Source organism: Vigna unguiculata, chromosome 11, assembly GCF_004118075.2.
Source record: "Vigna unguiculata cultivar IT97K-499-35 chromosome 11, ASM411807v1, whole genome shotgun sequence".
NCBI classification, from domain to species: Eukaryota; Viridiplantae; Streptophyta; class Magnoliopsida; order Fabales; family Fabaceae; genus Vigna; species Vigna unguiculata.
In genome coordinates this window covers 37,208,748-37,329,438 of record NC_040289.1, presented here as the reverse complement: position 1 = coordinate 37,329,438, position 120,691 = coordinate 37,208,748, and the positions used below count along the sequence as shown (strand labels likewise).

At 32.3% G+C, this 120,691-nt stretch overlaps 13 protein-coding genes and 2 non-coding genes across 28 annotated transcripts; 8 read left to right on the top strand and 7 right to left on the bottom strand.

The window, feature by feature from the left end:
- The first annotated feature begins 6,440 nt into the window (after window positions 1-6,440).
- Window positions 6,441-11,576, top strand: LOC114170498. Of its 3 annotated transcripts, XR_003601083.1 has the most exons (6): window positions 6,441-6,535; window positions 7,975-9,053; window positions 9,831-9,868; window positions 9,955-10,150; window positions 10,656-10,762; window positions 11,277-11,576. XR_003601083.1 is itself a non-coding variant. In XM_028055991.1 (5 exons), the coding sequence occupies exons 2-5, from the start codon at window positions 8,001-8,003 to the stop codon at window positions 11,361-11,363; spliced, it is 1,374 nt and encodes a 457-aa protein (XP_027911792.1). In that variant the 5' UTR covers window positions 6,441-6,535; window positions 7,984-8,000; the 3' UTR covers window positions 11,364-11,554. The 3 variants fall into 3 exon arrangements, 2 of the variants coding, with proteins under 2 accessions (XP_027911792.1, XP_027911791.1); XM_028055991.1 differs by lacking the exon at window positions 10,656-10,762 and having other exon boundaries at window positions 7,984-9,053; window positions 11,277-11,554; XM_028055990.1 differs by lacking the exon at window positions 10,656-10,762 and having other exon boundaries at window positions 11,277-11,554.
- A 1,617-nt stretch (window positions 11,577-13,193) lies between these two features.
- Window positions 13,194-16,975, top strand: LOC114170497 (serine/threonine-protein kinase-like protein ACR4). Its single transcript, XM_028055988.1, has one exon. The coding sequence runs from the start codon at window positions 13,933-13,935 to the stop codon at window positions 16,693-16,695; it is 2,763 nt and encodes a 920-aa protein (XP_027911789.1). The 5' UTR covers window positions 13,194-13,932; the 3' UTR covers window positions 16,696-16,975.
- Window positions 16,976-17,044: 69 nt separating this feature from the next.
- Window positions 17,045-17,116, bottom strand: TRNAT-UGU. Its single transcript has one exon. It is a non-coding gene; the product is annotated as a tRNA-Thr (tRNA).
- A 2,157-nt stretch (window positions 17,117-19,273) lies between these two features.
- TRNAT-UGU lies at window positions 19,274-19,345 on the bottom strand. The gene has a single exon. It is a non-coding gene; the product is annotated as a tRNA-Thr (tRNA).
- A 2,404-nt stretch (window positions 19,346-21,749) lies between these two features.
- On the bottom strand, window positions 21,750-40,220 carry LOC114169169 (eIF-2-alpha kinase GCN2). 3 transcript variants are annotated; one of them, XM_028054210.1, is made up of 29 exons: window positions 39,814-40,216; window positions 39,629-39,697; window positions 39,046-39,105; window positions 38,844-38,949; window positions 37,741-37,845; window positions 37,035-37,424; window positions 35,925-36,056; window positions 35,753-35,839; window positions 35,556-35,642; window positions 35,367-35,472; window positions 33,849-33,960; window positions 31,416-31,470; window positions 30,993-31,162; window positions 29,991-30,175; window positions 28,817-28,965; window positions 28,445-28,694; window positions 27,807-28,086; window positions 27,622-27,715; window positions 26,359-26,439; window positions 26,104-26,160; window positions 25,240-25,371; window positions 25,072-25,155; window positions 24,819-24,927; window positions 24,597-24,733; window positions 23,528-23,635; window positions 22,988-23,073; window positions 22,721-22,823; window positions 22,503-22,625; window positions 21,750-22,254 (listed from the first exon to the last, which is right to left on the bottom strand). In XM_028054210.1, exons 1-29 carry the CDS (start codon window positions 39,948-39,950, stop codon window positions 22,144-22,146), a joined length of 3,705 nt encoding a protein of 1,234 aa, XP_027910011.1. In that variant the 5' UTR covers window positions 39,951-40,216; the 3' UTR covers window positions 21,750-22,143. The 3 variants fall into 3 exon arrangements, 2 of the variants coding, with proteins under 2 accessions (XP_027910011.1, XP_027910012.1); XM_028054211.1 differs by having other exon boundaries at window positions 37,035-37,421; XR_003600842.1 differs by lacking the exon at window positions 21,750-22,254 and having other exon boundaries at window positions 22,603-22,625; window positions 22,721-22,868; window positions 39,814-40,220.
- Window positions 40,221-43,529: 3,309 nt separating this feature from the next.
- LOC114170014 (tetrapyrrole-binding protein, chloroplastic) lies at window positions 43,530-44,605 on the top strand. The gene has a single exon (XM_028055477.1). The coding sequence runs from the start codon at window positions 43,618-43,620 to the stop codon at window positions 44,467-44,469; it is 852 nt and encodes a 283-aa protein (XP_027911278.1). The 5' UTR covers window positions 43,530-43,617; the 3' UTR covers window positions 44,470-44,605.
- A 487-nt stretch (window positions 44,606-45,092) lies between these two features.
- Window positions 45,093-49,352, bottom strand: LOC114170015. 3 transcript variants are annotated; one of them, XM_028055478.1, is made up of 11 exons: window positions 49,103-49,352; window positions 48,901-48,976; window positions 48,715-48,787; window positions 48,552-48,603; window positions 48,135-48,196; window positions 47,259-47,322; window positions 47,054-47,114; window positions 46,869-46,955; window positions 46,397-46,490; window positions 45,649-45,751; window positions 45,093-45,457 (listed from the first exon to the last, which is right to left on the bottom strand). In XM_028055478.1, the coding sequence occupies exons 1-10, from the start codon at window positions 49,266-49,268 to the stop codon at window positions 45,659-45,661; spliced, it is 828 nt and encodes a 275-aa protein (XP_027911279.1). In that variant the 5' UTR covers window positions 49,269-49,352; the 3' UTR covers window positions 45,093-45,457; window positions 45,649-45,658. The 3 variants fall into 3 exon arrangements, with proteins under 3 accessions (XP_027911279.1, XP_027911280.1, XP_027911281.1); XM_028055479.1 differs by having other exon boundaries at window positions 47,054-47,111; XM_028055480.1 differs by having other exon boundaries at window positions 48,901-48,986; window positions 49,103-49,346.
- Window positions 49,353-51,666: 2,314 nt separating this feature from the next.
- LOC114169291 lies at window positions 51,667-62,414 on the top strand. Of its 4 annotated transcripts, none has more exons than XM_028054371.1 (21): window positions 51,667-51,773; window positions 52,106-52,192; window positions 52,404-52,591; window positions 53,200-53,274; window positions 53,505-53,620; window positions 54,297-54,411; window positions 54,743-54,871; window positions 55,275-55,322; window positions 55,537-55,733; window positions 55,822-56,018; window positions 56,111-56,403; window positions 56,475-56,624; window positions 56,714-57,025; window positions 57,291-57,440; window positions 57,894-57,969; window positions 59,945-60,072; window positions 60,206-60,400; window positions 61,022-61,162; window positions 61,245-61,373; window positions 61,549-61,755; window positions 62,089-62,250. In XM_028054371.1, the coding sequence occupies exons 3-21, from the start codon at window positions 52,457-52,459 to the stop codon at window positions 62,248-62,250; spliced, it is 2,955 nt and encodes a 984-aa protein (XP_027910172.1). In that variant the 5' UTR covers window positions 51,667-51,773; window positions 52,106-52,192; window positions 52,404-52,456. The 4 variants fall into 4 exon arrangements, with proteins under 4 accessions (XP_027910172.1, XP_027910175.1, XP_027910173.1 ...); XM_028054374.1 differs by having other exon boundaries at window positions 51,674-51,773; window positions 52,142-52,192; XM_028054373.1 differs by lacking the exon at window positions 51,667-51,773 and adding an exon at window positions 51,915-51,933.
- A 2,535-nt stretch (window positions 62,415-64,949) lies between these two features.
- On the top strand, window positions 64,950-72,813 carry LOC114168858 (ATPase family AAA domain-containing protein At1g05910). 3 transcript variants are annotated; one of them, XM_028053827.1, is made up of 11 exons: window positions 64,950-65,156; window positions 65,801-66,084; window positions 67,946-68,047; window positions 68,138-69,961; window positions 70,051-70,239; window positions 70,384-70,526; window positions 70,877-71,122; window positions 71,238-71,424; window positions 71,555-71,620; window positions 71,733-71,979; window positions 72,208-72,813. In XM_028053827.1, exons 2-11 carry the CDS (start codon window positions 65,863-65,865, stop codon window positions 72,576-72,578), a joined length of 3,597 nt encoding a protein of 1,198 aa, XP_027909628.1. In that variant the 5' UTR covers window positions 64,950-65,156; window positions 65,801-65,862; the 3' UTR covers window positions 72,579-72,813. The 3 variants fall into 3 exon arrangements, with proteins under 3 accessions (XP_027909628.1, XP_027909626.1, XP_027909627.1); XM_028053825.1 differs by having other exon boundaries at window positions 72,205-72,813; XM_028053826.1 differs by having other exon boundaries at window positions 64,963-65,243; window positions 72,205-72,813.
- Window positions 72,814-73,544: 731 nt separating this feature from the next.
- On the bottom strand, window positions 73,545-81,537 carry LOC114168361. Its single transcript, XM_028053145.1, has 11 exons — window positions 81,405-81,537; window positions 80,584-80,750; window positions 79,555-80,128; window positions 79,312-79,462; window positions 78,720-78,830; window positions 77,751-78,114; window positions 76,087-76,332; window positions 75,599-75,668; window positions 74,623-74,780; window positions 74,104-74,170; window positions 73,545-73,910 (listed from the first exon to the last, which is right to left on the bottom strand). Exons 2-11 carry the CDS (start codon window positions 80,719-80,721, stop codon window positions 73,762-73,764), a joined length of 2,028 nt encoding a protein of 675 aa, XP_027908946.1. The 5' UTR covers window positions 80,722-80,750; window positions 81,405-81,537; the 3' UTR covers window positions 73,545-73,761.
- A 5,849-nt stretch (window positions 81,538-87,386) lies between these two features.
- On the top strand, window positions 87,387-93,099 carry LOC114168696 (endonuclease III homolog 1, chloroplastic-like). Of its 2 annotated transcripts, none has more exons than XR_003600743.1 (10): window positions 87,387-87,994; window positions 88,121-88,184; window positions 88,744-88,809; window positions 90,066-90,184; window positions 90,858-90,924; window positions 91,563-91,654; window positions 91,825-91,962; window positions 92,040-92,154; window positions 92,458-92,541; window positions 92,698-93,099. XR_003600743.1 is itself a non-coding variant. In XM_028053604.1 (10 exons), the coding sequence occupies exons 1-10, from the start codon at window positions 87,722-87,724 to the stop codon at window positions 92,845-92,847; spliced, it is 1,158 nt and encodes a 385-aa protein (XP_027909405.1). In that variant the 5' UTR covers window positions 87,389-87,721; the 3' UTR covers window positions 92,848-93,099. The 2 variants fall into 2 exon arrangements, 1 of the variants encoding a protein (XP_027909405.1); XM_028053604.1 differs by having other exon boundaries at window positions 87,389-87,994; window positions 92,040-92,144.
- A 1,263-nt stretch (window positions 93,100-94,362) lies between these two features.
- LOC114168682 (gamma-secretase subunit APH1-like) lies at window positions 94,363-97,141 on the top strand. The gene is made up of 6 exons (XM_028053587.1): window positions 94,363-94,621; window positions 94,835-94,990; window positions 95,552-95,637; window positions 95,922-96,047; window positions 96,322-96,449; window positions 96,719-97,141. The coding sequence occupies exons 1-6, from the start codon at window positions 94,509-94,511 to the stop codon at window positions 96,857-96,859; spliced, it is 750 nt and encodes a 249-aa protein (XP_027909388.1). The 5' UTR covers window positions 94,363-94,508; the 3' UTR covers window positions 96,860-97,141.
- Window positions 97,142-97,703: 562 nt separating this feature from the next.
- On the bottom strand, window positions 97,704-99,315 carry LOC114170577. Of its 2 annotated transcripts, none has more exons than XM_028056084.1 (2): window positions 99,210-99,315; window positions 97,704-98,698 (listed from the first exon to the last, which is right to left on the bottom strand). In XM_028056084.1, the coding sequence occupies exon 2, from the start codon at window positions 98,636-98,638 to the stop codon at window positions 97,853-97,855; it is 786 nt and encodes a 261-aa protein (XP_027911885.1). In that variant the 5' UTR covers window positions 98,639-98,698; window positions 99,210-99,315; the 3' UTR covers window positions 97,704-97,852. The 2 variants fall into 2 exon arrangements, with proteins under 2 accessions (XP_027911885.1, XP_027911886.1); XM_028056085.1 differs by having other exon boundaries at window positions 97,704-98,669.
- Window positions 99,316-103,865: 4,550 nt separating this feature from the next.
- LOC114169144 (calcium-dependent protein kinase 24) lies at window positions 103,866-107,020 on the top strand. The gene is made up of 8 exons (XM_028054183.1): window positions 103,866-104,697; window positions 104,884-105,007; window positions 105,115-105,258; window positions 105,378-105,530; window positions 105,647-105,762; window positions 105,860-106,027; window positions 106,225-106,458; window positions 106,542-107,020. Exons 1-8 carry the CDS (start codon window positions 104,140-104,142, stop codon window positions 106,680-106,682), a joined length of 1,638 nt encoding a protein of 545 aa, XP_027909984.1. The 5' UTR covers window positions 103,866-104,139; the 3' UTR covers window positions 106,683-107,020.
- A 1,462-nt stretch (window positions 107,021-108,482) lies between these two features.
- Window positions 108,483-116,192, bottom strand: LOC114169349 (probable E3 ubiquitin-protein ligase ARI7). The gene is made up of 15 exons (XM_028054476.1): window positions 115,813-116,192; window positions 115,027-115,151; window positions 114,756-114,864; window positions 113,890-113,980; window positions 113,479-113,651; window positions 112,739-112,846; window positions 112,561-112,649; window positions 111,457-111,564; window positions 111,038-111,128; window positions 110,824-110,913; window positions 110,338-110,385; window positions 109,953-110,024; window positions 109,527-109,626; window positions 109,317-109,443; window positions 108,483-109,233 (listed from the first exon to the last, which is right to left on the bottom strand). The coding sequence occupies exons 1-15, from the start codon at window positions 115,978-115,980 to the stop codon at window positions 108,963-108,965; spliced, it is 1,770 nt and encodes a 589-aa protein (XP_027910277.1). The 5' UTR covers window positions 115,981-116,192; the 3' UTR covers window positions 108,483-108,962.
- Window positions 116,193-120,691: the final 4,499 nt, after the last annotated feature.

Here is a 120,691-nt window from a genome sequence, read left to right as displayed (position 1 = left end):
TACTTTTGTTTAAATCACGGCATTTTCATATGCATGCACTATTATAGGAGGTGTTATAAACTTCCGTGGTAATTGAAGAATGTGGTTGGATAATGCATGGTTCAGGTTATTACGGTGAGAATCGATTATGTTGTGGTTGGATCGATTATATAACAAAACAAAGGAAAAAGTAATCGATTTCACATGTATGAGAATAGGTTCTCTTATTGCTGGAACCGATTTTGATTAATGAAATTATTTTTAACCTTGTTTTTTTGTGTTGCATTAATAATGCACGGATTGTACAAAGAAAAATAATTATAATTAACATTTTGGCAGAGGCATGGAAACAATATACACTGATCTTTTTAAAAACAAATCATATTACTTAAAGAATCATAATCTCAATAACTGTTTTTCTATTAAGATTGTTGGATAGAAAAATTTTAATTAAAACAACAATAAATATCAATAGTAATAAATAATAAAGAATAATAACAATAAAAATAAATATTAATACTAATAACAACAGTAATAATTATAAAAAGTAAAAAGTAATCTTACATTTTAATTTTTTTTATTTTATTATATCTTCAAATCTTTCATAAATTTTCAAAACTTCGTTTTAAAATTTACTTACTTTTATCTTAAATTCTCTCTATTTCATCTTCAAAACTCTTAAAAAATTTAAAATCTACTTACTTTTATCTTAAATTCTTTCAATTTCACCTCCAAAATTCTTAAAAATACACAAAAATTTAATCATCAAATTCTTTCAATCCATGGACTCCCTCTCCCTCTCATTCAAATCATCTTCAAAATTATCAAATATTTTCACACATGAACACGTATAAGATATGTTATTATTTTTCATATCTCATATTTCGCGTTATACTCCAGTTTTATCTTATCTTTTTATGTATTTCTTATCTCACTGTTTTGTGTAAATGTGATTAGGAAGATGTTTTTCTTTACCTACTTTCATTCCTACTCCTTAAGGCAATTAGTATGATTGATGTCAACAACAGGTTTGTTAGCGTTTTAATCATAAATGTTCAATGTCATGTCAGAATTCATAATTTGATTTCAAATATAAAAGGGAGAATCGAAGACAAAAATCATGGTTAAGTCTAAACACGATAAAAGAAAAATAAAACAAATATAATTATATGGATAATATGTTTGATTTACATGGATAAGCAAAATTTGTTATGAATATTTTAGATTATTTTTAGGTCGGTGGAAGTATGATAGAGTATTTCTAAGACTTTAACGTGTAACTTTATAAATTTAAAAATTTTGAGTTTTTTTTTTTTTAAATTACTTTTTTAGTCACTTTTTTGTGAAGTAGTGTTAAATTGGTCTTCTAATTTTTTATTTGTCTCAATTTGGTATTGATTTTTTAAAAAATGATTCAATTTGGTTATTGCTATAAATTTTGACCAAACAGTGTTATATCAGTCATTAAACAGTGTTATATCAGTCATTGAAGGGATTGACGACTTTGTTAATATTTAATGGATACTCAAATCTTTGTTAATACTGAACGAGAAGAGATTTATCTTGAGGGTACTCAAATCTTTATGAACTGTGGCTCAGCATCTGAAAGACCCACTCACCTCTACAAACCAACATCAATTCGTCAAGTTTACTAAGTTTTTCATCCTGTTGCTTCTTGTCCAACTCAGTTATTGTCAAGTTCTTGGTATTTATATGAGCAATTTGGCAATGGTTACTTATGTATGTGGTAACATCCTCCATCTGTATTTTATCTGGATGAAAGGGCATTTTTGTTCTCACTTGCAATTTGTTGCCTTCTAATGGAGATTGTTTACCCGTGATAGTGATATTGAGACAACCAAATTAGTTTATGTAATGGACAAATTTCACCTCACGAACTAACTTTTGAGATTGAGTTACGTCCTAGTACTGTTATCAGATCACTCACAGTGTTCTATTATAAGTATGGAACAACCTTTTGACTTATACACACATATATTTACACCTTTTTTGTCTAAAATTGGCTAGATAAATTAAACAAATTCTTTTTTGGGTTAGTTTGTTTTGTGGTTTTTATACAATGAAAAAGGGTGATTGTAAAAAAGGATTGATTTATGAACGTTGAGACAACGAATTGCCTTACTCTTTGCTTGGTTGTTTCATTCATAATGGTGGGCAACGATTGTCGCAAAAAAGTGTAACTTATATAACCTAAAATAGTTAAAGGAGACCATTTTAGATAAAGTGGTAATACTTGAAGTCTTAATTGTTGGCTAACTATTTTGACTTATACCCGTCTAGGCGGCCTTGACGACTTAGGCGGGTCAGGCGGCTCAGACGACCCAAACGAGGTTAGGCAGGCCCGACAAACTAGTCGGGTCAGACGGGCCCAACAACCTAGACGGGTCAGGTGGGCCTGACAACCTAGACGGGTCAGGTGGGCCCGACAACCTAGACGGTTTAGGCGGTCTCGATGACCCAAATAGGTTAGGCGAACCTGATGACCCAAACGAGTCGGACGGACCCGACAACCCAAACAGACAGGGTGACTTGATGACACATATGGGTCGGGCAGGCTTGACAACTCAAACAGGTCGGTCAAGCCCGACAACCCACACCGCCCAGGTAGGCTCAACGGCCAAGATTTGTTGAGCTAGCCCAACGGTCCAACGGCCCAAACGGACCGAACTGACCCTACGACATAAATAGGTCGGGCGTACTCAACTATCCAAACAGGATTGACAACCCAGCCGAGTAGGGTGGGCTCGAAGACAGAGATGGGCTTAATCGATCTGACAACCAAGATAGATTAGCGGGTCCGATATGGAACAACCTTTTGACTTATACACAGATATATTTATGCCTTTTTTGTCTAAGATTGGCTAGATAAATTAAACAAATTCTTTTTTGGGTTAGTTTGTTTTGTGGTTTTTATACAATGAAAAAGGGTGATTGTAAAAAAGGATTGATTTATGAACGTTGAGACAACGAATTGCCTTACTCTTTGCTTGGTTGTTTCATTCATAATGGTGGGCAACGATTGTCGCAAAAAAGTGTAACTTATATAACCTAAAATAGTTGAAGGAGACCATTTTAGATAAAGTGGTAATACTTGAAGTCTTAATTGTTGGCTAACTATTTTGACTTATACTCGTTTAGGCGGCCTTGACGACTTAGGCGGGTCAGGCGGCTCAGACGACCCAAACGAGGTTAGGCAGGCCCGACGAACTAGTCGAGTCAGACGGGCCCAACAACCTAGACGGGTCAGGTGGGCCTGACAACCTAGACGGGTCAGGTGGGCCCGACGACCTAGACGGTTTAGGCGGTCTCGATGACCCAAACAGGTCAGGCGGACCTGACGACCCAGACGAGTCGAGTGGCCCAACGACTCAAACGGTCAGGCGAACCTGACGACCCAGACGAGTCGGGCGGGCCCGAAAACCCAAACGGACGGGGTGACTTGATGACACATATGGGTCGGGCAGGCTTGACAACTCAAACAGGTTGGTCAAGCCCGACAACCCACATCGCCCAAGTAGGCTCAACGACCAAGATTTGTTGGGCTAGCCCAACGGCCAAAACGGATTGGACTGACCCTACGACATAAATAGGTCGGGCGTACCCGACTATCCAAACAAGATTGACAACCCAAACGAGCAGGGTGGGCTCGAAGACAAAGATGGGCTTAATCGATTTGACAACCAAGACAAATCAGCGGGTCCGGTGGCCCAAGCAGAAGGCCGAGTTTGGCGACCCACACGAGTTTGGCGGGCCAAACGACCTAGAGGTGTCGAGCGGGCCTAACGACCCAAACGTGTCGGGTAGGCCCAACAACCAAACCACCCCGTTGACTCGACAAGCCTGACCGTTTCCAAATTTATCATGAACTCAAAACATAATTAAGCCTAAAATAAATATTGATAAAATGAAATTTTATCTCAAAAGAAATTCAATTATTTTATCCAAACAAGAAATTGAAATGTAAGGTATTTTTATTTCTTTATCCAAACAAGTTATTTAGAAAATGAAAGAAATTTAATTGCAAGTAATTCAAATACAATGCATTTCAATTTCTTAACATTGTTGAAATGCTTCGTCCAAACAAGGTAAATTCATAGCATTTAATAGAAGAGCGAAAAAATCAAGTTGAAAATAAGAGTTGTAAGCTGATTTTCAAGATTATTGTGTTTCTTTCATTTTGAATTAGATAAAGAAAAATATTATTTAAAAAAAGTTATATTTTGTTATTCCATGTTTTTTAAATAAGCATTTTTAAAGAAAAAAAATCAAATTAAGCAAAATATATCATAATTTTGAAAAAAAAAATCTTAACAATAATCACACAATTTTTTATATAAAAATTTCCACCTTGAATTTGACATAGACTTTGCTTATATTTTATAGTTTAAGATGAATTAAATATTAGTTTTCAGATGTCACATGAATTAGTCTATATTTTCACACCTAATTATGACAAATATTTAATACTATATATCCATATATTTTTTTTTCAGTTTGATTTATATTTAGGATATAGTATAAACTTATCTTTTAACTTCACTACAAAACTTTTAACAACATTATATATAGTTATCAATTTATATAACCCAAATTCTAAGAAGTGTTAGTACATATCAAAATAATTGAACTAAAACCTAATCAAATTCTAAAACCAAAAATTATTTCAATCAATTCAGTTATTAAAGAATGTCGATGTACCAGACAAAATTTAATTCATCAATGATTCAATGTGATATAACTTTAAAAAATAATAAGTATCACATTTATTATAATTTTCTCAAATACAAAAATAAAGCATCATGTGTACAACAAGAAACATTTAACATAGTTTATGTAGTAAAAAAATTATATTAAATAAGTTGCATACCTTTATGTAACTAAATAGTGGTTAATATTTTGTGCAGCTATCATCCTTCAATCAACCTACAAACACAAAAGACATTAAAATTTCAATTTCATGATTTAGAAAATTGTTCATTCCCAATGTTTCCATGAATATGGCACTAGTCACATGCATTCAACATGCTTCATGGTTATTTATTTTTTGTGTGATTTATATCATTACATTATGTACTTTTCTATAGCATGTTTCTCATGACATGATGGATCAGAATCATGCAAAGAATATGAATGGGTTAAAGTTTATCAATGATGGTGCTACGCAATATTTACCAACGCAAGTTCAGAAAATGAAAGAAAAGTAAGTAAAACAAATTAGTGGAGATAAAATAAGTTTAGAAGAAAAATATATATATTTTTACTATAAAGTTCATTTGAGTTTCAATTATTTATATATAAATTTATTCTATTACATTTTAAAACAAAATTATAAATAATAGATTTGACAATTGATTATTTGATTCGTGGTGGCACCTATAAATAACCTTCTAGTAACATTGAAACTAGTAATAAGGAATTAAGAACTAAAATATGAAGATAATACATATAAAAATTATATTTATCAATTACTTATAGAAATTCATTTTATCCATATTTAAGTTGTACTGTTGTTTGATTTGATGAGATGAGGATGAATAAATAAATATAAATATATATATATATATATATATATATATATATATATATATATATATATATATATATATATATATATATATATATATATATATATATATATATATATATATATATATATAACCAAAGCATGTATATTTGAACCACTAATTAAATTGACATTCATGTAAAGGAGTTGAATTAATTAAATTAGTCAAAATTTGTGACCTTTTATTTCTTTCTCAATAATTTCTCTATTGATTATTACAAAAGAAATTATAATAATACAATCTTTAATATTAGTATTATCCCATAATGATATTACTTAATCCATCAAATACAATGTCTCTTAAATAAAAGATAATAATTTTGTACTAATCAAAATAATAAATAAACTCGGATAAAATAAATTAGTGATATATTTGCAATAAAAATCTTTGAAGCCAGTTGTCATTAGACACTTATGTTAAAAAAGGTGTGACTTTTTTGGTATGATAATAGGGATAGTATTCAAAATTCAAACCATAGGGGATTATCCAATAAGAGTAGTGGATAGAGTGAGGCCCAATAATAAACGGCGCTGATGCAACTCACTCTTCCCACAGCCTTACACGTGTCACAGCAAAGGGTGCCTCTAATATTCCTTTGCTTAGCCTCTCTCACCATCAATTAGGGTAAAAACTCATCACAAATTTTGATTAGGAGAATTATCATTCAACACTTAATCTTTATTAGATTTAAAAACAAGTGTATGGGCTCTCACATTTTTTTTAATTTTAATTTATATATTATTATAATTTAAATATTTAAAAATTATAAAATAATATATCATAAATGTGTTGGATAAGAAAGGAGTATTTTATGGTGTGAAAATAGTTGTTTTGTTGATTTTCTATGGTTATTTATTGTCGAAATTACCACTCTCTTAAACCAAACCAATCCTCCCTCTAAAAACCTTTGTGTTCCTAAATCAAACAAATCAAACAAAAGCATCCTCTGCAACAGTTTCCATCTCCATCAGGTATATCATCTTTCTCTGTCTCTCTTTCTGTCTATGTTTCTCTTGCATTCACTTTCTTCTTTCACACACACCTTCACTGCTCCCTCTGTTAATCCTGGGTTGCTTCTATCTTTTTACCTACTAAAGATGCAATGGGGTGCTTACCGATTAATGTCTTAGCTCCTACTCCTATCATGTTTGTCAATGCCATTGTTCCAAACACAAGATGGTGAATTGTAACTGATTTACTGTGAAGATTCATAGTGTTGTTATCCCCCCATTTAGTTCTTTATTAAATGCCGAATAATAACAGAGTGTTTTCTTCCAAGAAGCAAAGTTTCTTGAACAGATTTTAGTTTTAGTTTTTTTTTTTTGTTTTGTTTTTTTGTTTGTTTGTGTGTGTGTGTGTGTGTGTTTGGCTCGAGTGACTATTCTTCTTAGAAGGGTCTGCGTAGTGATTGGGGGACAATGAAGTAGATCTAAGAAAACTAGATATTGCGGTGTGGTGGTGCTGAAAATATACAAAGCCACAGGAAGAACAATAAATTTTATATGAGAAAACCCTCTAATTCCTAGGTGGGGAAAATTTCACTGTTCCACTGATAATTTCCATTCCACACCCTCTAACGTGAGTTGTTTTTCACTGAGATGAGATCTTCTAATATTACATTTCCCATGGTTGAAAAATATCTATGAATTACTGGGGTGATGCCCAATCAAATTCAGTGCATTTGGGTACACCTAGACGTATGCACACTATTTTGTCTTACTTTACTGGGCTCGTTCTTTACCTCATTCTGCAATTCTTCTGATTTTCAAGCAGTGGGGGGTGGGGGGAGATGGATGGATACAATGTTTTATGCAAGATCCTTATCATTGTTGGGCCAAAATCCTACTCCTTGGAACTGCAGCCTAAAGATCTCAAATGACTGACCAAAATTATTCTGGCAAATGGGTGCAAATAGTTTTTCCGCTGCTCCTGATTTTCTTTTTTATTGCATTAATGTTTTGTCTTCTCCGACTCTGTAATGCCAAATTTGGCTGCACCTATAATTATGTGGTTTGTGTGTGTGCAAGACCTTGTATACCTGTCTTCACAGTTCAACTGTCTAACCAAATTATTCTTCTTCGATCTTTTAAAGCAATCAGGAAGCAGTTTATATTTTTTATACCACGGGATAGGAGAAGTGCTTCTTTTGCACCAGTTAATGGATTAGAATAATGATTGTCTTGGTTAGGAAGACGATGTAAGTTTCAATCTTTGTTTGAATTTTGAAAACTATGGTGGGAGTCTTAAAAAGTTATGTTATTGATTTAACAGAAGGTATAGCTCCTATGACTTGGCCTATACTTGTGCAAGGCAAGGGCAGTTGATCTGGATAAAAAATTACTTCACCTTTAGTTTCATATTTTTTTCGTTGTAGAATTTGTTGGAACATGTCTCATTTAATTGTGTGCAGCACATGCAGGAGGCGTTGGCTATACAATGCATATAGGTTTGAAGAAGGCAAAGTCACCTGGAAGAAGCTTTGATATACATTTAGGTAAAATGAGAGACAGCACAGTGCTAATTTGTCACCAAAATAACAGTGGAATAGTAGAAGCATCTGCACCTTCAGTTGAGAAAGATTTTGCCTCTACAGTAAAGGCAGCTACTGAAGCTCCTCCATCGTCATTTGAGTTCTATGTCTGGTCAGATGTGGGAGTTAGTCTTCATGTTGATTTAAATTTGTCCCCAACAGATTGGACTAATAGGTTTAGAAACGAGGTTTGCATAAGTGAGAATATGCATGAAAACAAATCCCGAAGCCTTTGGCAGGATCTCAGTGACTTAGCCGAGAATTCTACACAAGGAAAATCTTCCTTTCTGTGGAGTACAAATTCTGGCCAAATTGATGAGCATGATAGTCAGGCCAGGTCTCCCTCAAGCTTGAAACTGACAAAAGATGGTGCTACAGATTTAGATCAACAGAATACAGATGGCAGTCCTTTGATATGTAATTCATTGACTCCATGCAGCATGACTGTAAAAGTGAAAGATAATTTACAGGAAAAGCATTCAACTCTCTCAGCTGAAGTTAGAAATGGTGCACTGAACACTTTTATTTGTGGTGCCGAATCTTTTGCTAGAGACAAGTCTAGGAAAATCACCGATTCAAATGCTACCAATATGCCATTCATCAAGTCAATTTGTGATTCTGTTGTCAAATCACCATCATATCCTGGCATACTAGAACTTCAAAATTCAAAACCTGATAATGAATGTTTTGAGGATTGTGCTCTGCTAAATGATTCTTGCTTTGCGAATCCTAGTTCGGTGTGTGCGGGAGCTTCAGTGAGTAGTTCTGTGGGAGTACAAAACTCAGAAGTTATAAATTGTCGTAAAAATGGATCAGTTTCACTCTATGACAATGATGATTCACTGGATTTAAGTGATCCAAAGAGCACTTTTCCTGACATGGAACAGGGTAGACTAGTCAAAAGTGAGATTATTTTTGAAACTGACAGCAACAATTTCACATCATTAACTGATGAATGGGTATAGTTCTTTCTTTAGCCTTCTAGATATATGTACACATTTTTAATACTTTTTTGTCTAGTCTATTAGATTTGATGTGGCTGAAATATTCTAGTTCCAATTTAATTATAGATTTTGGTATAATACTGTGGTAGACAGAGGTAATTTGGAGAGCCTTTCAATCATAAAATCAAGGTCATTGAACTGTAAACTGAAATCTTTATATGTCTCTCAGGTGTGCTGTTAATGTACCTCTCTAGAACGGGTATAGAAGAATTGTTTTAGAAGAATTTGAATCTTCCACCACTGAAAAAGAAATATAAATGGTTCTTACATCACAGCTATATTGATATTATTACTAAATGCTGTTTTCTATGTAGTTTTTTTTATCAGAGGCTTTATATTTTTAGATTATACGTTATATAAGGGTTGTTATCAGCTGAAATAGGATCTTTTTCGTTGTAATTTAATGAGTATTTGTGTGCTGTTGATTAACTTATTATTTGTTGGTTGTTAATTTTGGTACAGAAACACTTTATACTTTTGTATCTTGGAATCATCCATCGTAGCCACTAACACATCTGTGAATTTTTATCATTTATTTCTGTGATGTGTTGGAGATGTTAGGTTATGTTTTACGTAAGAAAAGAACGTTGATCATTTAAGTATCGGCAACCTAAAGATTTTGTGATTTGCAAGCTTATGGAATGTTGGTCTCGTATACATATTGTTTGTCTTAGTTTTTTTCTTTAGTTAATGATTTACAATAAGTGTGTTAAAACATTATTTTGTTTGCAGGAGGGTGGCAGGATTGTTGATCGAAGGGAGAGTTCAGAGTAATTACTGTTGCGACTTATGTTTTTCAGTGTTTTTAAAGTGCTTTTATTCTACTGATTTGAGTATACTTGCACTGTGGTTTCAGATGCTCCCAATTTGGTGATCCTCCCAAGAGATCTAACCTAGATTGTGATAATCGAGATTCTACAATGGAGCACAGCAAAAAGAGAAAAAGCAGAGACTCTGAGATTCAAGTTTCAAATGGTACGACAAGAGTTTTACGAAGCATGAAGAATAGTGGTATGAAGCTGCCCAGAAGATCCATGAGGCTAATCTCCAAGGTGCTTTGACATTTCATTATGCATTAAAGTAAAACTAATGAATATAAACCTGAGAAGTAAATAAAGTTATTCAATTTGATTGCAGTGTTCAGTGTCTTACAAATTGGTAGTTGCAACATTTACCTGATATTCAAATAGGATGTACATTTTTAAAGGGTCATTCAATTATGCATTATTTTTTTTCCAGATGAACCGCCTCATTGTTATTGCTACCCAAAGTATTATATTCTCCCAGATTAAGTTAAAAGATTGGTGTTTTTAAATTCAAATTCCTTTATGGCATATTAGCTTAAATTCTAATTTTTCATTTATACTAAAACCTGCAATGCAAGAGCTATTTTGTTCACCTTTTTAAAAAAAGGTAGGCCTGATAGTTGGCTTGCCTGTTGCAAACTTTACTTTAGATTTAGATGTTAATTTTTTTTGTCAAAGTTTAACTTTCCGAGTTTCTCATCTACCTGTTTGATTCTTCTGTGTATTGATATTGTTTGTTTTTCTTGTTCAGTGAGCTCATGAAGTGCTTGGTGCATTATTTGGAGTAATTAATTAGTTCCAGATTTTTCAACGAAGTTATAATCCACTGTTTAAAAGTTGAAGAATGATAGTTAGTAGGTACGAACTTGCCCCCAACCTAATTTTGAGCAATATATAAGGAGATATGAGATAGGTCATGAAATTGATCTTCCATGTTATATGACAGATAAGAGAAATCAAACAACTCAATCCTCATGACTTACATAATTTTCCTTGTAAATCATTTTTTTCTGTGGAATCACTTTGGTGATTGTCTGATATGTGATCAAACTTTTGAAATCATAAATCAAAACAAATATACATAAAATTCCAATCCATGTAGATCTATTATTTTTGTTACCGCTCTTACATTTGTTTTGCAAATTGGAGACAATTTCTTTTTCTGTTTTCATTCTAGATATGTTTTCAAATAACAAGAGTAGTGCCTCTTTTTTAAGATTTTATGTACAAAGTGGTGAAAATTAGGCACATGAAACAAATTGGTAGCAAAACTTTTTTCAGCTGTAAACTAAAATCTGGTTATTTGGCCCTTCAGTCTAGTTACATCAATTCAAATTGAGATGGTGCTGTTAATCATGTTAATTGTTTGCAGGTTGCTCATTCTTTTGGAAGAGGTTATACTCACAGTAATAAAAAGCTAGGTGGCATTTTTGAAAGATTTCAGTTATCAAACAACTAAAGAATGTGCCATAGTTCTGTCTATTTTTGGCATTTATAAATGATAAAAATCATTGCTTGTTTTAATATTTATATTTATCCTTTAAGACAACATTTCTGATTGTATAGTTTGGCATGTAAATGTATCCTTCATCCCTTCTTGTGTTTGTAGAAACCTGAGCACATTTTTCTTCTTTTTTTTTTTATGCGATATTCATGCTATGATTAATGTTTATAAGAAATTAGTTTTTTTCTTCTAAAATGGCACGCCCCAATACACTTATAAGTTCAATCTTGTTTGGTTGCCAAAATTTCTAGACAGTTGTATCTTTAAAGAAACAGATTTCTAGTTCATAAAAGTGACATTTAATTTTTTTTTTTCACAATATCTTTAGTTTTATTATTTTAAGCAATATAATCAATTTCCCCCTCACACACTATAATACTTTTTCCTTCTAAATATTATGAAAAAGTGATTTTCTACAATTAGCTTTTCAATCAAAGGGAGGAAAGCATTAATTTATAAACTAATGAAGAAATAGGGTTTATTTGGGTCTTAAAAGTGGAGACACAATTGGAGGCATATTGTGAAGGTTAGGTAATAAATACACTTCCAAAGAAGTGTGAGATGTAAACCATGAAATTAGTTTAATTGCTTGTCCCTTTCCTTTTCTTTTTATGGCTACGTTTCATCTATTTAATGCAAATCTCACAAACGTTATTAATTAGCTTATTATCTATCATTCAACTCTCAACTTTTTAAACTTTGAACTTCAATTTTTTCAAATGCATCATAATGATGTTGCCAGCAAAATTATGTTGTCCCAAATAATGATTCATAAAAGTGATAGTGTGAAAAAGAAAAAGAAATGGCAAAGGGTACAAGTATTTGTGTCCCTTGGTATTAAGAATATACAAATTTAAAACTAGTGAAATTCATAAAATGCGTAAAAAAGTTCAGAATGGAAATAGTGAATATTTCATGCATTCACGAGTATTTGTAAATTTTTACGAAATGTGATTAGAAATATTTAAGAAAAATAATTTTACCGACAATAAGGAATAGAATGTTTAAAAGAATATGTCTAAAAATGATGTCTACAAATTTTAGTTTTGAAGATTTTGAAATTAACCCAACTAGCATTATATTTGACATGGAAGAAATTTAAGTGTTGATTAAATTGATTTAAAAAATTAAAAATATCATTCAAGTAATAATTAATTTAAGACCCATAAATTGATTTCTTTCTAAAGTGTTGATTAATGAACATATAAATAAATAATCAATACTTTCTACTTTTGTTAGCTTTCGTCACATCGCATTACCAAACACATCAATCAAATGTGATATTTTTCTCTATTTTTAATTAGAAAACTTGAATGAACTGAATTTAAGAGATTCATGCGTGCACAATCAACCATTATCAAGTTCTCACACAAAAAACAGAAGTCGAACTTCTATCTTCGTAAAATGAGTTTGTCAAATTACTAAGTGGACTAAAACTTTTACAACTCAGCATGAATTAATAACATAAATGGCATGAATTTATAACTTATTTTCTGGAACTTGTGATTAATTGGTGGAAAAGACACATGATTTGAACAGAAAGATGATGAAGCAGACACAGAGAAAGTGAAGGAAAAAAGAAGCAACCTGCAGAGAGAAGAACTTGTTGAGGAGGAAAGTGAGAGAAAGAATGGAATTAGGTGAATGAATGGTTTAAGGTGTGATGTGATGTTTTGTATTGTTGGAAGTTGGAAGCCATAAGCGACACCTGATGAAGAAAGTAAGATTTGGAAGTGGTGGCCAAAAATGGAGTAGTCCAAGCATGAAAACATTGAATTGCATTAACTTCCTCATTTATTAGCTTCACCAACACTTTGCCCATACGTATACAAGAAGCAGTTTTGTGTCATTTAATGCACCGTTTCTCCCCCACCCTCTTGTCTGCAACAACAACAATACCCTGCAACCACCCTCAGCAAAATCTCTATCTACATCTCCTTCACTTTCACTCCCTCTTCCCATCTCCAACACCTCATGCTCCAAAATGCATTGCAAGAACACTTTTCACAATGTGATTCAAACGCCTTGTTGATGCAGTGAGTTAAGAGTCTCTTTGCTGATGAAAAAACAGTTGGATTTGTAGCAGCCTTTTATGCAATCTTTTTAATCTTTCTCACCAAGCCAACAACAACAAGCATGGGATTTTCTTTCCTGTGCATTGGATATGGCAGAATAGTTTCGTTCCTATCTATTTGCCTTGGCTTAAATGAAGAAGATTCTCAATTTGCTTGCTTTTTTTCACCTTTACTACTCTTTTTCTTGCATTGCTAGTTATTCATAGAGTCTCTACGAAATCGTGAGGTAATGTTGTTATCATAGTGTTTTAGTTCTTAACAAGATGAGGTTTTGCAAGTTTTGTTTTTGTGGTTAAAGATGACGAAAACAAGAACTAGATTGAGAAGTTTATATACTGTAGTTAAGGACTTATCCGAATAGTTTCCTCTCTGAATGGAAGCAAAGCTATATACTTTGATCAAACAATTTTGTTATTAAACATTCTACATTCTACATTTTTATCTGGGTAATGTTTTGGTTTCTTTGTGTTATGGGGATCTCGCTAAAACATCATTTGTTGAACGCGAATCCATGTTCGTTTAGGCTTCTGTTTGAGCTGGTGGTTTTATCGTACTTGTGGTTACAAGTTACAAGCCTTGGTTCCATGTCATCCATTGCAATCTCGTACGGCGAAAAGGGTTCCGTGTTTTGTGGTTTGAAATCTGATGGCTCTCACACAGTGACATGTTATGGAGCCAACTCAGCCATAATCTATGGAACACCAACCCAGTTTTCGTTTCTTGGTCTAACAGCTGGAGATGGGTTTGTCTGTGGGCTTCTAATGGGTTCCAATCAACCGTATTGCTGGGGTAGCAGTGGTTACATTGAAATGGGAGTGCCTCAACCTATCATCGGAGGAGCACAGTACCTAGAAATCAGTGCCGGTGATTACCATGTTTGTGGCTTGAGGAAACCTTTGACTGGGAAACACAGGTACATTTCCTTGGTTGATTGCTGGGGCTACAACATGACCAAAAACTATGTTTTTGGGGGACAGATTGAATCAATCACAGCTGGTTCCGAATTCAATTGTGGTCTTTTTTCTCAGAACAGGACTGTGTTCTGCTGGGGTGATGAGACTAATAGTCTAGTGATTAGTTTGATTCCACAAGAGAAGAGATTCCAGAAAATTTCAGCTGGTGGGTATCATGTGTGTGGAATCTTGGAGGGAGTGAATTCAAGGACATTTTGTTGGGGGAGAAGCTTGAACCTTGGGGAAGAAATTTCAGTGGAACATGCAGGTCAAGGAAACGTTGATTTGGCTCCAAATGATCCCATGATTTCTGTTGTGGGAGGGAAGTTCCATGCATGTGGGATTAAGAGCTATGATCGTGGAGTGATTTGTTGGGGCTTTATCATCAAACGAAGCACTCCATCTCCTAGAGGGATTAAGGTTTTTGAAGTTGCAGCCGGTGATTACTTTACCTGTGCAGTTCTTGCTGACAAATCTCTTATGCCTTCATGCTGGGGTGTTGATTTTCCCACTTCACTTCCTTTAGCCGTTTCACCAGGAATGTGTCAACCTGCTCCATGCCCTCCTGGTTCCTACGCCATTGATCAGCATAAAGGTCTCTGCAAATCACCAGATTCTAGTGTTTGCATGAGGTGCAGTGCTGCTTGTCCTCCTGAAATGTTTCAGAAGAGTGCATGCAATTTGGCTTCTGATAGAGTATGCGAATATAACTGTGCCTCTTGTTCTTCATCCGAATGCTTCATGAACTGCTCCTCTTCATATTCCAATGCTTCCACTGAGAAAAAAACTGAAAAGTTCTGGGCTTTACAGTTACCAGTTGTCATTGCCGAGATTGCTTTTGCGGTTTTCATAGTTAGTGTTGTGTCAATAACTGCAATTTTATACGTCCGCTACAGGCTAAGAGATTGTGAGTGTTCAAAAGGGTCAAAGGGGAAGAAACTCAACGGGAGTTCTTCCCTGCAAAACGAGAATAAGGTGAGGCCAGACATTGAGGAGTTGAAGATCAGAAGGGCTCAAATGTTCAGCTACGAGGAACTAGAAAGTGCAACTTGCGGATTCAAGGAAGAGTCCATAGTGGGGAAGGGGAGTTTCTCGTGTGTGTTCAAGGGAGTGTTGAAAGATAACACAGTTGTTGCTGTCAAAAGAGCAATAGTGTCTCCCAACATGCAGAAGAATTCCAAGGAGTTTCACACCGAACTGGACTTGCTCTCAAGGTTGAACCACGCTCATTTGCTCAACCTTCTAGGCTACTGTGAAGAAGGTGGAGAGAGACTTCTTGTGTATGAGTTCATGGCTCATGGCTCCTTGCACCAACACTTGCATGGCACAAACCAAGTGCTGAGAGAACAGTTAAATTGGATAAGGAGAGTGACCATTGCAGTGCAAGCAGCACGTGGAATTGAATATTTGCATGGCTATGCATGCCCACCAGTGATTCACAGAGACATAAAGTCCTCAAACATTCTCATTGATGAAGAACACAACGCAAGAGTGGCTGATTTTGGTTTATCACTGTTAGGTCCTGCAGATAGTGGTTCACCACTGGCTGAACTCCCAGCTGGGACTCTTGGCTATCTTGATCCTGAATACTACAGGCTTCATTACCTCACAACAAAATCTGATGTGTACAGTTTTGGAGTTCTTCTTTTGGAGATTCTGAGTGGTAGAAAAGCCATAGACATGCAGTATGAAGAAGGGAACATAGTGGAATGGGCAGTGCCTCTTATAAAATCAGGAGATGTAACTGCAGTTTTGGACCCAGTTTTGAAACCCCCTCCTGAGGTAGAAGCATTGAAGAGAATAGCCAATGTGGCAAGTAAGTGTGTGAGGATGAGAGGGAAAGAGAGACCTTCAATGGACAAAGTAACAACAGCTTTGGAGAGAGGTCTTGCACAGTTGATGGGTAGTCCATGCATTGAGCAACCTATTTTGCCTACTGAGGTTGTTTTGGGAAGCAACAGATTGCACAAGAAATCATCTCAGAGATCCTCAAACAGGTCAGTTTCTGAGACTGATGTGGTGGAACATGAGGATCAGAGATTTGAGTTCAGGGCACCCTCATGGATTACTTTCCCCAGTGTGACATCTTCTCAGAGGAGAAAGTCATCAGTGTCTGAGGTGGATGTTGATGGGAAGAACAATGCAGAAGGTAAGAACTTGAGCAGTGTTGGAGGGGGTGGTGATGTTTTGAGAAGCCTTGATGAAGAGATTGGTCCTGCTTCTCCAGGAGAGAGGCTGTTCTTGCAACACAATTTCTAACCATGTGTGTGACAAGAAGTTTAGAGTTTCTCATGTGATTGTGGTGAAAATTTGTGAGATTTTCCTCCACAGAAGATGGTGCTGCTGCTACCACAACTGATGTAGTGCTGTTTCATGTAACTTTGTTTGTTGAGTCTGATCATTGTTGCAGTCTAACTGTTATTGTTTAAAGCATTAAGGTGGTTCTAGTTCTGACAAAAATGAGTCTTCTTTTGCCTTGGATTCTAACTTTTATTGGTTGTAAAGTTTATAATTGAAGTTGAATAATCAGAGGAGGAAATAAGAGAGTAGAAGTTTGTGTTTATGGAAGCAAATGAAAGTTAAAGAAAGGAAAAAAAATATAAAAAATTGCCCTCACGCAGGATCGAACTACGGACCTTCAGTTTACAAGACTGACGCTCTACCACTGAGCTATAAGGGCTTGATGATGATTGAATACAAATTTTGAATTAATATTAATGCAAACGTTGACACACAAAATAAAATCGATTACACAAAAAGGCTATGAGAAAAGTAAAAACAACAATATATTATTTTACCTTTATCCTACATTTCTCTCTCAACATAAATCTAATACCATTATCTTATATAAAAATATCTTTAAATATGTTTCGGATATAGTTTGAAGTCGTCTATCTTACTCTCCATCTAATATTTCTGTTTGTCAACTGATCAAGGTACTTGTCAAACATGTTCCGATGTTAAATTCAGTGCATGATCGATTAGTCAATGCAATAAATGTTATAATTAATGTAATTTGACCTATATTTATAGTTTTTCGCATGAACTCATGATTATGATCAACCTAAACACTTTTAATCCTGATCACTGACTTGTTTATGTTAATTAAATAGTTAAGTGATTTTCACATACTTTGTTCGGTTAATGATGACCGAGCGGCCCCACCACATAATTTGTATAAAGGATCCGGATGAAATTTTGTGGACAATCCAACTAATGGAAATCGGAGAATCCGATCGACGCAACCATATCACCTAAATTGTAAGTTTATATCGAGTTAATGACAACTGAGAAATCGAGTAAAGTATTGTCGAACACTAGATAATATCTTTGAAAATCTTCTTCGAAGTAGTGTATACGTAACCGATCGGTCATTGTTGACTTGATCAACCGACCCATTAAATATAAGGTAAACGCATAAGTGATAATTATTTTTCATGTGGATAGGTTTAAGGTGTATTCAATGACAATATTAATGATTAATTTTGGATGTTTTATAAGTTAAAGTGGATAGGTAAGGACTAAGATTAATTCATAGAAGCTGCATGAGCAGAAAAGGTGCAGAAAAAATCGAAATTAAAAAAAGAAAAGAAGAAAAAAACTCATGAAGTTTAGAATTAGAGTATCTTTATGTATACACAGTTAAACACTAAGGCAGAGAGAGAGTTGTTTTTTGAGGAAAATTTAAAAGGGAATTTTTTAGAAAAAAAAGAAGAGAGAGAGAGAGATTATTGAGATAATACTTGCACTTATTAAAGAAATTAACAAGGTTTTATATTATGTTGGTCATGTCATGTTATTAGTTGTTGTATTGAATATTATTTAGTTATTGTTCTTAGTTCTATTTATGCATACTAATGCTTGTACAATTTAGTTTTATTGTGATTCTGGCATTGGGCTTGATTATTTATTTTGTTGTTCCTGTTTTTAGATGTTTTGGGCAATGATAAATCGACTAATTAAAGATATAGTTTTTGAATTTTATTTCTAAATTTTTGGGAAAGTAATTATCTAATCAGTATGTTAATACATTCGGTTTTAGCCCTACAATAGTTATTTTTTAAAACTAAAATTACTGAAAATAATTTAATTCACATAAAAAAAGAAGAGTTTTCTTAACATCACTGGAGAAAACTCTAACTAACGTCAAACAGCAGTATAAAAAAAATACTGTAACAACTTAATTTCAAAACAAAACTTACTAACATTAATAATGAATCTCGAATTGACGTTAACAAAGAGTACTACTCACTCAACAATGTGTTAGTATTGGTGAAACCACTGACATTTTCAAAATGAAAATCAAATTGAGAAGAAAATATATATGAGGAGTAAATTGTAAATTTGAAAATATTAAAAAAATTAAAATTCTTACTTTTTAGATAAAATCTAAAATTATATAGTTGTAAATAATACAATTAATTTAGTAAAATTAAAAAAATTAAAATTCTTCCTTTTTAGATAAAATCTAAAATTATATAGTTTTAAATAATACAATTACTTTAATAAAATTTGAAACTTTCATTTTTTTTAATTCTTTATTCAAAAAACTTTCATTTTTTTTTAATTCTTTATTCAAACAACATATTTTATCTTAAAATATTTCGTCTTATAAAAAAATAATATAGAAGAAAACAAAAATATAAAAAAATAATATAGAAGAAAGCAAAAAATAAATATAAAAATAAATAGTGTAGAGGAAAACAAAAAATAATATAGAAGAAAACAAAAATATAAAAAAATAATATAGAAGAAAACAAAAATATAAAAAAATAATATAGAAGAAAGCAAAAAATAAATATAAAAATAAATAGTGTAGAGGAAAACAAAAAATAATTGCCCTCACGCAGGATCGAACTACGGACCTTCAGTTTACAAGACTGACGCTCTACCACTGAGCTATAAGGGCTTGATGATAATTGATCCCAAATTTGAAATTAATATTAAAACAAACGTTGACACACAAAATAAAATCAGTTTCACAAAAAGGCTATGAGAAAAATAAAAACAACAATATATGTGATTTTTTTTCTGTTAAATTTTTTTTTCTTCTTTTACCTATGTATGAGTGGTAATAAAGTCTAACCTATTTAATGTTATTAAATATGCAACTTAATTAACTTATAACCTTTTTATTAAGTATTTTTAGCTATATTTTTATTAATGTTCGTGCTTATTAAATATTTAAAATTTTATATTTTTAACAATTTTTATGATTTAAAATTTTTATTAATGTGAAGTTTTATGATTAATATAAAATAATATTATAGTTAATGTAAAATGTCGGATGATTTTTATTGTTTTCATCGAAAACATTTTGGTGGATTTTTCTTAGGATTTCATTAAGCAAAAATTATATATTTGACTTTAGCCTAATCTATACACAAGAGATTAACACTGCTTTAAAAAATTTGAGGGCATTAAATTTATGAGTCTTTTTTCTTGTATGATATTTAACATTAGACTCAAAATTGAATTGTTTTATACAATCTCCTCCTCAAAGGATTAACATTGATGGTTTTTTTTTCTATGGGAAAGAAATTATGTACATGTGACTTAATCTTCACCTACATAAAGGATTCAAAATCACAGTTAATCCAAAACTTCAAAAGTATTGAATTTATGATTTTTTTTATATGATCTTTAACTTATAGTTACGCTTTTACGATGATATCTTTCGACACATGCTAATAACGAGGTCATCATACTTTTATGATGACACCTACATATCATTGTTGCCACTACCATTGATGTAGGTGACCATCATCTTATTCTTCGATAACTTTTATGTCATTACTTACATCTATCAAAAAATTGTTGTCATTGTCAATGTAAATGATAACAATAACGATAATAACAATCATTTAAATAAAAATTACTTATCATTTTTATATTAATCACAATATTATTTTATATTAACTATAAAACCTAACATTTGTTAACATATAAGATAATTTGACAAGTTAATGATCAATGTCAAATAATTAACAAAAAAATTAAATGACAAATACTTAATTAAAAAATATAAAAATTTTGAATACTCAATGTAAAAATAAGTTTAACAGAGATTCAATTAAAAATATTCAAATTTATAAGAGATTTTAAACTTAAGTAAGTAAAAAACAAACTTAAAAATTATTATTGTAATATTTAATTTTTTTATGAGTTTTGTTCAAGTAAGAAAAATGTTGTGAACAAATTTATCATGCTAAATTTTTATGTGATAAAAAAATAATGAAAATAAATATATTATAAATTGAATTTTAAAATGTATCTATTGGAACCTTATGATAGCTCGATTTACATCAAGTGTCAAATTTTATACTGACACCAAATTATGTCCCTTGACGATTTGTAATATTCTTACCCAAGTATTGCTAATTAACTAGTGTATTCTTTTGGTTAACTAAAAAAATGTAAATTAGGTTGGTATAATTTGAATAAAAAATATTTTAAAATTTTCCATACTTAAATTACTGAAGAAAAAAAAAAGGTTTAGAATAAAATTATGTATTGGTTTATAAACAATATTTTAATAATTATAACAATTAATGAAGAAAATTCTTTCAATTGGTTTATACATATAGCTTTTAAAACTATTCCAACTATAGTTACTTCCTCTACATAGTAATCGATGAATTTTCACCACAATTTTATTTGAATTCTATTTTCCAATATTTCATATACCAAATAAATAGTAAAGATATATTAAAATATTTTAAAAACAATTACATTTTTTCTTGTATATATTTTTAACTATAATATATAACAGTAACCCGATTATTTTTAAATTTTTAAAAAATTAATATCAATATGTTTTCAAGTATACAATGTCTTAAATTAATGAAAAGAACTCGAACACACAAGTTTAAAACCCATTTTAGTGATTTTGTTTTGGAAATTGTAAAATATTAACTAATAAAAGCTATTTTGGTGATTGTGTGCTGCATAATGGAAAGGACATTCCAGTGAACTTCAAAATTGTATTTTTAGAAGACAAATATTAGAGAATATATTTATATTATTTCCAAAATGTTAAATGTTATTCCATACTAAAAAACTTATTATAAAATATTCTAAAATGATGAATCCTAAAATTAATTCCATATGCTATTCGATGTCCTTGTTCCAAAACTTTAATTGCATTTTTTTTAAAAACTGAACTTTTAAAATGCCATTTTCGTTGTGGCAGTGCAATGACTAAATGCGTAAAATAAAATATGAAAATCCTGGACACAATGGCCTAATATAAAGGTAAGCATCCCATAGTGAAATGTGGATGAACAGATACAACTTTTATTAAGTCCCTATAATAAGAAGAAGAAAAATGTAATCATTCTATAAATATCAAACATTTTCTGACACTTCTTCTGTTTCTTTCAGAAAAAACAAAGGTTAAAATGCTTATGTATGTAAAAAGGAAAAAAAGAAGAAAAGAAAGTAGTTACAATGGGTCATCAATAGCCACTATTCACAGGGTTTTTTAAGCACAAAAGGAATTACAACTATGTACATACATACATCATCGGAAGTCACAACCATGCACAAGGGGAGAGGGAAGGACGGTGACAGCTGCAAAACTGATATACACGAATTCTCTTCTACAGTTCTACATTCTGAAAAGTGAAAAATGGAAGGCATCCACGTTCATAATGTACAGTTGCTGAAAATATTCAGTATGTAACAACTCCCTCTGTTAATATTCGATCAAATCCAAATGGAGGGATTTCTAAATTGTGTTGCCATGGCTTCCGATAGAAACTTAACTAGGTTTTTTCTCTCCACACTTTTCTCCCTCTTATGTTCAAGGTGTCGAACCTGGAGGCCATAAGTAAATTAGTTACCACTGCACATAACTTCTTCCTTGAAGAATTATTTGTATCTATAGCTACAACAATGACCTAGTTCAGTTTGCATAACTAATACACAACACACAAAGTCTATGAGGTTTTACATGAAGTAGCAAGTCATGCAACAGACTTCTTTTAATGCAACAATCTATAAGATCAATAAAAATCACAATAGATAGAACGACCCTCGCAGAATTGAATTGCAGAGGACATTACCTTAACAGAATCTGTCAAGGAGAAATCTGTATCTGCGATGATGACAAGGCATTTTATACCATGTTCATTAGCATACTCATACTGCTCTGTAAGACTTGGATCAGGGGTAGGAACGAATTCAGCCTGATGATATGAAAGATGAGTGAACAGGAGCAATTCATAAAATAATAATAATAATAATAATAATAAGCAGATTATAATTGATTGGATATTTCAACCTTAAAGTTCTCCTCCCATAATTCCGCAACTAGCTCCATGCGCTCCACCAGGAGACCTCCTCCACCTCTAGAACAGACAAGAATACTGGTGGTGCCTTCGTTTCTGAAACAGTTGAGGAAAGCCAACTAATCAAGCTTTATCTATGGTCTGCATGTGTTAATCTATAAATTAAAAATGTAACTGAAGAGATAATAACCCAAGTGTCAAGGATTTTATTAATGTTAAAATAACAAGACCTAGGAAAGTCTAAGTTGAAGGACACTGACCTATTGGGTTTGATATCTACAGGACAATTCTGAATTATTGTCTCCAGTGCAATGCTAGTCCCCACACCAGTTGGAGGATTTCCTTTCTAGATAGCAGAGAAGACATGTAAGAAACAATATAAAATTCACAGTGAAAAAAAACTTTAAGCTGTCTAGGACTGTAAGAAGCAAACACCTCAAAACTGAAGCACATGCAAGTGAAACATATGACACCATTAGCAACAGAGGATTGGCATCATTATGTTTGGGAAAAGGTTAGCATCAATACATATATCTGGAGCATGAAGGACAAACCTGAACACGATATGTTGGTACTTTTTCAAATTCAGGTCAAAGAGTTTAAGCATGACAACATTATAATAGCACAGTTTGTGATTCAAGCAAATTGCAATTGAATTCTATAATTGTTAATGCATAGGCACACATGATTATTGCACATTCTAAAATGTTTAACATTCAGAGAAATACAGAAAGAAAAATAGGATAGAATATACAAGTCATTTCAAAGTCAATCAGAAAAAAGAAGTGTGGATAACCTACAGAGTCACTTCGCCACAGCTGATGAAGCAAGTAGTCATATCGACCACCAACAGCCAGCAATACACCTTCAGAGAGAGACCCAGGACTGTTCTCCTTCCTTAAGTATACCTTCCAAGACAAGTTCAACTTCATCAGAATCATTAACACGTATATTCTCTGTTCCATAAAAAAAACTAATACATATATTCTAGCCTTTCTGATCCTTGATATGCAATTCCAAAGAACCGTCAAGTAATAAAAATATTTTAAAAATTAAATGTACACAGTTCTTTATCAATAAAAAAAATGCAAAATTTATGGATCATTGATAACCTTTTTTACAAATATTCCATGGTTTTCCTAATTATAACAATTTCATATGATAGAAAAAGTATGTCACAAAAATATACATTACAGATATCTTGATGATCTTTTTTCACATGGAATGTTAGATGTTGAAAACACAAGTGAAAACCAAGTGAGGAAATAAACAAACATTTGAGTTCATTTCTTTCATCTGAAGCAATATAATTAGAGGCATAGACTGATAATTATGTTTGATACGTGTTAGTTCTGATTAATTATCCTTTATCATAACTGTTTCATTTCTTTTCCAGTATAACCCAAGCAGACTATGGTTTACAAAATGACATAAGCGCACAGCATCATGAAATTATTAATAGTTCGTTATGTGGCACTTGAATCAAGACAAATTCGTTCAATCTCAATCATTATCAATTACAATTTTTTTTATAGAAGAGTTCTGTCACACACTTGGAGTGAAGCTTTTAGAAATCATCGCTTCCCAATAGCTTGGAAGAGTGTCCGATAGATACAGACAACGTAAAAAGAATTGTAAGATTTGACCACACTAGAATGCAAGATATAAATATTGCTTTTGCATTACTCAATCTTCAACCATTGTGTAATGCCTAAGAAGGTATGACATATTGAGGTATACAAACTATTCATACACAGGAAGGATTGGGAAGTGTTTGCTACAAAATGCAATCTTGGTGTTGATTCAGTATAATAAAGGTTTAATAATTAAAAAATAAATAAATAAAAAACTAAGAAAAAATTATGGTACCTGAAAAAACAAATCTCTATGATAACTTTCAGTTGGTGGCATTAATGCATCGATATATATATTTCTGTCAATCCTCCAAATTCTCAGGAGACTGACAAGCTCAGACAACTCATCTAGTGCCTTGAATGTACGTTTATCTGCAACAGTTTACTATTGCCAGTAAGAATGAACTTTCTTCTCTCATATATATTGTACATTACAATCTAACTATAAGAATAATACCAGATGGAAGAGCTCCTCTTAATCGGGGGAGTGCATGATCTGCAGATCCACAAAATCTTAAACCTACAGTCTGTAACCTATTTACCTTAGTCTCTGCTAAATTCAGTTCCTGGAAAAGTATTAAAATTGTAACTGATTAATTTCATTTGAGAACAGTTTTCTTTGAACATTGTAATTAACAATATGAAACTACAACAACCTCAACAATACTAATTGTAGCCAGAGATGCAAGATTCTTTACAAATTTTCTTACCTGCAAAAGTTGCCGCCTTATCACGACCCATTTTGATTTCCTTTCTGAGGATTGTGGGCGCAAAGAACCCATCATTGAGAGAAGCTTCAGGAAATTAAAGATGGTTATACTAGATACCCACAAACTTAATAATCCAAGCCATATGAGTGCATCAATGAGATAACATACCTCTGCGACTTTGAGTCTGTGTTCCACCTTGACTCCAGTCCATGACCAAATTGCATCCAGAAGGTCACCATGGTTGAGATGAATGTCACATGAATCTGCTTGAAAAAAACATGTGACTACGTCCCTTGTGACCTGTAATACAATTAATAAATAAGCTAAAGTATAGCACAAAAAGGTCAAACATCATACTTACAAGTCTGAAGGATTTCAGCTCAGATCAGGATGAATAAATTTTATGTTGGGCAGTGAAGATTCTGTCTTTTGAGATTCAAAGTCTTCTATTTCCTTGTTTCCTTAGTCATGTATTTCCTTGTTTACTAGGATTTGATTATCTTCACATATTTAGGTTAGCCAAGCTTCATTAAATATTTCAAGCATTATCTATTCCCTAAAACATGCGGATCCGATTGTAAAGTGATTATGATATAAATTCATAGGCTGAGAACTAATATTTCAAGCAATATAGTCATATCTCAAGTTTTATTTCAAAAACAGTATAAAAAAGGACAAATTTATTTACCATGGAATGAAATCTAGGACTTGAGCTTCAACTGACAAAACGAAGTTGTACAGCTAACTATTTAGCATCATAATGCTATCTGTTAAGATATCATTAATATCTTATTTTCTGTTTCTATTGTTATTATTTTTAATATATATTTTGGGCTTAGTCCATATTTTCTTTATTATAAATACAGTTCCTATGTGTATTTTCTACACAAGGAAGATTAATCCCAAACTTAGTTTCACTATATTTAACACTATCATTGATAACTACTTATAACAACTTGCAGAACTTAATAAAAAAGAAAACAAAACCAGAGCAAAATAGAAAATCTAACACTATGCAGTAGAAAATTGCACCTTTATGACCTCTGCTTCTGTCAATGCCGAGGTGCCACCAATAATGTCAAAATCTCCCTGAAGGAAATGATTTGCACAGGCAACAAGATTTGCAGGAAAGTGCCATGAAAAACATCACAAACGACCATAGAATACATGAGAAAACCCAACAAAGACAAATTATCAGATCTCATTTGTAGAATTGCCTCAGATTTGTTTGATAAAAGAAAGGAACGATCACAGAAAAACTAATCAGAAATAATATTAAAATAGTACCTGGAGGTAGCGATTTGGTGATGAATGTCCAACTGCTCTTCTAAAGACACATGATATCTCATATCGTTTAAATGAAGATTTCTACACATCATGTAAATTTGTTTCACATTCAATCCTTATGCCTTGCAGAAATTCAGCTTAAATAATAGAGAAGCAATGCAAAAACTGCCGAGGACATTATATTTCTTTCAGATGCAGTTCAAATATTAAAATTTCTTCTACCTCTACATTTTATACTTCTGTTGCATGGGGCAAAGATGTTATGACCAACTCTACAGAAAAGTAAAAAAAAAAAAAAAAACCTGTTTCTCCAAAATTCTTGTTTTGTCATTTTCAATTTATGATTTTTCTATTTGATTTGAAAATTTAATCTCGTGTTTAGAACTTATTGTGATAAATTGGATTATTGAATCTTATTTTTGGAACTTGTGAATACCATAGAACTGATTTTATGTAATTTTATTACTTTAATTGTTTACCCTTATAATATAACATCTCTCATTGTGAAGCTAGAGTATTAGGCATGACTCCGATGTAAAATTAAAAAGTTAGCATGAGTAAAATAGCTTATCTATTCAAAGTCCAGTCAAATCATAATCAATCCAACCATATTTGAATGTACTCTTAAATCTTAAACATTAAAGTCCATGGGATCTAAAAACAAATCATTTTCTATTTTCCAAATTACTAAACACAATTTAATTTACATTTAAAACACACACATAAGAACAATAAACTCATCTTGCTAACTCTATATCTTAACTTATTTCCATTTAAGTAGGATTTTTGAAATCCCATTGTAGTTCTGTTTGAAAGACCGACCACATCAGAGTTATTACCACTTACAAGCACAAAGGCACATTATATAGAAGACCAAGTTCTATGATCATTATTTTACATTACCACATCGATCCACTAATGCCATCTAACCTACTATTATAGTTTATAAACAATTTTTGTGATACAAAAGAATTTCAAAGTGAATCTTGATATTTGTTCCCCAAATAGCTTATTTTCATGTTTGAAGAATGGTGTATGCATAAATCTAATACTACAAAGCATATTAGAGAAATAGTCAAATAACTCTACACGAGTTTGCATTCACAAATCAGCATTACAACACAACCAAAAATACTCCTGCCTTTAACGGTATACCAGTTATTACGAGATTGACCATCTTATATGCAATTGCCAAATTTAAACAAAATGAAATATAGTTTAAGAAAAAGGAAAGAAATAAAATTAAGCTAAAACATTCGGTACCTGGTTAGATATAATCCAGTTCACAAAAGGAAAACGCAACTCGTGGCAAAGTTCAAGCATGTCTCCTCCATGCGTCAGAAGTTTAACTGCATTTCTACTCAACAAAAAAAAAAAATCTTATATCTATGCTGACATGTTCATAAACAATTGTCATAAGGTAGAAAATAAATTAAAAAGATATTGACCTATTAAACTGTGGACAATCTTCCAATAATCTCATTGTTGATATTTCAAGGTGCTTTGCACAATGCTGTCTAAAAATTTCCCTGTTCATATCTACAACATAATCCCGAACCTCTGTTTCAAATTCTGTGTACTGAATGGAGGAACTGCTATCTCCAACTGATCCCAATCTACCAACCTGACGAATGTGTTTTGTGCTTAGCATCTCTTCGTCAAAGATAGCACTTAAAACTTTATCATATATGCTTGTATCCTCTGATTTCTGCATTGTTCTAAGGATATCTGAACATAGAGATTTAAAAGTTGTTCAGGATAATGCAAGATACTTTAAAAAAAATGTCCCAAGCGGCATGTAACACTTAGATGTCAACAGTCAGTACCAGTAGTCACACTTTAATTTGCATTATTAACTGCACTTACCAAGATCATCAGACTGTTTCTATATTTGTACTCCTAGGCACTCAAAATGTTTCAGATTTTTAGAAAAAAGTTATAATCAAATGTTGTATTATATAGATAGCTAACCTCACCTACTAGGATAAGGAAAGGAATTAGTTTTGACTGATAACAGTGCTATATGTAGGTTCTTTGTATGACAATACAGTATCAGAATGCACAAAAAAATGTCATAATCACTTGCCATCCAATAATTCAGACTCCATTCGCTGAGGAAATGCATTTTGCAGAAGTTCTATGGCAGAAGGGCGATCTGAAGGAGCCGGAGACATTAACTGCCTCAGTAAGGATTCCTGTTCTGGAAACTCAGCGACCCAAATTGGTGGAACTTCCCCTTTCTGTTTCAAATCAGATAAAACAACGTGTCTCTCCATTGCTGTCCCAAATGGGTGCCAAAGCTCAAAGAAAACCACTCCTAAGCTGTACATATCAGCCTGTAACCCAAATAAACTCAAGAATCACATGATTTGGCATAATCAACAGATTATATGGGTTCATAGATGTAAACAGGAATCAACCAACTGATTAGAATAAAATAATGATGAATGCTATGAACCTTTTCATCAATCTTGGGCCATCCTTGCTCAATTTCAGGAGCTGTATAGAAATATGTCCCCACTTGTCCAGTGCCATCAATGGAAACTCCAGTTGCATCAGCAGTGTGGCCCACATCTTGATCCAGCTGCTCTAACTTCAAGAACTTTGCTGGAAAAGGGGGGAAGTAGAAAAATTGATGTTGCATCTAGAAACAACCATCACTCCCTACCAGAGTAGAATGTTTAAACAATAACAGGGAATCATTCTATATGATTTTTCAATTTAAAAGTAGGGAAACCATATTAACAGGGGTGGAAATAGGTCAGGTAGTGACGGGGTCAGGGCTTTGTTCTCCTGGGAGGCCCCCCCAATTTTTTTAATACATTTTAAATTAATATATAAGAAAAAATAACTTACTTAATTTTAGTATATTTTATGTATTTAGCACCCTAAAAGATTTTGCACATCAATTTTGGCACCTCCAAAATATTGTCTGAGGATCCACGACAAGGCTTAAGGCTTGGCGTATATAGATCCAGACCAGGTTACTCTATGAAATAAGGCAGGCGCAAGCTTTTATAAAAAAAAAAATCTATTTGTTTAATAATATAAGAAAATTGTATTTATTAATAAACTTACGTAGGCCAATAATACAATAATCCCATTGGTCCTTTAAAGGCTTTATAACAAAATTAAATAGACTAGCAAGTCAGACTAGACTGTCATCTAGGTTAGGACAGACTTTCATGCAATTCAGACCAGATCTTAAAAAAACCCTAAAACAAGTAAATAGGACAGACTTAGACTTAATTTCTTTAGTGAAGGTCAGAGGTACCAACCAAAGTGTGGTCTGGCCTAGCCTATTTCCACCCTAAGAAAGGTAAGCCACTGCTGTGTAAACAGGTGGAATAATAATCCAGGGAAAAAATTGCATATATGTGCAGGTATTTACTATCGATCCTAAACACAAAAATAGAAACGCAACTTTGATAAACAAACTTTGTGCATGCAAACTAAGACCAGAATTTATACTAATCAACGCATTTCTTGGCCTATAAAAAATTCTGAAAAATTCATAAGTACCATTCACACACAATGAACTTATCCATTGTCACAATAAGCAAGATAGAGTAAATATTTGAAAAATACATTAAGAGAAAGATGATAAACATGTAATGTAATCAGGATCTTACCAAGACCAAAGTCACCAATTTTAATATCATTGCGAGCATCAAAGAATATGTTATTTGGTGTTAAGTCCCGATGAATTATTCCTTGTCCATGTATGTGTGACAAGCCTTCCACTATTTGACGAAATAAATGCCAAGCCGATTCTTTGTCAAAATCATTATATGATTCAAACTTCTGGCGAAGAGTCCTTTATATCCGACAAACCACCCACCATAGAAAAGGAATGAAATGTAGTGAATACAACAATAATGAGCGGGCTTGAAAGTTTGTGCTTGCGTGTAATACAGTATCAAACGGATTTGGAAACTACATAGTCTCTACTCCCATTCCTTCCTATTTGTAGAGTCAATAAGATTCTAGGCACAGGCCAGAATATGTGACAGTAAGATTGTCTGGAGACTTTGATTTTACTCGTTATTAATTTGCACTAGAAAACTGTCCTAGTCAATCAGAGATTTTAAGAAAACTTACAACAGATACAGATTATATCCCTTGAAGACAAGGTAAGACCATTTTATTCCTTTGCCAGTTATAACATTCCTCGGATCATGGGATTTAACCTTAAATTCATTTGTTTCTTTTTCCTGTTCTGCATTAGGTTTTCATGCATACAGCTCACACCTAACTATTGGTGTATGTGTATCATTCAATATGAATAAAATCTCTATTTTGGAAATTATGGTATTTGCAAATATAACTCCCAAGACTCTAATCAGTCACAAACTCAAAGGCTATTTGTTAGATCATCATATCATTTATACATAGTCAACTGGGTAACATTGAACAAAGGATCACTTGACTTAAAATCCTAAATTGTTGCACAAAGGGAAAAGAGCAATTCTATGCTTCTAACCAATATTTCCTTACCATACCTTGATGGGGGCGAACACTGGACTCGAAGCATACACAAAGGATGGGTTTTTGACAAGCTTAATATCTTCGAAGAAAGTATGATCCCACAAATAAATCAGAATGCAAAAAAGAGAACTTACTGAAAATCTTACCTGGGACAGTATTCCATTTGTATATAAAGGTAAGTTGATTCAAGCTGATTCTCATGCCCAAAGACATCATTGGAAGTTGCAGCGTTAAAGCTGAAAGTAGAGCTTACTGTAGTCTTTGAACCCCAAGTAGAATCACCATAAGAATCAGAAACTCCAGTTTCAAACCATGCCTGGAAATTGTATGGTTATACAAAAATATTGTGGAAATAGATAAAGGAAAGCTTATATGTGTATCACTACTCATTGAGTCTACCAGAAACTGTGTCCCTCTTGAAATATAATTAAAGCAGTATCCACAACAAATTACTATATCGAAAAATAACAAAATATTCAGTTAATACAGAATCAGAAGGAAATAATAAATTAAACAACAGAAAATGTTTCGATAGTAAGCAAAATGGCCACAAAAGGAGAAAGTTTTACCTGATAATACCGAACGACATGTTGATGCTGTAAACGAGAAAGTGTAGCTACTTCCCTGATTTTCTCACAATAGATAAAGACGTAAGAAATGGAAATAAAATATCTATCCGGGAACAGAGAAGAAAGGATGGAAGAATGGACGAAACAGACAGCAGTCAAATGACATTATTTTTTCCATTCTCTATTTAATTGAATCTGCCTGCATCTTCTGTTAAACTGTTATACATCTTATCTTCTGGCTCTAAGATCTATACATCAAATAAATCTTATCTTGATTCCTTTGCTATAAGTAAAGATACAAGACAAACTAGTCAATGCAGCTATTCATGGCTTCATTAATAAAGGATTAGCAGTAATCAACATTATTAATGAGACTGAAAGAAAGATTAAGTAGCGGTTGGGACAGCTTATTTCTAACTTTTTTACTCCTTAAAGGAGAAGCTGGGTCAAACATCATTTGTGTAAGAACAAATCATATAAATAAGAAACGTTTATATATATTTTAGCAGGAGTAGCTTATTTGCAGCTTTTCTACATAAGGCACTGTTTGATTCCCTTTAACTTTTTACTATTAATATTGGGGAAATTTTATTTGTCTCAAATTTTTTTAGTTGTGATGTAGTAGAATATTTTGTGTATGAAGAAGATGAAGAATGCAAGTGAACTTCTAAAGGATCATTCACAATATATACACGAATATAAAGGATACTTCAAAGTGCTTTAACAACTTTGTGCATCATCATTAAAAAAATATTTAATAAAATTATCTTTAACAAGTTTAAAAATAAAATTATTAAACATTTGCATTTTAACATTTTATTTTAAAATACTGTTATGAAAACTAAATTAAATTTTATAGCATATCGTATTTTATATATATGTTTAATCATTTGACAAGATAAGTAGTTTTAAATAAAATTAAAACTTTTAAAAAAAGATGAAACTACCGTTAATTTAAAAGCAAATTTAGGCTAAAAAAGTTAGAACCTAACAAATAAATTTTACTTTATATTTTAAGTTCTTAATTTTAACTTTATCTTAAAGTAACTATAACAGGTAAAAGAGAAGTAGGGCCAAACACACCCTTGCATCTTGGAACAATAATTGTATAGTGACAATAAAATCATAGATGAAATGCAAATTTGTCCCCAAACAAAGTGTCACCAAAAGAACAGTTGAAGCTAGATAGCTCTACCATACGAATGGTTCGAAATAATCCAAGTGAGTCAAAATTTTACATTGGGTAGAAAAGACAAAATTAAACACTTATATAAAATCAAAGACCCATAAACTCATTTTCTTAAAGTTTTGAATTAAAAGTGGTGTCAAATACCTTATATGGAGTAAGACTCACTGTCATGTCATATAAATAATCTCTCTCTGATAACCTCCTCAATGAAAAGAATAAACCCATCATAGGTATCAGAATCGATGGTAGACCACTACAGCAACAACACCACCACCATAACCACAACAACAAGATATAGGTGAAGGTCACCATACACCAGAGGAGATATATACCACATGAAAAGGGACTCATCCTTGAGGGGAGATTGTTAGGAATAATTCAAGTGTGAGTCAAAGTCCCATATTAGGTAGAAAAGACAAAGTTAAATACAATATATAAGATGAAAGACCGATAAACCCATTGCTTTAAAATTTTAGGTTAAAAGTGATGTCAAATGCCTTATGCAAGATAAGACTCAATGTCATGTCGCATAAATAATCTCTTCCCAATAACCTTCTCAATGAAAAATATAAACCCATCACTACTACATTATATTAAGGAAACCAATCACTGAGCTCTATGAAGAAAGGAAGAGAGAAAATGTTGACAACTTAAAAAGATTAGTTTACTAGGACAAAATCAAACACCACAACAATTAATATTTTTATCAGATTATCAAACCTTTAACTATCCATCAGACTTCCGAATACCCATAGGATAAATATCACGCATTTTATAGTCAAAGAACAAAATCAATCCCAGACTTCTAAAGAGGATCAAGTTTCAACAACAAATATGCTTACTGCTTCACAAAAATGTGTTCCATAACCTCAATTAATCATAAATTTTAGCATGCAGGAGTTGAATTAGAAAGGGAAGATGAACAGTCCAACCCACTTTCTTAAAAGAAATTGGAGATATAAAACAATTAAATTCCATAAAATTTTCCAATATTATACAATATGGTTACAATGTAATTTACCGTAATAATCATGCACTGAATTATTGCTATTAGTGATACAACACACATATTCACAATATTTAATAGGAAAAACAAGGTAAAGATATTTAATATTTCATAGAACCTATAAAATGCCTTGAAAAAATGACAGCCAATTTCTTCTAAACTATATATATCAAGATCAGGAGAGAGTAACTGTTAGTGTTGCCAAGGGTCTAACTAGCTCCTTCCGAGCTCATTTTACCTTAATATTCGGTCAGGCATGCTTTTGTCCTTAAGGCGAATTTTCTTTACTGCATAATGCCTTCCATCAAGTTTATTTTTGCACAATACAACATGACCAAAACCACCATGACCTGTTTCAAAGGCCAAGCAACACTTTTACTACAGAAACAAAGGTTTAATTGCACTTTTAGCCCCTTCATTATAACCATGTCCGATTCTGGTCCCCCAACATTTTTGTTAAATTTTAGTCCAATTATTTTAATTATTGAATTAAGTCAATCTATCAGTTTTATATTTTTAAGGCTCGCAAATTTCATTTTCTTCTAAAAAATCTCGATGAATTGAATCATTTAAATCATTCCATATTTTTCTGAAAATCCACCAAACAAGAAATCATTTTTTGGTCCAAAATAAGATAATTCTAAATCTTTCCCTCTTCACAACCTAAATTCGTATCCTACAAATTTCTGGCATTTGAACTTTTCATTAAATTTTGTTGTCCTATATGTGCGCTAAACCTCTAAGTATTTGGTGAAAAAAAGAAGCATTTCAGAGTTTAATAGGAAAAAAAAAACTGATTGGAGAATTTGGTTGTAACAACTTAAAAAATTAGAGGATTAAATTCAAGCTTATTGTGAGAGTCATACACTCAAAGTATTAGTTGACGGACCGAAAAAGAAATTAGGTCAAAATGAGAAAACCTAATTAACCACTCGACAACATACTACTTCATCCGATAGTCATCAAAGAAAGAAGCACTATTTTCAAAGAAGCAGCTAAAGTATAATAAATTAAAATTTTCTGTTTCTAGGGAAGGGCGGGAAGAAGTTACAAAGGCACTCATTTGCAGCCCAAACTCTCACCCATCCGAAGAAGAGGAATTACAGAATAAAAAAGTGGACTTTAACTCAATCTCACAAAACCGGATGATAAAATGAGGTTTACACCCATATATATATATATATATATATATATATATATATATATATATATATATATATATATATATATATATATATATATATACTATAACTTGGTCACATCAATAGTCAATGTGGGATCTCCAACACACCTCCCAATCCGAGTACTGGACTTCTCATGTGTGGGATTAGATATTTGTAAGTGGTCTGATAGTGTGGGATTAGATATTTGTAAGTGGTTTGATAGCAACCCGATAAGGAGTGGCATGATAAACCCAACAATACTTATTAGGATAGGCTTTGATGTCATCTTAGAAAGTGGACTTTAAATCTAGTTCAACCTCACAAAGTTGACTTGTAAGATGAGGTTTGCACCCACTTATATTATATAGTTTAGTTTTATCTGTAGTCAATGTGAGATTTGTATTCCTATTGTTTCCAAAGCTATAACTGGAATCAATCCTCTTATAATTTCCAAGGAACAAAACGCACAAGCAATCAAAATCATCCACAAAAAAGGAAAGCTACAATAGTAAACTAACCATCATGGCAAAAATCTAATGACCACAAAATTATACAAACACAACTAAATATAGAAATTCATGACGTTCATTTACCTAGAGGACGCAGCTCCTCAAAGTCATTCAAATATCGAGAACTGTGAGAAACTGTGTTTGAGCCTCCAAGATCGGGATTCCAAAATTGAGATATTTTGGATGAAGCCTAGACAATAAATATATAAATGGAATAAGTAACAACAAATATAGTGGTGAGAAATATACCAAATGTTCATGTGATTTGCCAACCAGGTGTTTTTGGAAAACACGATCAAAGGTTTTGTTGAAAATGGAAGGTGGTTTAGATGCCATATCACGTGCTAAATCAGTAATGATCTGGGAATATAACTCAAAAGGATTAGGATAACTGCAGAATAGACATTATTTAGAAATTAAAACATTAATATTTGTTTTTATTTTTTATGAACTGGTGATCTTTTTCGTACCCCTAAATTGTACAGCTCTGTTACCACTTGTGGCAAACAGTCAGTTAATGATCCCTTAGAAGTACAAACAAGGCGAAGCATGTGAACCTAACACAAAAAAGAAGAAACCCAAATCAATGATGAGCAGAATTTTCATGTGAAGTGAAGCTGACAACAATAATTAGAATTTTACCATTAGTATATCCTTTTCAATTGTTTGAGATGACTGAGGACGAGGCAAGGAGTCAGAAGGAAGAGCCTCTGGAGACTCACTTTCATTAATACCTTCATTATCTTCAGTTGTATACTTATCAACAATAAAATACTGCAGTTGTAAAGATAAAGAATAAAGGATTTTACACAAACAAATGCCTCAAACAGATACAAGCCAATTACAATAATACCAACAAATGCGCAACAATGATATAATTCCTAAATTTCAATTAATCATGAAACATTTGCTATCCACCCAAAGAAAGGAGCACAGTACATTAAATTCAAGGAATTTCATCATAAAAATTTGTCTTGAGTTATCTTTGTTAGGTAAATTAGAACAAAGTTGGACTCATCTGATGAACAGTTGCAAGAAACTAAACTTAGTAATTTAGGTGGGGTTTGGGTAAAAAGGCTATCTATGTTAAGAAGTGGACTTTAAGTCTAACTCAACCTTACAAAACTGACTTGTAGGGTGAGGTTTACACCCAGTTATATACTCTAAATTAGTCTTATCTCTAGTCAATATGGAACTTCCGACAATCTAGACAAGGCTTTTCTTATGAAGACTAACATGAATAGGTCTTATAAAGGCCTGGTATAGGGTGACATATGCAGACATACAATAATTTCATCCAATTAAAAAATTACTATTTTATCATATTTTTAACTCATTTTTGCAATGATTTCAAACATCAAACTCATATCCAACAACAACAACAACGAACCCTTTTCCCACCAGGTGGATCAACCACATGTCAAATGACACCATCATGTTTTGTCATAAATAAATGTTTAGTAACATTTATTATTTGTTCTTGTATCTTATCTTTATTACTAGAAGATATCAAAGTTTCTCTATTTATTCTATTGATTTTACTTACCCCAATATAAATAAATCAATCACGATAGAAACAGATAATTTAGGCTAAATGCTTCTCTATTTCTTATAGCTTAACAACAATGAGTCCATCTAAAATTATTGCCCTAGCCAAAATATTAATGTAGAAGACATGGAAACAAAAGAAAACAATAGACTTAAATAGAACAAGCAGTACGTGGAACTTATGAGAACAAAATCATATATTACCTCTTTCTCACCTTCATCGTCGTTTACTACAAAATCCTCTTCTGAAGATGTACTTGAACTAGTCAAAGATAAACTATTTTTGCTGTCTTCAATAACTTCTCCGACAGTATCTAATTTGGCAGGATGTTCTTGCATAACTAACCGTGTTTCCTTACTATTAAATTTCTTCTCATGAGTTTCAAAGCGTTGTTTTGAGCCATCTAAATTAGACAAGGGAAGAGAAGAACTTTTTCCGGCAGTTTCATCCATTCCAAAACCCCAACTCCATGTTTCTCCATAGCCACTGAAAAGGTCTATAAAACCATAAACAAAAGAACCCTTCTTACTTAAAGATGTCTTATCCTTGGTAAACAATTCTTCATTGCTTTCCACAGTTGAGTGTAGAAGCTTCTACAGATGAAGGACAAAAACATGCTATAATCAATTTTAACAGCAAAATAACTTAGTTCTAGAGATAAATCGTCAAAAGCTACATGCAAGCACAATTAAAATATAACAAATTATAAAACAAATTCCAATCAAACATTTAGCAGCAATAAAGTAAAAAATGTTCTTGGTTAATGTTGAAATTAAAAGACATCAGGAGTTCTTACACTGACTTGTTTTTGTAATAAAACAAAAAACAATGTTGTTATTGTAATAAAAAGCTTCAAAGAATAACAATAGTTATGATATCTAAACAGAAAATATGGAATAGTGAACTCACAGAATCATTTGATATGCCAATTGGCTCAATACCAGAAAGAAACTCTTGAGCAGCCTCAACCAAATTATAGATCATTACTCGTCCCTCCCTAGCATTTAATGTAGCCTGAGAACAACAACGACAAAGTGAAAAATAAAACATAAATACATTTTGCTCCTTCTCAAGGGAAAATAGAAGAAAAGAGAGAACAGCGGCTATCACAAAAATGTACTAATTTTTTATGATTTATGGGGGGTAAGGTGGTGGGGGGAGCGGGGGGTGATAGAGGAAAGGAAAAATACAACAAGAGGGGCAACAAGATTCAACAAAAGCATAAAAACAGATCAGAAAAAGAACATGTGGGGCCAAGGGGGGGACGTTCCAGAATATGACAAAGTTTCCCAGTCTCTCTGCATATTACAAGTACCAAATCCCCTACATCAATGCACCCATAATCAATGAGAAGCCAAGCAATTGAAAGAGGTTAACTGAACCACTTCAAAATCTACTCTTCTACCATAGATTAGAATACACAATTTAGAGAGTGGGTGTCATTCTTCATATTGCCTTTGGAAATGCATTTCACACACTACTTGCACAACTAGCAAGAAAACCCTCTCTTCTTGACCATTTTAAACTATTTTAACTGTATATCGCTTGAATCTATCCCATTTTATCTTCTTTTCTGAACTGAAATTCAATGCACGTACTAGAATATAATTTCTCTTGTGTAACAATCTTTCAATAACTTTCCTAGTCTTAAGCAAGAGAAAGAATGAGACATTTAGGAACTAAATAAAAGTAACAATGGAGAATTCAAGATTAAACCACGGTAATAGTAATGAAACTAAATTCAATATCCTGAGTTATGCCATTCTCATACCATAAGCCTCCACCTTCATCTGGAAATTTCACAGATAATATTTTAAAGATTTTTGTTTTTATATATTTATTCCACCTTTAGGTGACCTCTGCCTTACTATAGATTTTGGCACCCTAAGACATGGTTGCTTAAATTTGCTTACAGTACTCTTAAGCACCAGAAGCATCAAAGCCAGAGTAACAACAATTTCATCCTTGACACAAATATGATCACAAAGTTAACAACAGCACAAGTGTTTGACCTGATCATGGAGGAGAGATAAAAGCTTATCAGCATCAGCTTCTGATAACCCTTTCTCCGGTGTAATCTGCAGCTTGGGGCACTTGAAAGGATACCCAGGCAAGCACCTAGCAAGAAAGAGAAAGAAATGGTGATTGAGTTGGCAGCAAGTCAGCAACAAAGATCCCCTTAACAAAAAAGTAAGGATCACTAACTAAACATACCTGACAACAAGAGAAGCAGAGACATCTAGATCTTCATAGCCCATGTCCTTTGAGTAAGGCCTGTTCAATTTCATGCAGAAACCAACAAACAACAAGAGAGATAATTACTAGCAACAATAATTTATATATCAAAGTTTTTCTATGCACTATCAAAGTTTAATTGAGTAAACCACCATTATTGATCCCAAAAAGAGTATAATGTTGTCACGTTAGTCCCTGATACTAAGAAACATTCAAAATTAGTCTCAGAATTCATTCAAGTACCCAAACTTAACCATTCATTGTTATCTTAGTCACTAAATACCTGTCGATATCATCACTCTAAGTCGTTATCTTGATTGCATTCTTTATAAACTCATTAAAATTTTCTTAGTTTCAAATACTAATACCAGTGTTAGACACCTTCAGTAGAGTTAGATTTTTATACGCCGTCAACTACTAAGAAAGCATGATAGATATGACTCTGGAACTATTATTCTAAAGCATAACAAGAAGGCAAAATGTTATTGAGTGACTTGCATAGTCAATGCATAAATTATTTAAAATAATATCAAACGAAGAGAAAAAAAAACATAAGAAATACCTGAGCTTAATAACTATACGAGGAGGCGATCCTGGAAGAACTTTGCAGTCTTCTTGGAAAATAGCGCATCTAAACAAGCAACAATGCGTGCATTCATTTCATGTTAACGAATAAAACACATCAACTGCATAAAATTCAAATCCACGCTGATAGCTAAGCGCGTTGGAGCTAAAGAAGAAGCTTACAATGCGGTAATCTCTTCGGAGAGCTGGTCGTAATCGTCGGCGCCGAATTGAGAAGCGTGATCTTTGGACTGCGTTCTCCCCTTGCTCCGGCGACCGCTCCCGCCTCCGCGCTTCTTCTTCTTCGAACTGTGCCCCATTCTCAGCTGAATCCTATTCGGTTTCAATCAGCGCGGTGAAGAAGAAGAGTCTTCGGTTTCGAAAACAGCGAATAAATAGTGATGGAGGTGGCGAGATTTGGGTCTTATATAGTGAGAGTGGTCAGAGATGAACAATACTTTGGTGGCTTCATTCATCTGCACCAGCTGTGATTGATTTCGTTCCCGTTCACATGCTGTAACGCAAAATTAAACTCTGCACAATGGAAAAACTTAGTAATGGAGTTTCGAATTTGTTTTTAGCACCACTTTTGAACTTGTACACAAGTTGGTTGATTAAGTCTAAAACAAAGGTTAATTAACTGCGGAATAGGGTTAAATTCAATATTATGTCATCTTTTATTACTAATTAAAATCCATTTAAAAACTACAAATCACTGTACAGAACATTGAGTAGATTTTAAAACAATAAAAAATTTATGGATAAACAAATATATTTAAAAGTACACTTCTATCATTTCTCTTAATTCTAGGAGTGTGTCAGGGATTTTTATATACAATTTAAATTATATTTTTCGTTTAAAAATATTTTTAAAAAATTTAAATTATCTAAACTAGAAACATATTTTGAATTATATAAACTGAAGTGCATTTCTAAATTAATAATCTAGGATTATATAATTTAAAATGTTTTAAAAGAATACGTTTATTAATTAAAATATATGTTTTAAGTTTTACGATAAAGAATACGCTTTTAAAATATATAATGTGAAATACGCTTTTGAACTATAGAATCCAAAGTTTTTATTTTATTTTAGATTATATGATTCAAAATAAGACTTTAAATTATAAAATTTAAGATATTTTTATATCCTAAACAATTTAAACTTTTGACTTAGAGTTATAAAAGAAAGTGTCCAACCGAGAAATGCTCAATAACGTTGGGTGATAATCACACCCTATTTCTTATATTATTAAAATTATTTGTTTTTCGGTGGTATTCCAACTCAAGTGGATAGATATACCGTTTCAGTGTTAAATTTCAGAAGTATTTGTAAATGCTCTCAAAATTTAATTTCCAATTTATTTTTTAATTGAGATTATTTTTTTAATTATACATAGACTGAATTTGAATGTTTGTTAATATGACGACACTTGAAAATAAATTAAATGTGTAGTATTAGTTTCTTTAAACACTTGAAAGATAATATATATTTATAACATTAAAGTGATTTAATTTCTATCTTACCGTAAATTCAATCTTGCATTTAAGTTTAAGTAAATTATTTCAATATTTAATTTAGTAAGATTTGTCTTGACTTTTGGTTCAAATTGACTTCTGGTTCAAATCAACCTTTGGCGTAACGTGGTCCAACTAATTTTGACATGTCTCATCTTTCGACTCGATCTGACTTGACTCGATCTTTGATTTGACCCGATTCGACTTTTAACCCGGATTGACCTTTGATTTAGACTGGTTCTGTTCGACATTTGACCTGACTCAAGCCGACTTAGCTTGACCTTTGTCCTAGCCCGACTTGACCTTTGACCTGTCTCGGTCCGACACGACCTTTGGTTTGGCTTAACCCGATTCAACCTTTGACTCGATTCAAATTTTTGAACCTATAAACAAACATCTTTTGTTTTATCTAATGAACAATTCTATAATTTATAAAATTTCAATCTCCTTATTTGTTGAGGAAATTTTAAATATTATTTTAGTTATTTGAAATTTCAATTTTTTCAAATAAATAAATTATCCTATTGAATTGTCTTGTCCAGGTACACAATTAGTCTTTGACCTCCTGTACTGTACCCGTAAAATTTATCTGCACACTCCCTCAAATGATATTTTACTTTTTAGAAAAATAACTTTCGAAATATATATTATAAAAAAAATTTGGATTAAGTTTTTTAAAATTTGTAGAACAAAATTTCTAAAACAAAATTTTTTGAAACAAAAGTTTTCGGAACATATAAAATGTACTACATAATTAGTTTAATGGGATGATATTTAAAAAGAAAAGAAAATCTTTGTATATAATAATACTTTTTGGAATGATTTTTTCAAAAAGTTTTTACATGAAATATGTTTTGGAAAGAACTTTCCAAACATATAAAAATTCTAAAACAAGTTTTTTATTTATTTTTCTTCTTCATATGTAATGTTCCCCATCCTTCTTTCTTCCATAGAAGCAATGGTGAAAGTGATAGTGGTGAAGGGTATTTAAGTTTTTTCCTTTTATTATAAGGGTGTGGTTAGAAATTGTGGGGTAGTGGTGCAGAAAGTAATAGCTAAAGCCTTTATTTGGATCAGACCCATTTTAGTGAGTTAAGACAAGTCCAGATGAATCCAATTATCACGCTTCCTGTACTCTCGTGATTACTACATGCACCCCCAATTACATCTTCATTCACCACTTTGAGAGGAAGAAGAGGAAAAAAGAGAGAGATTAAAATTGGTGAAAATCTGGTTTCAAAAAGCTCGTTCTGAAAATTATCATTTAAGTAGTTTATTTCAATACTTTCACGATCGAATTTTTGAAGAAGTACAACTTCTTCATGCATATATGTATGAAAAAATAGCACATTTTTCGTAAATTAAAATTAATTTATACTCGTATTAAAAATAAAAATTTAAGAAAACAATGCCACTACCATCATCCAATAAACCACTTAAAAAATTGTCCGAAATATGTAAACTTGAACGGATCCCAATCATATGACCGACCAACAACAGTGTTGCGCACAAAAATCAAATGAGAATTACATTGTGTGGTCTGCAGAGAGCCAAACAAACATATTTATAATTTCAGTTAAATAAAAAAAATGAAATTCATTTTCAACCATACATTTTTTTAATTTTAAAAAGAAATAAATATTTTTTTAATTCATTAATTTTGAAAAAAAAAATTACATATCGTGATTTAGACTAACATTTAAATTGTTAATAAAGTTTATTACATTCTCATTGAAAAAAGAATTACATGTCGTGTTTTAGACTAAAATTTAAATTGTTAATAAGGTTTAATAAATTCTCATTTCAATGTTAATTATGAAGACAGTTTAACAAGTCTTCAAAAATAATATTATTGTTTAAAAATAATTATATTTATTTATTTTTAAAATTTAAAAATCAAAATATATCAATAATATTTGAAACATAAACTAATTTTAATTTTATATCTAAATTTAAAGGCTAAACATATAATTAATCTTTTTATTTTTTCACAATATATACATTGGCTTAAATATCATGATACAGAAATAGCAATTTGTAAAATAATTGCACATGATTTTTATGCTAAATTTTCCATTTCTTTCTCTAACACTCTCCTAAACATACAAAAGCAAACTCAAATTAGCATACATAGAAATATCCAGAAAAGAGGCATACTCTTTCTGGTTTTCTTGTTTATGACAAAATAAAAAAGAAAAGGAGTGTACTCTGCCACATATCATTGTTTCTAAGAAAAGAAAAGAAGTGAATTTGATGATGGAATTAATTGTGCTGAGAGGGAAAGAAAGAGAGTGTGATCAAGCCTCACCCTCATTCAACCAATCACAAACTCCCATTATATTGCTTTTGATTAAACTCATCACAGTCCCACCCCACACATTCCTTATCCCCTCCCTTCTAACCCAAACTTGCATCAAAAAAACTCCTTCAAATCACATCAACACACAAACACTTCTCTTCAACCCTTTCATGTTATCATCTCAAACAAAAATGGCCACAAACTCTCTCCATTACTCCATCCACCACCACCACCATTCCCTCCTCAAACGCCACCACCACCACCACCCTTCAGAAACTCCTCCTCCTCCCACATCACTTTTCCTCAAACCCTCCACACCAACCACCACACACTTAACTCTCTCCCACCACACTTCTTCTAACTCTCACATCACTTCCTTTTCCCTCTCCCAAACCACACCCTCTTCTTCTTCTTCCTCCTCCTCCTCCACCTCCCAAACCAGCCCCTCCTTCGACCTCCTCCGCCACCACCTCTCCTCCCAAAACTTCCAGCAAGCTGATGAAGAAACCCGGCGTCTCCTCATCGTGCTTGCCGGAGAAGCAGCCCAGAAGCGCGGCTACGTGTTCTTCTCTGAGGTGCAGTTCATCTCCGGGACCGACCTCGTCACCATTGACACCCTTTGGAGGGAGCACAGCGGCAACAAATTCGGGTACAGTGTGCAGAAAAAGATTCTGGAGAAGGCCAATGGGGACTTCACCAAGTTCTTCATCAAAGTGGGGTGGATGAAGAAGCTTGACACTGAGGTGGAGCAGTACAACTACAGGTCCTTCCCTTCTGAGTTCATCTGGGACCTCAATGAGGACACCCCAGAGGGACACTTGCCTCTCACCAACGCTCTCAGAGGGACACAGTTGCTCAATAACGTTCTCAACCACCCTGCTTTTGTTGATACTGACAAAGAACAAGGTGGAAAAGATGATGCTGGGAACAATGACAATGGGGCACTCCCAGGATCAAAGGATAATAGTTCGTCTCCGAAGACTTTGTCTCAGACGGTCTTTAAACCGGATTATAGCTTCTGAGTGCACAGAGGATGTACTTTAATTTGGACTTATAGTAATTATTAATTTATCAACCACTGCAAATGGATGATACTTCATTGTTTTTTCTTCACTTTCTTCCATCGTATCAGCTTTTTTTGGCTAATGTCCTCTTAAAGATTCTGCCTTTTTGTAATTGGGCTAACTGCGTTTTACAAACTCTTGAACGGAAGGTTGGTTCTCAATTGTTGTCATAATAACTCATCTGGTGTGGCATTCACTGTTACACTCGAAAACGGGACAACAATTGCTAACGTTGTTACTTGAGTTTTCAGCTAGATTGGTGCTTGCGCACAACTTTAAATATTTGTTGTGATTGTTAGGATGGTAAAAATTACAGATAAAAAATAATGTGATTGCTTGCAATGCTACTGTGAGGTAGCTTTGAAGCTCAGGGAAGAGAAAGTCCCAACAAAGAGATGGGAAGACAGAATGAGATGAATTATTCACCAATTGTTTTCGTAATCAAATTGGAATGATAAAGGAAAACAGCTTTATTCTTATTTAAAAAATTAGCATTTATTGTTTGTTCCATGAGCCCAATCACTCAGAAAAAGAATCATAACTTGCTATATTAAGATTCAAAGCAAATATTATGATCATTGTAGATGTAAAATGTATTTCACACTTATCTAATAGCAATTTATGATACATCAGTTATAATTAGTTGATCATGTAAAATGTTTTACATTCACCATACATACCAATTTTATACTACAACATTTTGTCATCTCATTTCCTCTCTCGATAGTCCATTCAAGGAGAGGAAAGTAGCCTGTGTAAAGTAGAGTTCCTTCAAAATTTTGAAAGGAATAATAAAGAGCTAATTTTTACAACATAAGCTCAAATGAATGGTACATATAATTTCCAAAGGTTGATGATGTACACGAGTTGCCTCCTTGGTCAGTCACATTAAAACAAGAGTTGCCTCCTTCCAAACCAACTTTTTCAGTGCTATGAAGTCCAGTACCTTAGATGTAACAAAAAAAAAGAGTAAGTTTGTATAGTAACACTAAATTAGCCAACCAGCTCAGCATTACAGAAGAGAGTGCCAAACTTGACTTTAGTTCCGAGGAAATTTTTATCCTTTCCATAGAAACCGATAAAGAAAGCTACTTTATTGTTTGACATAATGTAGACTTAATTTAGAGCAAAACTTACCCAGCTAACACTATGCACAGGGGCACAGTCTCCTTGTGTGTTGATGTAAACCATCACAAGAAAGCATAGACAGTGTTTCAGTGTACAAACAAGATCCTGGATTCTGAAAATACACAAATCAAATATCAATGTCCTGAAACTTTTTTTCCCATGAATGAACTGAATATTTCAGCCATCCACACTCCATTGATTTAATTGACATGCTCATATCTCCATATAAAAAAAAAAAAAATCTACAAAATTAAGGTCCAGATGCTCTAATTTCCATGGATGAACAATTCAAAGAAAGATCATGTAGGTACATTGTAAGACTACTGCATATCCAGCAGGAATTTAAGTTAATATAAGCTATGGAAATGTGGAGGCCATCTAATATTCAAAGATTTTCCAGCATATTACTATGGTGGTATCTGAAGAGAAAATAAAAAAGGTACAAGTCGCTAGAAGGATTCTAAAAGCTTATGAATGATCACCGACCACCTTCAACATGGAGTTTTGAAATTAAAACCACCAGCTAATGGTTCTGTGAGGGTGCACACATTAAGACATATACAAGCCACTTCAAACTAAATTCCAGTTTCAAAGGACCCATCAAATACCCAGTATTAGTAACTACAAACCAGTAAGGGATTACGACACCTATCATCTAATCAAAATTATATTGGAAAAAAAATTACCTATTAGTTAACCACTATTTATCAGTTTCTGGAATCTAGCATGTTTTTATTTATTAAATCATAATCATTACCAGATGCATTGGGGCATCATAAACAACTTCAGCTGGTTGATCTGATCCAAGACTTGACAAGCAAGACCCCTTGCAGCTCATATATTTCTGAATACTGCCAACATACTCATGAACAATTGATAAGATCAGAACATCAAACGAAAGAAATAATTATCAGCATGCATGCATGATATTCCTTCCTCACAAAATATTGCTTTTGTGCAAGACATCATGGCAACTTGGTAAGTAAGATTGCGTCAAGTCAACAAAAAAACGTGGAGTGAAAAAGACGAAGACCAGAAAGCTAAATATGTGATGAAAACCATGCAAGTTAATAAAATTAGACATTTTGTGCAGTAAGGATAAATTACACAGTAAACAGTACCACTGAAACACATTATAAATTACACAGTAAACAGTACCACTGAAACACATTATCATCATACATGCACATCCAAAATAGTTTAGAACACAATTTCAGTGCATCACTTACATGTCACAATTATTAAGCACCGCGAGTTTATTCGGGACGCATAATTGTCCTCTTGATTTGCAAACAGAATTACATGATTCACCTTGCCTGTCAAACAAGTGATAATAGGTTCAACTGCTATGCTACGGCAAGAAACTATAAATGTCAGCCTTACTAAGAAAAGAAGCAATTTAGTAATTATTGACCTTCCAACAACAACATTGATGCCATTCAGTCTTGCTTCTACGAGAGTCCTATTTTTCCCTGCTTCAATGCATGAAAAGGAACAGATTTCATCTAAATAGGGAGAGATGGGATAAAATCATAAAGTATTGGTAACACAATATGATTAAGAACTTAGCAATAATTACTGGCCATTAACTAACGTGACAGTTTCCTCTGCAGACTTACACGAAGAATTCGACGGCAGAGAAAAGCAGTGGTGGAAGTCACTAATGTAAGCATTTTCATGGACCTGAAACATTACACAAGAGATAGAAACATTAGCAACTCATTGTAAATAGTTTTTCAAGCTCTTGAGTTAACACTTGGACTCTAATGAAGTTTAGATCTTAAGCTAAAAAAAATTAAAAACTAACCCACATGCAATTTTTTGTCAAACTTGTATGAGTTGTGTATACTGACAAAAACACTATACTCAATTCAAAGTTACATGCAGTCTTGACCTCAATGCACAATTTTAGTAGATTTTATGGCATACTTGAGTTTCCTATGTTTGCAGTATGTATTGGGTTTGGTTTATGAACCTGATAATATCTTGTTCTATTTGACCAAACTACATAACAGTGTATCTGTGGAGCCTAGTGTAATGGTATTCAGTCACGGTTTTAGCCTAGCTGTATAACTTAGTTTAAAAGTTAGAATTTTCAATATTAATTGCTCCTATGCTATTATGTCTAGGTAAATAATATTTTGACAACACGAACTGTAATTTGTAAATATTAAACAGCTTGGAAATATAAATATATTAGACACCAAGATATCTACATTCTTCTATTAGACCTGTGTAAAAAGACAAGTAAAACGCCTGCCCATGGTGGTATTTTGCTCTTCATACACCAAAAATTTAAAATCTAGATGAGGTCCTATGGTCTTGAATGTGTATGAAATAGCAATTACTATTGGGCTCCATTTTAGCCTGTCTAAATTATACCAGGTAAACCTGAGCAACCTTGTACATTAAAGGTATAACCGTATAAATAGTTTCTCAAAGTAAGTTAAAACTTCAAGAACGATAATATAACAGGAATCCAGGAGTATACTCACCACACTCTCGGAACTATGACGGCATCTCCCAGCACAGTAGTCAAAAACACTTGTATAAGTTCCTGCCAAAAAATAAAATGACGTCTGTCAGAACAAAAAATTTTGGGATTTATCAACACGCATAAGAGACTTTGGGTCACTTAAGAACCAGTTAGCAGAAGGAAAACCAAGCCAAATCAGGAGAGGAAAGAGAAAGATGAAAATCTCACTGTTTATGTTTCTTATTAAAATTATACATGCAACAAAATTCATCAGAAACATGTAGGAAAATCCGTGTGAAACCAGACATTCTGGTCACTAGGGCAAACGTGTATGAAATCGGTCACATGTCTAGACAAGTTAATCAAAAGTCCTAAACACAATTCTACACAACAACCAAACAAAAAAGGAATGTAAAAAGATAGAAACAAACATTACTTGCAGTAGCAGGCTTAGCAACCTTCATCTTCAGCACTTGTTCCTTACTCGTCTGCTCAATCAAGTTAAGCAAAAATATACTAAGACCCACACTTTGTTCAATTAGATGATGCCCCAAAGAGGGGAAAGAGAGAATAAGGTGAAATATCTCATAAGGGGTTACCAGAGCAGGATTGAGGCAGCAGGAAACACAATATTCATAAGAGTTGCAGCATCGTGAAAGAAGATTGCATTCACTGCAAATAGAAACAAAGTCAACGTTAGATGGCAACAACATAGTTGGTGTTTGTTTGTTTCTTAAGTTGTTCCCTTCAAATGCAAGTAAGAGTTTGGAAACAGAAAAACTCACTGACAAGAAAATTTCTCCCCCTTCGGAGGGCAGCAACGAGAGCGTGAATTTACAGACACAGCATTACACACATAACCTACCAAATACTAATCAATGTAAATCAATACCAATCAAAAGTATAACATTGATAGTAAATAGTGTACAACAACACTGATAATATCATAAGTGAATTAAGAAAACTAGAAAAAATTCGTTGACCAACCGTTTTCATCTGAAAGGAGGTATCTGCCTTGAACGGTGGTTTTGCAGGGGTGGAGGGTTTGAAAGCTAACATCCTTCCTAATTGCAGTGATCCTTGGTGAAAAATTAAAGATAAACAGAATAAGCAACAAAATCGTCCTCGATGATGATGATGCACACACTTCCATCACCGAATCATGTGAAAAGTTTCAGTTTCAATTAATTTCCCACCTTTGACCTCGACCAATCCCAGATTCTGTACCAGATTGATTGTTCTGTTCGTTGTCTCTCTCGCACCAGTGCGTGTCCGGCCCAAAACTTCCTGGGTACCGTTTTGGGTAAGTTGGAATGGGCCCAGCCCATCTGTCAGCCCAAATAAATTTTAAACAACAACAACAATAATAATAATAATAATAATAATAATAATAATAATAATAATAATAATAATAATAATAATAATAATGTATAGTAGTAAGGAAAAATGTAGTATTATAATATATATATATATATATATATATATATATATATATATATATATATAATTTAGTGCTTTCCCATATTTTATTTATTTATGGAGAAGCCTTTGGTAAAAGTAATTGATTTATACTTCGATATTTTGTGGGAATATATATATATATATATATATATATATATATATATATATATATATATATATATATATATATATATATATATATATATATAAAGTTTATTAAAATTTAAATGAGTTGAAAATCTTGTATTGACATATAAAGATGATCAATTATTTTACCCTGTCTAAAAAAAAAAACCCTTAAAATATGTAAGTGGAAAGGGTCTATAATAGATAAATTTGATTTAAAAAATTAAAAAAATTTGGAAATTCGTCTATAATTGAGAAACAAGTGTCTCATTCATTTTTTTTTCTTTCTTTTTCCTTATACCAAAGGTAAGTTGTTCTCTTTCTAGAAAAAACCGTGTACTTTTATAATTCTAAAAATCACTATTTAAAGACACGGAGAAGGAGAATGAATAAGAAAATAATATTTTTCTTTAATGATATTTAGAAATATGAAAATTCTTAATCTTTTAGAAAGCATGGGAAAGTTAACATGAGAAGCATCATAGCATATGGCTTACAGGCTAAAATGTAAGATGAAGTCAACAAAGATAAAAAGAAAAAAAGAAAAGAAAAGAAAAAAGAACCTTCCTTTTTCAAAATCCAATCTAATTTGGTACCGTTGGACTTTTTTCGGTGCTTGCAATCATTGTTAACATATATTAATATTATAATTTTATTTTACACATTCTTTTACCATCTTTACTTTTGTAGTGATTTTTTTTTCAAGTGAATTGATTTTTACAGTTGTTTTTATTTTTATTTTCATCATTCTTATTATTATATTAAAGATTATTAAACTATAATGTGTTAAGACCCTGTCTTTATTGATATTTTTTCAACTTTTTCGAGTTAAACTAACTTTTGTATTTATACTCTTTCTTATTTTTTTCTCAATGGAGAATTTAATTTTATATTAATGATTGTTTATGAATAATTAATATGATATTTTTTAATTATATTTATTTATTATATTATATTTTTTTTCAAATATAAGACATTTTTCAAAAATAGTTCATAAATTATATATATACATACTCATTTAAGATAATTTGATTGTCATGTGATAGATTACTGTGTTATTTGGCTATGCAATAATTTACACATGCTTCGTCTAAGTATACAAAATGAACTTAGTGTGGATTTACACATTAAATAATAATAAAATATTTTTTATATGGCAAAAAAATGACCCTAAAATAATATTTTCTAATAATCAAGTAAAAAAAATGTCATAAAGTGGCAAAAAAATATCCGTAGTTAGAAATGTTTAGCGTATGAAAATCTAGATTCATTTAGTTTGCTTGAAAAGGTTAATAAATCATAGTTGTTTTATCATAAAGATCCTACTTTATCGATTTATTAGCTTATCGAGTTAAAACATTTATATTTATCTGTGTAAAATGACAAACTGAATAATTTTCTTTTTTTTTTCCTTTTTAAGTATTTACGAGTTTAATGGACATGCTGTGTGGTATAAATTGTGTGTACAACTTATTAAAAAGTTAATTTTTAAGCCTCAAGGTAAAATTATCACAAAAAGTTAACGATAAATTTAGAAAAATATATTTGTAATACCTATATTCTAGTAAAACATCTCTACAGTTTTATATTGATGAATTTAGTCTTAAATTTTTCTTAAATTTTGTTAACTTATTAAAAATTTAAATTATTTACATTTTGTAATTAAATTTTTTGTTGTTTAATTTTTTAATTTTTATATCTATGGGTTAAGAAATATAAAATAACAAAAAAAAAGTTGATTATTTTAATTGAAAACATATTAAATAATTAATATTATTATATTTTCATATTACTTTTATGCCATCTGTCACGAGACCTCCTCTGTAATCATCATTGATGTAGTTATTCAATATGATTTCAATTAAATTAATAAAATATATTAACTTCCATTTTCGTTTTAAATTTCTAACATAAAAAAAAATAATGTAATTTGGTTAACAAGGGTAAAGAAAGAATTAACCAACTTTTCTTTATATACACAGCGACGGCGTTGAATGATTCACGCGTAAACGATGATGATGAAGCGCAACAGAGTGGTCATCGTGCAGTCAACTTCTCAACCACGCCAATGGTGACGTAACCTTTCCATTTCTATCAATTATTAATTAAATTTTTATTTTCGGTTTCGGTTTCATGCTTTAACTAAACAGTAGACAAGTACATGTTGATGCTGGAATGAAAGCCTTGTTTTCCTAAAGCATTTATAATTTCCAACTGCAAACAACGAAAATGTCGGTGGAGTGTTCCATCTTCTGACCCCATTGCCATTATTTGTAGAAGAAGAAGAACGTTACTTTTTTTTTTTTTTTTACTTTGGTATTTCTTTGTTTAATTTCTTCAAATATGATGTTCAATTGAATCTGAGAAACTCGTGAGCCTCAGCTTTCTGAACTTTAATTTCAGTAATTTTCTGAAATTTTGTGTTGGAGTTCAATCCAGATCGTGACCAGAATCCGGGGACCTTTGATTTTGCAACCGTTTGAGTTTTGGGTAAGTCAATGTAGGATATTGTTTGGTTTCTACTTTTCAATCCGTTGTTTTGTTTTTGCATTTTTTGGCCTAAATTTGTTAAACCCTTTTGTGGTATGGAGTTGACTGAGTTTTAGTTAAGTTGTAGTGGTGAGCCTTGATGAACAACGGTTTATAGATAAACACTTGTTAATTTGTGTTGTTGTTACTGGAATGTGAATTGTGGAGGCAGTTTTCAGAGTGGGTTGATTGATATTGTGGAGATTCTTCTGGGTTCATAGCAAAATGGGAGTTATGTCCAGGCGGGTTGTACCCGTCTGTGGCAACCTATGTTGCGTCTGTCCTTCTCTGCGTGCGAGCTCTAGACAACCGGTGAAACGATACAAGAAGTTGCTAGCCGATATTTTCCCACGCAATCAGGTGACATTTTCGGCTCATGTTATGCCATTTCATTTAAGATATCAAGATTTGCTTGTTACTTGTTACTTACAGGTGAGCTAACGGCTAACTATAATTACCCTTTCTCTCCCCTTGCATAGCAGTACATTGATGTGTCCTTAAATATTAAACACTCGTTGGCTGTTCCAACATTCACTGTGAAAACCAACAGTATTCGATGCGTATATGTTTGGTTACTCATCAATGTACTCTGTCCAGGAAATAAAAATGGGTATTGAAGCAAGTTTTCTTAGATTAAAAAATTTGGGAATATATATGAGATTGTTTTTTCGTCTTTCGGAGGCTGGTACTTATTGTTTAAAACATGCTTCTTTGCTTTAAACTGGATTTTGCATTCAATTTGTTATTTCCATGAATTTGTTTACCTTTGCCACTCTTAGTGACTAGTCTAGTGTGACCTCTGAATAGGAATTTTCAGTTTTCTGAATCAAGATTCTTCATGACATTTTTTCTATTCTAGTAAATATTATATAATTTAAATATTTTGATTGCTTTGGAGCCCCTCTCGGTGATTTTTATTTCCCCTACGTACCCATCATCTTATGCATGATAGTTACCATGCTTGGCAGGAGGCTGAACTTAATGATAGAAAAATCGGAAAACTATGTGACTATGCTTCCAAGAACCCACTGAGAATTCCCAAGGTAAAGCCATCCTCAACAGTCTTTTATTTTCTTTGTCACCTGTAGTTCAATTGCATTGTGTAATCAAGACAAATTACGACAAAATTGATAGAATTTAGATAGTAATAATGATTCTCTTGAGAAACTATGTGATTTAATTAATATGATGAAAACTATTTATGTCTGAAGTTATCTTTAGTGCTGGAGAAAATGTCATTGGCTTCAATTTTTTAATGTATTTATACTTTCAGATTACTGATTACTTGGAGCAAATATGTTACAAGGATTTGCGTTATGAAACCTTTGGCTCCGTGAAAGTTGTCTTGTTCATATACAAGAAATTCTTATCGTCATGTAAGGAACAGATGTAAGTTTGCTAACAGGATATAGATTGCCATCAATCTCACAAAAATTTGCACATGAAATTACTTATTGAAAGTTTCCAGTCATTGATTTTATAAATTCTATATGCTCTGATTAATACTTCAATGATAAATAATTTCTTTTAGATAAATGTAAACTAGTGCCTTAAGGACGCATGGAAACAAAGATTATAATTTTTTTATTGGAAAAAGATTTATTAGTATACCAGAAACACACGAGTTATTTAATAATTTATTTGAGTAACTAAAAGCATTTCATTGGCTGTATTTAATGCTCTTTAACCAGGCCCTCATGGTACTTGTTAGCATGACCCACTCTTTCAACTACTACATCAATCTTAATTCACTGAGCATATCTAATAATGAAATGTTTACTATGCAATTTCCTTTTTTATTATTATTTACAATGACTGTGCAGTAATCTGAATATCCTAAAGTTTGTGAACAAGAAAAGGATGTAAAACATGATCTCGTTTCAAACCCTTTTATCTCATATAACATTGGTGATTTTACAATTTGAGGTAATAGAAAACCGTGTCAATAGTTTTTCTTATACAATGAAGTTGTGGTTCCTTTGATATCTATTGTCTGATTGCTATTGCCTCTTCTTTTAATTTGAAATATATGGTGGTATTCAAATGACAGTTCTTAATTTTGCAGGCCTCTTTTTGCTGGTAGTTTGTTAGAGATTATTCGGACTCTTCTAGAACAAACCCGAACAGATGAAATCAGGATCTTAGGCTGCAACGTTCTTTTTGATTTTCTAGATTGCCAGGTATTTAGTTATTAAACCTTCTAACCTGATGGAATTAACATCCCTGTGGTTCTCTGGATGGTGCATAGTTAGAGATATCTGACATTCCTCTGAATTCTTTGCTTAAATTTAAGTATCTTGTCTCTTGGTGAAAGTTCAGGAAGCCAGTGAAAATGAATACCACTGGAGCTCAAAAATCACAGTTTCCCTTGTGGGGCTTGTTGTGGATAACTGCATTTTTAGTCTGGCTACTTGCTACATATTGCATTTTTCAGACATAGCTAAATTTTTTTTTCACATTTTTTTGAAAGGAATGAGTTTTTTCTATCCTGACTTTTTTAAGTTAAAATAGACAGATGGTACATACATGTTCAACTTAGAGGGTTTTATTCCTAAGTTATGTCAATTGGCTCAAGAAGTGGGGGAAGATGAACGAGCTTTGCGTCTACGTTCAGCTGGACTACAAGCTCTATCCTATATGGTACCGTTCCTTTCGCTGGTGCATTGGTTATGTCTCTTGGAAATTGCTCATTCATTCCTGTAATTTGACATAAATGGCATTCAGGGCTTCTCTTTTCGTTTTTGATTGAATACACACAAGTAACCCCATAACTATCTTTTATGAATATAAACTATTTGCTTATGAACGGAATGTAATATGGTCCTTAGCAGTTTTAGTGATCACTGATCATGTTATGTGGTTATTTAGCTGTAAAGGGATAATGATTTGCTTTGTAAATCACTGTACGAGTGAGATTTAAATAATTTGAACTAGTTAGTCGTTACCTCATTCCTGCTATAGTATCGCTTATCAGTTGCCTTGTAGGTCACTTGTACATTCTCTTGTTGATACCTGTTGTTTTCTGCCCCTTTTCTTTGGCTAGGTGCGTTTCATGGGTGAGCACTCACATCTTTCCATGGTTTCAGATGAAGTGAGTACTACGTCCTTACTTTTACTCTTTCAATTGTTGTTCAAATAGTACACGAACAGGTGTATAAGAAAGGGATGCATTTCTTTGAAGTTTGATTTGCTATGTTTTTATTTTATTTATTTTTTCCTAATTTTGAACCTAAATTTGTGTATTTAAACTTTTGCCTATCTAATTATTTTCTTTTACTTGGTTGGGCGGCTGGGCTTTGAAATAGATTATATCAGTGACTTTGGAGAATTACACGAGTCTCCAATCTAACTCGAAATCTTCCGAGGAAGATAAGCTGAATTCTGAGTCACGAGACCCTCTGGTACAAGGATTTCCTAAAGTAGAAAACCCTTTAACAGATATCACTAAGAAGGATCCTTTGTTGCTGAAATCTGTGACTGGAAATGAGATGAACTTTGCGCTGTATGTCATACCTTACTCTTCCTCCCCACCCTTTATTATGTAGCCAACAGTTATGGTTCCAAAGCCCTTATGTGTTACACATTTACAGGGATACTGCTAAAGATCCTACATACTGGTCAAAGGTCTGCTTGTATAATATGGTCAAATTAGCAAGAGAAGCTACAACTTTACGGCGTGTTCTTGAACCTCTTTTTCATTATTTTGATTCTGAAAATCAATGGTCTTCTGAAAAAGGAGTTGCTGCTCATGTTTTGATTTACTTACAGTCTCTTTTAGCAGAATCAGGTAACCCTGCAATACTAAGTGATATGATTTTTCTGAAAAAAAGATTTTTTTCACTTATTTCAGTATATTGATTATCTCTTTTTACACACTAGGAGATAATTCCTGTCTTCTGTTGTCCGTTTTGGTCAAGCATTTGGATCATAAAAATGTTGCTAAGCAGCCTATCCTTCAGATTAATATTATTAACACAACAACAAAACTTGCACAAAATGTGAAGCAACAGGTTTCGGTTGCAATACTTGGTGCCATATCTGAACTAATTAAACATTTAAGGAAGACTCTGCAAAATTCAGCTGAAGCTTCCAGCATTGGAAATGATGGGTTTAAGTTGAATACTGAGCTTCAATTTGCCTTGGAAATGTGTATATTGAATCTTTCCAACAAGGTATGCATAGCATTTTTTTCCTTTTTTTCTAACTTTATGCTGCTTCTGTTATAACACTTTGAGAATGGCAGGTTGGGGATGTAGGACCCATTCTTGATTTGATGGCTGTGGTGTTAGAGAATATCTCAACTACAACTACCATTGCAAGAGCGACAATTTCTGCTGTTTATCAAACTGCAAAGCTAATCACGTCGATCCCTAATATATCATATTACAAGAAGGCAAGTATTCTTATTTACTTTTACCGGAAATGGACTTTTCTATATGCTTCACAGTAAATCTGTATTAACATTTTTTTTTGTCTTTTTAGGCTTTCCCTGATGCTTTGTTTCATCAATTGCTCCTGGCCATGGCTCACTCTGATCACGAAACCCGAGTTGGAGCACACCGCATCTTTTCTGTAGTGCTTATGCCATCACCATTTTCTCCTCAGTTAGACCATATATCAAAGATGTCTGAGAAGGTATCAAGCGAAAGCTTCTCCATTCAGCATGAAAGTCTTTTAGGAGCAGAGTATATGAATGGGAAACATGCGGAAGGAAAGGCAGTAGTTGGTGTTAGTGAGGCAATTCATCCATACCATGTTCGCATCTTTTCTGGGGCTCTAATGGATGGAAAACATGTATGGGGAATTTTTGTTTATTCGTTTCATCGTTATTAATTGATTTAGTAGACATGTAAGAAATGCTGCTGGTAGCGCCTAGTCTTCTTGGTTTACACTTCATACAAGCTTTATTAATTCCAATTGTATTAGTTGTCATAGGAAGTTATTCAGTTAGTTTAGGTTATATTTTTAATTTTTCTAAAATAGTGGAGAGGACCATGGGTATTTCTATTTGCTGTAATTGCTAATGAAGTATTGCATGATTTAACTCATAAATTTTCAGGAGCTAAGCTCTTTTCGGTTAAGCAGTCACCAAGTGAGTCTCTTGCTTTCTTCAATCTGGATTCAGGCAACATCTATGGACGGTGGCCTTGCAAATTTTGAGGCAATGGCTCACACTTATAGCATTGCTTTATTGTTTACTCGTTCAAAGGTGAGATTGGTAAAATACTAAAATGTAAAGATAATGGTTTTTTATATTTAATGTCACTAAATATTATACAGTAATGTTTTTGTTCATTTTCTTTAACTGTTAATTATTTATAACAGTTTACATTTTCAATAACCAGTTGACTGTTGCTGGGGTCACTTCTACTTTTATATCTTAATCTTATATTTTTTTAAAGCAGCCTAGTTAATATTCTCACACTATTACCTCATTACCTGAGTCAAGAACAGCTGTCAATGGGTATTTCAATTTGGTGCGAAAATAACTATATTTAGTGGTAGTGACCAGCATTTTGACTGTTTTAATCTTTCTGGAAATGAAAAAAAGAAACACCATGTTTTTGTTAATTTCTTTTATTAATCCAAGAACATATAAATAATTTAATTAACTAATTAATTTGTCTAAATTCATGGTGATGATGTGAATTACTTTCAACAGACATCCAGTTACATGGCTTTAGTAAGATGTTTCCAACTGGCATTTTCCCTCATGAGCCTCTCTTTGGATCAAGAAGGTCAGTTGAACTTGAACATATAAGTGATTTTTTTTATCTTACGTTGACGAGCTGCGTTCTTTACATAATTATTACTATATCCAACTTGATCCGGAACATATACAAGTTGTCTAAGGATGGAAAGTCCAGATTAGGTGCCTCAATCATTGGTCGTGCAATTTAAATACCTGTTGGAGAACTTAATTTCTGTTGTTTTTAGGATAAAATCTAGTATAGTATACCAACCTATAGCCTATTTTCATACATCACTTGCCTCAACTTCTTAAGGTGCAGTTTAAATAATTGGAAAGTAGCCTTAGTTGCAGCCACTTTGGGCTGCATGGGGTGAGGGGTTGTTTATTCCTCATTGCATGGTGATAGGACCTAAATATTGCTTATAAGAATTGTAGAATTTTCACTTTACAAGCTGGTTTTGTGAGATGAATTAGACCCTAAACAGAAATTCCAAGATAGTATCATATCTTTGCTTTATAGCTATTATCTTATCCTATCTTAGATCCATTATTGGGCCTTGAGTGTGAGGGCATTTGTTCGAAAACCATCTCAATTGCACCATCCCCTTAGCTGATTTTGTAGGTTGATTTAGACCTTAGCCCCAAACTATGAGATCTGGTTTAAGGTATATGAGGAAACCCTGAAACCAATGCCATCTGATTTTCTGGATCCTTAGGAGCCTCATAAACACCGCTTCATATTCCTTAGCAATTGCAAATGCTTGCAGCCAGGATTAACGAATCATTTTATAATATATTTGAATTTATCCTATTAGTGATTTTCTATGGTGAATTGTTAGCGCTCCTAAAAGTTGTATTCAAACATCGCGTAATTATCTCATAACAAAACAAAAAACTGATTGCTGCATCAAGCCTTCTGAAAAAGGTACAGAGACAAAGATGGACATTGTTGAAAATTAAGGGATTTCATGGTCAAAATATCCGCACGATTTAGTTTTTGTTCAAGCCCAGTGGTGTCGTGTGATATATTTAACTACTTTTTTATTTATACTAAAAGTGGTTAGTGTCAGAACTTTAGAGTATTGTTTTGTTTTCCAATATCAAATAATACATTAATTGGTGAGTTACATAATAACCAAAAGCTAAAAGGCAAAAGAATTAAAGGTAAAACTCTATGTTTTGTGGGATGTATTAATTTTACCAATGAATACAACTAAACAAACTTAATTCTAGGGATTCAGTCTATATCTATCATAAAATTTGTCCTACAATAGTTTATTGACTATACATTGTTTTCCACTAAGTAATGTCGTCAATTATATAATTTCATTAAAAGTAAATAGTGTTGAATGTGTTGTTGAAAGTATTCTCTCCTTTCCACTATTTCAGTCTGCTTAGATTATAGCCTTTGGGAAAAATTTGTTGACTTTTTTTTTTTTATTTCATAAAGCTAGTACAAATCCACATACTTGATTTTGCAGAATGTCTTGGCTTGGTATTCTAAAAATTTATATGTGTGTTGGGCATCCCATATCAACTAGATATATAACCAAATTTTAGTATATAAGCGAGTGCAAATCTCACATTTCATGTCAATTTAAGATTGAGTTAGTCTTAAAGTGTACTTTGTAAGATGGTATTTAAGCCTATCCTAAAAATATTAGTTGAGTCTACTTTGTCACCCACTATCATGGACTGTTATCACCAACAACTAATATTAAATCACATAGGGGATGTGTGTTGGAGATCTGCATCAATCAGAGATATGTATCACCAACCACAAATATTAAATCACATAGGGGATGTGTGTTGGAGATATGCATAAATTAGAGATATGTTCAAATTAGAGTATGTATGTAGGTGCAAACTTTACCTTGCAAACCGATTTTGTAAGATTGAGTTAGGCATAAATCAACTTTCTAAGACTATGCATGCCATGATTTTTTTATTATGACTAAATAAGATAATGGTTTTATGCTGGAAGTTTTCTGACATGCTTGTTGTCTACATGCATGTTAAAGGAGGTTTGCAACCATCTCGCAGGAGGTCTCTTTTCACTTTGGCATCATACATGCTTATATTCTCAGCCAGGGCAGGGAATTTCCCTGAGCTAATTCCAAAAGTTAAAGCATCCTTGACAAATTCAACTGTAAGTTTCTTCCCCTAATCACTTGCCCCCATTGCATGACCTCATTATTCGGCTTGCTTTTCAAAATTGAAATTTACTTCATGTTTGTTTTGAATAATAATAAGGTAAATTAATTAGTGTTGTAATCCCACAGGTAGATCCTTTCCTTGAGTTGGTCGATGATGTCAAGCTGTGTGCTGTTTATACAGAATCAGAGAAGATAGTTTATGGATCTCAGGAAGATGATGTTTCGGCCATGAAGACACTGTCAGCAATTAAATTGGATGAGAAGGATTTGAAAGAGACTGTAATATCATTCTTCCTGACTAAATTTTCAGAATTATCAGAGGTAATATGAATTTATTTCAATTGCTTAGATTCATGGTTGGGAGCCAGGGTTAGGAGGATGAAGTAGACACCACTTTATTTCAGTTTTCCATTGGTTAAACACATCAACCAGAATTCACATCATAGTAGTTGGCTGAAATGGTAAAAATGTTTTGCTCAAGCTTTTTACCGAATACTGCACTTCTGGTTTAAGGATAGAATAACAACTTACTTTCTGCTTGTTATTAGAAATTACAAACATCCAACTAGTTACATAAGCCATCATCGGGAAGTGAGTAACACAATTTCTCAGATTGAAAAGTTTGTGCATCAGGTTTAGTTGGTTTGACAAATAATGTTTTGATTTGCTATTTAGAAATAATTACTATAAATTGCTAATTGGTTGTGTTTGATTCAATTTTCTACTCATGAAGTTATACTCACAGCTGTTTATGCACTTGCATTGCATGTCTTCTAAAAACTATCGCTGAAACCAATGTTTTTCTTTTGTATAAAAGATACTTGCAAATATTATATTATGTATGTAGAATGTCATACAAAAATAGCTGCAGTTGAGTTGCTTGCCAAGGAAAACTTCAGTAGCGGATAAGTTTAAATAATATGACTTTTCCATTTTAACCAGGACGAGTTGTCGACCATAAAAAAACAGCTTGTACAAGGGTTTTCCCCTGATGATGCCTATCCACTGGGACCTCCTTTGTTTATGGAGACACCAGTACAGTCTTCTCCACTTGCTCTGATTGAGTTCCCAGATTTTGATGAGGTAAAATTCCTCAAAATTGTATTTTCATTTAAGTGGTTTTAGAAGCTTTTTCTGTCTCAGTACTATGAGATGTTGTTTCCAGATTGTGGCTCCGGCAGCTTTGATGGATGAAGAGACCCGGCCTGAACCTAGTGGAAGTCAGTCAGATCGTAAATCATCACTATCTAGCAATAACCCAGACATTCTAAGTGTTAATGAACTCTTACAATCGGTAAAATTATGATATGTTTTTATTTTTTTAGCTGTTTGGGTGGTGATTATATTTAAATTCATCTTGGATGCTTCAGCTGGAGAATTAAAACTTGATTTATTCTGTTAAAGAATATGATTGTTGGAGGGTGAAAATTATGTTTTTAAAGATACTACGTTGATCATTGTATGGATAGGTATTGGAAACTGCACGACAGGTGGCTAGTTTTCCCATTTCATCAACTCCTGTGCCTTATGACCAAATGAAGAACCAGTGTGAGGCACTTGTAACAGGAAAACAAATGAAGATGTCAGTTCTTCACAGTTTCAAGCACCACCAGGAAACTAGGGCAATAGTTCTTTCAAGTGAAAATGAAATGAAAGTTTCTCCTTTGCCAATTAAGGTTAGTATTGCTTTCTTAACATGAAAATTTCGTTTTACAACCAAAGAAAAGTATATAGTGAAAGAATAATTTATTTTCAGATGATCATTCTGGTCAATTGATTGTCATAGTATCAATGTCCCAGTTTAGGTAGCTTGTGAATTAACCAACGATTAAATTACTATCACTAGAAAATAAAATCTGAAAAGAGGAAAGTCACTCAGACCCAATGAAAATCATTATGCAGTGGACACCATTGCATGATGTATCATAATCGACCCAAAGTTCAGATTAAACATAAAGTTGTTCCCTAACATTGAAAGGGTTCTTATTTGTTACTGTGCCATTGTGTAGACACTGGATTATTCAGAAGGTGATCTGAAGTTGGTGAGTCAAGAGCAATTTCAAGCACAATATCAAGTTCGCCCCTGTTCATTTGATTTTGGGCAGCAACATTCTTTAAAACTACCACCTGCAAGCCCCTTTGATAAATTCTTGAGAGCTGCTGGATGCTAGGTGTACACGATTGCCATATAGATATGTATTTTAACTATTTATACACAGATGGAAACTATCATCCCCTTTTTTCTTGTTTTGTTTAATTGGCTCTTTCTCAATCATTTGGTATTTTTTCATTCTTTTTGTAGCAATAAACTTCCTATATTTTTAACTGTCTTTCACCCTGAGTCTCCAAAATGGGTAAAATGTGCTTCACAGTGCCACGGCAAATGTCTTTCTAGTTTAATTTTGTCTGGGGAGTACCAAGTTTCTTCCGGCAAATATATGACTTTATTGGTAATTTTTCATAATAATTGTTAATACTTTAAGGAGGGTTATTTTGTTTTATCAACACTGTTTCCATTATTGCATGCTGAATTATCAAATTCTAGGAGCTCTCTTGAGGAATAATATTTTAATATAATTATGATTCTTTGTTTTCTTGTTCTTAAAAGGTCAGTAAACCGATCCTTCTAAGTCTCAGTCTTCTTAGTTAGCAAATCTTAGACCAATTTACTTTTCTTTCATACTAATAATTTGATCAAATTGCTTTCATAGCAAATCTTAGTCTTCATATGATTTACATATAATTTTACCTGCATCTATTTATTTATTTATTTTTATCTATCACAATAGATAAAACTGTAATTATTTTATAATTCGTATTTTTAGGATATTTTTATTTATTTTGTAACCGTAAAAGTTATTTTAAAAATAAAGTATCCATATATCTTTAATTTTGAATTTCTTTTATAAACAACTTTCTATATATTAATACATGTAACTGTTAAATAATTTCTTTTTCAAAAAAAAAATAGCATAACTGTTACAATTTTTAAATTTATTATAGGGTTAAATATGCTTTTGTCTCTTAAATTTTGGAATCAGTCTCTCATTAAAATTTGATATCAATTAAGTCCTTCATCTTTAGAAATGTGTGAATTTAGTCATTTCTACCAAATTTTGTTAAGTTTATTTGACATTTTAAATACATTTTATGATAATATTTAAATTAATATTGAAGCAAAAGTGTGTCAAACAGTGTAAACAATTCAAATATTATCATAAAATATGCTTGAAACGTCAGATAAACTTAATAAAATGTGGTAATAAGGACTAAATTCATATATTTATAAAGATAAAGGACTAAATTGATATCAAGTTTCGAATCCAAAATTTACTGAAACTTGAAGGACCAAAAACATATTTAACCCTTTATTATATTAATTTAATAACTATTATATACTATTTTTACTTTTTGTAATTCGTTTAAAAAAATGTTTATATATATATATATATATAGTTATATATATATATATATATATATATATATATATATATATATATATATATATATAGTTATAAACTATACTGAACTAAGTGTAATAAGTTAAAAAAATGTAAACTTAATAGAAATACCGAGGTGCCATAGTGTGTATTTAATAACAATAATAATTTATTAAAAAACCAGTTATTAAGTGAATTGCTAATTAAGTAAATAAATGTGTCCATTGTGACAAATTGGAGATAAACCTATATTTGAATTAATAGCCTAGATTTGTGTTACATGTGTGTTCCGCAAATAATTATTTTATTAAATTAAAGAAAACAAATAGGAAGATAAAAAATGCAAAATAAAACTAGGAAACATTTGCTTAAGTTCCCATTTTGATTTTGAACATTTAATACAAACTTAATTGAAATGTGAACTTATGAAATTTTAAGAGTGTTATTACACTATAAAATATTATGAGTCATACAATCATAGTATTAAATATTATGAGTTCTGAAAATTTTTACAAGATAAAACTTATTTTTTTGTTATATATATATATATATATATATATATATATATATATATATATATATATATATATATATATATATATATAACAAAATGCAGCAAAATATTTTGAAAATAAAGTTACAAATTATTGATCCGAGAATTTTCTCTTCCAAATGTGAATTTAGGCAGGATGCAAATTTAAATGAGTGTGGAGTTAAGCTAATGTTTAATGTATTTGTTTAAAACTAAAAACAAATTGAGATGAAATAATTTAGTAATCAAATTTTTAGAAATTAAAAAAAAATGATTCATATTCATTTACTTTAGAAAAAAATTATCATTTGTAAGAAATAGTTTGTTTTATGAAAATTATCCAAATAACTTCTTACTATAATGAATTCTGATTTTTTATTTTAGCTTTTAATTATTTAGACAAGTTGAAATACTTAAACAAAGATGCTTAATTGTAGACATTGTAATAATTAATCAGTGAATTAAATGTCCAAAATCTAGAAGAAATTAGTAGCCAATTTTAATTAATTTTGAATGATATAAGAATACATGTAAAAAATTTATTTTAAAGCACAAAAACTAAGTTATAAGTAATGAATGAATAAATAAAGTAGTGTATCTTTTTATTGTACAATGAAAGAAGATTCTATTTTTTCTTAAATAATATATAATTTGGTTTAGGGTAATGTCACATCTTGAATATTTTTTTTCACCTTATTATTTAATGTATTAAATAATAGTATCACCATAATCATAACTAATTTAATCATAATAAAATTAATAAATTATCAGGTTCAGGTTTTATCCGTAAACTCTGGTTATCTGTTTAAACAATGTTTGGACGTTTTTTTTTCCCTGGAGCGGCCCAATTATAAATTCTGTTTTTCTACGTGGGTCATATGTGACGGGTCAACCCGGATCTAGTTTCACAGTAGAGAAATTTTTTGGCATTTGGTTCGGAACTAAGTGGGAACGAGGAGAGGAGAGAAAAAATACGCACGAGAGAGAAGGAGGAGGGACCAAGAGAAAGGGTTTTGGACTCTGAAACTCCAAGTGATGCTTTTTATCCTTCCTTCTGCGACCTTCGCCGAAACCCTAACTTGTTGCATTCATTCCCTGCGATCAGGTGTGCTTTTGATTTTTCTCTTTCCGCTTATCCTGTGTGTAATCCTTACAACACCATTACTCGCGCCCTTCACACCCAAGTTTACTGGTTAGTTTTGTTTTTGATTTTGTGGAAATTGGGTTATTTGGTTCCTTCTTGTTTGTTTGATGCAATGTTTTTTCCTTTTATTTGTTATTTGTTATGTTATTTTGTATTTTTAAACTATAAATGCTTTGTTTATGACATGTTAGTTTGAGAATTGCATGTTAGCGCCTGACACTTGCAAGCATGTTGAATGTTGCATCTCAGTTTGAAAATGGTGTTTCTGACTTTAGCTGTAGATTCCCTGTCTTTATCTCTATGATGGCTTACTTTGTGTATTAATGTAAAAAATCAAATTGAACTTTTTAATTTCATGTTTATATAGTTTTTGGCATCTAAATAATCCTAAACATATGTTTGACTTCTCAAAGTTTCACATAACAATGTTAGTATTATGATTCTTCAATAAGTATTTAAATTTCTATGCATGTAAGTAGAAAAGGGTTTAGTATGATGGTGTGGAGAAGTCTTTCTAATTGATAATTACCTTGGTATGCAATGTTTGTAAACCTTTCTCTTTGAAAATTTTTAAGTGCTGTAGATTCTGCTGATTTCTGCTGCAGGTGTTGCTGGCTGAGATATGCTTGTTATGTGATTTCTTATTTGCAAAATTTAGCATTGCTTCATGTATCCAAAACGGTCAGGCCAAGATGGCCCTGATTTGAGACAAGTGCGCTCAAGTGACAGGATCAAGACAAGGCCAAGCATTTATGGCCGACCATACTTGTTTTATAACCAAAATCTTAGGCGCACAAGGAAAAACAAGAACAAAACAAGGACTGCAGCTTCTCAGATTGCCAAAATGTTGCGTCCAGGGAATCGGAAACAACAAGATTCTAATGCTAATGTAAGTGTCTGTATACCAAATCAGTTCTAGAAGCAAAATTCTTAGTGGAGATTACTCTATATATTGCTTAAATTGCACAGGTTCTATATCACTCAAGTTGTCATATATGATATTGACGATGAAATTCCCCTGCCCCTCTAATTCATTAGGTGAAAATGTGGACATATCTTTGCAATTATCAGGGTTGGTTGGTTTTAGAGTCGAGAAAACATTTTCTCTTGTCACCTTGTTCTCTGTTTTCAAATGTTCATGTTGGAAATAGTGTAAATAATAAACAATAAAAGACTGCTTTCAAATTTCCTGGATGAACATTAGGAAACAAGAAACAAAAGGAAAACTGGTTTCATATCTCTTATTAGCAGTGAAAAGAAAAAATGCCACACAGCCCCTAAAGACATTTGCTATTTTATTGTTTTTCACTCTTTTTTTTATGTATTTATTTATCCTTTTGCCAATTTAATTTAATTTTCCTTTTGACAAACAAAAGGCTCAATTTTAGTACCTCTGCATGGCTTGGAATTCAGCATCCAGTTTATGTTTTTTCACCGTACCAGGTTTCAATGTTTCTTAAAACTTGTCCTCCATGTTTTTCTAGAAACTCTAACAATAAAATCATGGAGGAGCTGATCAAGTTGCTTTATCATAATACTGCTTTGTGCTTTCCATTGTTATTTTTTACTTGACTGTGATCTTTGAATCCATTTGCATCTTATCCATGTAAATCCTCATTCTGTTTTGTTGATTCACAGTCCTCTTGTTTGAAACGTTTCGCTGTCTGGCTCTTTCTTTCAAAGGTCCTCTAACTAATTGTCAAGGCTTTTATGTGGACAATGGTATTTGATGTAATTAGCACAAATGGTCTGTATACTGATGTGTGTGTGTGTGTATGTATGAATGCTTCATAAGGCTCATTTTCATGTTGTTTATGTTGTATTTTTAGAATTTAAAGCCAAATGACTATCTTTTCTTCTCACGAAGTTAAGATGAGGCTTTGACAATTGATGATGTTGAGTCATTGTTAGTCTCTTGTGTTTTTAAAAGAATTATATCCAAACACGCAAACAATTGTTTGCTCAGAGTACTCACTGTTAATTAGTTGTATTTGTATACTATTTTCTTAAAAAATGTTTAGCTCTAATTGTGCTGGAAATGTGTTTAGTTGTAAATCACCACGTTCTGACGTCGTACTCCTTTGTGGGCTCTTATTAGCAAAATTTGAGATTGGCAGAGAGCTTTTTCTAAAATTCCTGCATAATATTTTTAAGTTTACTGCAAACTAGTTTGTACTTGCTTATAGAAATAACTGCTCTGCAGTTGTCCATTTTAATATAGAACTACTCAAATATAACAAGTGTCATACCGACAATTGATTATATCATCCAAGCACTAAATTATTTATTATCTCTGTATAAAATTCTAGACATAATGGTTTCTTCCAATCTATGGTGCCTTCACTAATAACTTTCACAAAATGCTCTGCTTTAGCAACCAAGTTAGCTTGATCAATAATCAGATACCTTAACTTCATCAACCTCTGGTCTCGGCTTTGCTGAATATGATTGTGCACAATAGCTTTTCTCCCTGTTTATTTATTTTGGCTTCTATTGAGGCATTTTTGACAGGCAAACGCAATTGATTGTTATTATGAATTGGTATAATTCATTTAAAAAGATCAAATGGTGTGAATTTAGTAGGTAATGGTGGATTTTATTGTTTTTCTAATCTTGGACTCTGCATTTTATTTCACCCATTACTCTGAATCGTGTCATTTGCTGAATTTGATTAGATGCTTACTATAATTCATCAGTATTACATGGGATGTATCTAAACCCTCGGGTTGTTTTATCTGTACTTCTCTTAGTCTGGCTCTGCCAACCTTCGCCGTTCAACAAGGAAGAGAAGGCTTAATGTAAATCTTGAAGATTTTACAGACAGCTCTGGAGCTGAAGATGAAGACTTGATGGTGAGGTTTTATACTCCGTAATACAAAATTTTTGTGTAATAAACTTGAATTTGCTATAATTTGGGCTGAAGGTATGTGTCTATGTTCCAGAGACCTGCATATCCCTCATTGAGAAACCGGATTAAAAATAGAGTCAAACAGGATGGTTTGATGTCTTCTAAGCGCAAAAGAGCAGCTGATACTAAGCCAACACCTCGACGTGAAGGTTTACGTCCTCGTCGTTCAAAGGGTGCTGTGATAGAACGATTGATTTCAGAATCAGATGATGAGCAAGATCTGTCTGAGGAAAAGGTTGATCAAGATGAAACAGAAAATGGAAATGATGCTGAGGAAAATGATGCAGATGATGGTCAAAATGAGATTGAGGGGGACGCTGAGGGTGAAGATGAAGGTGAGGATGAAGGTGATGAAGATGGTGATGATGAAGAGGGGGAAGAAGAGCAGGATGGAAGAAGGCGCTATGATCTTCGGAATCGTTCAGATGTCCGGAGGTTCTCTATGGAGGAAAGAAAGGCTCGGCCTAGGTCTCCTCGAAGAGTGTTACATCAAGGTATGGGTACCAAGGTCAGCAGGGATGTAAGGAAAGGTGGATCACGAGTTCATAAGCGTCATCGTTTAGCAAGGCCTGAAGATTCTGATGACTCACTTCTTGTGGATGAGCTGGACCAAGGGCCAGCTATTTCATGGGGGCGAGGTGGTAACAGATCTGGTCCACCTTGGCTTTTTGGAGGCTTAGACACGCATGGAACAACAGCTTTTGGATTAAATCTTGCTGCATCAGGTTGGGGTCATCAGGGTGATGCTTTGGCTACTCTTACATCTGGGATTCAAACTGCTGGACCAAGCTCTAAGGGTGGGGCAGATATCCAACCCTTACAGGTTGATGATAGTGTTAGTTTTGATGATATAGGAGGGCTTTCTGAATACATTGATGCTCTAAAGGAAATGGTTTTCTTTCCATTATTGTATCCAGATTTTTTTGCAAGTTACCACATAACTCCACCTAGGGGGGTGTTGTTGTGTGGGCCCCCTGGCACAGGGAAAACATTGATTGCAAGGGCTTTGGCTTGTGCTGCTTCAAAAGCTGGCCAAAAGGTTAGCTTTTACATGCGCAAAGGTGCAGATGTGCTAAGCAAGTGGGTTGGTGAGGCTGAAAGACAATTGAAACTACTCTTTGAGGAAGCACAAAGGAATCAACCTTCTATTATCTTCTTTGATGAAATAGACGGACTTGCACCCGTGAGGTCTAGCAAGCAAGAACAAATTCACAATTCAATTGTGTCCACTTTGCTTGCTTTGATGGATGGTCTTGACTCTCGTGGGCAAGTTGTTTTAATTGGAGCTACCAACAGGATTGATGCTATTGATGGAGCCTTACGACGCCCTGGTAGGTTTGATCGTGAGTTTAACTTTCCCTTACCTGGTTGTGAGGCACGTGCCGAGATATTAGACATTCATACTCGTAAGTGGAAACATCCTCCTCCAAATGAGCTGAAAAAGGAACTTGCAGCCAGTTGTGTAGGTTACTGTGGTGCTGATCTGAAAGCTCTTTGTACTGAAGCTGCCATTCATGCATTCCGGCAAAAGTATCCACAAGTTTATACAAGTGATGACAAATTTGTTATAGATGTTGATTCTGTCAAGGTAGAAAAGACTCATTTTATTGAAGCAATGTCTACTATTACTCCTGCTGCTCATAGAGGAGCCATTGTGCACTCTAGGCCATTGTCTCTAGTAGTTCAACCATGTCTCCAGCAACATTTAGAGAAAGCTATGAGTGTTATATCTGATATTTTTCCTCCAGCTTCTATTACATCTGAGTTGACTAAACTTTCAATGCTTTCCTACGGGTCTGCAATTCCACTTGTGTATCGACCTAGGCTTCTACTTTGTGGTGGTGAAGGTACAGGGCTGGTAATTATCTTGGAACCTTCTGTTGTTATTGAAAAATTATTCATTACAGCAACTTAATATTGAATATACTTACTGCTCTAGTTTAACAGGATCATCTTGGCCCTGCGGTTTTACATGAGCTGGAAAAGTTTCCTGTGCATTCATTAGGACTCCCATCTCTTCTGTCAGATCCCAGTGCAAAGACACCAGAAGAGGCATTAGTACATATATTTAGTGAAGCTAGAAGAACAACACCATCGATTCTCTATTTACCACAGTTTGATGTTTGGTGGGAAACTGTGAGTATATCTTGGTTACCTGTAATTATATATGATGAACCGATTTTAATGCCCAAAATTTGCATCTCATTTCTGTCAGGTATGCTTATATTGAATTATTTTTTTAATATGAACTGAGCTTGATTGTTTTAAATTATCCTGCAGTCTCATGAGCAGCTCAGGGCTGTTCTCCTGACTTTGCTGGAAGAATTACCATCTGATCTGCCTATCTTACTGCTTGGTACATCCTCAGTTGAACCCGCTGAAGTTGAGGAAGTGCCTACTTCAGTTTTCCCTCACCGCACAATGTATGCATGATATAATTTACTGCAAGTATATTGTTTTAGCTTAAAGGCAAAGAAAATGACTTTTTCATACCAGTACTATGTATTTATGTAATTATATCATTATAAATGGATGGTTTTGTATGGGGGAATTAGGTTAAGGGAGGTAGTACAATATTTCCCGTCAGTATTCAGTGCCCGATCACCTTACTGAAGTCGACGTAGTTTGTTATTCCCAAAGTAGTTGAATAACTGTAGGTTTGTTCAAATGCAAAGGTTGAAAATTTTGAATAATATTTTTTTCTTTGAATCTGAAAGTACTCTCCATGCCTTTGTTTCTAGTTCTACATTCACCCTCTTTCTCTTTGCAACAGTTATCAAGTGAATATGCCATGTGCCAAAGATAGGACTTTGTTTTTCAATCTTTTGATAGAAGCTGTTATGTCAATATTGTTGGAGGGAATCAACAAGAAGTCACAAGATACAGGATACCTCCCTGAACTTCCTAAGGCACCAAAATTGGCTACTGGTCCAAAAGTATCTGAGCTAAAAGCAAAGGTGGAAGCTGAGCAACATGCACTTCGCAGGTTACGAATGTGCCTTAGAGATATCTGCAACCGGTATGTCAACTTATGCTTAATGTACAGTTGTTGGCTTTGTATGGCTTATTAATCCCTTTCATTAACTGTATGCATCCTCTCTCAATTCATATATGTATTTTTGTCCCTGTTACAGGATACTGTATGACAAAAGATTTAATGCCTTCCATTATCCAGTGTCAGACGAAGATGCACCAAATTACCGGTCAATTATACAGAACCCAATAGACATGGCTACCATCCTGCAGCATGTTGATAATGGCCAATATATTACATGTGCTGCGTTCATGCAGGATATCAATCTTATTGTATCCAATGCAAAGGCATGTATTTGTGCCTTAATTTTTTTTTTTTTGGTGGGGGGCAGTTGGGCTATATATATTGAAAATGCTTCATACACTAATTCTAATATTTAAAGCATGTCTTAAGTTTGGTTCTTCTTCTGCAACTCAGGCCTACAATGGAGAGGATTACAACGGTGCTAGGATTGTCAGTAGAGCTTGTGAGCTCCGTGATGCGGTGCATAGACTTTCTCTTGACTGAAATTTTACATCTTGATGTTGACTGTTCTCTAGCAAGTGCTCCTGCATATCTTATTTCTTCTTTTCTTTTCTTTTCTTTACTTCTTCAGGTGCATGGAATGCTCTCACAAATGGATCCAGCACTGGTTGCTTATTGTGACAAGATTGCTAGCCAAGGTGGCCCAGTTCAATTGTCTGATGAATTAGAGGATTCAACATTCCCTGCATCTCCTGTTGTGCAGCTGGGTACTGGTATTAGAATGAGTGCTCGACTTCGTCATGTCCAACCAGAGGTTAACGTGGATAAGAGTTATGAGGCATTGAAGCGAACTAAGAAGATCACCGAAATGCATACAGGTATGAGGCATGATAGTCATGAGTGGGTAGACATCTGTAGAAGTTCTCGATTCTCTTTACTTAAAGTCCTTGCTTTTCACACACTTATGTGCTTGGTTATGCTTAAAACAAATATTATATTTGTGTGATATGGTTTCAAATTAGTTTCTTCTTCACTTGTTTCCATATACCTGCAAACTTCAGTTCAAATACTGATTTTAAAGTTCATTCAAATTGGGTTGATAGCAGAAGAAAAGTCGCAAGATTCTGTACCGCCAAAGTCTTCCCAGGAGCATCAACCTAATGACACTAATGCTAAAAGGCTTGAACCTATGTCAATTGATGGAAACTTGCATGGAACTTGTACAAATAACCTTGCTGATGCCAACAGTCCCCAGGATGTCACAGTGCTAGATGGTGAATTTTTAAGAGAAGTGGAGTCTGTCAAGCAGCTTTTTGTGAAGCGTAGTGAAAATTTCAGCATTCCACAACTTGAGAGGCTTTACACGAGAATTATGAAGGGTGTGTTTGAAACAAAAAATAAAGGAGTGAATGGGGATCTTAAGTCTTCGGTTTTGAAGTTTTTGTTGAATTTTGTAGAGGATGATGCAAATTTCTAACTACTGGGATTTTCCTTCTTAATTATTTAAAAAAGAAAGAATTTTACTGTAAAGTCGGGAACTTTTTTTTTTTTAATTTCAGTGTCATTTGATTGAGTACAGAAGTTTCTTTCATCTTCATCTACCTCAAAAGCCACAATTGTCCAAAGCTGAAGCCTACATTCTGAATGATTGTATTTATAGGATATTAGGATTAGATATTTATGCCAACAGCATGTTTAGCATTATGCTCTCAGAGGGTAGAACTTTTGTTTTTTCTATTGTCAACCACTAGCAACTATAATTATTCTGTCTACTAACAATCATGCATTTAATTTAGTATATAGTTTTTTTCTCATGTTGAATGTCTTTTAGCAGCAAGTGTTGTAAATCAAAATTAAAGATCTTTTCTGTAACTTAAATGAGGTGAATTATATGTGATTATTAAGATCATGACTGGTGGAGTTTGAAGTTGAAATGATATTTTTTTTCCCACAAGATAAAATTGCATATAAGAACTTATACAAGTTGATCACCATGTTAGTAGTATTGGGACCTGTAACAGGTTGTTATGGAGAGACTCTTTCTAAACGCTTTACAAGTAAATATCTCTTAGAAATATTCCAAATATTTTAGGGTCGAAAAGCAGGTGGGTTATTGGTCTGTGTATGTGACTCTATCATACTTTTCATTTTTTTTTCTTCGTTGCCAAGCTCATTGCTGGTTGCCACCTGTTTTTCTCCCTCACAAGTTTATTTTGTTAAATGGTCCTTTTTTTGTTGTGTTTACGTCTCACAAAAGAAAAAACTCAAAAATCATTATTTGTACAACGCGATTTTACAGAGTAAAAGAACAATTAAGATGTGAAAATATGAAACATTTAATAATTTGATAAATACATTCTAAGGATATATACCGAGGAAAAAAAATAAGATATAGCACGACCTAACTTAGCAACTATGTAAACGAAAAAAGGTGAGGGAAAAATTGAAATAATAAACAACATAATTGACCAGAATTAATCACAAAGCAATATCATTTATGTTAAAAGAAGATCCCAGAACCGAAGAGATTAGAAAGTGCAGTCATTTTAACAGAATTGAGTAAAAATGATCAAAAACTGACATGTATTTTGCCAGATTGATGTAATTCTAGAGAAGACTAGTAACCAAAAGGGAAACAGATCATTTCTAAGCTTCCAATATCACTTTTCTAATTTTGCTATACTTCTCAAGTTAGTTATCATCTGATCTGCAGCTGATTCTCTTGCTTCAGAAGGACTGGAACACATTTTACCTTCAAATGAACACTGAAACTCCACTCCTTTAACAGTTACATTGGCTTTGAATCCACCTTCAATAGAAACACTTGTTAGATTTGATTTCTCAGATTAGGGTGTATATTATTTTCTCAACATAGACACATGAATAACTACTGGCCATTAATAACGTGAACAAAAAGCACAATGATCAAATCTTAATTATTTCTTCATTCATAAAGAGAATTTATGCTGCTTGCGCTTAAAGTCTAGGTTTGATAGCCTTACCCTCTGATTGAGATAGATGATAAGTTGGCAGGATCCAATTGTTTGTGCGACATATATCATCTAGTTCCTGCAAGATTTCCATACATCTAAATAATTTATTTTCTTTTATTTCAAGAAAAGAAAATATCACAGAACAAAGGTGGGTGATAATGTCAAACTGAGGTGCTTTACAGAGATGTACACAGCACAAAATGAAAATAAGTCATTTGTCAAAAATGAGCTTTTAGCGAGTAGTAAAAATGTGTACAATTGTACAGATGAAACCAAGCAGCGTATAAGCAATGCCATGAGCGGCATTGTTCAAATTTACCACAATTAACATACCCTAAACCCTACATACTTTTTAAACCATTTCATTCTAACTTCAGTACTTACGTCTACCAGAAACAATGCTTCCTAGAAATTAGCAACACAACCATTTGATCCTGTGTGCACACTACTAAATCGAATAATAAAGCATCATATAAGAGACAACATTTTCACCTTTTACTCCAAGTATGTAGATAGAACATTGCTTACCTGGCATGAGCTTTGTTTGATAAAAACAGCCTCTGACAATTTTTTCCTCTTAAGAGGTGAGATTTGTTGTCCAAACACCCTTTCTTGATTCTTGAGCCATGTATCATTGCAGCCTTCTATAATTGATTCAATCTTTAATCTAAAGTTATCTTCCCCGTCTACATTTGTCCAAAAGACACATGAAAAATCAGTGCTTGTTCACAGTTCATCTTTAGTTCTAGTAAATCTGGTTCACAGCTCACAAGTCAATTATTTTCTCAGGCTCTAACTAATTCTACCATTAAAAAATCTTCAGGATAGTATATAATAGGACTTTAATCAGCAAATATAGCATATATCAGCCATCACATACTAAGCAATCAGATGCAAAGGAAAAAGAGCAGCTGATCATTAACACAATTGTTCATTTAGCATATCAGAGATACTCATAGCCGCTTGAGTTTGTGGACAAATAAAATTGGAGTGATATTCACAAATCAAGGATAAGCACTCTTTTTTGTTAACCGCTCCTTGGACATAACATGCTTGTTGAAATCACAATATCTTGACAACACAGCATATTATATATAGGCAGATATTTTTTCTTTTTTAATTGATAAGACCTAAAGCTAGTGATATTATTTTGAAATTTTTTTTAGGAAAGTTGAATTTGGAAGATCCCAACACCATGGGCAGACCCTAGAAAAAAGGGGGCGGAGTGGTTGAATAGAAACAATATTGAGCTGAATGAATACCTTTCAAATGACACATAATCATACAAAGTGATAAAAATGCCTAAAAGAAGTCAATAATCACTTCCTAAACCAGTATCAGACTTACTCTAGAGTTTGATAGATAGCAAAATAACAGTATTAATACCAATAAGAACAAAAATAACAATAAGGAGAGGATAAACCATGAGAATCACTACAGGGGTAGGGGGTCAGACTGAAAATACCATAGAAGCAAAACGCAGGACACTGAAAGGAAAACACACCACTTAATATTCTCTCGATATTTCTATCGCAAACAGCAATCTCGTCCTCTATCTTGCGCTGCTGAAGGGCCTGAATGGAGTAACTAAATCTCAGATATATGCAAATATAGATTTTTTTAACATTCAAAACAGGCAATGTAATCCTTAAATCTAAGTAAAACCAGCATAGTAGATATGGCTATGGAAGCAGATACAGCTTTAATAGTCACAACAACACATGCAAGCATGTACATCAGGTAACATGTGTTACTCGATAGTTATTTCTAAAATTAAAAGCTTAGCCGTAGGTAAGCCAAAAATGATGGATACTTGACTGACAGTATGGATTCAACGAAGTTACTATTACATTTGCATATATGTCTTAAGATTACATGCATATATGTTCTTCTACGATAAGGAGTGTATGCTCTCAGTGCCCATTCATAGCTACTGAGAATGATATAAACTATAATCATTATTGTAATTAGAAGAAAGCAATGAAGTTTTACCAATTCATTCCTCTTTCGTAACAAAGCAGCTAGGGCAGTTTGAGTCAACATCTTTTTCGAATCTGAAAGAACTTTGAGCTCCTCTAGATCTGACTCAGAATGATTTGCAATCTGAATACAGCCATCTACAGTGCCTTTATCAGGTGAGATATTGGGCCTATTGGCATAACTATTGTGCAAAGAAGCAAGATTGTTGGTTCCACCTTCAGTAACGAGCATCATATTTGTTGAATCAACATTTAAAGCCTAACAAAACAATGGCATTCAGCTAGATTACAGATGATACACAACTGAACTAAGCTCAACAATCATGGATAGCAGAGAGGTGCAGCTCATTTAGAAACATAATTATTATTTGAGTTAATAAACTTTGAAAAAAAAACTAATTTTGAGAACTTAAGCAACAACATCTTAATGATAATATTTATATATTAATAGAATAATAGTATTAAAAATATTTCATGAATATTATTAAACATGACCATTTGACAATTTTACAAAGCTTAAATTAATATTCACCAAAAGAATTTAACGAATGAAACATACGGAACATTTTGATAAATTTGACTATTATAACTTTATCATAAGGTGATAATTACTTATGGGGACTCCTCTTCTGGACTTTGGCAACTATCTAAGCTTTTATGCTCATAGGGACAGATACCATAATGAAGTCACAATCTTCATTACAGTCTTGAATTATTCACAAAATGCAACTCTTAGGTAGTGTTTTTGGCCAACCTTTTTCAAGACTAGCAGAAGCCCCTCCATTGAATCTTTTCTCAAGGGCCTTAGTTTATTAAACATGAAGATGATTTATTTTTCAAGTGCTTTTCTAAATTATTTGAAACATCTTTTCTTTTAAAGTTGAGAGATATGGTACCCTAGTTTCATTTGTACAAGTGTACATAAATTAGTGTCAGAAAAGGTTTTTGTGTGTGTGTGTGTGTGTATATATATATATATATATATATATATATTGATTATTAGGTCCAAAGTTAAATGGTTTTGGGCAAAAACAATGATTCTGAGACCATTTAAGAGAGCACATGCCAAAAATATGGCGCCTATATGATGTGCATGCAATAGTAAGTTTACAATTTTGGAGTATTTTTTGCATTTAGGATACTTATATAGCTGAATTATAGGTTAACTAAGAGATCACAAAGCTTGTGTTTTGAAAAAGATCTTTCCACAAGCAAAAAGAAATATATCTAGCCAAAATAGTCCTAATTTAAGCATGTATGTATAATATAACATAGTAAGTTTCCAATTTTGGAGTATTTATGCATCAAGGATTTCTGTATAGATAAGTTATAGGTTACCTAAGAGAGCATATGCCAAAAGTATGGCAACTATATGACGTGCACACAATAGGAAGTTTTCAATTTTGGAAAATTTTTGCTTTAAGGATACTTAAATAGCTAAAATATAGGTTAACTAAGACATCACAAAGCTTGTGTTTTGAAAAAGATCTTTTCTTGGAGTCAAAAGAAAATCTAGCCAAAATAATCATAATTTTAGACGTAAAATTGCTCCCCGAATCCAAAAAAACTCGTCCAAACACAAAAATTATTAGGAAAGATAACCAAACAAAGCACATATGAACATGATTTAAGGAAATCGTTAAGTTCAATAACTATAGAAGTAAGCAAGTTACAAACCTTGACAGCACTTGCAAAGCCATTAGAATTATACTTCACAGATGGATTATTTCTTTCAAGATCTTCATCAACTTGTACAGTATTGTCATTAATATACTGACACTTTTCTTTGATCTGTGATTTTAAAATTGAATTTTCATTCATGGTCATTTCCATGGGCTCATATATAGAATCAGATAATGCAAGCGTGTAACATCCGGTGTTCTCTTTATGCTTTGGTGAATCAATGTTATCATTGTTGGGCTTACTATCATTAGTAGTAAACATGTCCTCATTTACACAAAATTCTGTCACTTCAGGGGTGTCCACCTTTATATTTTTCTCAGTTACCCTTGTATCTTGCAAAGTATTTGAGAATGCTTCTCTGCCAAGAGAGAATATATTACACAAGAAGTGAATGGAGATAGAGACAAAAAAAAAGTGGAAATGACTAAAAATAGAAGAACATTGTATTAAGGATTTGAGACAGCTAATGGATGGATCTTGAAACAAATTTCCAAAAATGATCCAATAAGCATGTAGGAACTCCATGAGCAAATATTAGAAACTCTCATACATTAACTTTACATTATTACTTGTGACAGATGGTAATTCTGAGAAAAACTATATGTTAACACTAAAGAATATCTTTAAATTCTATGATATCAAGTCTTGGAAATGCTAGAATATTAGTAAATCCCACAGTGAATTTGATGTTACAGACTCAGTCAAAAGTGCAACTGAAATTAGTGTCATGAATGAACAAGTGGTTTAAGCACGATCATTGTAACTGAAATGAAATTTGAAAAGCAGACAATATTTGTACTTTTTACATCTTTTCCCGAGGTGCTAAACTTACCACCTCAAATCAAGTGTACTTGATGAAATCATGAAGCATCAAGTAAAATATCATTCCTTAAGGAATATGGAATTCAAAATACTGCTAAAATCTAAAAAAACTGTTTTTTTACAAAAGGAGAACATGTCAACCTGGATATCCACTTTGATATTATTTCATAACATGGAAGCACATGGAAGTAGTCCATTACAGGAGTGATCATCCAACTTCCAGAACTCTTAGTGACCAAAGGACCCTGCAAGCTGTGCAAAATGAAGACAAATGTTATTCAGAAACATGTGTACAGAGTCAGCTTTACTTCTTTGTGAAGGTCATATAAACGCAAAGAGACAAATATCTAAGAATTAAAAAAAAAAAAAAAAAAACTATTACCGCAGAAGAAACAGACTGCAGCTAAACACACCCTTTAAATAAGATTGCAACTTTTTTGCTAACAATTAATCATTCATCTATGCAAAAACATTTTGCATAATTATATTTTTCTTATAGTAACAAAACAGAAGGCTAATATAGCATTTAATTCTCAAAGATTTATAAATAATTCAAAACTTGATTCAATAGTAACATTAATGTAGAGTACTGCAGTATGAGCATGAGTACGTTTTTCTCTGCAATAGGGAGAAAACACGTGACTCCACCTGAATGCTGGACAGAACAAAGCCCCATTTCCCTGTCATCAGAACATCAGAATCTGAGTATCACACAATAGTAATTAAAACTAACCTTTTAATTAAATCTTGGAGAGGAACTTGAAAAACTTCTTCTTTGATTGTCTTGGTGCACTGCATTATAAAAAAGCGAGAAGCTTCCTTCTCTTTGCTCTCAGAATAGATAGTGTCACTCTCCAAAAGAAAAATATCAGTATTATCGATACCTGTACATAGTACACGAATCATACTCAGCTATTTGTGTCTCAGAAGCGCATGATAAAATTAAAATATTAAAAATAAAAAATGCAATAATTACCGGTGGCTTCCTTTATAGCAGAATATCCAACTTGCAGAAACACATCTTCGTTGACCTTTAATTCATCCTTTGAAGACTTTTTAAGGACTCTTTTCTTTTTATGTTGTTTTGTTTCTGATGTAACTTCAGAACTTTGATTGGAGGTAACCAGACCTTTCGACCCCAGAGAACTTTGGCTGGAGCTTTGGCTGGAGGTTTCCAAACCTTTTTCTACCAGAGACCATACCCCATTGGTAATGGAACCAAACAGCAAAAAGCATTTCTCCTTCTTACTGTCAATTAAAAGGATAGTTACTTTTGTAATGGGCCATCCCTCTATATTAGGAACACTTTTTGATACATCTAAAGATTTAGATACATCACACGCTTCCATAATCATCTTTTCTGTCAATGATAGCTGCTTCTCCACGTCAGTGAGCTCTTCTTCATTTGAATTTTGCATGAATTTCATATAAGCTAATAAAGCTGGCCTCAAAACTACAACCAACTTGGAAAATTCATCTAATGGAAGATATTCGAGTTCTGGATGCCGCTTCCTGTGGTAGTAATTATAAAGTAAGACAGCCGAACGCACCTGAAACAAAAAAAAAAAAAAAAAAAAAAAAAAACTCAAATAGGAAGATCAGTAACTAGAGGTTATATTATCCTCCTCATGCTCTCCTATAGATCTAAAATCATACTGTAGTTTATAAATCATAAGGTAATATGAACATAGATTGTTTCTTTCCATTTTTAATGAGATGCACAAGGGAAAAAAAAAATAAATGAAATGGCATAGTAGTCATAATGTACAAGGTAAAACCATGCTTTCAATACTTCATGCAACCAAAACATGAAAGTAATCTAAATAGAAAGTAAGAATAAGGAAAATATAAGTGAAAACAATCTTTAGTGTGTTGAGTAATTCCTAAAGTCAAGATTTCCTCAAAACAACCAATAAAACAAATTATAAAAAAAGATGTCCAAAAAACCTCATAGGTTAATGGTTGGATAGCTATAAAAACACAGAGAGGTAAACAAAATAAACACCTGTCTTGCTACTAAATTCTGCTGATACGGTGATGGGTTATCCTGAACAGAAGACTTTGCTGGCAGCAATGGGTCTACCAAGTGCTCTATAAATGCCTTAACTGCATCCTCAGTCGGACAAACATCGGATGGAACCATGTTCAAGGTCTGTCACCTCCTTTCAGAAACTGTGTTGATGTTGACAAAACTAACTTGTGAATCAAGTGTAAGTGTAAGAAGAAAATAAAACACAAGCTATGGTTATTGAAACATAACTCAGAAACAACTCACACCAAAATTGAATATTCACAATCAAATTTTACGAAAAAAATTCTCAAAAGAAAAATTAAAAAAAAATGACAAAAATAATTAACAACAGTGCATGCATAAAAAGTTAATGGAGCTAATTTTTATTACCTTCAAATTTATATTAGAAAAATACATTTTTCTAATTTTAAATAATGATCATCATCCAAACACAAGCTTAACAAATTGTATAAGTAATTAAATATTCATCTTACAAAGAGACAATCTTTGATTGAACATGCATGATTATCAAACATAAAAATTTGACTCACAAATTTCAGAAATTATTTTCTCATTTTTTCACATGATTTTGGTCTATTAGTATAGTCACTAAACAAGATTTGTCTCAGTTTTGTAGTTTTTGAGCATTGAGTACCCTAATAGGTTTTTAGATAGACCGGAACTCGGCCGGAAAAACAACAAAGATAAAGAAACAAAAAATGGAAAATAAATAATTTAATCGATTCCAAAGGCCAGACAGAATCTCATAGGAGTCCCAATGCAAGAAAGAAAATGCAGATCAAAAGAGAACTCACAATTAGCCGAAGGAGAGAAAAATGCTCAATTCAAAGTATTGGCTCATACATTCCACACTGCACACAAATTCCTTATGAGAGCATTTTGTATTCTGATTTTCGCAAAAGTATATATATATATGACAAACCCGTGAGAATACTAAAGTTACACACGAGTCTTTACACATCTTCCCAAATAAATAATTTTGACTTATTTTTTTTTTCTTTCTTGAATTCTTTGAATTTTATATTTTATATTTAATTACGTCATATTGTAAGATGTTAGATTTAGAATTTCCATGATAGAAGACGGTACAATTAAGGATTATATTAAAATTATAGATTTTTAATAAGGGAAACTTTCTAATTTAAAAAAGATATAGAATGTATAAAATTATGAATATGCAGCATAATAGGAAAACTAAAATAACTAACATGATTTTTTATTAATTTCTGGAATTATTGTAATAGTAAAATATTTTACTTACATCTTACCAAGTTATACTTTTTCATACTAAATAATTTTGAGATTGTACACAAGTGTGCTAACTAAAATTTGAGGAAAAAAAAACATCATTTAGGATTTGTCGTCATATCATATTTTTGTAATTAAGAGTTCAGATGAATATAGGTTAGTAATTTAACTGGTTAAATTAATTTTTTCATAATATTATTTTATTTTTAATAGAGTATGTTAGAAAGTTATATAACTACGATTAAAATAATTGTAATCATAATTTATTAGCTTTCTTTCAAAACAAAAAATAGTATTAAAGTCATTAATTGTATATTTAATATATTTATAGGTTATGAATATTGTTAATTGTAGGGTGTAATAACCTTAAATTAATTGTGTAGTATTAATATTATTAATTGTACATTAAACAGTATTATCAATTGTAAGGTGTAATAGTATTAAAGACATTGAATAGTAATGGCATATAAAAAAATACTATTAAATGTAGTTTATTAGTTGTAAGGTATAAATTGTATAATATTGATATTGATATTATTAGTGTAAATGTCTGTCAACATGCATTTGATCTTAAGAAAAAAATAATAATAATTCATTTAAAAAAGGAATAAAAAATTTAAAGCTGGATGTTTTAAGACAATTGTTGCTATTACGGGTGGCAACAGGGCGGGGCGGGGACGGGTTTCGCTATCCCATACCCATCCCCGCATAAAAAATTCATCCCCATCCCCATACCCAAACCCAACGGATATCAAACTTTTTTCCCATCCCCATCCCCACCGGGTAACGGGTATAATCTCGTACCCATACCCGTACCCGTGTTCTAACTACTTCAATATTAATTTTTATAAAAGAAAAAAAATTACGGTAAAGAAAACATAATATTATGAAATATTCAATATTAGGAGGATTTTCTTCGATGCCAAATACCTTAAAATAAATTATAATTGTTTACATTTTATATTAGAATACCAAATAAAATTTCATGTGAACCAAAACATTTATTAAATTTGCAAACTACAACATTGATGAACTTAGTTGATAAAATTAAAAAATATTTCAAAAAAATATAAAAGGAAAACAAATATTCAAATTAAAATATATTTTAAATGTTTGTTTACTTCAATTTTTTAAATTCTAATGAATCTCTTTTTTATACACTAATAAAAGTTATAATATATCACTTGATCAAAATGACACAAAGAACAAATAATAAACATAATAATAAAAGGAAAACAAATATTCAAATTAAAATATATTTTAAATGTTTGTTTACTTCAATTTTTTAAATTATAATGAATCTCTTTTTTATACACTAATAAAAGTTATAATACATCACTTGATCAAAATGACACAAAGAACAAATAATAAACATAATAATAAAATTTTGACATAGATTTTGTATCTTTTGAACTTCAATATATGTTGGATAGTGACAAAAAAATATTCATAGCAATTACATTAAATTTTTATATTGTAGTAAATAAAAGTTATTTATACAATTAAAGTGAAAAAAATTACAGTATGATTAATAGTGAGTTATAAAATAATAAATAATTAGATAGAATATATCGAAATATTATTCTACATGATGAAAATAAACAATAAATAAAAATATTAAAAAACTAACAAATGTGTGTTTTAGAAATAATTTGAAAGACTATCGAAAGAAATCGCACAAAGGAAATCAAATGTATGATTAAGGTATGATAAAATGAAAAATACCTTAGAGAACTAATTATTAAATTATGTTTGAAGTGGTTAAAATTAAATAGAAATATCATTAGTGACAAAAAAATTTGTCATTAAATTACAAATAAATTAGTAATTAAATTGGTCACTAAATCAAGTACCGATTCGATCATTGAATCGGTCACTAATTTAGTCATTGATTCAGACAATAAATCAACTACTACCACCAATGACGAAAAATAGTGACTGATATGGGTTACTGACTAAATCAGTCACCATTTCATGTTTTTTTTGTAGTGAATTATCATATACTATTCCTAAATATCATTATATATATATATATATATATATATATATATATATATATATATATATATATAATTTTAACCACTTCAAACAGAATTTAAAGTGAAAAAATTACATTATGATTAATAATGAGTTATAAAATAAAAAATAATTAGATAGAATATATCGAAATATTATTCTAAATGATGAAAATAAAAACAATAAATAAAAATATTAAAAAACTAACAAATGTGTGTTTTAGAAATAATTTGAGAGACTATAAAAAATCACACAAAGGAAATCAAATGTATAACTAAGGTATGATAAGACAAAAAATATCTTAGAGAATTAAGAAAACTTTTAAAATATCAACATATATACTTAATGGTTGAAAAATAACGAAAATTATTTTAATGAAACAAAAGAGTTCTTCAAATTAAACAAAAATTAATAATAATAATAAGTAAAGAATTTTTTTTATATTATCTTAAATTGAGAGTATAAACATTCTCATGTGAAAGGAAAATTTATAATAAATAAAAATATTAAAAAATAATTTAAATATTCAAATGTGAGGCATACTTTTTTTTTAATTAACATACATCATTTTAACATAATTACATAAAGGTTATGATAAGATAAAAAATATATTGGAGATGAGAATGAGTTTCATGACAAATGAAATAATTAAAAGAAAAAAAATAGAAAAAAAAAAAATATATATATATATATATATATATATATATATATATATATATATATATATATATATATATATATATATATATATATATATATATATATAGGGGTTACTTGATTAATTGTGAATATTTTAATAATTTAAACGAGAATGGAGATATGGCGGGGACGGGTATTATGGCGGGTATATGTACATCCCCATACCCATTCTCATACCCAACTGAAAAAGTTGGGGATTCCCCATACCCATATCCATACCCAGTCAATGCGAGGATTCTCCGTCAAAACGGGACGGATTCGGACAATACCCACGGAGACGGGTTTATTTGCCATCTCTAGTTGCTATACTCACTGACGTAGTGTTTGTTATTTTGTTATTTTTAGTTTATTTTCGGTCCATGCGAAAGCAATAACTTCATGCTCTAAAATTTAGTCTGTGGGAACGTAAAAATCTGTCTTGAAAATTGTGAAGTAAATTGACCAAACACATTTTTAAATAATCAACTATTTTTAAAGAAAATAAGTGAAAATAATATAATATTAATATTTTTCATTTTCCCCAACGGGTTAATGGTGTGTTGTTATATTACAACATAAAATATTATATAGTTTATAATGACCCAGTAATTAAAAACAAAAATATATAACACATTATTACATTTATCTATGAGATCCATCGCTGTATGAATACATATCTATGAATGTATATCCCAAATATAAAAACAAATATAACAAGTAAAACTTTAACTTTTACAAGTTTTCCAAACAGATTTAAATTTAAAATAAAAGGAGTTCTAATGTTTAGAGGGGTGCATTATTTCTGTCTTGAGATGGATCTACAAACAAGTAAAACAACCGAGGAAAATAAAAAAGTAAGCTAGTTGAAAAAAATCAAAGCATCCAATCATTTTAATATATAGTTACATTCAATCACCAACCTTACACTCATTCATACATGTAATTAGACTCAATTAATTTAGATAAGTGCACTTGAGTCATATTCCTTGTGTTACCACACAAAAGATTAATCCCTTGCAGTGTTATAAGAATTCTAAAAGAGTCTTTACTTTCAATGCACACCCTAGTAAAACCTGCATAAAAAGATTCTTGAATGCACAAATACTAGAAAGACTCACAAAACATATCAAAGATATTACACAAATCAGAGTGGCGCCCCATAATACAGTGAGTGTGCCTAACATTAGTAACCCATGGGCTCATTATCAACTAAGCGCCCAACAGTACAACACTAGCACCTAACGTTGAGTATCCCTATAATTTACTGTTAAGTGAGCACTCAGCGGTACCAAAACCACGCACATAACTAAACCCAATGTGACATGAGCACCCAAAGTCCGATACCCTAACGCAAGTGAGACTATTATTTTTTAACTAGCGTCCAACATTTCATTACTACTGTCTAGCACCCCACTATTACTGCCCATCATCATGACAAATTTCACATTGAATAGGAGAGTTTAGCTCTAGCTCGATCAATTAGGTCAATTTGGTACATTCTACCATTTTCTCAACTCAAACAAATACCAAAATAGTTGTCAAAATGTATCAATTAAGTCAATTGCATAAAATCCAACCATCTCGTTCAATCAACATTCAAGCAAAACCATCACTCACCAAAGAAACATTGTAACTCTTGCCAACATCGATTGTATAATCATTTAATAGGTTACTCAATACAATCACATCATCATACCAATTCAACTTCCAATCCCACCAATTTATGCTAATTTCTCAACTTCCAACCATTCCACTCAATCAAAAATCAAGAGTCAACTAAATTACACACAAAACCACAAATTAAAACATAAAACATTTACATGATCACAACCACACACATAATTTAATTGCATATTCTTAACCTAAATCCAACTTCTCATCATAAAATTAAGTGTGCATTATGTATCTCATCACTAACACAATCAAATAAAATCACTGTTTTTTTTTTTTCACGTGACACAAATCTTTTTCCTTAACCATAAAAATATAAGTTATCTTTTTTTATGTTTTTCCGTTTAAACTATTAATTATCACTTATAATTTAATAAAACTTAAATGTGATTGAGTTTTACTCGAGAGATACTTGTTCGCTCAAACAGTTTTTAGAATATAATTTATATGTTTTAAAATTGAGAAGTATTTATTTGAAAACGATAAATTTTTAAATATATTGCTTGATTAATGAAGGGAACATTGATATAAGAATTTAAAAATCATACATTCAATCGAATTGAAATATGATACGATCAATTAAGTCAATAACTTAAAAATATTTTAACATTAATCTATATACTAAGGATAAGTACCAATATTTAACTATATATATAAATGAATAAATATAAATGAATAAGTATTTGAACTCCTAAACTTGTTATGATCTATAAAATCAATATCTAGATATCTACGATGCTTAAACAAGTTAAATATTTAGAAAACAACATTAATTAATATTTTTTAAAATATTATTCTAACACTTAAATTTAAATACATATTAATATTTGAAAGTTCAACCACGGAAAGACATTTCAAGGAAAGACATTTCAAAGAATGAAACGAAAAAAAAAATTAAATTTATATCGATCTCAAAAGTGATATTTTTAGAAGCAATAACCACATATGAGATATTGTATACTCTAGAGTCTCGAATTTTATCTAGGTTTTATAGTTTTATGGATCAGTATGGAAGGAATTATAAATAAAATTTATGTTAAATAATAGTATTCATAGTAACTTGTTATAATATTGAATAAATTGCCTTAAAATAAATAACAAAGACTATAAGGAAAATAAACCATGTTCTTTTGATTTTCCACCCTCCTTCCATGACCTTCTCATCTTCCTCATGGAACTCAAACTTCACTGTGAAATATTGGTTTATAAACCATAAGCTCAATCTTCTCTGGAATTTTTAGATCTTGTAGAAGTTCAATAAGATATCAATGATAAATATTACATCTTTATTTCTCTTCTCTGAGGTTCATGGATATTCTCAATTGGAAGTTTCAGCCAAATTCCATACCGATCCAAGATATGTTTATTGAACTTTCCAATTAACTAGTGTGGATCTTCCATGTATTTTTTTTGAAAACTACATTTTTAAAATAAGATAAATTTAGAACAAAATCTTGAAAGTACCCGAAAAAATTATTTTCATAAACAAAAAATAAAAATGTATACAATTTCACACATCAAAATGTCTCTGGTACCGCAACTCTCAAATCTATCACTGGTCGTTTCAGTTTCTTCTCCGTTGGGCGTGATCATGTCTGAGAAAACTCAAACCTTTTGCAAAGCATCTTCCCCCAATCCCAACTCACCCACTTCCTCTGTTGAAGCTTCCCACTCCAAAGTTCGTGTCTTTGTCCGGAGAAATAAAAAACCCAGAAGCATGGTTGTCAAACTTGAAGGAGAGGACCATTTTCCATCAACCCAGGATCACAAGGTATCAACTTTTCCATCATTTCTTTTGTTTCTGCATAAATGGATCAATGGGTGTCTGAGTTATGAATCCTTGGCTTTTCGTGTTGTTATAATAAAGTTTTTGACTTGCAATGAGTTATATGATCAGGTTCTTGGCCTTCCAGAAATTGAAGAATTTGCGTACTGTGGAGCAAATAAATTGACTCGGCGTGGTCAGCACCTTTTTTTCCCTTTAGTTTACAATGTCGATTGATATTCCCTGCTTTCAGTTGTGCCATGTTGAACCATTTATTTACGACGTAATATTTTATGTGCTTTGCATATTTACTTTCACAACAGCTATATGGTCCCTTTTTAGTATCATGAATGTTTCACAGTGATCTGAGAATAAACTGATCCGGAACATAGTGCATTATAGAAGGAAGAAAATGGGGTTACCAAAAGAAAATGGGGTTCCCTAAAGGAATAAGAACATATGAATGAGTTTGGAAAGGTATAAATGTAACAAAGTAATAATGATGGTGTTTATTTTATTAGCTGCTTTGTTTTATCTCGGAATTAGGTAAAGATATATTGGTGTACACTAACAAAGGTGATTAATAGCTATTTTTAGTTTTTCTATCATATTCAACCAGGGTTTGAATTAGAAGTTTGCATGAATGTGTTTGACACAGCCTGCCTAGTTACTCACTGTATAACCAAACATTCTCATGTTCATCTATTCTGATTGAAGGAACGAGTTCTCATACATTTAGCTCTTTTTTTTTCCAGTGAAATCTGAAATGGAATCAGAGGGGGCTTCAGTGGCAAGTGAAGTTGGTTCAACTAGACCTGGTGGTAAGAATTAGAAATGATTAATGCAAGTTTTTGAGGTGTTTGCTTATTAAAGAAAATAATCTGGATTCCATCCTCCCTCACTCTATAATGGGAAAACAGTTTTAGAGAGAAACGATCTTTGTTTGTTACCTGCTTTGTTTAGAGAGAATCCATGAACTACTTCTGGATGGCTTTACTAAACTCTTGCTCCATATAGTATTCAAAAGATCATCTTTGACAAAATTTTGATGTCCCAGATTTTTATTTCATCAATAATTTCCGGTTAGTTTGGAATTAAAGAAATCAAGCCCCTCATTTTCTAACCATCCAATTTTGGACAGAAATGGTGACAAAGATCTGACATGCTTCAATCGATTAGTATTTGGGTGTTTGTGTCCAAAATCAATATTTTAGAGTGTTAGATGTCCCCTTTTCAGTTTATCATATTTTTGTTATCAAAGCTGTTAGATGTAACAGGCTTAGGCTCATCTCTTTCTATTTTCCTATTTATAAATACATAATCCCATGTGCTCCATTCACAGATATTCAACCTGTGCCACTTTCTCTTTTATTTCAGCATAGAGAAATAGTGATATCTAAATTTAGAAAATTTAGTTACTTCTTTTAGGATGATGAAGTTAATAATTATGTTAAGATAGATTTCGCCTTGATATCAATTTGTTTTGAATGCATTAATACTTGAGAAAAGTTCTAATTGTGTGTCAAACTTGCGAAACAGTAATTAGTAGTGCTGAAAATTGAAAATTGGAACTCTTGGCTTCCTTTTTATAATAATCTTTCCCCTTTAGATCAAACTTAATTTGTTTTAATTACAGGGTTTTCCCTAAAAAGTTTTTAAATAAAATGCTTTTAAAATTGTTAATCTAGGAAATATTAAGGTAGTCTAGCAGACTCTCGCTACTTCAACAATGTTTATTTATGCATTCAAATACTGTGTTTGCCAGAGTACTTAAATGCATACACAAGCACTATGTAGTAAACATATTAATTTAAAGCTGAGATTTAGCTGAACTTTGCCATTTTTATTTCATGTCTCCTTATGTATGCATCCAAATGCTCTGTTTTCGGCCTGTTGATTAAATTCTAGATTTATCTTTTCCTCAGGAATTTATTTAATGAAGTTTACACCATTTAGTTTTTACCGGGAAATTAAAATTTATTTGTTGAAACAGTTTTGTTAGCATATTAATTTGAAACTAGTTTACATCCCATCTATTGCGATTGAGCTTAAATTATTTAGTTCATGTATGATATAGGTGTATCACCTGCCCACTGGGAAAAGGTGCTTGAGGGGATTCGAAAAATGAGGTGTTCTGGTGATGCACCAGTGGATACTATGGGATGTGAGAAAGCTGGTGATACACTACCTCCCAAGGTCTGTATATTAATTTGATCTGTGATGAAAATTTAAGGTTTATTTACTGGTTTCTGTGTTGTTGCTTTCGAGGGAAGGTGATTGCTAAATATACATTTGAATAGATATGGCTTGCCAAACAACTATTTTGGTAGAAAAAAGACAACGTGGTGAGTGCTGTCTATTTGACAATTCCAGTAGTCATTCATCATCAACCAGTATAGCAATTACTCATTCAATTAGTAGATGATGATGAGTTGATGACCAAACTAGTTAGTGTGTTTAGCTTACCGTTGAAAAAGTTAAGTTTGGTTGAATGAAACTGAAATGTCATCTGATGGAAAAGCATCAAAAGTGTTGCTTTGAATGCAGCCACAGTTTGGATCTCTTTAATACTCAATGAAATGTAAAAAAAAAAAAAAAAATTGCGGAACAAGTGGGTGTGACTTTCAATACTCTTCAACTGACTTTTGGATGCTCAAACGGTAATCCAAACACACACTTAGTCATATGTGTAATCTTGTATTGAGTTGATTGGTTGGCTTCTCATACTAATATGGCCTTTTTGTGAGATATATTTCTTCCTCTCATATTTTTGTTGTGATTACAGGGACATTGTAATCCCTTTTACTTCTATATTTTGTGTGAAGCATGATGTGAATAAGTTTACGCTTATCAAAATTTCTGTGTATAGGAGAGAAGATTTGCTGTGCTGGTATCTTCTCTTTTATCTAGCCAAACAAAGGATCCAGTTACTCATGGTAAGTATATATGCCATCTGAAGTTTAGGGTTGAAAAAATGTTGTTGATAAGTTTGCTGGCTTTTGTAGATGATAATGTTCTGTTTTTTTTTATCAAATACGTGGCGCATTCTTACCTTATGAGGTTAGAAGCATTGACTTGTCACAAGTAAAATATTTCATAGTAGCAGAAGTTTCTTATGTCAACTTATTGAGATGAAAAATATAGAGGAACTGAATATTGGTTAACATATGAGATTATTAATGTCTAGAAAGTTGTGGCTTGTTATGGGTTGAATTTAGGTTGGCTTGGATTTGGGTAATAAGTTCAATATGCCTGTGTTTTAGGTTCTGAGAAAGCTCGAAAGATTGGTAGGTCTGCATGTTTGACAAAAACCTGCTTACCAACATCTTTTAGGCTGCTAAAAGTGGATTTGTAAGTTAAATGCAAACTAGTCTCTCCACGTTTGAAGTAATTTAAATGAACATTGATAGAGCAAACTAGCAAAAATGGATATTATCTATATATGTTGATATAGATTGAATTCTGTATTGCAAATTAATTGGTAATCTAAACAAACAATCTTAATGTATGTAGTTCATACTTGGTAGATGCTTGAAAATGTTTGTCATGCTTACAAGTGTGTTTTTAAGAATAGGAGCAATTCAGCGCCTTCTTCAAAATGATCTGCTTACAGCTGAAGCAATCAATAATGTAGATGAAGAGACAGTCAAAAAGTTGATCTACCCTGTATGTTCCTTGTTTCTTTTGAAGTTATTGCCACTCTTGTGATCCAAATAATTTGAATTCAAGTGGCAACTATGTAATACTAGTAGCTTGCTGTTATCAATTGAATTCCTTTTTGGTTATGCTTCATTCTGTAAAGTGATTATGCTTGTACTTTTGTGCATTTTTTCCAGGTTGGGTTTTATACAAGAAAAGCCACTAACTTGAAAAAAATTGCAAATATTTGTCTCATGAAGTACAATGGAGACATACCAAGCTCAATTGACCAACTACTGTTACTTCCAGGCATTGGTCCTAAGATGGCTCATTTGGTATGTGTAACCGCTTCTCTGATTCAAGCAACATGTTTCATTAGATCTATGAAGTGAATCTTGTTACTGCACATTAGGTTATGAATGTTGGATGGAACAATGTCCAAGGGATATGTGTAGATACTCATGTCCACCGCATCTGCAACCGCCTTGGGTGGGTCTCAAGATTGGGCACAAAACAGGTTCCTTTAAGTCTGACATCTTCACATAATCTCTTTCAATTGGTTTGGTTTTAGTTTCTATTCTTACTGTGTCTAAGAGTCCAGATTTTCTACTGGATTTTTTGGTACTGTCCTCTACTGAGCAATAAAAATACACTTATGTTGGTATGTTATAATTCTTTTTAATGTATTTTAACACATCAAAATTAGTGTCAATCAGTGTATTTTAAAGGCACAGTAGAGAGACAACACCAAAGAACCAATCAGAGAGTCCAAATTCTTGTGGTGTCTAATGGTCATAATTGAAAGTTACCAATCTTCTTCAAATTGCTAGAAAACTTCAACACCTGAAGAGACAAGAGAGTCTCTGCAACGGTGGCTTCCAAAGGAAGAATGGGTTCCAATAAACCCTCTATTGGTATGTTTGTTTCTCTTCACCAAATCAATCATCTTATCCCACAATTTCTTGTTCTAATTTGATATGTTTTGTTTCACTAGTTAATTTTATATGGTAAATTTGAGTAAGGTAGCTATTTAAACACTTACAGTTATTTATGTGGCTTGAATATAACAGGTAGGCTTTGGACAAACAATTTGTACACCTCTAAGACCTCGTTGTGGAGAATGCAGTGTAAGAGACTTGTGTCCCTCTGCCTTCAAGGAGGCCTCAAACTCAAGCCCATCTTCCAAGCCCAAAAAGCCCGGGCTGAACAAGAAGCCTTAACATTCACCACTCCCAAAAACACATTAACCTTTAACCAATTTTTGTGGAATTTGGTTCCTTTTTTGTCACTATTTTGGCATGCACATGCATATTTCTAGGTATAGCTGTGACCAAATTCTTGTTGGGCTTACGTTACATGCTGCCCCACATCTAGATATGTATATTTCTTGTTCTTTTTTTTTGGGTAAGAATACATGTATTCACCTTTGGATGGTATGAAACTTAAGGGTTTTTAAAAGCTTGATTTTTATATTTTTGCTATCTTTTTTATTTTGTGCAAAAACAATAATTCATCCAAGTTTGATATGTGCATGTCTCTTTGCCCCCAGAGTTTAATTTCTTATGGTGATATTTAAACCTAAATACATTTTAAGGTTAAGTTTTATATTCATTTATAATAATATCGATTTAGTCAACTTGAGATTTCAAACATTCACCCTCACTTCAAGAACATTAAGTGTGAGAATAAATTATAATGTGATCACTTTATTCACCTTCAGATTTCAAACATTCACCCTCACATCAAAGACATTACGTGTGAGAATAGAAGGTTTGATATTCAACATCACAAAACTCAGACTAAATGAAAGTTGATTTACTAATATATTATAATGTAGTTATATATCTTCTTTAACATTATTTATTTAAATTTTACAAGTGACTTGAGTCATGTTTGAGTTATAAGAATATGCAATTTAAATATTTTTCATAAGGTTGGTAATATATTTGGATATTTCTTGAGAATGAAGCAATTACACGTAAAAATAAAAGTAGTGACTTTTAGCTTTTTAAAACCATTAACTTGGAATTAATAGTTAATTTAGTGCATGCTTTACTTTAAATCCAAGTAATCAATGCTATTTTTTTATGGAAAAATTGTTTATGTTCAATTTTATCTAACAGCTTAATATTGAATTGAAATGGCTTTAAATAGTTTTTGCATTTTATAAAAATATATACAAAATTCTATCATTAAATTACTTTTAGTTTTTTAATACTGGAAAATTTTCAAAAGGGTGTTAGAAATCACATAATACACTAAGTGAAAATTTATAATTTGTTTAGAAATCAAAAGTCATAAATTTTACAAAATTCTAATTGATAACAAAAGAATATTAACAATTATTTAAATGAGTGTTTTTTTTTTATCAGATGATCTCCTTTGCAAGGAAAAAAAAATGGTGTGAAACTATGAATTCATGTATTTATTTAGATTTTTCTATATAATAGATATAGTTTGTTTATCTATCATAAAATGTGATTTTTGTAATGTGATCCTCCATATTTTACATTCTTTTATTTTTTTTCCTTGAACTCTAAAATGTCATAGTTCATAATGCCATCGTTCATAATGAAAAATTGAAAATAATTATTTGTCATCTTAATAGGAATTAACTATAGAAAAATTAAATATAATCTAATCATGTACTAATTTCAGAGCTAGTATGAGTACATGCTATTATGGGTTTCATTGTTCATGATTTAGCCCAGATGTATACTGAGTCAGGCCCAACAGTGAAATGATCTTTGGTAACCGACCCGAATAGCGATTCGGATCAGAAGATGAGTGACTCGGTGTTCATCGAGTGGAGGAGCTGAGCAGAGGAGTTTGGGAAGTGTTTGGTGACTTCTCGGATTCTGTTCCTTTGAGAGAGAGAGAGATGACGGTAGCAGCAGGAATCGGTTACGCTCTGGTAGCGTTAGGGCCCTCTCTCTCCCTCTTCATTTCCGTCATTTCCAAAAAGCCCTTCCTCATTCTCACTGTTCTCTCCAGGTACGCACGCTCCCTTTCTTTTCATCGATCTCACCAAACCACAAACGCTGTGTCCTACAATTTTGCAATTCACCCTCGCCATGTCACTGTTTGCTTCATTAGTTACTCTTCATTGCGAACTAGGGTTTTATGATTAGTCTATTGGCTTCAAATGAAATATTTATGTGTGATTCTTATGAAATTTTGCTGTGTTGATTTAATTTGTGAATGCAGTACACTGTTGTGGCTTATTAGTTTGATTGTGCTGTCTGGAATATGGAGGGGGTTTTTGCCCCTCAATACAACCGCTTGGTGGCCTTTTGGAATTCTTATATTCTCATCTGTTGCTTTTCAAGAAGGTCTGAGGCTGTTCTTCTGGAAAATATACAAGTAAGCTTATATTCTTGTTGTTTTCTTCTCCAATGCTATGATATTGTTGTTAGGTTAAATTAAAAACATGGTTCCTACAGCTTACACCGTTTTTCATTTTAGTCCCTTTATATATAAATGATAGCATAGCAATCTACATTTTAGTCTTATATGAAAAAACTGACACTGTTTTTTTCATTTTAGAATGTACGTGAAAAAATTAGTCATTATTTTAGTTCCTTCCTACATTAAGGATTCTATATTTTGATCTCCCTACCGATTTTGCTTTGGTCCCTATGTGAAAAAATTGTGATACTCTTATAACTTTAATAAACTGTAAGAGCGAAATTGTGAACAACTGTGTTGCAGGGACTAAAAGGAAAATAGTTTTGGATATAAACGCAGAGTTTATAATTTAACCTTGCTGTTATTTGATGCTTTTGGAAACTATTTGACAATATAATTTAACCTTGCTGACCATTTTGTACGAAGTGTTTTATTTGATCTGCTATAACAATGTTGCTTTTGCCTTTTGTGTATGGATTATTTATTCTATTTTATTTTCCTTTTGATATTTTGTAGGAGGTTAGAAGACATGTTAGATGCCTTTGCTGACAGAGTATCAAAACCACATCTTCTCCTGACAGATAAGATGCTGATTGCTCTGGGTAATAATATGGGGGCTTTCATGCCCATGAAGATTGCATTTGTTTGATCAACTTTTGATTAGTTTATTAGCTATTTGGTTTTGTCAGCTGCTGGATTTAACCTTGATGATAGTCTCTTTGTTTTGGCGATTAACTGGATCCTTGATTTAATTTAGTTGTTTGATAAAATGAATAACTTGTTAAGATGCTATTGAAAAAAGATATTTTCCTTTTGGTATATGATCTAGATTATGAATGATAAACTGTGATTTTTTAGTAAAATGTATTTTGGTTTTGTTTCACAGCTGGTGGGTTGGGTCATGGTGTTGCCCATGCCGTGTTCTTCTGCATCAGCCTATTAACTCCTGCATTTGGTCCAGCAACATATTTTGTTGACAGGTGTTCAAAAGTTCCATTTTTCCTTCTTTCTGGTGAGTTTTCCCACCGCTGGTTGTTGTATGCATGTATATGAATAGTGTGGGATTTACAGCTTCAAACTTTTGAAAACTTTGCCATCTAAGGATTTATTGCATATTCATATCATTGATCTGAGTTTATATAGAGTTTGGATTAGGTTTGCCTCGTGAGAATCTTTGATATCGTTTTTCTCCCAATAAGTCTCAAATTTTATATATAAACAGCAATAGCTCTGATTTTTAATATTAACTTCTGCAATTAGCTCACCGTTTTCTATATACATTGCAGCAACAATTGCTCTTGCATTTGTCACAATCCACACATTCTCAATGGTCATCGCATTTAATGGGTATACAGAGGGGAACAAAGTGGATACGTATTTTGTTCCCATTGTTCACATTGTTGCAGGAATGGTGGTAAAATCTCACTCTTTGGATTATATTTTTACCCTAAAATTTACAACTGTAACTAGTAACCATCCATCTTTCACTAGTGGTGCCTGTCTGCTTGAATTTTAGTAGGTTTCAGAAAACATGAAAACTGTAATATTAAAAGGTCTCCTGTATATACTGTGAATTATATTTATGAATTGATATTTTGGAATGTAACTGTTCTTTTATGATTTTTGCCATCAATTAATGCTTAAACTACACTGTTTTCTTTGGCTTGCTGTTTCCTTATTCAGACACTGGTGAATTTGGCGCCTGGTGGTTGCGCTGTTGGCATTCCTCTTCTTTATTTCACTGCTATCTTGACCGTGGTTCATTGTGGGAGGATGGTTTGGAGAAGATTGACAGAAAACCCAATCAGGCCAGGTCACTCATAGTAATTGATGATTTTTGTAAAAAGTCTCCCTATAGTTGCTTATTGTTCACCATACCTGTTGGAATACGTAAGGTAGCAGAAGTTATATTGCACAAAAGGTGTTTCCTTGACTTGATGCTCCCATCTTCTTACAATATGCGGGGCTTAAAGTCACCTTCTTTTCGTATTTGACTGTTTTACTTATCGTCAATGTAATTAGGTTCATTCAAGTTTTGGTTGCAGAAGCCAGTTTGTTGAAGTATTGGTCATTTAGTATCTAGAAAATGAAAATATAGTAGATTAAGAACATGTGTGAAAGAATTTTTCCGTAAGTTCCTTTTAGAACAGAAAAATAAAAGAAAAAACTGAAATTAGTATCTCCATGAACTCTATTTAGAAAATGAAAATTAACATGTATATTATGAGAGGCTTTCCATAAATTAATTTCGGTCAGTGTTTTGAAATTTCATTTGTGAAATGTTAATTGGGTATATTACGTTGAGTGTTTGTGTTATCTCCTTGAATTCAATCTTAGTTACTTCATGAATCCGCTAGTTTGTTATGTGTTTGAAATTCAAATCTGGTGCAGCCAGGTTTGAAATATATTTTTAAGCTGGATATGTTAAATCCAAGAAGCACATAAAAATAGTTTAAGGGAAGGATTTTTGGAAACAATGGCAATACCTTACCAGCTCTTTCCAATGCAAGGCTTGTTGAGACTTTTATTAAAAACAATTCCAAAAGTACTTACAAAATATTGTTCCTTTTCCTATTTTATTTATTTTAAATGATTTATTAGTTTAACAACTAAGCTAAGAGTTATAATTTTGTAATCATTTTTAAATATTGTATTAAATGAACTGATACAATTGTACTTTGAGAAATGAACCGATACATTTTAAAAATATCTTCTTAAATGAACTGCACTAAGGTATGTGTATTCTACCAAAACAATTCAAAAATGGCAGGGACTTATGAAAAAGTGATGGTAACTCGGTCATTCTGATATTTAATATCAAGCTTCCTCCAACATGAACACATCACCATTAAACTCTGAATCAAGCCCTTCACGTCCATCAAACTCCTTCAGCCCCACCAGTGTCTCAATTGAAATCTCAGGCTCTTCTTCATCCAAACAAAAATCTTTTCTAACCAATAGAAGGTCATAATAATCTGACTCATGATCCTCATTAACCAGAGTCTTGTCAACACATAACACTTTGTTGTCATCTTTTGTGCCTTTAAATGCAACTTTCTCATCATTCAACTCTGGTGGAGTTACTATCTCACCATTCATCTTTTGTGCACATGATACCCTGCATATACTTTCATGGCCTTTCTCACTACTTTCCTTTATCCTTGGTGTCATTGATCTAGAACCAAACACAAGCCCTCCCCTTGGTGAGATGCAAAACGGGCTTCCAGATTCCTCAAAACTCCAGCTGAATTTCCCTTCATATGGCCAAAAAAGTGGTCCATCAGTACTAAACTCTTGAATGTCTTCAATTTCTAAAAGATGCTCCACTGAAATATTATCTTCTGATCTGACACACTGTATTATTCCATTGGTGCTCAGAGGAGTTAAAGGGTTCTCAGATGACAATCCATGATTAGACTTTGAATCTGAGATCCACTCAGAGTCTTCACTTTCATGAGAGAGTAAAGAATCATCATAGCTGAAGTCACAGTTGATGCAAATATGAGTGGAACTGTTGTTAGATGAAGATCCACAATTAGTCTCAGAGAAGCCACAAGGAGAATTTGTAGCAGTTGCATCATTCACAGTTCCAGTCAAACTCATTGTAGTAGCTCTTGTTAACAACAGTCACTCACTGCTAAATTGGACTAATCAGAGATTGCCCTTTGAGGATACATTTTTGTTTTAAAATCACAAAGGAAAGAGAAAAGTCAAGAAAAGGTTCAAGGTTAAAGGATAACACTCTTTACAAACATTAACTAAATCTAGTAGTTAAACAAACTCACGAAGTTAAAGGAACAGAAACATCCCAATAGTGTAATTACATTGAATTGAAGAGTGTGATATTTGGAAAATAATTCACAAACTAATTGTGCCTAATCTGCTGTGTTACCTAAGATCTAAGCTTATATGGCTGTGTTGGAACTAAATATTTTGGCTGATAAACGCATTCATGTAAATAAATTAACAGACAAAAAAAAAAGGATCAAAGCTACCAATAGACATTATCAGATAGAAAGAAAATCATAAGCCACTCAGAAGCAACTTTTTAGGGAGGCAATGATTTTAGCCTTTGGATTTTAATTTGATGACAGAAAACTATAACCTGTGACAGATGCAGGCATGGTGAAAAAAACATCATATGGAAGAAAAAAAACTGCTTCTATATCATTACCTTGCTTCTACTCTGGAAACCACACCACATGTTATGAGTTTGATCAAAGAAAGGGATTTTGAGAGAAAGAGAAATGAAAAAAAGAAAATTTTGGGTGAAAGAAAATGCCCAGACAGAATACAGCACAGTACTTAAATAGTAAAGATGAAAAGGTAGAACACTGTCTTTTACTTGCACTGTAGTATTAGAAATTCAACCAAAAAACAAAGCACTGAGAAAAGTTTGGAATTTTGTGTTCTCACTAACCATTGGTGAATTTAATGGTCCACTCATTGTTGGCCATTAATTAATTCTTGAAGAATATGATCAGACCATTTTCCATTTCATTATTTTAATTTTAATTTTTCACTTCAAGTTCACAAGGGGCAGTGACTTCTCCCATCTTTTTTCTACAAACAACATTTATCAGTAAAAGTTAGTTATTAACAGTTTGTTTCTGTTTATACAGGATTTGAATTCACAGTCCATTTCTCAGTCCCTCTCTTTATAGGAGAAAACAAAATAATAAAGTGATAATTAGGATACAAATGTATATACTAAAACATCATATATATTTTGATATATTATATAGAGTTACAAATTATAATAGTAATTATTTATTTTGATACACTAAAAAGTTTTTACTCATAATTCTTTAATAAATGTCACGTAATACTAAATATAAAAGATAGTAATTTTCAATTTTAGAAGACTAAAAACAGAAACTTTTTTACAAGATATAAAATCAAACTATCGTTTTATTTATATATATATATATATATATATATATATATATATATATATATATATATATATATTATAAACTAGGAATATATTTATATATTTTTTATTGTTATCCTCTGCTTTTTTGTTGTTTTTAACTTTTTTTCCTCTCTAATTTTGTATTTTCTATTTTTTTTTTCTGTAGTTAATTCAAATAAAAAAATTAGTGGTATTGATTTTCCTCTTTTTTAGTGCTTTATTTATTTTTATTTATTTATTGTTAATCAAAATCCAAAATAAAATAAATTTTGGCCATCCAATAACGACCAAAAGCACCGTCATAACATAGGCACTGAATCAGGTGCATAGAACCAACATGGACAGAATATTATTTTCTAATTGATTTACATGTTTTTGTCCAAAAGCCTCAAAAGGAAAATAACAATTGTCATTACACCCAATGAACTTTTTGTTTTCTCATGTATACGTTTTCCCTCTTAATTTTAAAAATTATTATGTAATTTTAAATAATTTATAGTTTCATTTGGAATAATTTTCATGTAACAGATGATTAAGTATTGTTTTATAGATAGTTTATAGATAAATGAGGCACAAACATATTTTTTCATGGCAGCTAAAGATTTTTGACATCGGAAGGAAATATGGTTTACGATTTTTTGAAATTTCACACTAAATATTTTATATATTGGTTATTGGTGTGAAGTATTCATAAATCACTAATTATTACTTTTTATCAAATGAATAATATTTATAAGGAATTTTTTTCTTAACCACTGTTTTTTATTTAGAATAAACTCAAAGTTATTTAAAATGATGGAAAGTTTAGTAATATTATATTAATTTATTACTTCCTATTTGATCATTTAGTTTTGATAATGAGATTATTATTTTTTCATTGAAAGAATGATAATATTTCTCCACTACTTAATTATTCCTTATAAAGCATACATACATTTTAATTCATAGCTTAAACAAAATCACTAATATTTTCAGTGTAAATTAATTAAAAAAAATTATCTTTTATAACTAAGCTCTAAACCCTAAAGCTTCAAAAATTTGAAGATTTGACATATGGAACGATTTGAAAACCAAATATTCGTAAGATATATTCTCCGAATCTCTAACTTCCAAATGGAAGTTGCTTTACTAAATCAAGGTGAGATGTGTATTATTGATTCTTTTACAAAAATGAAGTAGTATATGGATGAGTTAGAAATATTTTGGCTCGATCCCTTATGTGTTTATCCAATGGATGAATTTCACAATGTTCTATTGGAAAGTGATTATGAATATACTCCAAGAATGGTAGTTGATAAAATCAAGAACTTGGAGAAACCAAAACAATGGTCGAGTTGATAAAATAAAGAAGACTGTGCATTGGTTCTTCTTTTTCCATGTCTGAAAAACAAGAAAGCAACAAGAAAAGAATAAGAAGAAAAGGAAACAAAGTGTGTGTTCTTCAAAAAGAAGAGTTTTGTTGCCATATTAGAAAATATGGTTTACACAGAACAAGATGAGCAGCAAAAAGGCATTAAACAAGAAGAGATTATTATTTTCTATATTTTAAGTGTACAACGTGAAGTCATATATATAGGACTCTGAAAAAAAAAAGGAAAAACAAGATGGAAAAAACTAAGCGCAAAGAAAGAATCGTGCAAAATGAATTCATGTAATACTGATTTTTTGGTGCTTGACACTTGAGATTTCTTTTGAGAGAGTTTTTTTTACGGTTCAACTTCAAGTTTGGGTGCTTCAGCCTTCTTCTATAAAAGAATAAATAACAAAGTTTCATAATTTGAATGAAGAAAGAGAAAAAAAAATTCAAAAAGTACAAACAATTAAGTTACTTTGCTGAAGAATTCAATGACCGACACCAAGTTCATTGAGATAACATTATTAGTACTAACCATTGTATTTGAGATTTGTCCACTTTTGAAAATAGAACTCTTTCACGATTTTTTCCTTAAAAAGGTGAGTGAGAGGTTTGAAAGAGGTAAGTGTATTTAAATTGTGTCTTTAGTCTCAACTTCTAAACGATGTGAAATTATTGTGTGTCCCTTGATTAAAAAAGTATAAGAGGAAAACATTGTCTTCTACTTATACTGTGATGTTGGAAGTTCAACACCAACCAAAGCATTGGCCAAAAAAATTTGAGTTTCGCGCTTCACATGCTAGGGTATCACAAAATACAAATTACTAAGTTCCCTCATAGAATTGAAGGGTCTACACCAAATCCATTGGGATAACATTAACATTGCATCTGAGGTGTCTTGAAGGGTTGGAGGAAAAAGGAATATTTAAATTGTGTTCTTAATCTCGATTCTTAAGTGATGTGTGACTATTGGGTATACCGAAATAAATCCCTTAATCAAGACCTAAGTATAATAAAGATTCATCTTTGGAATCACTTTTCAATTCCTCTAGTTGAGGACTAAGAGAATGAACCTCAAACCCATTGAAATTGTTGAGAAAACATTGTTGGGGTCAATCAGTAGGAAACGAACCTCAAATTTGTTGAAATCATTGAGATACCATCTCTAAGGTCAATCAACACATTCAATGTAGGAAATTCAAGGTGAGTAAGAAGTCTCATATTAGGTAAAACTAATTAAAATAAACAATATAGAAGTAGAAAAACCCATCACCTCATTGTTTTAAGATTTTGAATTGAAAGTAGTGTCCTCATCTATTATATGGGCGTACTCATGACTTATTAGTATCAAATCTTCTTATGTCTTCCCTAGAAAAAAAAACTCCCAATGATATTATAGTCTGTAGTTAATCCTGATGATGGCTCGAGCAAGTGTGGTATAAAGTAGGTGAAAAATCCTAAAAGCTTAAAGGTTGATTAACACTAAATACTGGAAGGAAAGATTGTTAGGAATTGTAAGGTGAGTTAGAAGTCTCGTACTAATAAAAAAATGAGTAGTATATAAGTATTAGGACCTATATAAACCTATTTCTGTAAGATTAATTAGTTTGAAAGGGGCATGCTAGTTTCTTATATGGAATTGTTCACAACTCATTGATAGTGAATCTCCTTATGTCTGTCCTAAAAAAATGTCAGAGTAGTATCATAAACTAGTAATCCTAATGACAACTTGGATGAGAATGGTATAAAATAAGGAAAGAATCCTAAAAGTTTAAGGATTGGTTATCACTTAAATAGTTGCCTAAATATATGTATGCATGCATGTATATATATATATATATATATATATATATATATATATATATATATATATATATATATATATATATATATATATATGTGTGTGTGTGTGTGTGTGTATGTATATGTAGAAGAATTCAAATATAACGTAATTGTTTTAAGATTTTGAGTTGAAAATAATATTAATATTTTTTATATAAACTTGTTCACTGCTCATTGATGTCGAATTTCCTTGATATCTTTGATGTCGAATTTCCTTGATATCTTCTAAAAAAGTCTTTACATTTAAGATATTGCCTCCATCATAATCTAAAACTCTTTTATAGTTTTGTCTTTAAAAATTATTGCAGACATTTAAATGGAAAAAATTTATTTAAATTATCTTTAACATTTATTTTTAAATAACGTAAAATTATTAGATGTAGTAGAAAAATAGTCAATAAAAATTAATTCTCTAAGTCTAATTATTGAATCCATTTTCCATCTCATTAATAATAAAAAATTCTTCATTAGTTTCCCACATATCTTACTTATTTTTGGTAAACTAGTGATGAAAATGACGTGCATAGAACAACAACCTGGAAGAGAATATTCCGTTGTACGTAGTAATTTTGCATGCATTTCCTTCCTTGACCAAAAACGCGAAAAAGAAATAACAGCCCTAAGAAAATGGCGGGTCCAACTAAGTGTTCCCAAATTTCCAACTCATAAATCAACCCAAATCCAAATATAGCATTCCTTCTCATTCCTAATCTCCATTTCTCACCATTTGCAATTTACAATTCCCAATCTCCTACGTTCCTCTTGTCTTCCCATGGAGATTGGGTAACACAAAGTAACTCAAAATCATCAACAACCCCTTTGGATTATCATACATTATTACGTAAAACACATACCATATTGCTGTTTTTCTTTTCTATCATTCATTCCTATTGTATAATCCAAAACCGAACATTTTCCGCAACAACGTTTTTTTTTTCTTTGTTTTTCATTCTTTTAAAGCAACGTTGTTCGAGTTATTGAAACCTATCATCCATGGGAAGCTGCATTTCAACGCAAGGCGTGAGGACACGCAAGAGGGCCAAGCACCCGAGCAAGCCCACGTCGCCGCGAACGCACGGACACGGCCACGGGAACAACGGGACCGAACAGACCACGCGGAGGTCCAGCGTGGTGGCGCCTAGGTCCAGCGTGACGGCGCGTCCGCTGAATGTGGTGGCGAACCCGAGTCCGGGGAACATATTCGATAAATATCAGTTCGGGAAGGAGCTGGGTCGCGGCGAGTTCGGCGTGACTCACCGCGTGGTGGATTTAGTGAGTGGCGAAGCGTTTGCGTGCAAGAAGATAGCGAAGACGAAGCTGAGAACGGAGATTGACGTGGAAGATGTGAGAAGAGAGGTTCAGATCATGAGGCACTTGCCTCGGCACCCCAACATTGTGGCCTTCAAGGAGGCTTATGAGGACAGAGACGCCGTTTACCTCGTCATGGAACTCTGTGAAGGTGGCGAACTCTTTGATAGGATTGTTGCTAAGGGCCATTACACCGAGCGTGCTGCTGCTAATGTTGCCAAAACCATACTTGAAGTCTGCAAGGTTCGTTCTTTTCTATCTTGTCTTTTTTTTCTGAATCTGGGTTTTTTGCATTCCGATGGACATGGAAATGGAACTGTTTTTTTGTTTTTTCTTTCTTTCTTGGAGGCTATAACAAGAACTTGCGATCTTATTTCTTTTTCCCGTTTATCTTCATTAGTATAAACATTTTTTGGGTACATTTTGCAGGTGTGTCATGAGCACGGAGTAATACACAGGGACTTGAAACCTGAAAATTTCTTATTTGCAGATACAAACGAGGCTGCAGCATTGAAATCTATTGATTTTGGCCTTTCTACCTTCTATGTGCCAGGTGAAGTTTACTGAGTACTACTACTACTATATATCATTATTGCATGGCCCTTTTTCACTGTTAATATTAAACAAAATAAATAACCAAACTTTGCCATTTGGTGACAGGTGAACGATTCAGTGAAATTGTTGGAAGCCCTTATTACATGGCTCCAGAGGTTTTAAGACGAAACTATGGACAAGAAATTGATGTCTGGAGCACTGGTGTAATTCTTTATATTTTACTTTGTGGAGTTCCACCCTTTTGGGCAGGTAGGTCCCGTTTTGATTCATGCATGTGAACTAAGCAAGAAAATATAAAGTCAAAGTCCCCTTTCAGAAAGTTTAATTGTTTCATGGAGTTCCTTCTGATGATGGGATTATTATTGCAGAAACCGAGGAAGGGATTGCACAAGCTATCATTAAGGGTAAAGTAGATTTCACAAGAGATCCTTGGCCTAAAGTTTCCGATGAAGCAAAACATCTAGTTAAGCGCATGCTTGATCCAAGTCCATTCACACGGATAACAGTTCAAGAAGTTCTTGGTATGTGTTTCAGATTTCAAGCAAAAAATAATTCTGTTTTCAGTAAAATCAATGCATTGTGTTTGATTTGATCACATGGAAAAACTGTACTGATAGTTATGTTGTTCCTTGAAAAGATCATCCCTGGATACAAAACAGAGAGCATGGTCGAACTATTTCTCTTGGAGACCAAGTGAGAATGAGGATCAAGCAATTCTCCTTGATGAACAGATTCAAAAGAAAGGTTCTTAGAGTAAGTTTTAGAGTATACCTCTTTAAGTATAGGTCAGTAATATTTGCTACCTTAAATTTAAAGAAGCATTGCATACCTAAATGGGTGTTGTCCTCAGGTGGTAGCGGATAACTTGTCAGATGAACAAATTGAAGCGTTTAAGAAAATGTTTGATATGATGGATAAGGACAAAAATGGAAGCTTGTCATTTGAAGAACTCAAAGATGGCCTTTCAATGATTGGACACGCCATTCCTGATCCTGAAGTTCAAATGTTACTGGAAGCTGTAAGTGATATATCAGAACAGCATAAACACTTCTGTTATTTTCAATATCTAAATCAAAAGGCATGCATGCATGGAAATGTGTGGGAGAAGAACTCTGATCGTATACATAGATAAGAAAACACAATAACTCTTTGAAAGTTCATAATAACCTAAACAAAAAGTTCTCTTAACCTTTTCTATATTGCTCATGACAACAGGCGGATGCTGATGGAAACGGCACCCTTAACTATGAGGAGTTCATCACGATGAGTGTTCACCTCAAAAAGATCGAAGGTGATGAGCATCTCACTCAAGCATTCCGTTACTTTGACAAGAACCAGACCGGATATGTTGAGTTCGAGGAGTTGAAGGATGCCTTATCAGATGATGAGTCGGAAGTGATGAACGACCAAGTGATCAAAGACATTATAAATGATGTTGACTTGGATAAGGTAAGAACTGGTATGAAGTAAAACATTATAATACCTTCTTAAACCTTGGTTTTGCATCTAACTTTTTGCTTTGTTTGGTGAAGGATGGTAGAATCAGTTTTGCAGAGTTTAAGGCAATGATGAAGACAGGAGGAGATTGGAAAATGGCCTCTCGGCAGTATTCAAGAGCATTGCTGAATGCATTAAGCTTCAAGATGTTTAAAGACACACCTACCAAAGCGTAAAAAGCAGCTATATTTCATGAGGGGTAGGCCAAAGTTCTCAGTTAATGCCTCCTGAAACAGGCCTAAAACTCGGATCACATCAAATATTAAGCGACCTTCTGTGATATTTTGAGCTGTGAACAGTTGGGTTGCTCAATGGAAGCCGGCATGGAGAGAGAAATGAGCTCTTGTCATGTTGTAATCTCTGTTAACTTCATTTTTTTTTCATTGGTTAATTGTTGTGGAAATCAGAAAATCATCAACTGATATTGGAATTTGTCTTGGAAATGGGACATTATAAGAAATGAAATGCAGAAATAGTGACATTTTGGTTAGAGCTGGTGTTGAGTTTTTCCTCCATTTGTTAGATACATGAAGACTTTCCAATTGCGCGTAAAAACAATGAAAGTTTTAGATATGATATCAGAAGTACAGTAAATATTTGTGCATCAAATAGTTTATTGACCACGCCAACTATATGAGATGTATTTCACCACACCGAATTTGGCTTCCTTGTGATGAATTGATGTTTGTAATGCTTTGTGCCGAGTTGTAGAGAAGCCCGGTTCAGTGTGGTGAACTGCATGTTATGTAAGACAGTGTAGTTAATAGATTATTTTACTTTTCCAATATAGCTGGGAATCCAAACACATTATAGTGGCGTAGACAACTGACATTCGGAATCACCAAATGTAGTTTTAAACTTTCCAATACACACACCAAAGGAAGAACATGATTGGACTGAAAAAATGTGGATTAGATTCAATTGAATTGTTTCCTAAATAAACCTTTAGTTTTGTGTTTTCATCTTTGGTATGACAATAGTCTGAAAGAAGAGTCTACAGTAACTTCTCTTAAATTATGTATCTTTCACAAATAAGTTGCCACTTCAAAGTTTTCACCAAAATCAATTTTAAAATTCTTGATTTTTTAATTATGAACTAGCCTGTTGGAGATGGTTGCAATCATTTGAAAAAGTTTTCCATTCCACAGTCTTCTTAAAGTATCATTTTTTTTAGAGAAAACATGTATGAAAATAATTAATAGTTTAGGTGAATAGTGAATTTTGGTTCCACTGTGGGAAGCTAGCTTCAGCGGTGAACAATAATAATAATAATAATAATAATAATAATATAATTGATCATGTAATTTTAAGTACAGGAGAAAAATATACAAAAATGATAACAATTCCAGGAGATTTTGGCACCGGTGGTTGCGTTGGATATCTATAGATGTTTGGTTGAGTTATCAGTGGTCTCCGTATTAATTTCTGATACAGAAGGGTTCTTCCCCGTGCTCTGTCAGGAGGAGGTTTCACAAATCAAGACAAGGAATCAGCTCCTAGACAGATGGAATATTAGTCATAAAAATGCACGTTAAGAGTCCACGTCAAATTAGTGCTCTTCACGTTAGCCTTTGGCCCTGTCTTTTTGTTAGTTTTGCTGTTCACAATGGCCCCATTCCCCCAACAAATAGGAACCACTGTCCGAGGTGACCATCGGTTGGACCAGGATGCAAATAATTGCACTTCTATATGTAGGGTTTATTAGTGTAATTTTGTACAGGGTGGTTGATATGCATCTTTCTCAATGATATTGTTTAGCCCCGTTTTCAAGATGGTTGGTTTGATGTTTTTAACTGCACCTATTAGTTTTCTATGATGTTGTTTAACCCAATTTTTAATTGAAAGTAGATTAGAGAATGTCCACACATTTAACCGTTTAACTTGGAAGTAAAAAACCGATTCAGTTTTGATTAACCAATTTATACTCGTCCTACATAAAAGGGAATACAAGCAGCAGTAGTACCACATCGACATCATACATCAAACACGACGGCCACAAGAGTTGGCAAAGGTGGCATAAATTTAAAGTGATACTGTATAACATTTATTGTAGTCCCTGATCATTTCTTAGAATGTTATCAAACTCAGATTATTACACATGAGTAACCCTAGGTATCTTGGAAGCTGCCAAGAGACGACCTGAAAGGGTGGCCACAAACAAGCATATTTGTGTTGTTCATCTCCAGCATGTGTTATGATGTTCAGTTACAAATGGCTGTAGTAGAAAACCTCGTTAAGTAAATAAGATAGAACATTATTTACATCAAATTGGGGCTGTATTGAATAGGAGGGTAACTTTTCTTCTGCCTTACTCATTTCATCCTGTTCACATAGTTAAAGAGCCTCATAAAACGGAGACTGCATATGTCAAGACAAACTGAGGAATAACTCCATTAAAGCTTCTGGTGAAAAGGTATTGGGCAGGACACAAATGTTTGAAATGTTGAACGGAGTTTTCATCGACGCTGTTGATAGCACATCTGGCATGTGGTGGCAGATTTCACATTTGCATAGGTACAATGCTCGCAACACCAATGACTATCATCATTCATTCTGCTGGACATGCTGGTTCGAAAAGTTCCCTTTACTCTTCCAGATCTACTCTTACTGCTCCCAGCAGCATTTTTTGAGCTCGTTGCTCTGCTGAAGGAAGCTCCATTACTATCCACATCAGATAAACCATTCTCTAACGCCCTTACTAAATTCTCAAAGTAGTTTCTAGTTACACTGTCAAAACATATGTACCAGAATTATGAATAAATAAAAACCTGAATTCAAGGCAAATGCTTAACAAAACATGTAATATATACCTAGTCAATCCAGCTAGTTTAGTACGAAAGTCATTGAACTCTCTAGATGGCTCATCAGCACATAGGAATGGCTGAAGTTCCTTTTCTGCACATTGATGAAGTCTCTCCAGCCCAGATTCTGCTTCACCTGAAAATAAATTATAGTTGAGTATTTTTTACGGAGGAATCAGAACAAACATTTATAATTAAATTCAAGGTGAAAAATTATACCTTGTAAGTACTCAAAGAACTGTTTTTTCGCATGCTCATGCTCGGGTAAGTAGAACCCATATGCGTATGTCCACTTCAGTACTCTTCTACACTCGATTATCTGAAAACATGAAACAGTTACTAGGAAGGAAGCCATCTATTTCACCCCCAAAATGAATTTTATGAAATAATGGGGCAGCTGACAATGAATTTCCCTACAGTTCTAATAATAGCAAAGAAAAATGTAAAAAGATTACTAGCACTAAAAGTTCTCATAAAATCACCAGTTTCAGGAAATTGTTGAAATGTTCAATGACTAGCTAAAGCATTTGAAACTATCTGACACGGGCAGATGAACTGGTCTAATCTTACAATCTAAACCAAGTTAAAGCTTTAAATAATACTACAAATCAAACTGAACAAAACATTAAAAAGACAATAAATTACTTGTAGCCAGGCCTCAGTAATAAACTTAAGCTGTGACTCAGGCTGACACTGTATGTCACTAAGCTTCTCAATCTGCAAGCCAAAAATAGAGAGAAGACTAGTGAGCAAATATATAATCTTTTTGGCTTATGAACAAAAGATTTTGCAATAACAGAAAAATATTAGATAGATTTTGGCTTATGACATGGAAAAGTGAGCTGCTTACAGTACTGTGTTAGAAAGTGCATATTCATAAAAACATGTATATTAGAAGTGCAAACAATGTTTTTTCAGTTGCCAAAAATTACATTCTAACGTACCTAATGTGAAGTACCAAAAATTACATGCATTCTAAGAATTTTTTTACGAACAATATGCCAGAAGATGACAGATATATATAACTTACATGAACAGTTTGCATCTGCTGCAGATCCGCAAGAGCTTTTTGCCTTGACTGTACACAAGAAAAAGCATATTGCACTGTTATACTAATACTTGTAATCACGAAAGAAATATTCTGTGGTTTCAATGCGTATACCCAGATAAAGTAATAATACTACAGAATACAGCTTAAAGTAGATAATGGAGAACAAATCAATGTCCGTAGATATAAAGTATAAACCACTTAAATTTTCCAGCTAGCCTTCTTAAGTAATTAGGTAAATAACATCAATAGGTTTCTTTTGTAATCTAAATATCCACCAATCGAACATGGACATAATATAAAGATTATGACAAAGAAAGCATAACATACTGAAATAACATTGGACTAATAATTTAGCTCTCAAGATTGCAGAAATACAAGCAAAATATAAATTATGGAAGAATAAATTCAGAAATTGCTGAAGTCAAATCCCTAAAACGCAACTACTGAACAGTAAGTGGTGCATACAGATTGATTGCTGGCCCACCGCTCATAATAATGTGTGTATCTCTCCAATGAATTCTTTGCCATTTCCCTTCTTCTTTCAGTATCATCATACTACACACAACAAAATTTAACTCATAAGCAAATACCATCATCCCAATAGATGTGGAGGGAACAGTGAGCTAATTATAGGCTGAAACCTGAATTGGGAGAAGTAGAGTACTATTATGTTCCTTACCACTCCTTCTTGTTTAGCTGTTTCATAGCGATTGCAAGCATAGAAACCCCCAGTTCTTTCACCGTGGTCTGACCATACACCAAGGCACAGCCTGTGTACATAAAATATTTTAAATTCATATATGCTCAAACCATTTGAAAACAAGGTCCCCCTCACTATTTAAATTTATATCTCTTCCCCGGGAAGAAAATAAACGCCACCACTCTTTTCCTTATCTTACCTTCAACAAAAATGATCATAAAAAAAATGCTTTAAATTGGCAAGTGTCCTAAATTTATTCAATCAACTGAAAGCATAGGATCTCTCAAGTCCCAACTATCCAAAATACCCTCGTTTATTGTCGAATGCTAAGAAGGGGAAAAAGAATGAAGCATGTAATTTGCTAATTATAAAGGGGGGAAAGGGAAGAGAATGCATACCAGCAAAACTCATATTTACAGGGCGGTGTGCAAGTCATGTGCATGCACCCTTGATTTTTCTCAATTGGTCGCTTGCACTTGGGACATGGCTTTGAATTAGCAAGTATCCTGAAATTCATCATATCAACAGCAAGCTTAATCTATGAAGTCTCAAATACCCAAAAAAGCACCAGTTTATCCTTAACTAGTTAGATAAATATAGCACATAGAAGAAATTCAAGGATCATGAAGGAGATGAAAAAATATTCTCATCCCATTGGAAACTATCCACCTAGTGTCTACCCATACAGTTAACCACTTTAACCATTACACATTCCAATAACCTCATACACAACTAACCACTTGTGAAGAAGATTATTTAACCATTAGTATCACAAGTACATGTTTATAATCACATACAAACTCGTCTACTTTCAAGCACTTGTGAGGTAAAGTTAGGCATTTCAATAACCTCGACACATTATTAACTACATATGAGACATATTTAACCATTAGTGTCACAAGCACAAATTGAGAGCTGTATACAATAATATTCTTTACAACTTGTGAGGCAAAGTCAACAACCATTACACATTTCTAACCTCAAAAAACTACTATCCATTTGTGAAACATATTTAACCATTATTGTCACAACAAATTGGTAATTGAACACAATCATATCATCAACTATTGTGAGCCAGATATTCACAGTTACACGCACGGTTAACCATTAACCTCACGGAACAGGTGGATATTAGGAGAGTCTCTGCAGTTCGTTAGTCATTACCCATATATGATCCCGGTTAATCATTACCCATATATGATCCCAATTCCTAATAGTCAACACATTATGAATTGTTCTGGAGAATTTGCAAGGAAAACCCATATATATTAAGCAAAACACTATTTTGCATTTTATTTCTTTCTCTCCTTCAATTGAAGGAATCACACCCCTTAGCCATCATATAACCTGATTCAAGTATAAAATTTGCGACAATTTTCACCCCTCAAAATACTCTACATTAAAAGTGCCCATATTTTTTTAATTAGATATCTATAGTTCTAGAGAGCATCACATTATTTCAACTACTAAAATTTTTTAGCTAAACTCTCAGAAATCTCTACCAATTCATGTTTTCAGACTCTGCACTGTTCTTCAAAATCCACTTTGCCACAGTCCCACAGTCTACCGGACGATGAGCCTCCTCAGTGCACTGTAGATCCAATTACACGTCAGTTGGCTAAATGAAAAAAATATAAAATTAAAAACTATGAAAATCTGAAAAATCTATACACAACTTACATTCCAACAAAAACTATATGAACAGAGGCAAGAGACATCGTAATTCCCACCACTACCAGCATCAAAAGTGACAGCATATTCACAACCTGGAGCAGGACACCACTTGGACTGGACAGAACATAGAAAACCAATAAAATTATTACGACAGTCATACATTGGAAGATATATATTAATAATGATTAAGAAAAGTAGAGTTGAATATTATCACAGTAGATAAATAGTGGACCATTAATTAAATAATTTATACATTTAAAGTCCGCTTGTTAAGCCTTTGGGAAGTGCTTTCAGGAATATATAAAAAAGAGATTTTACAAAAAAACAGAAGTTTTCTTCTATTCCGTTACAACTAGAAAGCGTACTTTTCATGAACAGGCAGTTATAAACTTGAAACTACAGCATTTTTCAGAAGCAACACTAAACAGCTTCTCAAAACAAACAGAAATTTAAGTTTTCTTTCAGATTCTGCTTTTTTTTTTTTTTCTAAAAAGATTTAAACAAACAACCCAAAACTTCTGAACTGATTTTTCATAAAAAAATAAATGCTGAGATAATCAGGCTCTTGTGTTTAGCTAGAATAACATAAATACGTCAAACACTTTATTCAACATGGACACAATTGTGAACATGTTATGAAAATAAAACATGGAAAACATAGTTGAATGGAACGGTGGTACAAAAGAAAAAGCGAATATCCCCTTCACTATCACTATCAACTTCATAATTCCATATCTAGGACACACCTTCTTATTGTCTTCAATGTATGATCTAAGAAGATAACGTGCATATTTCTGCTTATCTTCATCAGATTTTAAAAGACTAATCATATCTTGACCAACAGCAGCACCACAAGTGGGATCAGGACATCTCAGCATCAAACATCCGGGACCATCACTAATGGATGTGCTGATATAGCCTAGCATTTCAAAAAGCACAGAAGATCGTGATATGATAGAAAAAGAAAAAAGGTAACAAAAGGACATTAAACAATATATACAGAAAATCTTCTAAGCTGCCTGCCACTACCCCCACCCATTCACACAAATAAAAAAAAAAAGGAAAATTGCAACCAAAGCCAAAATGCGTTTTGTCACTAGATGCTACATTATATCTGAGATCACAAAAAGGTCAGAGTAATATCACACAAGAAGCACCTTCCCAGCATGAGATACAGTAGGGATGACCACAGGAAGCCATTTCAATTCTAGCCCGAGGATAATTTTCAAAACAGATACCGCAAGTAAGCTGGCCACAGAAAAAATGAAGAAAAAGAATTAAATACAAATAGAACCGAAGAAAAAGGAGAAAATGAAATCAAATCCAACAATTAATTGACCAATTCTAAAACCTATAAGGCTCATAGCCTCAGACTCTGCCATGGCCACTAGACTCAACACAGACATCCCAACCCAACAGAACAAATTCCCAAAATATAAGACAAGGGCATCATACACACACATCATGAGAAGACAGAACAATACTCAAATGAAATGAAATATAACCAGGATGAACAAAAAAATGGTCTAAATTGATAAATAATATTTGTATATTCTTGTATAATTACCATTTTCCTATAACAACGGCCATCAAATAAAATATCAAGAGACATCATTTTACAATGTAAGCACTTGGTCTCTTTATAAAAATCCATAAACAATATGAAATCTCTTATAAAAGAGGTATACTTACTTTCTCAAACATCAACTAACTAAGTTTTACAATTTTATTAAATAATGAGCTTAACCCAAAATAAAAACTGAGAGACATTATTTTTTAATATTTTCTGTTGTATCTTAAGCTGACTTTTCTAAAAGTTAAAAAAATGTAACAATTTCTTAGTGAAATTAGTGACAAAGGTGTTCGCTTAGGTGCCTAAACAAAACAAAAGCTAACTGGCCACCTAATGAAAAGTGTCTTAAACATGTGGGCACTATTTGTGTTGCAAACATGTCTAACACTGAGACTTCAAAAAGGACCTATTTGTGCTTCATGGTTTAAAACTCATCCATCCATATCTCACCTCTTTAGTATTATTATCAAGCTGGACAATTGGCTTCTCCAACAAACCAACTGTTTTTCTGACTTGTTCTTCATCAGCAAACCATGCATCATGCACTCTACTGACACTCCTGCAACACCAACTCTTAAGTATATTAATATACAATACAGTGAAAATCTAACATATACAAACGCAGTGCAGAAATGAACGTTGCGAACAATCGAGGGTATGATCAGTTAATACAGAGAAAATAAGAAGGTACCCCAATGAGGACTAACACAAACTGAATTACCAATTGTAGTAACGAAGTAGTATGCTTGCAAAAATTCTTGATATGGAAAGAACAGTTGCTACTCTAGTGACATCTTCTTCCTGTCTTTGTTTGATGTCAGATTCCTTCAAAATGGTGAAATTTTGCTGAAATGAAAACCGAAATCTGAAAATTAGTGGGAAACTGATATATCATTGAAAAGAGAGAGAGAGAGAGGTAATAACACAGCTTTTTGAACTGGAGATTGTAGAACTCAGCCTCGATCCATGCCAAACCAAGAAAGGACAAACTTAAAAAAAATGCATTTTTTTTCATGAATATGACCGGAAATAACCTTAGAAATAACAAAATCATCTGACCATTGAAACCAACCTCCTCTTCTCTCAATATACAAGAAGAAAATCATCAGTGAAGAAGAGTTGGGCATACATTTCTGTCACGCCATTACGGAACACGTAATACACTGACCTAGCCCAAAAACTACAACTAGCACTCCCAATTTCCCTAATTAGTCATGAAACTAGGAAGAACATCGATCAATTTCTTCTCCAAAATCACAAAAATACTACATCAGCTCACAAAACACAAATCATTGAAAACCGACATTTCAATTTCCAAAATCACAAATTCAGAAACTTGACATTTTATAGTCCAAAACAATATTTATTGGCTAGTAATTTATCTACGTCCGTGTATTCCTCGCAACGAAAAACTATAACCATATAAAAAAACCAAAAAATGAAAGTGATCCAGATAGACAACATTCTGGCATTGAACAAAAACAGAAGAGATAGAAGAGGGAGGGACCTCAGGGCGACGAGACTCAATCCTGTCAGCGTCTTCGAAGTAATCATCGGCCTCATCGTCGTAATCGCTGTAGTAATCCAAGGGCGCATCCTCGGTTTCGCCGCTGTAGAAATCGTCGTCGAGGGAATCGATGTCGTTGGCGTCGTGCATGTCATCCTCCGACTCCATCGAGGAAACCTAAGGGAAAGGGGAATCGAGGAGGCAATAATCGGTATGCAGAGAAAAGGGGAAAAATCTAGGGCAAGAGAATTGGGAAGTGGAAGAAGGAAAGAGAAGAATGCGCGTGTTCCCCTTGCTTCGATATTTGTCTGGTTTTTTGGGGAAGCGAAAGGGAGAAAAGGAGAAAGGGAAAAAATATGGTTATAAATAGTGAGAGAGTAGAAAAGTAGGAAGAGGGAGAGATATAGAAGGGAAATTAATTATTAAGACCAAAAAAGAGGGGAAGAATAATGAAAAGAGACAGTTAAGTCACCCACAGAATAAAGACAGAGTAAACAACTATAGGGCTCAACCAACCTAAATGCAATTGCTAATAAGGTTATTATGCTAACTAACTCACTTACCTTGAAACATCTTCACTTAATTAATTAATCAAACAGAATAGAAAAATAATAGTTGTATAAATAAAACACGACTCATTCATAAGTTTCAAAATAAAATAAATAAAAAATTCAACCATTAATGTGATTTACATGGTTAATATAAAAAAATTAAAACTCCCGTTAATAAGTTTCAAAATAAAATATGGATGTAAATTAAAATTAGTGGTTAATGTTTTATAACATGTTAATATTTTTCTTACATTTTGAAAATGTATTCATCTTTGTCTTATTTATACTGGGTTAGTTTTAGTCTTGTCTGTGGGAAAAAAAGTTTTATTTTATATTATAAGAAAAATATCTTTTGTAATTTAAATTATAATATATAAGTACCTGCAACACCATGTGTCATTTTGTGAGCCTCTTGTTTGGTTGTATTGTTTTTTTTCTTTTTCTAGTTTTGTTTTTGTTATTATTAGTGTGTGTTTTTAGCTTCTTTTTTTTAATTAGTTGAAATAGAAATAAAAAAATGAAAATAAATATAAGAGAATATTTTTCAAAGAGGCGTTTTATGTTTCTTTTTATTCTTAAAATAGTCGAAGAAGATGAAAAGATAAACAGGTTAAGTGGTGAAGAATTGGAAAATTAGTTATAAATAGAAAGGTAAAATGATAGGAAAAAGTAGTTATTTATGGATGTAGTTAAAAGAATAAAATATAATATAAATATTGAAAATATTATTGCTACACGTATTATACATTTTTAATGAATTTTGTTATATTGTTATTGTTTAACTATTTGTCAAATTTTCTTTGTCAAACTATATTTTATTATAAGGTATATAACTTAGGTAAAATATTAATTAAATAGTTCGCTCAACTAATTGTAACCGACTTAGGTATTCAGTTAAACCAACTGCATATGTTCTTTACTGAAAATGGAAACGTTGTAGAAGCTTGAATAATTAATAATATTTTTTAAATTTGATCTGTATCGATTCAATAATCAATCATTATATATATATATATATATATATATATATATATATATATATATATATATATATATATATATATATATATATATATATATATATATTTCACTTTAACGTCCATATTTTATAATTTTAACTTACAGTATAATTATTTTTAAAATTTTCAAAAATAAATGATTATTTTTACATATTTTTCATAAAGTTATTGATTTCTTTTTATTTCTCTACATTAATTATTTTCTTATCTTTTTTATATTTTTTTCATTTTATTTTTAATAAATATAAATTTATTTTTTATATTAATTTAATAATATTATAATATTTCACTTTTATTAAATATAATATTATATATATTTAAAAAATCATAAACACGTTTATGCCAATGATAATAGGAGAAAAAGGAAGTTTAAGTATTTAATATAATTATTTTTGACTAACCTAAAAAATTATTATTTTGAGTGGTATATATATATATATATATATATATATATATATAAAGGTTAGTTTTTTTGACAAAGCCAACTTGGATACAATTATAGTAATTAAATATATTAGATTTGAATGGGAGTTTTTTAAAATGTTCTTTTTGAAAAGGTGGATATGAAAGAAGAGGGAAGTCACAATTTTTTCCTATTCTATATTTAATTTTTTATTTAGATTCACTTCAACATGTTTCTTAAAATACTTAATATTATCATTTTTGTGAAATTTCTATATTTACTCACATAATTTTTATATTTATGTCAAAATAAGAAATAATAGTATTATATTATATTTATTTATTAATTATAGTATAATTATACGTAAATGTGTCATTAATTAAATTTATTTTGGACATAGTCTTTCTTAGTTCTCAGTTACTTAATTAATCATAATATTTCACTAATATATTCATAATATTTTAATATCCCTTCAAGTTTTTAGCAGGAAGATCTTGAATGTCTAACTTATACAAAAGATATTCAAATTGTATTTTTCTAGTGCCTTTGTAAAAATGTCTCCTAGTTGTACCTTGGTAGAAACATATAAGAGACAAATGGTGTCATATGTTATTTCATTATGGACAAAATGATAATCAATTTCAATAAGTTTTGCCCTTTCATGAAAAAACTGGATTTTGAGCAATATGTAATGTTGATTGACTATCACAATACAATCACAAGTAACTATTTGAGCCATTTTAACTCATGTGTAATTGCCACCATAGAAACAGTTGATTGTTTCTTAGTTTTCCAAGCTACTGAAGAAGAACCAAGAAATACCACCCAACCAGTCAAAGAACATTTTTTAAGTGGAAAATCTACCCAATCAGAATCACACCATCCTTGTATTTATAGTTTACTGTCAAACCATAGTAAAATACATTGTCCTAGATATTTCTTCAAATATCTAATAACCCTTAAAGTTGCCTCTCAATACTCTTTACGAGATTTCGATAGAAATTGAGATAAAATGTGGACAACACGAGCAATATCATATATAATAACAAACAAATAGATTAATTGTCCAATCAATCTTCAATAGGGTTATAAATCTTCAAAAGTTGTACCAAAAGACAACGCTAGCTTATGGTGTTGTTCCGTTGGAAAAATCACATACTTGGCACATGCCTAACTTAAGCCTTTAATGATTTTCAATGCTCATTTTCTTTGACAAAGATAAAATCTCTTTGGGTTACGGGCTACCTCCGACCCCAAAAAATATTTTAAGACTCCCAAGTCCTTCATTTGAAAACATAAACATAAGTAAGCTTTAAAATTTGTCAAGGCTGGAATATTATTTCCTACAATAATTAAATAATCCACATAGGCTAGCACATCTAAATGTATATTTTCCCTCTGCAATATAAATAATGAGTAATCTAAATGAGATCGAGCAAAACCATTGTGCTTCAATGTCGTATCGAACTTAGCAAACAAACAATGATGAGCTTGTTTTAAGCCATATAATGACCTTTTCAACTTGAAAACCAAATTTGGTTCAATTTTTTAAAACCTGGAGAAACTTTCATGTACACCTTTTCGACCAAATCACCATGAAAAAACACGTTATGTCCATCCATTTGATGAACTTCCCACTTTTTAGTTGTTGTCATTACCAATAAGGTACATACAATTGTCATTTTTGCCACTAGGGCAAATATTTCATCATAGTTTATGTTGTCTCTCTAACGATGTCCAAATATGATAAGTATTGCTTTCAAACATTATATGTTGTCATATGAGTTATGTTTTATTTTGTATGCCCATTTACTTATGAGAGCTTTCTTTTCAGGTGACATTTTTTGCCAAACCTATGTCCCATTCTCTTCCAAGGTTCGTATCTCATCGGCCATTGTGGCATATCAACCATAATCCTTTACGACTTCCTTACAATTTGTAGGTTCTTTTCTTGCTCTCAGAGATGCAACAAAATTTTGATGTCTAGCAATAAATGGTTCATTATTTACAAAGTGAGTAATAGGTAAAGAGTACATAAGGCATGTTGTTAAACAAATGAGCTTTTTGAAGACTTTACTTCCCTAATAACATGAGTGACAACATCCTTATATTTTGTCCATAGAATTTTGTTTATCATCTCCCTTCCCATTTTTGTAGCGATACTTTCTTCTTGCACTATCATAACATCATCTCCATAAACTCCACGTGTATACATTACCTCACGATCCACACCATTTATATTTTCTCTCTTATTTTTATTACAATCTCTGCATAATCTCCCTTGAAGTTGTGATGACTCTTTTATATACAAGGCCATAAATGTACCCCCTTTATAAGTTATGCATCATAAGTCTCCCATCCAATACCATTGTCAACATATTCAATATCCAAATTAATGTAAGGAACATAAACAATATTGTCCGGTGACACAACAAAACGAACTTTTGTGTTTGTAAAATTTCACATATTTAGAGGCAAAGTATTCATGAGATTCCAAATCATATGCGGATAAAAAAATGAGATTCCAAATCACATAATTTTCATTCTCTTTGTCCACAGGGGTACCCCACAAAACTACACTTTCGACTTCTGTTGTGGAAATTTTATTTCCATCACCACGTTGATGATGTACATAACATAAACAACCAAAACTCCTTTCATGTTATCAAACTTAGGTGGTGCGATTAATTAAATGATATGTTGCTAACACACATTCACCCCAAAACTACATTAGTAATTTTACCTTTAAAACCACATTCATAACATGTTGATATTTTCTTTCTACTCTCCCATTTTGTTATGAAGTACTCACACAAAATATATCAAACAAAAATTTCATTATTAAATATAAAATCATGCAGAAAATTAATTTCATTTCACTTCAAACTTTCTTTACTTTCATATCA

Excerpts from the sequence above, each read along its gene's own strand:
- LOC114170498 (XM_028055991.1), top strand. The coding sequence starts at position 8,001 with ATGCATATAGGTTTGAAGAAGGCAAAGTCACCTGGAAGAAGCTTTGAT. Across the intron at positions 9,054-9,830 it reads CATCATTAACTGATGAATGG|GAGGGTGGCAGGATTGTTGA; the intron begins GTATAGTTCTTT and ends TTTTGTTTGCAG. Across the intron at positions 9,869-9,954 it reads GATCGAAGGGAGAGTTCAGA|ATGCTCCCAATTTGGTGATC; the intron begins GTAATTACTGTT and ends CTGTGGTTTCAG.
- LOC114170497 (XM_028055988.1), top strand. The coding sequence starts at position 13,933 with ATGTTTTGGTTTCTTTGTGTTATGGGGATCTCGCTAAAACATCATTTG.
- LOC114169169 (XM_028054210.1), bottom strand. The coding sequence starts at position 39,950 with ATGGGGCACAGTTCGAAGAAGAAGAAGCGCGGAGGCGGGAGCGGTCGC. Across the intron at positions 39,106-39,628 it reads CGTATAGTTATTAAGCTCAG|GCCTTACTCAAAGGACATGG; the intron begins GTATTTCTTATG and ends GAAATTGAACAG. Across the intron at positions 37,425-37,740 it reads TTGGCATATCAAATGATTCT|AAGCTTCTACACTCAACTGT; the intron begins GTGAGTTCACTA and ends CTTCATCTGTAG.
- LOC114170014 (XM_028055477.1), top strand. The coding sequence starts at position 43,618 with ATGTTATCATCTCAAACAAAAATGGCCACAAACTCTCTCCATTACTCC.
- LOC114170015 (XM_028055478.1), bottom strand. The coding sequence starts at position 49,268 with ATGGAAGTGTGTGCATCATCATCATCGAGGACGATTTTGTTGCTTATT. Across the intron at positions 48,977-49,102 it reads CCTCCTTTCAGATGAAAACG|GTTATGTGTGTAATGCTGTG; the intron begins GTTGGTCAACGA and ends AGTATTTGGTAG. Across the intron at positions 48,788-48,900 it reads GGGGAGAAATTTTCTTGTCA|TGAATGCAATCTTCTTTCAC; the intron begins GTGAGTTTTTCT and ends TTCTATTTGCAG.
- LOC114169291 (XM_028054372.1), top strand. The coding sequence starts at position 52,457 with ATGGGAGTTATGTCCAGGCGGGTTGTACCCGTCTGTGGCAACCTATGT. Across the intron at positions 53,621-54,296 it reads TCGTCATGTAAGGAACAGAT|GCCTCTTTTTGCTGGTAGTT; the intron begins GTAAGTTTGCTA and ends TTAATTTTGCAG. Across the intron at positions 56,019-56,110 it reads GTCTCTTTTAGCAGAATCAG|GAGATAATTCCTGTCTTCTG; the intron begins GTAACCCTGCAA and ends TTTACACACTAG.
- LOC114168858 (XM_028053825.1), top strand. The coding sequence starts at position 65,863 with ATGTATCCAAAACGGTCAGGCCAAGATGGCCCTGATTTGAGACAAGTG. Across the intron at positions 66,085-67,945 it reads AACAAGATTCTAATGCTAAT|TCTGGCTCTGCCAACCTTCG; the intron begins GTAAGTGTCTGT and ends TACTTCTCTTAG. Across the intron at positions 70,527-70,876 it reads GTTTTCCCTCACCGCACAAT|TTATCAAGTGAATATGCCAT; the intron begins GTATGCATGATA and ends TCTTTGCAACAG.
- LOC114168361 (XM_028053145.1), bottom strand. The coding sequence starts at position 80,721 with ATGGTTCCATCCGATGTTTGTCCGACTGAGGATGCAGTTAAGGCATTT. Across the intron at positions 76,333-77,750 it reads GCTTTGCAAGTGCTGTCAAG|GCTTTAAATGTTGATTCAAC; the intron begins GTTTGTAACTTG and ends TTGTTTTGTTAG. Across the intron at positions 74,781-75,598 it reads TATCGAGAGAATATTAAGTG|ACGGGGAAGATAACTTTAGA; the intron begins GTGTGTTTTCCT and ends GGACAAATGTAG.
- LOC114168696 (XM_028053604.1), top strand. The coding sequence starts at position 87,722 with ATGTATACAATTTCACACATCAAAATGTCTCTGGTACCGCAACTCTCA. Across the intron at positions 88,810-90,065 it reads TGGTTCAACTAGACCTGGTG|GTGTATCACCTGCCCACTGG; the intron begins GTAAGAATTAGA and ends TGTATGATATAG. Across the intron at positions 90,185-90,857 it reads GTGATACACTACCTCCCAAG|GAGAGAAGATTTGCTGTGCT; the intron begins GTCTGTATATTA and ends TTCTGTGTATAG.
- LOC114168682 (XM_028053587.1), top strand. The coding sequence starts at position 94,509 with ATGACGGTAGCAGCAGGAATCGGTTACGCTCTGGTAGCGTTAGGGCCC. Across the intron at positions 95,638-95,921 it reads TAAGATGCTGATTGCTCTGG|CTGGTGGGTTGGGTCATGGT; the intron begins GTAATAATATGG and ends TTTGTTTCACAG. Across the intron at positions 96,450-96,718 it reads ACATTGTTGCAGGAATGGTG|ACACTGGTGAATTTGGCGCC; the intron begins GTAAAATCTCAC and ends TTCCTTATTCAG.
- LOC114170577 (XM_028056084.1), bottom strand. The coding sequence starts at position 98,638 with ATGAGTTTGACTGGAACTGTGAATGATGCAACTGCTACAAATTCTCCT.
- LOC114169144 (XM_028054183.1), top strand. The coding sequence starts at position 104,140 with ATGGGAAGCTGCATTTCAACGCAAGGCGTGAGGACACGCAAGAGGGCC. Across the intron at positions 105,008-105,114 it reads TTCTACCTTCTATGTGCCAG|GTGAACGATTCAGTGAAATT; the intron begins GTGAAGTTTACT and ends ATTTGGTGACAG. Across the intron at positions 106,459-106,541 it reads ATGATGTTGACTTGGATAAG|GATGGTAGAATCAGTTTTGC; the intron begins GTAAGAACTGGT and ends TGTTTGGTGAAG.
- LOC114169349 (XM_028054476.1), bottom strand. The coding sequence starts at position 115,980 with ATGGAGTCGGAGGATGACATGCACGACGCCAACGACATCGATTCCCTC. Across the intron at positions 114,865-115,026 it reads CTACTTCGTTACTACAATTG|GAGTGTCAGTAGAGTGCATG; the intron begins GTAATTCAGTTT and ends TTGGTGTTGCAG. Across the intron at positions 113,652-113,889 it reads CTGTATCTCATGCTGGGAAG|GCTATATCAGCACATCCATT; the intron begins GTGCTTCTTGTG and ends TTGAAATGCTAG.